General features: G+C 40.4%; 2 protein-coding genes and 1 long non-coding RNA gene across 25 annotated transcripts; 2 read left to right on the top strand and 1 right to left on the bottom strand.

The window, feature by feature from the left end:
* The first annotated feature begins 3873 nt into the window (after nt 1-3873).
* Nucleotides 3874-97507, top strand: LOC309484380 (protein NLRC3-like). Of its 21 annotated transcripts, none has more exons than XM_082150663.1 (14): nt 3877-4050; nt 4516-4612; nt 4843-4959; nt 9659-9784; nt 10064-10141; nt 10335-12059; nt 13616-13687; nt 16493-16666; nt 43505-43678; nt 57246-57419; nt 69975-70148; nt 87722-87895; nt 95337-95510; nt 97212-97507. In XM_082150663.1, exons 2-14 carry the CDS (start codon nt 4563-4565, stop codon nt 97240-97242), a joined length of 3243 nt encoding a protein of 1080 aa, XP_082006789.1. In that variant the 5' UTR covers nt 3877-4050; nt 4516-4562; the 3' UTR covers nt 97243-97507. The 21 variants fall into 21 exon arrangements, with proteins under 21 accessions (XP_082006788.1, XP_082006785.1, XP_082006791.1 ...); XM_082150649.1 differs by having other exon boundaries at nt 4493-4612; XM_082150660.1 differs by having other exon boundaries at nt 3878-4050; nt 4493-4612; nt 97199-97507.
* Nucleotides 43715-67925, bottom strand: LOC309484526. Of its 2 annotated transcripts, none has more exons than XR_014200889.1 (3): nt 63685-67925; nt 45449-47495; nt 43715-43791 (listed from the first exon to the last, which is right to left on the bottom strand). It is a non-coding gene; the product is annotated as an uncharacterized lncRNA (long non-coding RNA). The 2 variants fall into 2 exon arrangements; XR_014200890.1 differs by having other exon boundaries at nt 45449-48248; nt 64817-67925.
* Nucleotides 97508-98643: 1136 nt separating the features above from the next.
* On the top strand, nt 98644-111701 carry yrdc (yrdC N(6)-threonylcarbamoyltransferase domain containing). Of its 2 annotated transcripts, none has more exons than XM_082150836.1 (6): nt 98644-98883; nt 105523-105721; nt 107039-107153; nt 109556-109761; nt 109882-110012; nt 111181-111701. In XM_082150836.1, the coding sequence occupies exons 1-5, from the start codon at nt 98721-98723 to the stop codon at nt 109979-109981; spliced, it is 783 nt and encodes a 260-aa protein (XP_082006962.1). In that variant the 5' UTR covers nt 98644-98720; the 3' UTR covers nt 109982-110012; nt 111181-111701. The 2 variants fall into 2 exon arrangements, with proteins under 2 accessions (XP_082006962.1, XP_082006961.1); XM_082150835.1 differs by having other exon boundaries at nt 98647-98883; nt 109556-109675.
* The last annotated feature ends 1169 nt before the right edge of the window (nt 111702-112870 follow it).

Here is a 112870-nt window from a genome sequence, read left to right as displayed (position 1 = left end):
TTGTGGTAAACAGCGCATCTCTGCCGTTCATTCATTCACACACAGAAAACGCGATTCACTTGAGAATGAAAAAAACTTACTACAGTATTCCATCCGTTGCTCCTCGAAATACCAGCACTTCTGAGGTACATTTTCCATTATTATTATTCCTCACAGCGCTGCGAGACAGTGTAAACAAGTACAATGATCTGATTAAACTTGTGTTTTCTCGAGCTGATATGTGGGCGTTCACAGGTTTGCGTGGATTGCCTCAGTAATTTGCGTTTGAATAGCGCGCGCTCTCCGTGGGCGGGGCAGATTAAAAATAATTAGATGAGATGAGAACGACTGACATCTTGCTCTTTTCTTACAGATTACATGAACTAAGAATATTTGTCTTTTATATAAATTACTTCATTTAAAAGAAGAGAATTCAAGCATCATGCCTGTGTGTCTGTATGCCTGTTTGACTGAGTATTCGCTGAGTTATGGTTCATTTTCGGACTTCACTGACAGAGAGAAGGCAGAACTCGCTTCGTGTTTATTTTTCTTTATTTGGCAAAAAGCAAAACACTTTGTTTTTATTGTGAGTATACACAAAAATAATACACATTTAACAGAATCGATTGATGTATGAAACGTGTTTGTAATATCAAAGTCAACAGAGCAAAATGAATCTCTTTTGAACTGATAAAAAAAAAGCGAGCTGGTATCGCCGGCGATACCGCCGACCCCAGGGGGTTAACAGCACTGCACATCTGCACTCCCTGATCCTTTTGATGACCTGTGGTAGCATCGTGACAGGAGGGAATGCGTACAGAGGGTGGCTCGGCCTGTTCTTTGTAAAAAATATTTGGCAGTGAGCGTTGTCTTCTGAGACGAAGAGGTCGACCTCCGCCCTGCCGAAGACATCCCACAGCAGTTGAACCGTTTGTGGGTGAAGAGACCATTTCCCTGGGAGAACATTGCGTCTGGATAGCATATCCGCACCCTGGTTAAGAACGCCTGGCACATGAGCTGCCCTCAGCGAGCGCAGGTTGTGCTGGGACCAGAGTAAAAGATTCTCGGCCATGCTGTGCAGGTTGTGTGACCTGTACGGTTATGTACGACACCACTGCCCTGTTGTCTGTCCACACCAGGATGTGGTGGTCTCTTAAGTATGGGAGAAAGGCTTTTAAGGCTACCGCCTTCATCTCTAGACAGTTTATGTGTAGGCGTTTCTCTGGGTCTGACCACAGACCAGAGACGGGCCTGCCCTCGTAAAGGGCCCCCCAGCCTAAGCTGGAGGCATCTGTCGAGATTGTTTGTTTTTCTCCTCGAGATCACACCCAATCTCACGCCGGACCGATACCAGTCGGTCGCTTTCCAGAGGGTCAGGGCTCTAATGCAGCCGTGACTCGCTCTGATTTGTAAGTGACCAGATTGCCACGCGTGAGCTGGGACCTGTGGTTTTTAGCCAGCGCTGAAGAGGACGCATTCGCAGCAGTCCTAGGTCCTGGAGTACTGGTGAGGCCGGAGCCATGAGACCCAGCATCTTCTGGAATCTCTTGAGGGGAACGCGGGCGCCCGTCCTGAAAGATGTCGCCAGGCACCAAATAGAAAGCGTGCGCTCTTCGGTGAGGCGCGCTCTCATGCGCACTGAGTCTATTTCTATACCCAGGAAGGAGATGTTCCGGCTGGGAGATAGTGTGCTTTTGGAGAAATTGATCCTGAGGCCCAGGCATTCTAAGTGGTTGAGGAGCCAGGCTCTGTGAGTTGTTAATAGCTCCTCCGATTGGGCTATGATGAGCCAATAATCGAGGTAGTTTAACACTAGCACTCCCCACTGTCTCAAGGGGACAAGCGCCGCGTCCATACACTTCATGAAGGTACGGGGCGCTAGAGACAGGCCAAATGGTAGTACTGTGTACTGATAAGCCTGCCCTTCTGATAAGAATGCAAACCTCAGGAATGGTCTGTGATGGGGCGCTATCTGGATATGAAAATAGGCGTCTTTCAGATCCACTGAGAAAAACTAATCTCCCGGGCGAATATGCGTGAGAATTTGTTTGGTTGTCAACATCCTGAACGGACGCGTTATAAGCGCTTTGTTCAGGTGTCTGAGATCTAGAATGGGTCTGAGACCGCCATTCTTTTTGGGAACAAGGAAGTAGTGGCTGTAAAAGCCTGGCTCGCTCTGTGACATAGGAACTGATTCGACAGCCCCCTTTTCCAACAGTTTTGACACTTCGGTACGGAGAATGTGGGCCACGCCCTCTTCGACCGTTGTCTCGACCTTGGCTCGAAGCGCGGAGGTCTGCAAGCAAACTGGAGCGAGTAATCTCGTTTTATTATGTTCAACACCCATTTCGATATTTCGAGGATAGTCTCCCAGGCTTCGGCCCTCATAGCTAGGGGTTGGATGAATACAGGACCCAGGTTGCTGTGAGATAGGGGCCCGGACGTCCAGCTGTCTAGTGTTCCACTCCCGTGCGAGCGGCGCTCATGCACAGGGGCGCGCGCCTCAGGGAGCGCGAGCCCTCTATAGCAGTGGTTCTCAACTCCAGTCCTCGGGACCCGCTGTTCTGCACATTTCGGCGTGGGCTCGTTCGTTTGGTGCAGAAGCACAGGAGGAAAAAAGTCTCCCTGTAAAACTTGAGTCACGCGGGGGCGGGGCCGGCGTGAGACCACTTGTTTTTGAACGCTCAATAATGTTCGAACCCCACCATTATGAACGGGAGGGCGCAAGGCGCGGGGTCGCTTTCTGTATCGTAAGGAAGCTGGCCACGAGCGCAGCGAAGAACAGCATAAATTTCACCTGCTGCCAGAGCCGGGATTCGAACACGGGTCTCTGGCGTGATAGCCTTAAGATTCCACCATTGAGCCACAGGGGGGGAATGGCGTAAGACAGAGAACAGAAAGGTTCTCTCACAAATTTTGTCAAGTGTAGAAATGGCGTTTGTTTGCAGGTGAGCATGTTTTATAACAGGCTTGTTTGCTGCAATATTGACATTTCCAGCTGCCCTAACTGAAGAGGGGGCTGGGAAATGTGTGAGAAATTGAAGTTGGGCTGGCCTCGGCGGGACTCAAACACTCTCTTTCTTCCTTTCACCGATGTGAGAGATGAAGTTTCAGCGAGCGTCGTGAAACTGTCCGTCTGGGTCATGCAGAGAGCTCGAGAGGGCTCTGCATGACTCGCGAAACGGGGGCGCGAGGGCGGGGTAGCTCTCCGAACGTAGAGAGAGCTAGTCGCGGGCGCAAGGGGAACGAGCGGCAACATTGCAGGCCGCTCGTTCCGCCAAAGAGAGGACCTCTACACGAGGCGCAGGTGGTGCGAGGAATTTGAAACAACGCCTCGGAAATATACTCTTTTAGAGTGTGAACGCGGCGGCGAACACACAGGAATAGCAATAAAAGGATACACGCGCCGGATGGCACAGCGAAACAGCGTGCTGAAGGTGGCGAATGAAGCCGGCGCTTCGACGGCGGCAAGTGCTTCTTATTCCGGAGGTCAGCGAAGTGGAGAAGTCGCTGAAGGAGTACAAATCTGGAGCACCTAGGTGAGACACGCCAATATATAGCCTCTGACCACGCCCATACTGGCGGGCTCTGTCGCGACAGGGTGCCACACGCCCTGATTGGTCCTCGCGCCAAAGCCGCCTCGCCATAGGTTTGTGCAGTTGCCGCAGCACAGCCAATGACCGCTCTCAGGCTCAGTTGTGCTCGCTGTGCAGCTGCACTGCGTTTAAAAAAGTTTGCTTCAATATTCTTGAGAAAAGGAGGTTTTCCCATAGCGTAAGCTAGCCTTACGCAATACGAGAGACCTCTCGAAAGGGAACACATAATTTACCACTTATAATGCGCGTTCAACAACGTCTGCTCTCACACGCATGCCTCTCTCTCTCTCTCTCTCTCTCTCTCTCTCTCGTCACACATAGAAAGTGAAAGTAAGTTTTCCTGTCGCCATTTTAAGCAGGAAAAATGCGAAATATGACACGGAAACAAACAGAGCATCAAAGTGTTTATCAACGTTCAAGAAGATGTTAAAGCTGGAGGATTTGAGATCCTGTATCTTGTAAAAGTTTGATCAAGGTGAGTGTTCATGTGTGACTTTCTCATATTAATATGAATGTCTGGAGGACATTTTACGTGATTGTTTGATATGAAACCTTAAAGGGTTTCTTTCACTTCAATGTTTCCTTTGTGTTTCGTGATGTTTGTGATTCTTCAGAAGTTTAGCTTATGTGTAAACATTCATAGGCCAATTCACACAAATGTCGACAAACACGTTTTTTTTTTTTTTTTTTTTTACCGGATCAGTGTGTGTCGATGTGGGTCGGGGTTTGTTTTCTTTTTCACCCGAACATGTTCAATCAGCGTTTCTCGGTGTCAGTTATTTTTCATAAGATTCTAAATCCAACGGGTTTGTGTGTGTGAAAAGGCTCAATGAGCTTGAGTTAACGCAGTCACATGATCCCTTTCTCCTACACTCCAGATATAAATTATGAAGGTTGTTTAACCTTTTCTGATTTAGTGTCTGAATGTTTCTTCATTCAGAGTCAGTGGAGGAGATCAAACTCATCAGATTCTCCTGCAGCTTCATCATGGCTGATTCACAAGGATCCAAAGATGGAGATTCTTCTCCAGGATGCAGGTACTTTCAACAAACATTGTTAAATATTGTGTTACATCACAGAACCTAGAGAAAGTTTACATAAAAAAAAAATTGCCTGTTTTTATTTTGAAACTAACATAAATGTTAGATAAAAAGATTATAAAGTGCTTTTAGTTGAAAGATGAATGTGTTTATATTAATATGGTTCCTCTCATAATGATTGAACACAGTAATCTAAAGGATTAAACTGAATCTGTTCTCTGTTCCAGTTTAGTCCAGCAGAAGAGCTCAAACCCAGAGTCCAGCTGTGTGTCTGTGAAGAGTAACTGCTCTATGGATCCGCCAATGAAGTTTAAGAGTGGAGACAAACGGCCTCCTGATCTCAGGTATATCAATTCTATAAAAGTTATTCTTATAGTATTTGATTTTGATGAAATTGTTATTAATATACAGCAGTTTAATGATCTAAATTGGAACCGAATAATTCTAAGTTCAAATCCTATTAATGATTATCATTGTGCTCTTGCCAATCAGAATCCATTCTAATTTAAAGGGCTTGCGCATTTAAAATGACAGACGACATTGTGGAGAAGTTAATCGCCGAGGTACAGAAAAATCCACCACTGTTTGACAAGTCAAGCCCCTTTTCGAGGATATGTTAAAAAATGGATATATGGAAAGCAATCGGTCGTACCCTTGGAATAAATGGCGAGAAGTATTAACGGTAAGATCATTATGCAGGCTAGCAGCAAATAGTGTAACAAAATTACCTCAGGTATCTAGTTTCGTATTGTAACACTGTATTGCTTCCTTTGAAGTTTCAGTGAAAAAGGCATTGTGTGTGTGTGTATATATATATATATATATATATATAAAGGTGTTGACTAGGTGTTGTTTTTATTCCACTATTGACTTCGTCAGCTAAATTCACTGTTAGATTAGTCTGCACTAGACTAGCTAGATTCACTAGATGCGCTCGGAATGTAGCATGCTGAGGACATCTGCTGGTAAAAGACGTGTAAATGCAGCAAACTGATATTGATTCATTCCAAAGTATGAATAAAATTTGTCTTCAAAAGACGACGGACTCCTCTCGTCTTTTAAGGATATAGAGTACCCAAAAGCGCCTGTTTTTCTTTTTCAGTTTGTGTGACGTAAAGCAGAAGCAGGTCATCCATTTTCACTACTTTGAAATTGCAGCGCGGGCGCGCGCGTCCTTAGAGTGAAAAGACCGTTATCGTTCGTTGGTGTGGACGCAAAAATCGTTATAGTTATAGTTCTCTTTATAGTTATCGTTCTTGGTGTGAACGGGCCTTAATACTAGCAAAGACATCAAGTAAGTGTAAGCTGAGATTTTTTCCACCTTTATATAGTGGAGTAGGTGTAAAATTTAGTGGATTTTTCTAACCACTGGTTCAGATTTGTTGAAAGCTTCACAGTGTCTTGTCAGAACAGTGATGTTTCACAGCAAGAGTACCGTTACAAGAGTACAGTAAGGTGGTTTATCTTTAAAGGGGAAATGAAGCAGTCAATCAAGTTTACATGATTTACAAGATGGATTTCCACTATAATCAACAATTATATAAGAAACACGACAAATGTAAACATATAAAAGAAAAAAGAAAAACCGTTATATCTTTCGCGGCCAGGGCACCACCATTGTGCAGTATTCTAACATGTGACGTCACGGGGTTGGTTGGCTTTAATAAACCTGGCTGAATGTAGGAATATCCCGACTTCAAACTGTCTACACCACGGTGTTTTGACCGCGAACAACTAACGTTAGGTACAGTCATTATTAGCTAACAGCTGTAAGCATGAACTAGCGAACGCTAACTTAGTGTTTAGCCAACTTAGTGACGTTTATTAGTACCAGACAAAAAGACGACGTCTAGCGTTATATGTTAATGTGATAAAGTCACATTAGCTGCCACCGCTGGGGAAGCAGCACTGGCACAAACACATACACGCATATATACGCACATACATACGGACCTCATTCATCAACATCTCGTTCCTCCCTGCCATAGACGCTATCATAGGAGCGGGTGCACACGCGATGATGATAGTAGTGATGTTACGTCTGACACCGACGCTCCGAAGCTTGCTTCAAACTCGAACGGTCCTTGCAATGAACCACTGCTTCGGAGCTTGTATCATTACGTCACTAGTCACGTGAAAATGACTTCTGAAGCAAACACACTGGTTCACTCCTGTAGTGAACCACCTGACTGCTTTGACAGCCCAATCCAGTGTTGACAGGTTTGAAACCTGGCGGCTGTATTTCTTATAAAAGTGAAGCCAAACCATGGCAACACTGTGGGTTGCAGTAGTCGGTGTCTCTAAAGCTGGTGAAATTGTAAAAAAAAAAAATATATATCACCTTTCACCAAAGACAAAGAAAATAATATTTCTGAATAAAAACCATACCATTTAATGAACTCTTTGTCTAAGCCTTCTGCATGTACCCAAAGCACACCCTCTGCCACATTTTTTTATTATTAATTAGAGAACATATGAACATTGTTGCATAAAAATATGCATCAAAGACCGAAACTTCAAAAACCCTCTGCTACATTATACAAGTACAACCAGTTACACAAGCACATCCTTTTCAACATACAAAAATATCAGTCCCACCAGTTAACAAGTTAAGAGTTCTGCTTCCCACAGCTAAACAAGATAAAGCTTTCACACATGATACTGCCCTGCTAAAAAAAAAAAAAACTATAGAAACCATTACCGAAATTCTATTGGATTTAATGGTTTTCATGAGAATTTTATTGGTTGTAATGGGAATTATAGTGGTCTCTGTGGGTCTCTACTGATATGTGTTGGGTTCTATTGGTGGGGGCATTAAATCCTAATGGAATATGTCCCAAACACACTACAAAAAAGAATTCTGTAGTGGTTTAAATGGTAAAAGCCAATGGTTCCTATTGGTATTTTAATAGAAACCATTAGTATTTCTGTGATGGTTTCCAACTTTTTTTAAGCTGGTCTGATCTTCTGTCCTTGTCTAAAGAAATAATTACACACACACATCATGCTTAATGTTTTATTATCAAGGTGAACACATGAAATTCATCAGTATTTGTAAAATTCACCTACACAAATGAGTTTCACAGCACTAACACTGTTTCAGCTTTGATCGCCTCGGTAAACACGTAATAAACGGGGCGTTAACATATAAGCCTACTTGCATTTTATGGTTGTCAGCTTTGTTGCATTACATTTACTTCACCAGGAGATGGTGCTGCAATTTCTATATGAATGAAGCTTCGAGTAATGAACCATTTTCGACACAATTGTATCAGAAAGCAATAATGCTTCGAAACACTTCATTTGGCCATCACTAGATGATAGCACCTGGACATTCATCCATTTCTCCACTCTCCCTTCCATATTCATTCACCGGTCATTTCATACACTTACATTGCACTGTCTGGTTGTTTCGTTCGTGTTGTTTGTCTGTGTGGGCGTAGTCAGTCTTCCGGCGCCATCGGCCGAATCGAACGATCGAGCGGCGGCCTTTTATGACGTCATGGTGGGGTCGCGTCGGCGCATCGAAACCGGAAGCGGACGAAACCATTGTCTAGTGTGAATAGGTGTGTAGTCAAATGGAAAAATTATGTGTTAAGTGTATTATGTGTGAATGTATTATGTGTTTTATTTGGGTATATGTGTATTATTAATATATATAATATATTGGGAATGGATAATCAAATAGATGAAGTATTTGTATGTGTATTAATTGTTATATGTTTCGGGAATTGGTGTGTCCCAAAAAGGGGCGGAGTTTGGCCTATTTAAGCCAAGGCCAATCCTAAAGTCAGGACTTGTTAACCAAGTCGGAAAGCGAGAGTGCAATTGTGGTGCCTCAAGCAAGCCAAAACTTTGTGAACTGGTGTATGGTAGATACGTTTTTTTTGTTGAAGAGTTTTTTTTGTTTTTGTTTGTTGTTGTATTTTTAGAGTTTTTTTTCTTTTCTTTTTGGGTGCACCTGTACATATACTTCACTGTGGACGGTCTTCTTATTGGCACTGTAAATAAATTCCACCTTGCACGAAGTGCTTCTGCGAGTGCGCCATCCTTTTACATCCATATACGGACTCACATTCTACCCCGAAGACGAGCTGGTAGGCTCGTCTTCATCACAGTTAACAAACTGCACATGGAAACATTGTTCGCGATGTCTGCCATCAGATTCCTGTCTCTTGTCAACACCATGTAAGTTAGCATGTATTAATATATGCATTTGAGCTGATACGGCGTGGGAACCGAGCAGTGGTATGTCGTTATGTCGAACAGCCAGTGGTGGTTTAGAAGAGTGGGTTGGCAACGCTACCTGGTGTCATTGTGGCTGTTGTACTGCGATCGACTGCGATGCCCACCGTGTCAGAGTCCATCTGCTTTATATAACATATAACGTTAGACGTCGTTAGTTGTTCGCGGTCAAAACACCGTGGTGTAGACAGTTTGATGTCGGGATATTCCTACATTCAGCCAGGTTTATTAAAGCCAACCAACCCTGTGACGTCACATGTTAGAATACTGCACAATGGTGGCGCCCTGTCCGTGAAAGATATAACGGTTTTTCTTTTTTCTTTTATATGTTTACATTTGTCATGTTTCTTATATAATTGTTGATTATAGTGGAAATCCATCTTGTAAATCATATAAACTTGACTGACTGCTTCATTTCCCCTTTAAAGGTCAGCTAAACATTGATCTCTTTAGTCGGTTGAGCCTTCGTCCTCCATTGTGCCTTTGAGAAGAGTCATGTGATCGTGGTTGATGTTCACCTGAGTTGAATCATTCTAAAATTCTATAGTTGTTTTCAATTTGTTTGTTTTGAATTCATAATTCCTAATATTATCGGTCGGTTTAATAAAATGTTTTAATCATGCATAACATTTTGCAAACCAGTGAGTTAATTTCTCAAAATAATTGTAATCAAAGTTTGAAACACATTAAAGACATTAAAGCAAAAGTGTTACAACACTCCCTGGTCTTTCCTTAGACAGAAGATTCCAGTAAAAATGCACAACATTTATAAGTCTGTATGCTTTTTATTTTACTTAGTTTGAAAACCAGTTCAGTCCAGCAGAAGAGCTCAAACCCAGAGTCCAGCTGTGTGTCTATGAAGAGTAACTTCTCTATGGATCAGCCAATGAAGTTTAAGAGTGGAGACAAATGGCCTGATCACAGGTATATCACTTCTATAAAAGTTATTCTTATAGTATTTGATTCTTATAAAATTGTTATTAGTATACAGCAGTTTAATGATCTAGATTGGAACCGAATCATTCTAAGTTCAAATCCTGTAAGTTTCAGTTTATTAATGATTATCATTGTGCTCTTGTGTAAAGCTCTATGTATTGTACTGTTAATACATTCACACACTGTAAAAGCTGTTGGTCTGTTACTCAGTTAATGACACAATTACATCAATATCAGTGTGTTTGATTCTTTACCCTCTTCATTCAGGACAAACAAAAACAAAACTGTGTACAAGCCTGTGATTCAACCACAAGACTTTAATGAAAGCATGTATCCTGGTTTCAGGTAAAATGTAGGACTTTTTTGTTGTTGTTTAATTTTAGATGCTGAAATTCACATCACAAATCACTCAAACACATGATTAATAATGAACACATTTCAGAAACCTAATGATGTTCTGTGTCCCATAAATAGTTTTGTAATTTATGGCTATTTACCTCTCTGACTTGTGTAATAATGTGGTATTTTAATCTTACAGCAATGACTCTAAACCTGCTGAAGTCCTCAACACATTGAGATCAAATCTGAGACAGAAGTTTGAGTGTTTGAATGAGGGAATATCAAAGCGGGGAAACCCAACACTCCTGAATGAGATCTACACAGAGCTCTACATCACAGAGAGTGGAAGTGGAGAGATCAATAATGAGCATGAGGTGAGACAGATTGAGACACAGTCCAGGAGAGCAGAAACAGAGGACACATCGATCAAATGCAGTGACATCTTTAGACCTTTACCTGGACAAGACAAACACATCAGAACTGTGCTGACAAAGGGAGTCGCTGGCATTGGGAAAACAGTCTCTGTGCAGAAGCTCATCCTGGACTGGGCTGAAGGGAAAGAGAATCAGGACGTCCAGCTCATATTTCCACTTGCTTTCAGAGAGCTCAACTTGATGAAGGACAAAACACTCAGTCTTTCAGATCTTCTTCATCGCTTTTTCCCTGAAACAAAAGAAATGGAAATATCCAGTGATGAGTATAAAGTGTTGTTCATCTTCGATGGTCTGGATGAGTGTCGTCTGACTCTGGATTTTCAGAGCGATGTGAGGTTGTGGGATGTGACTGAATCAGCCTCAGTGGACGAGCTGCTGACGAACCTCATTGTGGGGAATCTGCTTCCCTCTGCTCTCATCTGGATCACCTCCAGACCAGCAGCAGCGGATCACGTCCCCTCTGAGTGTGTCCATCGAGTGACAGAGGTACGAGGCTTCAGTGACACACAGAAGAAGGAATACTTCAGGAAGAGAATCAGTGATCAGAGTCTGGCCGAGAGGATCATCTCACACCTGAAGTCCTCAAGGAGCCTCTTTATTATGTGCCACATCCCAGTGTTCTGCTGGATCTCAGCCACTGTTCTAGAGAAGATGTTGAGTGAAGCAGAGAGAGGAGAGATTCCCAAGACTCTCACTCAGATGTACACACACTTCCTGCTCATTCAGACCAACATCAAACATGAGAAGGACTATGAGAAGAAGGTGAAAGATGAAGACATGATTGTCAAACTGGGGAAACTGGCTTATCGGCAGCTTGTGAAAGGCAACCTGATCTTCTATGAGGAAGACTTGAGCGAGTGTGGCATTGATGAGACAGAAGCATCAGTTTACTCAGGATTGTGCACTCAGATCTTCAGAGAGGAGTTGGGCTTGTATCAGGGGAAAGTCTTCTGCTTTGTTCATCTGAGCATTCAGGAACATCTAGCAGCTCTATATGTGCATCTCTCCTTTATCAACAATAACATCAATGTGTTTGACCAGATTATCAAACCAACTAATGGAGACAAAGTTTCCCTATCTGATCTCCATCAGAGAGCTGTGGATGAGGCTTTAGACAGTAAAAATGGCCATCTGGACCTTTTCCTTCGTTTCCTTCTGGGTCTGTCAGTGAAGTCTAATCAGAGTCTCTTACAAGAACTAAAGACACAGACAGCAAACAGCTCTCACAACAATAAGAAAACAGTTGACTATATTAAAGAAAAGATCAGTGAGAATCCCTCTCCAGATAAATACATCAATCTGTTTCATTGTCTGAATGAACTGGGTGATCTTTCTCTAGTGAACGAAGCTAAACCTCATACGTATGGAGGATTACGTGCTGTGAAACTCTCCTCGTCTCAGTGGTCAGCTTTAGTGTTTGTGTTGTTGTCCTCAGAGAAGACACTGCAGAAGTTTGACCTGAACAGCTTAATTGGAGGCAGGAATGATCAGTAAGTAACACTGAGTGCAATCACTACAGTCTAAAACATTATGAACAAAGAGAAACTAAGAGATCAGAGGTGTTTAAATCACGGGACACAGATTGATTTCTGGGATATTGTACATAATTTGCGGGTGTTTCTCAAACCGTGGCTGTGTCCTAGTAAGACTGCATATCTCGACTGCCACGTCATCAAGCGCCTCTGAAGGCCGTCTCAGTTTGAAGGCTGTTTTGAAGACAGACTTCATTGTGTGTCTTTAATTCAGCTCATTTGAAGGATGCATCAATTATATCCTTCGTGTTCTTCGATCTCCCACAATCCTTTGCACACATTCTAATTCATGTAAAAGAACTGATAGAAAACGAGTCGGCAATGAGTTTATCTGAGTTCATTATGAAATGTAAGACACAGATAATGTATTTGGAGATGAAGGCATACATGTTATCTTTTGTTTCTGTGTAAATTAATCACTGAACACTAAACTGACAATAATGTAAGACACTGGGAGACACAGACGGCTGTCATTCACTGTATTGCATTAATAAAAAAGCCAGTTAATATAAAATCATTTAATAGGAAGTATTTTTCCTAAATGAAGTTTTAATAGTATTTTTGTGGCGTGACCGTGGGCCGGGAACATGTGTGACGTAGCCATGCACACTTACTAGAGCGTCTCATTCTAGTGTTTAATGCTGAGGACTCGAGTCTACAATCCTCAGAAGGACCCGTGTAACTTCATTTACAGTTGAGTGTGCAAGCCTTTCAAAGTAAACTCATTTGAGCGTTGTGTGCGCACCGTCTGCGCCATCACTAAAATTGGGCTTTAAGCGGATCCTCCTGATGATGAAAATCACGTCATGCGGACGCCGAAGTAAACTTGATGAAACAGTTAATGGCCTTGATGCCGTTCCTGGTGGCGTTTAGCTCTTTACAGTGGCGTAGCGGACGGGCACGCAGGGCATATTACATTACTGTTGTTATTATTATTATTAGGCTACTTTTATCATTAATATTACAGTTTATTTGCCCTGCAATAATTTCATAGTGCATCACCGCATAACTGACGCGCTGTGAGGATAAAAGATTAGATTAGCTTACTTCTCATTTCAAAGACAACTTGTTGAACACAAAACACTTCTTGATTTATGAAAATACACATTTTTTTCACCAGGGGCCACAAGAGAAGTATTAAGTTGCTTGTAACATTTCCTGAGACAATAAAAACTAAGTAAATTATTAAATAAACAAGTAGGTAAATAAACAAGTAACAAGCAAACAAACTCGTGTGCTTAATTTCTACGAATAATTTGCTGATGCAGGTACAAAAAGACTTTTTTTAAAGAAAAAACAAATCTGTGATGGCTGAATAAGAGGCTTCTACAGTTATAGATATAAAACAACTTTTTCACATGTCCTTTATAAAGCAGTGTTTCATTAAAACAATAGTTGAGGGTATTTAGGAAGGTATAATGTATTATTTACTTATGATATGAATTATTATTATTATTATTATTATTATTGTTAGCATGAATAGTTAACTTATTTATTTTTTTATTTTCAATTAGTGTCACACAGAACACTGGAGATGAAGTTCTCCAGAAGCTGATGCCTGTGGTTACAGCAACTAGATTCGCTGAGTAAGTAACACTGAGAACAAGCATCACTGTTAAAACATTATAACAGTTCTTACTTAAACATTATAAATTAATGGTTTAACAAAAAATATGAGTCACACTTCAGCTTTTAAACCCTCCACCTATCTGACCTGATTTGTGATCTACTTAACCACTTTTTATGATATTTGTGTGACAAATTTATATTCAAATATATGCATTTGTAATGTATGCATATAACCCTCTGGGGTCCTTCATTGAACACTCACACCCAGGACCTTCGGGTCAAAAATGACCCGGAGGGCAAAATTAATATATATAAAAAAAAATCTTAAATATATTATTTTATTTTTTATTTTTTTTATAATATTTTTTATTTTATTTTTTGGTGTTTTGAGAGAATTTTATGATTTATAATTAATATTTATGCAATAATTATGACCCATTTTTTCCCATTGAATATAATGGAAAATTTATATATATGAAGAGTTCAGATGCAAAAGCCTCTAAATGCCATCTGAAATTTTCTTATAGAATGATCATTTTTATCAAGCTTGTGTATTTAAGTTCAGTAATTTCACTTAAATGACAATTAATAGGTAATCTTCATTGCCATTTAAGTGAAATTATTGAATTTAAATATAGGAGCTTGATAAAAATGATCATTCTATAAGCAAATTTCAGATGGCATTTAGAGGCTTTTGCATCTGAACTCTTCATATATATATATATATATATATTTTTTTTTTTTTTTATTAAAGCTGAATTTCATTTTAGAGTCAAGCCTAGGCCTCATGAAAACAATTTTTTAAATGAGATGGGTGCCATCTGGTGGATACACTGAGCATTTTTATCACGCAATAGCACATTTTTACCACTAGATGGATTTACAGCTTTCTGTAGAAAGGCTTGCGAATTCTAGTGATTTTTGCACATATTTGCCCATTTTTTTTTCAGGTTGTTGATTTTAAAATATAATAACAGATTCTCAAAGACTATTTTTGTCATTTTTTTGTTTGTTTGGTTGGTTTAAAGGGTAATTTGAAGCGCCAGTTTTACTTTATAATTCAGTCAAACCTGAACATTGCATTAGAAAGATAACTAATTGAAAGGATTTTGTTACCCGATGTTTTAATTCTAACTTAATAAAAATGCAATTCTTTCAGTCATAACATATTTTTTATTAATCTTTGACAATAAACATTTTGAATTCAATGAACAAATTCAATGAACAGTATTCAATGAACAGTAACTCAAAATTCAATGAACAAATTCAATGAACAGTATTCAATGAACAGTAACTCAAAATTGGCAACATCAAATAATGATCGAAAAACTAACAGTAAAAGTATAATAATTATTATCAAACAATGAAAAATAGATTGTTTTAAATATCATAACTATATATTTATATTATTTGCATACTATTTACACAGGCTATTCTATGAACAGTAACTCAAAATTGGCAACGGAAATTATAAACAAAAAAACTAAAATAACAGCAAAAGTATAATAATTATCAAACCGTAAATTAGAGAAATATAAAAGTATCCTAACTATTTACATATTATTTACATACTAATTACAGATTACAGTTTTCACATAAACTGACAGAGTGTCTCTTGCAGATAGGAATGTGACACCGTGAGCAAATGGTGCCCGTTTTACACTCCTGTGGCAAGCACCTTTTGCATCTCCACCTTTTGGTTGGTTAGGGACGAGCTCGGGAGGGACCAGGTGGGGAGGGATCAGCTTTCAGTTTCATATTTCCCTATGTGTGTGCGAGTGTGTCTATTTTGCAACATTGATGGCTTAGTCTCATGCTTTCATTGCTGTGCAGTTTATTTCTTACATTGATGAATAATTGCTTTTATTTCACACATTTTCCAAAATTGTGTATGTGTGTGTGTGTGAGTTTGTCTGTTTTGCACAAAATTGTATGCACAAAAAAACTCTATATGAATATTTTCATATTTTTGCCAATTTCCCATTCATTTCCTATGGGGGTCATTTTTGACCAAAGGGCAGAAGTGTGATGACCACTTAGCATGCTTGGATCGTGACCTAAATTTTTGTGTGTGTTCACATACCTAATACCATAAAAGTTACCAAGTTTCATAACATTCTGATGAAGCTGTGATTTTTAAAAATTCAAAACAGATTTTTGTAATCTGAATTTATTAGTGTGTATGTATAAAAGTGTGTTTGTTTGTGTGTGTGTGTGTGTGTGTGTGTGTGTGTCTGTTTTGCACTCTTGATGTTTTACAGATTCACCCCTTCACTGTTGTGTGCTTTTTTTCAGGATCGTGGCTCATTTGTAGATTGTACGCACAAAAAAACTCTGTATTGTCACATTTTTGCCAATTTCCCCTTCATTTCCTATGGGGGTCATTTTTGACCCGAATGTCCTGAGTGTGACAATTTTTTTTACAGCCACTTAGACTATTCAAATCCTGTCCCCAATTTTTTTGGGTGTTCATATACCAAGTACCAACAAAGTCACCAAGTTTCGGACCATTCTGATGAAGCTACAATTTTTAATATTTTTTTATTTAAACGCTTCGGGTCATTTTTGACCCGAAGGACCCCAGAGTAAACATGTATATTTAATGTATGTAATGTATTCAATGTATTCCATTTGATCAGTTTCATATAATCTTTCTCCCTCACATAGAGACATAATATCTTAGAATAACAGTTAAATTTACTGATATATTGAATTAATTGTTTACAAAAAGAGATATTGCACAAATTATAAACACAATCAAGAAAAGCAAAGATTTCTGTTTTGATCTGAGAGAGTGAAGAGTGTGTCATTGTTCTCTACAGGTTGAATGATTGTGGTGTGACAGATGAAGGTTGTGTTGCTCTGGCTTCAGCTCTGAGATCAAACCCCTCACACCTGAGAACACTGAGCCTGTCATATAATGAACTAGGAGACTCAGGAGTGAAGCTGCTCTCTGCTGTACTGGAGAATCCTCACTGTAAACTGGAGAAACTGAGGTAAGATCATACGTTACTCTCACATGAAACTGTCACTAGGCGCGCTTCCATTACAGATTTGCGCAAAACTTCTGCGATTTAAAAAAAAAAAAAAAAAAAATTTTTTTTATTTTTTTCTTCTTCTAAATGTCGACAAAAAGCTATTGCGAAATGACGCCGTTTCCATTAACCGATGTTATGCGACTAAAACTTTATGTACTATATCCCAGCCACTGCAGTAGCCATTATTATTAATCGAAGGAGATGTATGTGTTTTCCAAGCATTAATGGTAAACGATCCTTATTATACTTGTGAGCGGCACATATGAGGAGTTTCTGGGTGTTTCTCCCTCATATCTGCTTCGAGGTCTTGATTGTGGCATTTATTTGAGGTTTAGAATCCGTTATTCCTGTAATTCTTTTGCCTTATATGAATTTAATAAAGAACTCTGTCTCGTATTCTGTGCAAACACACTGCGTCGTCTACGTCAGGTGACCTGTAAATGCGCAAAAACTGTTTCCATTGCAGTTTTGCGAAATATTTCTTTTTCGAATTGCCTGAAAAACCACCTCATGCGAGCATAAACTTGTTTGCGATAAATGAAAGTTTTTGTGAAATTGACGTTGTTTCCATTGGGCGTATTTTCAATGCGCAATTTCAATTTGCGCAATTTGAAGGGTAATGGAAACGCGGCTACTGTGAATTCATTGTTAGGTTAACAGTTTAGGACCCAAGGACCAGATGTTTGAAAGAAGACCCAGAGTCAGAATTATAATAAATTGAAGAAAAGTTTTACTGAAGATAGTTTGCAGTTTCATCAGCAGAAGTTCAGCTTCAAGACTCTCACAGGAGTTTGTAGGTCATTTCAGTAATCACACTGGTGACTTCTATAACAAAGTAAAATCTCCAGAGAAGTCATTCAACTCATCTGATATTTAGTAGGAAAAATATTGATTAATACCTTGATTATAATCACTCATTACATATACATTGAAGCAGCAGTGGATTCCAATCCACCCCCTTCATCATAAAGTATAATCAAAATGGAATAAAATGCAGGGAAATAACTACTATTTCATTAATTACAAGCAAAGCTATTAAAACAACTTGATCAAATTCATCAAATTATTCTTACGTCTGTTCATATGATGTAAGAGAATTCATATTTTTAAAGCGTTTGCTCTATTTCTCCTGCTGCTGTGAGTTCATGTGTTTGATCTGTAAATGACTGAACACATGAACTGCTCCTCATTAAGGTGATTCTGCAGGACTGATAGTCACACTGAAAAACACACTTTGCAGAGATGGCTGTTGTGATGAGGCAGAGACAGTGGGATCCATTTGCAGCTTTATTATAGAGTAGTCAAGACAGGCAGGGTCAAACACAGCAGACAGGGCAAAGCAGGCTAGGCAGAGACAAACCAGGTGAACAGGCAAGGGTCGAGGCAGGCAGCAAGAATCAGGAATCAATAGACAATCCAGGTCAGGGCAGGCAGCAGAGAATCAGAAACGATAAACAGTCCAAGGTCAGTAACAGAACTCAAACACAGGAATAAACGCTCAGAAATGATGGCCGGGGCAGAATCAAGACTTCGCATTGAATGTGTGTGTGGAAGTGGTTTATATGAGTGTGTGTAAATGAGGTGCAGGTGTGTAACGCAATCAGTCCCAGGTAAGCGGTATTATGGGAAATGGAGTTCAATGGGTAAAGTTAATATTCCGGGGAAGGTTCCCTCCGGTGGTGAAGAGGAGGCGGTGCGGGAGCCTGCTCTGTAACAATGGCAAAAGTACTCCCTTTCCGCACTCAAGTAGAAGTACAGATACTTGTGTTAAAAAATACTCTGATAAAAGTAGAAGTACTGATTTAACTTCTTTACTCAAGTAAAAGTAACAAAATACAGGCACATTTTGGAAATTTACTTAAAGTATAAAAGTAAAAGTAGCCTTGCGAATGACAACCATTTAGGGACCGTTTGATATTTATGGAATGGACCACCGGAGGAAAATAGGGGAGGGTCACGTATTTTTATTCTTTGTTGAGGGGAGGGTCATCCAACTTTGTTTAGTCTAGGGGGAGGGTCACCCAACTTTGTTTAGTCTAGGGGGAGTGTCATCCAACTTTGTTTAGTCTAGGGGGAGGGTCACCCAACTTTTGTATTCATGAAAACAGCAAAATTCAAAGTGGCTTGTTTGGTGCATATTTTTCCATGTATCTCCATGTAGCTCTCTCAGTCTCGCCCCTCAGATCAGCAGATTAGAGCAGATTCTGGTCTGAGGACAGCAGATTTGAGCAGATTCAGGTCTCAGAACAGCAGATTCTGGTCTCAGATCAGCAGATTTGAGCAGATTCTGGTCTGAGGACAGAAGATTTGAGCAGATTCTAGTCTCAGAACAGCAGATTCTGGTCTCAGAACAGCAGATTTGCGCAGATTCTGGTCTCAGATCAGCAGATTGCGCAGATTCTGGTCTCAGATCAGCAGATTTGAGCAGATTCTGATCTCAGATCAGCAGATTTGAGCAGATTCTGGTCTCAGAACAGCTGGTAAGATCATTTCGTTTCTTTACTTTTAATGATGATGACTGTGTGTTAAGCGTCTGCGACTTACACTTTGATTTGCGATGGCTTGATGAAGATATGCTCAGCCGCTCATCTGCAGCGATGCAGATCCAGTTTCTCTTTTTAATCTTCCCCTTAACATTTAAAGGAATCTACATGTATGTGTGTGTGCTTGAATATGGCTTCTGGAAAGCAAATAAAGGATAAAATATGAATTACTAAACAGACATTAATTAAGAAGTTCCCCATACTTTTAGAGTTACAACTAACAACCACTAGATGGCAGCAACATATCAGAAATGAACTGACAGCTAGTAAATCTCTGAACATGGAGTGCTAATGATAATAAATGTAATATGTCAGGCTCACAATTTTTACAATTGAAGTGCTATAAAAGTTGGAGAAATTACAAATTCAATGTGCATTGTATTAAAAAAATCTTTATTGATATGCAAATAGACAATAGACATCCAGCAAAAGAAAAATGGCAAGTGATGTATGCCCTCAAATCTGTAGATGTGCATGGATTTGTCCTGAATCCCTTCGGGAGAACTCGGGAGCAACTAGGGTATACACACCTTCTGTATAGTACATAACGTAATTGTGTGTAGGACAGTGAGTGAGTGAAAAAACGTGTGTGTGTGTGTGTGTGTGTGTGTCTGGGATGGACAGGGAGAGAGAGACCGCAAGTTATCAAATGTATTCCTCAAAGGATGATTGGGAATGTCTTGCTGCTTGTCTGCCGAATCTCTGGGATCTTCGTTTTCTTCATTTTCAATGATGTCACCGTCCATACTACTATGTGCTAACGTTACCGCGAATGAATGCCGCCGAATCTGTCGGGTCGTCTTGTAGTGGAAAGTACCGATATTCATGTTAAAAATGTAAGGAGTAAAAGTAAAAAGTCGGCACAAAAATAAATAGGAAAGTAAAAATATCAGAAAAATCTACTTGAGTACAGTAACAAAGTATTTGTCCTTCCCATCTCTGACACTTTGACATCATGATATACATTTAACATGTACATTATACATTTAATTATGTCTTGCTTTTATCTGTATGACCATAAATTACGGAGTAAGAGTTTACTCTCTTAGAAGGAACAAATCCAGTGGTCAGCGACTTCCTCTTCTCTCACGCGGTGCCACAGCTTGCACAACACTACAGCCCTGCTTAATGAGTGACGACGGAGGACAGAATTAAACATTCAAACGTAGCCTGGTTACACTTAAGCTCTGTGATATTAGTCTGATTTTATTTTAGATTTCGGCTTCCAAAGATTATAAAAAATAATATATTGAGGTAAAACCATTAAAAACTATAGCCGCATTCTGTTAATCCGCATCCGCAACTTCTTCCCTTCGCAGCATTACGCTGTCAATTCTCCCTAAAACTCAAACTTAACGACAGAATCAGCACGATCAGTGATTGTTGTAAAATGCAGTCTAGCTACTGTTGCTAAATTGTGGGATGCGTTAAATAATTAAAAGAGCTATTAAAAGCACAAAAATCTGCGCAAGAGATACAAGAGACAAGCAAATTATACTTTGGGTTTCATGTGCGTGTCTAAACTATCAAATGTACACAAAAGTATGTCAAAATGACCGGCTTGGAGATTCACTAAAAACAGTTTATGTCTTAAAGGTCCCGTTCTATGTGATCCCATGTTTCAAACTTTAGTTAGTGTGTAATGTTGTTGTTAGAGTATAAATAATATCTGTAAAATTATAAAGCTCAAAGTTCAATGCCAAGCGAGATATTTTATTTAACAGAAGTTGACTACAAAAAACGGCTGGATTGGACTACACCCCTCTACTTCCTTCTTTAATGATGTCACTAGAACCGTAACCTCCGCCCACAGGAACACAGGCGTATTGATGGCGAAATGTCAACAGACGTGGTTGATGTTTATCTATAATCGGATACCGCAAAAGTTTAATTCGAAGTTGTTAGCTTGCTCTGTCCATTTCACCACGGACTGTTTTTCTAACCTGGAATAATGTCAAGCAGACTTCTCTCAGCGTTTCATACTGACGAAGGGGGCAATTTCAACTATATTCCAGCAAGCGGTAAGTGATTTAATATGGAAGTAGCGATCACTCTTCACATCGTTCGTTTCTCTTAGTAGGATGAAAATAATCTTACTTAAACTGTGATTAATATACAGAAAGCGATCAAAGAACAATCCCTTTCCAATCGCCCAAGCTGCTGTCGGTGACACAGCGCGAGTTTATCTGGACTCTTGCCAAAACTCGTTATGAAATCAATGACGCTGTTACACTGCACAACGAAGCTCTTACTGTATATACCTCATGTTTGCATTGGTGAAATCATTAGTGAGAGTGCTGAAACTGCGTTGCAATGATAAGATCTTTCACGCGATCAACAGGCTGTCATCTGCTCAATGCTCATCACTGCAACCTTTTATGTAATGGTAATAGATCTAAATACTTAAAAAACTTCTCACGATTCGTTAATCCAGATAGCTGTAATAGTAAAACCGTATAATAGCTGTAATAGTAAAAGTTTTCCAGATAGTTCCACATGTAATGCCAGATATTTCATATGCAAGCATGTCAGCCAATCACAGCAGTGGGTGTTTACACTGAAGTCTCACAGCAGACACGCCCCTTCAAACAGAGTGTTCAAACCAGGGAATGAAATCAGGCTAGGAAATATGCCTTTTATTTCTAAATTATAACAATTTTTTATCTAAAAAACATACTAACATTATAAGGGCACCCCTGGAAATATTATTAAATAATAAAAATAATCCATGGAATGGGACCTTTAAATGGACGTAGTTATGGAAATAGTTGGGAGAATATGGTGCATCAGTAGCCTATTAGATCTGCACTCGGTCTTAAAGGATATCGCAGCCTGTTCATTATTACAATAAAATACAGTCAACCAAACATATAAACTCAATTTGAATAGTCTGTAATATAATCTGTGACGTTTAGCGTGACCACCGCCTCACTGTGCTGTTATATGGGAAAGATGATATTTTACGTCAATAATGCCAAGTACAAAGCTTAGCCTACATAATAGGCCTAATAGTTCAGCTTGATTCATAAATAATGAAACATGTGGATTTGTGCCGAATGAGGAATGTAAGCTTTTTCACTTTAAATTAATTCGTTTGGCATCTTATTTAGTTTTATTTAAATAAAATAAAATAAACTGTTTCTCGCCTTGAATATATATCCATAGAAGCTGGCATGGCATTAAACAAAGAAAAGAAAAGAGATATATTATTTTTAGTAGTATTATAGCCTAAATATAAAAAGTAAAACAAAATAACGTTATTAATATGTATTTGTTCTAATCAAACCGGTTTCTGAACGTTAATAATACAGAAGAAACGCAGGAACAGAAACGTTAAAATAGGACTGATTCTGCTCGGAGTGAACCGGTGGATTTTATTATTATTATTAATCCCTGGAAAAAATATAATACAGATTGTACTTTTAAGTGGCCAATGAACGAACAATATTATTATATTATTAAATTATCAGAATTATTTGGCGGAGGTTTCTGCTACTTAAACTGTATAAAATAATTGAGAGTGATTTAGAATAAAAAGCATAACGTGTCTGAACAGGTCATGTCTGTGGCAAAGACACACATTAAAATGCAATATCATTTTATGTTAGACTTACATAAGTCACATTTTCATCATTGTGTCCTTGCAAAAGATCTTTTTTAGGTTATTTAAATGTCAAAGAAATACGTTAATGTCACGTTTTGGGTTTGTTCTTGTCATGTTTCTGTGTCATGTCATGTTTCCATGTCTGTCATGTGATTCCCTGTTTGTCATGTGATCCTGCCATGTCTTGTCATTGGTTAATTGTCTGATCATTGTTCACAGGTGTCCCTTGTTTTGTCATTAGTCTGTGTATTTAAGCCCTCATGTTTGCCATGTGTCTTTGTCAAGTATTGTTTCCTGTAGTCTGCTGCTGTGTAAGTTTATGCTCATGATTTGGTTTTTGTTTTCATGCCATGTTTTTGTTTCATGTTTTATTTTAGTTAAAATAAACTGCACTTGGGTTCTCACTTTCAACTTGCCTCCAGTGGACCTCTTATTACAGAATACTTGACCTCCTACAATGAACCCAGCGGTTGCCCTCCTAAACCTACGCCAGGGGAATCTTCCCCTGGAAACGTATGTGGAGAAATTTTGTGGGCTGTGTTGCCAGTTGGATTTTAATGACGTGGCCCTCAAGGACATATTTGGGGTGAGTCTGAATGAGCCCATTCGCTCCCAGCTTCCTGGGGGGAAAATCCACTGGTCCTTGGCCCAATATATTGACTATGCCCTATTATTGAGCGGTTCCTCATTTACTGTGGGTTTTGAGGAGAAGCCCCACAAACCCACAGTATCTGCCAAGCCTGAGCCACTTCACGTCATGCCTGCCAAGCCTGAGCCACTTCACGTCATGCCTGCCAAGCCTGAGCCACTTCACGTCATGCCTGCCAAGCCTGAGCCACTTCACGTCATGCCTGCCAAGCCTGAGCCACTTCACGTCATGCCTGCCAAGCCTGAGCCACTTCACGTCATGCCTGCCAAGCCTGAGCCACTTCACGTCATGCCTGCCAAGCCTGAGCCACTTCACGTCATGCCTGCCAAGCCTGAGCCACTTCACGTCATGCCTGCCAAGCCTGAGCCACTTCACGTCATGCCTGCCAAGCCTGAGCCACTTCACGTCATGCCTGCCAAGCCTGAGCCACTTCACGTCATGTCTGCCAAGCCTGCCAAGCCTGAATCTCTTCACGTCATGTCTGCCATGTCTGGGTCTCTTCACGTCACGCCTGCCAAGTCCGAGCTGGTGTCTCCTGACAAGATGGCCGCCGCCGATCCTGTGTCTCCTGACAAGATGGCCGCCGCCGAGCCTGTGTCTCCTGACAAGATGGCCGCCGCCGAGCCTGTGTCTCCTGACAAGATGGCCGCCGCTGAGCCTGTGTCTCCTGACAAGATGGCCGCCGCCACGCCTGAACCTGAGCCCTCAGTTATGGCTACACTAACAATTATGGCCACAGCCATATGGTGTGTGTGGTCGGTGCACACATTTGAGCTTCACGTCACGTCTGCCGAGCCAGAGCCTGTTCTTCACGTCACGTCTGCCGAGCCAGAGCCTGTTCACGTCACGTCTGCCGAGCCAGAGCCTGTTCACGTCACGTCTGCCGAGCCAGAGCCTGTTCACGTCACGTCTGCCGAGCCAGAGCCTGTTCACGTCACGTCTGCCGAGCCAGAGCCTGTTCACGTCACGTCTGCCGAGCCAGAGCCTGTTCACGTCACGTCTGCCGAGCCAGAGCCTGTTCACGTCACGTCTGCCGAGCCAGAGCCTGTTCACGTCACGTCTGCCGAGCCAGAGCCTGTTCACGTCACCACTGCCGAGCTAGATCCTGTTCACGTCATTTCTGTTCTGGAGTCGTTGTCTGTTCCAGCCCATAACCCCATAGCTGTCCCCAAGAAAATTTTGGGGGGGGGCAGTAGGGTCCTTGATAGGACCATGGAGGCCGCGCCGCCATGGCCACCTGAACTGTCTGGTCCACCTTGGCCACCTGAACTGTCTGGTCCACCCTGGCCTCCAGCACTGCCGGATCCGCCCTGGCTTCCTGCACTGCCGGATCTGCCCACGCCTTGCCACGGCCCAGGTCCGCCCACGCCTTGCCACGGCCCAGGTCCGCCCACGCCATGCCACGGCCCAGGTCCGCCCACGCCATGCCTCGGCCCAGGTCCGCCCACGCCATGCCACGGCCCAGGTCCGCCCACGCCATGCCACGGCCCAAGTCCGCCCACGCCTTGCCACGGCCCAGGTCCGCCCACGCCATGCCACGACCCAGGCCCGTCCACGCCATGCCACGTCCCATGTCCTGTCCCCCTGCACGGGCCTGGCCCACCATCCCTCCCCCATGACCTCCTCCACTCCACCACCCTCCTGGTCTTATCTTGTATTTTGGTTTTGTTGGGCGTCGGGAGACGCCCTTAGAGGGGGGGGATTCTGTCACGTTTTGGGTTTGTTCTTGTCATGTTTCTGTGTCATGTCATGTTTCCATGTCTGTCATGTGATTCCCTGTTTGTCATGTGATCCTGCCATGTCTTGTCATTGGTTAATTGTCTGATCATTGTTCACAGGTGTCCCTTGTTTTGTCATTAGTCTGTGTATTTAAGCCCTCATGTTTGCCATGTGTCTTTGTCAAGTATTATTTCCTGTAGTCTGCTGCTGTGTAAGTTTATGCTCATGATTTGGTTTTTGTTTTCATGCCATGTTTTTGTTTCATGTTTTATTTTAGTTAAGATAAACTGCACTTGGGTTCTCACTTTCAACTTGCCTCCAGTGGACCTCTTATTACAGTTAAATTCACAGTGTGAATAATTCCATAATGAGGGAATAAGGGTTGCTAAAATGGGACGGGATATTTGCACTTATAAGTTCACTAAAAAGTTATTGTAACACTCTTTTATGCTACAAACGCCCATGACAAGCATGTAAAAACCATTAATAACTGAATCATTAATATTTTATTTCTATTTGAGCTGTTCATAAACAATATAGTCTACTTAAAAATGTGTTTCTCACACGTTTATGCGCTCGGTCGCTTGCAGTCAATACGCGCCAGAGAGAGGTTAACACATCGTTGCACATTATTGTCTTCAGGACACGCTATAACTGAGAAAGAAACAGGACTGCCCCCTACTGGTGATGTACGTCATGTGCCAGAGAACTTCACTATTGGCCGAATCGCCGAATCCCTTTCCCTGTGATGCACATTCTTAATGGATACATCTGTACAACTTTTGATTTAAAACATGTATTAATAAATTCTGAAATGAACATCAACTAAGATTAATAAATGTTGTAGAAGAATCTTTCATGGTTCGTTCATGTTAACTAATGTAGTGAACTAGTGTGTAACAAATGAAACCTTATTGTAGTGTAAGCAAATAATCCATCTCTTTGAGTCCATGTAATGCAAGTGGATTCAAAAACCACACAATTACCCCTTTTCCACCAAAAAAGAACTGGTTCGGAACTGGTGCTGGTTCAAAGTTGGTTCAACTTGCGAACCTTCTCAGAACCTGTTTGATTTTCCACTGACTAGAGAGCCCAGCGAACGACGTTGTTACGTCACTGTGTACGTTGCCATACGTCTTAGCTTTCCCAGAAACGCTTGCGCCAACTTCAAGCGTAACAATTACAATGGCGGACTACATCATCTTTCTGCAAATGTTTCTCCTGGCTTTGCGATCCTATATTGGGGTCGGAAGAAGACGTTTAGAACACATTTGTGCTGCTCGTCTGGATTACTGTATAGACAGAGGTTACGTTCGAGAAGAAGTTCGACAATAACCCCGCCCCCAGCCCCCGACGTAAGCATGACGTGGTAAAAGAACGGTTCTAGTCCAGCAAAGAGTTGGTGCCGCTTTGGAACCAATATTCCTGGACGAGAACCGGTTCTTTGGCTGTCGAAACACAAAGAACTGGTTCGCGAGTGGGCACCGGCTCCGAACCGGCACCAGCACTGCCTTGGTGGAAAAGGGGTAAATGTGAACATGACGGTAATCCATAAACCCCAGCTGATGAATCAATGCTTCTGAAGTGAAACAAATATTTAAAACTTTTTACAATATAAACCTTTGCTTCCGGCCAACACACACGCATTCATGAGTTCATGTTTGACTTGAACGTCAGCACGTTCTGAAGCGTGATACAAGCGAATTGTGAAACTCACAGGAATGCCGCTCATCTGTGCTTCCGCATCACTTCTCGTGTGAGCTTCCGAATGCACTTGTGTCGCTTCACAACGATATCATTAACCCGTGTGACCATTGGCTGGAAGTGAGTGTTTATAACACTCTTATGGAAATATGATCATATATTTTAATTATCATTTAAATCTGACTACTTTTCAAATTGTATTTCATAAACCAACATAATAAAATGATGTTATAATAAAATGAACATGACCTTGTTTTACCAGCGCTTTATATAGATATAACTCTCAGGCCACGGAGACTCATCAATAGGGCATACATGCGCTGAACACCTCTGGAGTAAACTGACCCTGGAACTGAACCTGCTCTGGAGTAAACTGACCCTGGAACAGAACCTGCTCCGGAGCTGCTATGGCTACTGACATACCCTGAAAGTTCCCTCTGTTTGTGGAACCCAGAGTTGAGGTTATCCGCTTACTCACCCTTAAACACACCCGGGTCTGTCACACAACCTGCTTTCTGGAATAACCCTCTGGTTTTCTCCTTCTTGTCTTGCCCTCTGGATTTGTTTGTTAGTTTGGACTGATTTTCTGAGCTCTGACCTTCTGCCTGTTTTAATGGACTATGAGTTTGGATTGTCTCTCAATAAACTGTGTTTGGTTCCTCAATCGTTGTGCTCAGTGCTGTCCACAACCAAATCACAACACACACACTGCCGTTCAAAAGTTCTGGATCGGTAAGATTTATAATGTTTTTAAAATAAGTCTCTTCTGCTCATCAAGGCTGCATTTATTTGATTAAAAATACAAAAAAACAGTAATGTTATTAAATATTATGACAATTTAAGATAACTGTTCTTTATTTTAATATATTTTAAAATGTAATTTATTCCTGTGATCAAAGCTGAATTTCAGCGTCATTACTCCAGTCTTCAGTGTCACATGATCCTTCAGAAATCATTCTAATATGATGATTTGATGATCAAGAAACATTCATTATTATTATTATCAATCTTGAAAACAGTCGTGTACAATTTTCTTTCAGGATTCTTTGATGAATAGAAAGTTACACTTTATATTCACATAGAAAAGAGCTGTTTTACATTGGAATAATATTTCACAATATTACTGTTATTATTTAATCAAATAAATGCAGCAGAAGAGACTTCTTTTTAAAACCTTAAAAATATTACCGATCCCAAACATTTGACTGGTAGTGTATATGCATGTATTGTTTTGGGATCATCATTCGTCTCCACAACTGCATAATTACACCAGCAGTTGTCTGTAATATGATGGTGCAGATAAAAACAACTCAGACTTAATACATGAATCCATGAAGTACAGCAGACACCAATCTAACTGGCCATAAGAAATACTTAATATCTTAATATACAAGATTTTAAGCACTTACCATTGTCATGTGACTCGAATACATCATTTCCAAACTGTTGTGTAAAGTCATTCAAAAAATGAGCGTGCGCACAAGAAGCTAGATGGGTGTTTTTTACGTAATTTTGTGTGTATTTGACCATTAAAATGCCACGAAGCGGAACACATTGTCAGGCGGCACAAAAAAACATCTGGCCCCTATCTTGCACCCAGCGCAATTGAATTTTTACAGCAACGCATGTATCATTCCTGTTTTGCACCCGACGCACAGTGGACTTTTCCCTCCACAGACGCACGTCGGTAAATTAGGGAATGAACTTGTGCTCCCGGGGCGGTTCAGCAAAAAGAGGAGGCGTGTTCCGGCACAAACGTTCCCTGGTGCTATTTTGCAGTTCCAGAAAACCATTCCGCCACTGACCAGGAAAAACCTAGTCTAAAGTCAGCGACGCATTGCGCATGTTATTCAGATGCTATTTTAAGGGCGCATGCTTGGCCATAATCAATGTAGCGTGTGCATATACACTTTGCTTCTCTCATCTACACAGATGCAGCAGTTCACGTTTTTGCAAATCATACATAATAAAAAAAAAATAAAAAAAAAACGGGAAAGAGGGAAATCATTGTGGTGTCCATGAAGATGTGAAAAAATAGGCATAAATCTAACTTACACATTTACGTTTAATACATGAATTATTATACGCCTGTTTAACCGAAGCTGATTTGGGTGTGTTTCTCCATCCCCATACAATGTCACTTTTCTGTGTTTTACAGCCCTGACGAGAACGTCGGTCTCCTCGGCTGTGAACCGCTCCTGGCGTGCGTCTGGCAAATCCACCGTTATAATAGCAATCCGCCATGGAACAAGCGTGCCTGCTCTTAAAGGGAATGTGAGATGATGCTCTGATTGGTTTATTTCACGTTACGCCCAAACCACACCTATGAATAATGAAGCTACTTCAGACCAACCCATTTTAGATTTGCGTCGGGCACAAGAGTAATTTATCCCGCCGGTATAATAGCAACAGTGCCCGAGATCCGCCCAGAAAGTTACTTGCGTTTCGCTTTTGATACTTGAGTTTCAGATCGTTAAAATAAGGCCCATTGTGTGAGTGGCGATTTGAGTTCTAATGTGTTTTTAAATCATCAAGCACTTCCCTTCCTTATTGTTCATTTATCCGTGCTTCTTAATCACTCTAAAGCTCAATTCGCTCAAAATGTTTACTAATACATTAAGCTCACACATGTACAGACACACACACACACACACACACACACACACACGGGCTGGGACGATGTACCCTTCTCCCGATTCGATATTATCACGATACTTGGGTGCCAATACAATATGTATTGCGATTTTTAAGAATTGCGATTTGCGATTGTTTCTATCAAAAGCTAGTTTACTCTATTGTGATCGCTGCCGTAGACATCAGTGTTTATATCTGAACTTTAAACTTTTATCCCAGTACTTCTATTCAAGCTGTTTCATGACAACTCTCTCTGGGTCAGCGGCAGTGGCATATCTTTAAGTCTTTTAAAGATGAATCGTACAGCTCTACTGTCTTATCTCTCTCTCAGCATATGTGTCACAGTTGTGTTCTGTCTGAGTCTTGTCTTCCTTTGTTCTGTTTTCCCGCCACTCATTTGTATCTATGGTTACTGTCATTATCAGTTCAGTTTTGTCACCTGTTTAGTCATTATTGTCATTTGGATCACCTGTGTTCTGTTCATCAGTGTCACTGTTCATCTGTGTTTGTATTTAGTTCCATTCTGTTCAGTCAGTCTTGGTCCGATCTCCGTCGTATTAAGTGTGTGTGTACCTTCTGCCTGTCTTCTTAAACCTGTATTTATTATATTGTTAGTAAAAGTTAACATTGGAACTTTTGATTCTCCTTCGTCTTCTTCTGCCTGCACCACACCGTGACAATATGAGCAGCGCGAGGGCTTTCAGTGCTTTCAGTCTCATGTCTCTTCCACACGTCCACTTGAAATGGATATTACGACACTCATAGATAACGACACATTTCATCCTCTGTTGGAGCAAAAGTGGCTAACTTCTGTCAACCTCGTCTATAAGCAAGGACAAAACTAAAGCAATTTAATTTGAATCAATATTGATTCTGGAATAAAAATATATATATTTTAAAATCGTGAACCAAAAATTTGCGATAGTTTGGTGAGTTGTTTTTTTTCCCTCCCAGTCCTAACACACACAAGTTCCTTAAAATGTTTATAAATACATGAATCACACACACACACACACACACACACACACACACACACACACACACACACACACACACACAGAGTCAATCACACACACACGTTGGGTTTCCATTAGGGGTGTACAGGGGCGTAGCACCAAATTTTGGGCCCTGGGTACAAACCATCTTGCTGGGCCCCCGTACCAAATACCATAGTGATACCAATGGGTGGGGTATTGCATTTTTATTATAAAAACACTTAAAATGTAAACAAAATAAGCCACACTCTGATTAATATATTTTTGTTTTATTGTCAAAAGTACAAGATAATTGATGATTATTTGTCTGTTTAAAATAAATGCAGACTATAGAATCACAGGGTACACTAACTGCCAAACTAGACATTCAGTCTTTGAATTACGTTTTTAAAATAAGTCATTTTCAATAATTAAGATGTGCATTAAACTGAGAACAATCCTGTGCTTAATGTAAGAGCGTGCGCGAGCTAATTTGCATAACATTGCGGTAAAATAGGCGCTAACGATCTGTGTTTTCGCGGGTGTTAGATTTTGACAATGGAGGGAAATATACAGTGTTTTCATGTAAACTTCTGACTCTGGGGAGAACTGCAGCAGAAGAGGAGACAAGCTGCGCATCTGCCTGGAGTGGCAGTGTGTTGAGCTCCCAGCTCCGCCTCCGTCTGCTTCTCACTCCGTTATTTACCCAAACATTGTTTGCTCGCTATGTAGGTTGTGATACTATAAAGTATTGATATATAATTCAAATAAAGTACGAACATAAATGTATGCTATTCTACCTGGAGTAGATATTTATGTTAAAACAATGTCAATGCTCGATGATGCATTTGGAGCTCACCTTTCTTTTCAAAAAACTGAATGAGCAACTGCTTGCCCTCATTTGCCTTTCTCTCTTTAATCTTCTTTTCTTTTCGTTTTTGAGCCCCTGATTTTCCTTTATTAAGGAAAGACATGACTCTTCCCCTGTCTTCCTAGTTCCTATCACGGCTCACTCCAACTCCTGTCTCATCAACTGATTCACCGACCGCAGGTCCGCAGCAGAAGCACCTGAACTGCGGGTCGTACCATTTACATTGATTCGAGAGGGGTGGTGGGGCCCTGCACAGCATGAAAATGACTTTTTTTATACCAAACCAGTGCCTAACTACAAGTTTAGTTTTGCACAGGAACTTTTTTATTTGTACATAAATGCTATACAAATGTTAGTGCATATATATGTATGTATAGAAAACTGACTTCTAAGGGCCCCCCCCCTGCCTCGGGCCCTGGGTACTCGGTACCCTTTACCCCCCCTTTACGACGCCCCTGGGGGTGTAACAGTTCACAAAATTCACGGTTCGATACGATACAGTGGTGTCACGGTTCGGTACGTTTTCGATACAGCAAAAAGAAAGAAATGCCAGAGAAATCTCCTTGATTTTTATTTTATTTAATTTTTTTATTAAAACTAACATCATAAAGTTTGATCATTTTTCACTTTGAGCAGTGATGGAGCTATACTTGACTCTTCTTAGGAGCATATAAAACAAAAACAGCTCCATATAAAAAAAATGAAATGTAATATTGTAGTAGCTATAAACAAAGGTTTATTTTATTTCAGATTAATATTTGAGGGCAGCAATTGTCACGTTTTCCCTGGCCCTGTCACGTACTACATTTCCCAGCATCCCCCTGGATCCACACCTGCACTCACTTCCCTCATCACCGCAGCTGAACCCCATCTCCTCATGATTACCTCATCACCAGCCTTTATATTCAGCTCCCTCACATGCACTCACTGCTGGGTATTAATGTGACTTGATGTTATGTTCTGGGTCTAGTTTGGTTATCTGTCACTGGTTCCAAAGGTCATCGGCGAGAGATTCCATGTTTCCTCACTCGAGATGATTCCATGTTTCCTCACTCGAGATGATTCCATGTTTCCTCACTCGAGATGATTCCATGTTTCCTCACTCGAGATGATTCCAGTGTCTACGGTGATCTAGTGTCTAGGGATGGGGAAATTAAGCCTCATGAATCACTGAGGCTTTCCCCTGACTGTTCCGGGAAAAGATTCAAAGCTTCGAGAGTGTCGAGAACAGCGCCGAGAGCAGCGCCATCTGGTGCTTATTTAAAATAAAGCAGCCAGAAGCCTGTGTTATGTTGCGTTACCACCGGACGCGAATAGCGCGTCAAATTCGCGCCTGCCGCGTCTAGTTTGACGCTTGACCACTTTGTGTTAATTCGCGTGTCAAGAGCGAAATTGACGCGCGTAAAAACAAAAGATTGAAGCAAAATTTACGCGCGTCAGAGGCGAAAGTTTCGAAACCCGTTGGCGGCCATCTTTTTTAGATGTTTATCGAGCATTAGCATTAGCATTAATCGAGAGAGTCACCGCTCGTATATGCTCTGGAGAGCAGAAACAGCTGCGTAGGGGACATCGTCGCTGTACTCGGGTCCACCAGACCCTCCAGAGGGTTTCAGGAGTTTCACAATTTGCTCCAGGAGCTAGGTTTGGTGGACCTAACGGTGAGGACGCTGACGAGGACAGCGTAGGCCGTAAGGCCTCGGCCTCGAGTGGTCGCTGCTTGACGAGCCCGCGCTCTACAGCCTGGCGCGAGGTTCACCCTCGCCTGCACCCACCTAATCTGTCATTTATTTTTGTTTTGATAATAAATGGAGTCAGCCTCCAAAAGTGAAACCTGTCCTGTGATTTTTGTTTTTATACACTAAATTGTGTTTGTTGTCTTTACATTAGAATAATAATGTTTCATATAATCTAGAATAGATATGGAATAAATAGCATTCAATACAAAATGAGTATCTCTCATATATTGAAATCGAGTTTTTATGTGAAAGATTTGCTTTGTTGTGCATTTTAGTCATATTACAAAATAATTTATTGAGGCCAAACATAAAATAACATTGTAAACTGTCACTTCACCACGTGACAGCAGCAAGCAGGCTCCTGATTGGTTAACGCGGCGCGAATTGACGCAGAAGTTCAGATTTTTCAACTCGGGCGGCAGACGCGAATTCGCGTCAAACACGAGAATGCACAAAAAGCACTACATAAAACATTCGCGCGTAACGCGCTTAACGCGCCAGACGCTCAATTCGCGCCATACGCGCGAATGAGGCGTATTCGCGTCTACCGCGCCGTGCTCTACGCCTCATTCGCGCCGCAGGAATTTTTTACGCGCGTAACGCGTCTTTGCATTGACTTAACATTGAAATCACTCGCGCCTGACGCGCTATTCGCGTCCGGTGTGAACGCACCATTAGAAGCTCTGGCAGACGAAGCAACCACAACACACTCCATAGTTTCAATGTTATGTGTACAAATAAAAACCTTACATGTTTGTGTTTGATTTGTTCATTAAATAAATTATTTTACCCATTAAAGTGTGACAATTAAAATATAAAATGAGCTTATATGATTCAATAAGATCTAATGTAGGCTCTCTCTCTATCTCTCTCTCTCTCTCTCTCTCTCTCTCTCTCTCTCTCTCTCTCTCTACACACACACACACACACACACACACACACACACAATGAATAAGGACATTGTCTGATAGGATCATCTGTTATTAAATGTGCTTATGACACTTGTTACTGATAGTGCTTAATCAACTGTAGGAATGACAGAAAGTTGATCAAGTTTTTAATTATTTTTATATTTTTGGATGTTGCCATTGCTCTAAATACAAACCCTTCACCAAACACCAACACCCCTCTCCCCAATCCCACCCTAAACCCCAATACCAACACCAAATTATCTAAAATCACCAAAAAGTGCAAAGATTTTACAAAAACAAAAAGACACAACAACAAAAAATAATAGCCTAAGTAGCGAAAAATAAATTTTGCTTATTTAAATGTAATATATTGTTTAACTTTCAAAGTAGGCTACAGCACTCTCCTCACAAACACATCAACCAGACTGAGGCAACGACTCGTTAAATACGATCTGGAGTTCGAGCCTTCTGACACCCAAAGCGAAACGCGCACGTGACTGGAGAGAAAGTGAGGCTTCGTTTGTCATCGATCACGTGACTCTAGTAAACCAATACACACCCCGATACGGGGCTTCACTAGAAATTGTTTCGCTTGTGTGATACGCGCATCGAAGCTTCAGTGTCATATGTAACATCACTACTAGTGTCTACTGAGTCTGCATCTATGTTCCATGTATCTGTGAGTCTTCATTCAAGTTCAGTGCATCTACGAGACTACTTCTAAGTTTCTATGGAGACTCAGACTGTTATCTACGGAGACTAAGACATTTCCTGAGTTCGAGTATTCAAAGACATTTCCTGAGTTCGAGTATTCAAAGACCTTTCCTGAGTTCGAGTATTCAAAGACCTTTCCTGAGTTCGAGTATTCAAAGACATTTCCTGAGTTCGAGTATTCAAAGACATTTCCTGAGTTCGAGTATTCAAAGACATTTCCTGAGTTCGAGTTTTCAAAGACATTTCCTGAGTTCGAGTATTCAAAGAGACTCTAAGTTCATTGCCTTCTGAGTTTGACCTTCAGTTGCTTCCAGGGATTCTTGGGGTTGCACACGTGTATAAATAAAGTCTAAGTTTAAATGGTATTCTGGTCTCCTGTCCTGGTATATCGTGACTATATTCGTAATTTTATTCATAATGTCGAAATAAAACCGACGTAACGTTACTGGAAAGCACAATGTTTCTTCCTGGTTTCCACGTCAGTGCTGTTTGATCTGTTAATAACGGAGAAATGTGAATGCTTGTCACTAGATCTCGCAGCGATGTTATTACTTCAGTGGCGAATTCAAATGCTTTCTTGACTGGATCTCTTAGTGCTGTGTAGTAACAGTGTTGCTTGATCAAGATCGGCTCGCGCTGCATTGGTCCAAGCTGATAAACGGTCCGTAAAGCACAAAATAACGAGTAGCGCAGTTTCATTCCGCTTTCATTACGTTTACCAGCGTCTCTTGAGTGCGTGACTACATTTTTAAATAATGAAATTTTGGTCGGCAGGAAAAATGGTCAAGTCATCTTCATTTATATAGCGGTTTTAACAATGTAGATTGTTTCAAAGCAGCTTTACAGAGATAAACGTATAATTTAACCCTCTGGGGACCAAGCTGTTTTTGGGGCCCTTGAGATGTTCTGACATGCTCTGACATTTGTGCTTTTTTCAGTTATTTATAAACATGTTAATGGCAAAGGTGTAAATTCACTCTATATAGCACAAACAGGCCTACCATAATATGCGAGCAACATGTATGTAGATGTTTGTATTTTTAAGAGAATAATGTTTATGCGTGGTTATTTAAAAAAATAAAAATGAAAGTTGCTGAAATAAGACCACAAAACTCATACAAAATATGTGCCCACAAGACTTTTGACTAATGGATGTTTTCTCTTGGAGTTCTAGCTTCAAAATTATGTGAAAATAGTCTTGCTTTATCGTTCACAAAAAAAAAATACATTGATTTAAATGGTGTAAAACAGGTTTTGCTTGGAAAGCCAATATGCGAGGGGGAGGAGTAGTTTACACCTTAGATTACCCAGTCCCACCCACTCTGCATAATGACTCTGCATAATTAGCCATTCATTCAGGTGTGACACTGACTGAGCCACAATGCAAGGACAAAATAGCCTATATATTTAGAAGAAGACTTATATTGACCATTTAAGATTTTGCTTACATCTATCTTGTAAATATGTTTTGCTATTTTATTAAAAAGGTTACAATTACAACAATAATTACAATTTCAGCAATATTTCTGCAAAAAAAGTACTCTTTCTTTGTAAAAAAAAATAAAAAAGATTATAGGCCTACATTTTATCATATGTATTCATTAGTTTGAATATAGCCAACATTGGAACATCTTAGTCTATGACTTTATTTTTGACAAAATAGTATTTTATATATATGAGCAGAAAAGCTTATTTGATGTGACAGTATATTCTACAGTAAAAACTGTACCCAAATCTAGTCAACAAAATATTGTCTTTCATACTTCGCCTGACTGTAACGTTGTTTTTATGAAATATTAGGGCATAGCCTATAAATGTTAATTTGCAGTTTAATACGTTGCTTATACAAATACATTTTATTTCAACATATTTCAGTCGATTTTTACTCATCTCAGTAGGCTCTAGCAAAGCAGTTTATTCACACACAGACGCGCGATTCATATTTAGGCTAAACAGTCTTTACAAATATGTAGCCCTTCATTCATCTCACAGAAACGCGATTCATATTTAGGCTAAACAGTCTTTACAAATATGTACCCTTCATTCATCTCACAGAAACGCGATTCATATTTAGGCTAAACAGTCTTTACAATTATGTACCCTTCATTCATCTCACAGAAACGCGATTCATATTTAGGCTAAACAGTCTTTACAAATATGTACCCTTCATTCATCTCACAGAAACGCGATTCATATTTAGGGTAAACAGTCTTTACAAATATGTACCCTTCATTCATCTCACAGAAACGCGATTCATATTTAGGCTAAACAGTCTTTACAAATATGTACCCTTCATTCATCTCACAGAAACGCGATTCATATTTAGGCTAAACAGTCTTTACAAATATGTACCCTTCATTCATCTCACAGAAACGCGATTCATATTATAGAAACGCGATTCATCTTTTTGTTTACATAGGCCTACACTAACGTTATTCCATAACGTTATTCCACATTAACACTTGAGAAAGGATAACTTAGCCTACCTCACTCCTCAGCGGGATCTGCTCCTCATATCAGCACGGAAAATTTTCTCCATAAGGTAGGCTATATTATGCCTCTTTGTTTACAGCTGATGTGGGGGCGTTTCACAGACTGAAATGGTTCTCAGAATTTGCGTTTGAATAGCACGCGCTCTCCGGGGCGTGGTCAAATTACTGTGAATCATCTCGTAATGAGCTCGACTGGAGTCGCTCTCTTTTTATACAGATTACAGAAGCTGATAATATTTGTTTTTTATATAAATTACTTCATTTAAAAGCTGCGATCTCAAGCTTCATGCCCGTGGGTCTGTTTCCCTGTTTGACTGAATTTTCGCGGAGTTATAGATAATTTTCGAACGCGTTTCAAATGGGAGTTTACTGGCAGAGAGAAGGCAGAAATAGCATCATGTTAGTTTTTCTTTATTTGTCAAAAAGCAAAACACTTTATTTTTATTGTGAGTATACAGAAAAAAAATAGAAACTGAACAGGATCGATTGATGTATTACACGAAAATGAAAGATCAAAATTAACAGAGCATTTTGTGTTTATTTTTCATTGCTAAAAAAAAAAACGAGCAAAACGCGCGGGCGCGTTTTTGGTCCCCAGAGGGTTAAGGTAACAGAGACGACACCATTCTCTCTACACAGACTTTAAACGCGAACCGGTTAGAAACGCTGAAGGCGTTCACATGCGCATTAAGAATTGGTTATGTAGTTATGTGCGTTTGAATATGTGCACAGGTTTGTAATTCCCTACAAACCAAGTCTAAACAAAGTACTGGTGTTTCCTTATTTTTTTATACAGAATTTTATTTTATTTTATCAATTCGGGGTAGATACGTGAATTGAGTTTCCCAACGACGCTTTATCTGTAGAGTGGGAAAGGGATCCTCCATAGGGAGAGACTAGTTGGCACTTCAGCACTGCGTTGTCATCGGGTCCAGGCGAAGATCCTTCGTCAGATCTGGATACGGCCTGGATCCGGCAGGCTGCGGGAAAACCTCGGGATAAACAAAGACACTAAAATTAGCGTAGATGCCATTCTTATGATGTGACAAGTACATCAGGATTTATGGGAAGTGTTCCCGGTTCCAGCTGACCTAATCTATGCAGCCTAACATTGAATTATAGAAGTCTATAATGTATTATGTGAATGCTAGGTCAAAGAGATGTGTCTTTAATCTAGCTTTGAACTGACAGAGTGTGTCTGCTTCCCGGACAATGTTAGGAAGACTGTTCCAAAGTTTTGGTGCTAAATAGGAAAAGGATCTACCACCAGCAGTCGATTTTGATATTCTAGGTATTATCAACTGGCCGGAATTTTGAGATCGCAATAGACGTGAAGGACTATAATGCGTTAAGAGCTCGCTCAAGTACTGCGGAGCTAAACCATTTAGTGCTTTGCAAGTAATCAGCAATATTTTAAAATTGATGCGATGTTTAATAGGGAGCCAATGCAATTTTGACAGAACCGGGCTAATATGGTCATACTTCCTGGTTCTGGTAAGAACTCGAGCTGCTGCGTTTTGAACTAGCTGTAGTTTGTTTATTAAGCGTGCAGGGCAACCACCCAGTAGAGCATTACAATAATCTAGCCTTGAGGTCATGAACGCATGAACTAATTGTTCCGCATTTGTCAATGAGAGCATATGGCGTAATTTAGATATATTTTTAAGATGGAAAAATGCGGTTTTACAGATACTAGACACGTGACTTTCAAATGAAAGATTGGTATCAGAGAGCACACCCAGGTTCCTAACCGACGACGAAGACTTAACAGAGCAGCTATCAAGTGTTAGACAGTATTCTTGGTTATTACACAAGGACATTTTTTGTCCAATAATTAGAATCTCTGTTTTTTCAGAATTTAGAAGTAGGAAATTACGAGTCATCCAATTTTTTATATCAGCTATGCATTCCGTTAGTTTTGTGAATTGGTAAGTTTTGTTAGATTTTGAAGAAATATACAGCTGAGTATCGTCGGCATAACAGTGAAAGCTAATTCCATGCTTCCTAATAATATCTCCTAATGGTAGCATGTACAGAGTGAACAGCAACGGTCCAAGTACTGAGCCTTGTGGTACGCCATACTGAACTTGTGATCGATGAGACATCTCTTCATTTACTGCTACATACTGATAACGGTCAGATAAGTATGATTTAAACCATGCTAATGCAATTCCACTAATGCCAACATAGTTTTCAAGTCTATTTGAAAGAATGTTGTGGTCGATAGTGTCAAATGCAGCACTAAGATCGAGTAACACTAATAGAGAGATACAACCACGATCGGATGATAAGAGCAAATCATTTGTGACTCTAATGAGAGCTGTCTCGGTACTATGGTACGGTCTAAATCTGGACTGGAAATCCTCGCAGATATCATTTCTTTCAAGAAAGGAACACAGTTGTGAAGATACTGCTTTTTCTAATATCTTTGACAGATAAGGTAGATTCGAGATCGGCCTGTAATTGACTAATTCTGTAGGATCAAGCTGCGTTTTTTTAACAAGTGGTTTAATCATAGCCAGCTTAAAGTTTTTTGGTACGTATCCTAGAGACAAAGATGAATTAATGATATTAACCCTCTGGGGACCAAAAACGCGCCCGCGCGTTTTGCTCGTTTTTTTTTTTAGCAATGAAAAATAAACACAAAATGCTCTGTTAATTTTGATCTTTCATTTTCGTGTAATACATCAATCGATCCTGTTCAGTTTCAATTTTTTTTCTGTATACTCACAATACAAATAAAGTGTTTTGCTTTTTGACAAATAAAGAAAAACTAACATGATGCTATTTCTGCCTTCTCTCTGTCAGTAAACTCCCATTTGAAACGCGTTAGAAAATTATCTATAACTCCGCGAAAATTCAGTCAAACAGGCAAACAGACCCACGGGCATAAAGCTTGATATCGCAGCTTTTAAATGAAGTAATTTATATAAAAAACAAATATTATCAGCTTCTGTAATCTGTATAAAAAGAGAGCGACTCCAGTCGAGCTCATTAGGAGCCATTCAAAAGTAATTTGACCACGCCCCGGAGAGCGCGTGCTATTCAAACGCAAATTCTGAGAACCATTTCAGTCTGTGAAACGCCCCCACATCAGCTGTAAACAAAGAGGCATAATATAGCCTACCTTATGGAGAAAATTTTCCGTGCTGATATGAGGAGCAGATCCCGCTGAGGAGTGAGGTAGGCTAAGTTATCCTTTCTCAAGTGTTAATGTGGAATAACGTTATGGAATAACGTTGTAGGCTTATGTAAACAAAAAGATGAATCACGTTTCTATAATATGAATCGCGCGTCTATTTGTAAAGAGTGTTTAGCCTAAATATGAATCGCGCGTCTGTGTGTGAAAGAATAAACTGCTTTTACAGTTACAGTTACTGCGTTACAGTCAGGCGAAGTATGAAAGACAACATTTTGTTGACTAGATTTGGGTACAGTTTTTACTGTAGAATATACTGTCACATCAAATAAGCTTTTCTGAATATATATAAAATACTATTTTGTCAAAAATAAAGTCATAGACTAAGATGTTCCAATGTTGGCTATATTCAAACTAATGAATAGGCCTACATATGATAAAATGTAGGCCTATAATCTTTTTTTTTTTTTTTTTTACAAAGAAAGAGTACTTTTTTGCAGAAATATTGCTGAAATTGTAATTATTGTTGTAATTGTAACCTTTTTAATAAAAAAGCAAAACATATTTACAAGATAGATGTAAGCAAAATCTTAAATGGTCAATATAAGTCTTCTTCAAAATATATATTTTGTCTTTGCATTGTGGCTCAGTCAGTGTCACACCTGAATGAATGGCTAATTATGCAAAGTCATTATGCAGAGTGGGTGGGACTAAGGTGTAAACTACTCCTCCCCCTCGCATATTGGCTTTCCAAGCAAAACCTGTTTTACACCATTTAAATCAATGTATTTTTTTTTTGTGAACGATAAAGCAAGACTATTTTCACATAATTTTGAAGCTAGAACTGAAAGGGACAACATCCATTAGTCAAAAGTCTTGTGGGCACATATTTTGTATGAGTTTTGTGGTCTTATTTCAGCAACTTTCATTTTTATTTTTTTAAATAACCACGCATAAACATTATTCTCTTAAAAATACAAACATCTACATACATGTTGCTCGCATATTATGGTAGGCCTGTTTGTGCTATATAGAGTGAATTTACACCTTTGCCATTAACATGTTTATAAATAACTGAAAAAAGCACAAATGTCAGAGCATGTCAGAACATCTCAAGGGCCCCAAAAACAGCTTGGTCCCCAGAGGGTTAAGAAGAGGATCTATGACCTCTGGAAGCATCTCTTTCAGTAGCTTAGTCGGTATAGGGTCTAACATACATGTTGTAGATTTAGATGATTTAACGAGTTTAGTAAATTCTTCCTCTCCTATAGCAACGAATGAATCAGGGAGACTACAATGCACTGCCTGATGCGATACTGTAGTAGATGGTTGCATAGTTATAATTTTCTCCCTGATATTATCAATCTTATAAGTGAAGAAGTTCATAAAGTCATTACTGCTGTGTTGCTTGGAAACTTCGGTGCTTGAAGCTTTCTTTTTCGTTAGTTTAGCCACCGTTTCAAATAAATACCTAGGATTATGTTTATTTTCTTCTAATAGGGTTGAAAAATAAGCAGATCTAGCAGCTTTTAAAGCCTCTCTGTAAGTAATCGAGCTCTCCTTCCATAAAATGCGAAATACCTCTAGTTTTGTTTTCTTCCAGTTGCGCTCCATTTTTCTGGCTGCTCTCTTAAGGGCCCGAGTGTGCTCGTTGTACCACGGCGTTGGACTATTTTCTTTGATCTTCTTTAAGCGCAACGGAGCAACTGTGTCTAAAGTGCTGGAAAAGAGAGAGTTAAAAGTTTCTGTTGCAATATCAAGTTCTTCTAAGCTATCTGGGATGCTGAGATGGTGAAACTGATCAGGAAGATTATTGATAAAGCAATCTTTAGTGGCAGAAGTAATAGGTCTAACATATTTATAACACGGAGTTGGCTTTGCAGCCTTGGCTAAATGTAATTTACACGAGACTAGATAATGATCTGAGATGTCATCGCTCTGCTGCAGAATTTCAACGGCATCAACATCTATTCCATGTGATAATATTAGATCTAGAGTGTGATTACGACAATGAGTAGGTCCTGACACGTGTTGTCTAACTCCAATAGAGTTTACAATGTCTTTAAATGCCAAACCCAATGCATCTTTTTAATTATCGATGTGTATATTAAAATCACCCACAATTAGTACTTTATCTGCAGTCAATATTAATTCTGATAGAAAGTCCACAAATTCTTTGATAAAATCTTTATGGTGCCCTGGTGGCCTGCATACAGTAGCCAGCACAAATCTCAAATGTGATTTATCGTTTATACTATATATTTTTACATTAAGCACTAACACTTCAAAAGAATTATATTTAAAACTTGATTTCTTAGTGGTTTTGAAAGTATATTACTATAAATTACAGCAACACCACCCCCTTTGCGTTTCAGATGAGGCTCATGTTTATAACAGTAATCTTGCAGGGTGGACTCATTTAAAGTAATGTAATCGTTTTGTTTTAGCCAGGTTTCTGTCAAACACAGCACATCTAGGTTATTATCTGAAATCATATCATTAACAATGAGTGCTTTTGAAGTAAGCGATCGAATATTCAGCAACCCAAGCTTTAGCATTTGCTCATCTGTGTTATAGCTGTTTTTTATTTGTTGGACATCAATACAATTTTTAACCTTAGATGGGTTTAAACGTTTTTTTGGATTTCCAAATTCGGGGAACAGACACAGTCTCTATATGATGATATCTAGGTGAAAGAGGCTCTATGTGATGGGATTTATCTGACCTTGGTGACGCGAGGCCGCTAGCAGACGGTCGGTTTAGCCAGTGTCTGCTTCCTGACCTGAGCCCCAGATTGTCATGTTTGAGAACCGTTCGGTTCGTAATGCGTACCAACCCGAAAGCCTCGTACCAAACGGTTCAATACGAATACGTGTATCGTTACACCCCTAATTTCCATGTTTTATGGGGATTTTCCATAGAGATAATGATTATTTTACTGTACAAACTGTATATTGAATCCCCTTTTCCTAACTGATGTAATTTAACAACTTTTTTCTAATGAAAATTTGTATTCATTTCATATTGACAGCATTATGTTATTTATTTTTCAAGTGTCATGTTTATCTCTGGATATAGGCTTAATGTGTGTCATTGTTCTCTACAGGTTGTGGAAGTGTGGTGTCACAGATGAAGGTTGTGTTGCTCTGGCTTCAGCTCTGAGATCAAACCCCTCACACCTGAGAGAACTGGGTCTGACTGAGAATAAACTAGGAGACTCAGGAGTGAAGCTGTTCTCTGCTGGACTGGAGAATCCTCACTGTAAACTGGAGACACTGAGGTAAGATCATATGTGACTCTCACATGAACTGTCACTGTGAATTCATTAAGTAAAATCAAAATGGAATAAAATGCAGGAAAATAACTATATTATTTCATTAATTACAAGCAAAGCTATTAACCTGTTAAGCTGCAACCCCACTTTTGAAAAATCCCCAGAAATGACATACCCAAACTGAAACAGATACAGTTCATGAACCCTTTGCACTAAAATCAGTTTGTAAATGTAGAATTAATTATTGTCATAATGAAAAAAAATGTTTTAAATAGCTTCAAAGTTTTGTAAAGTTATTAGAAATTTATTTTTATGAAACATCTTCATGAAAATAAAATTGAAGTTGGCACTGTAGCAATCTTGAAATGCACTACAGCTAAAGCCACATGTGTGACCATGTTATATTTAAAATCTGAAAATGATAAGTCTAAAACTCTGTATTTAGTTAAATATTTTTCAAGATCATGTCATATGACTTTATTTTGATTAGACTCTAAAATGCTACTGATGTTTAGTCATCTTCTAAGTCATCTATTCAGTCTTTTGTCTCTATTGTTTTGTGGTGCAAACGAGCCCCATTCAGTCTCAGTCTCCCCTGCACACATTCACACCTCTCCAGCCTGGTTATGGCTCTAAATATGCATTTCTTTTGTTTGCATTATAGTTACTAACGACTGGCTATTCACAGGCTATTCATAGGGTTTCAATCCCTAATTTCTTTTATCAAAGTTCTCACTTCACATTTGAAACTGTATCAAATGCACTTCTTGAATAAAGAAACATTTCAGTAAGGATTCCTATTTAGAAAAAAATCATAAAAGAATAACTGCAGGTGCACCTAGAGCTAGCTAGCATGTTAGCTTAGCACACCATCAATACACGACAATATATGAGATTAAAACCATGTTTGTGCTCCAAACTTACTTTATAACGCAAGTCGAGTGTTTTAAAAAATCTTCTGTGATCTAATTTGGCTTCAGATAAAAAAATCTGACAGAAAATATATTATTTTATAGTATTCTGCACGATGATAAAGTCTATATCGATTAGCATTACATTATAAATATAATCTATTATTATGAAAATACCTGGCATGGCTTGAAGAACACAGGTAAATCAAATATCATTGCAATCATGTTTATTGTCTTCAAAAAGTCTTTATTTGCATGTTACAGCGATCTCTGTTAGCTTTGAATGTGTCTGTGACTTCCTGGAATGTCACATGATTATGGCTCTTCTTCATGTTCCATATATGGAGTATTATTGTGCATAGGGCGCCCTCCGGCTGCTGGTATGGATTGAAAACACAATAGATCAGAGTTTTAAGCGCTCATAATGATTACATCGACGCATTTGGGTATAAATTCAATAAATATTATTCCTGTCTATAGAAATATGATGCAAATCTATGAGAATCTATCAATATTTCTCCAAATCTGCACATTTTTGAGCTAAAGCCCTGAGCAACGTTGTTTTGTCAAGCACTGTCATGACGACAGCACAGACTTTTTTTTTTTAATGGGAGAGGCTGACGCTCATAATTCATATTAAAGGTATCGACTCATTTTTTCATTTCATAACTCCTGACACAAATTAAGACATAACTGTCACTATAAGTTTCTCAGAATACAATAGTGGTCAAATACTGAAACTTGAGTCTTATATCTTTTTAATGATGTATAGTTTGTCAAGGTATAACGTTAAATCTAATAGTAACTTTGAACTAAATAAATAAAAAAAATGCTTCAGTGCGCCGACGCACTGGTGAAGCTTAACAGGTTAAAACAACATGATCAAATTCATCAAATTATTTTTACGTCTGTTCATATGATGTAAGAGAATTAATATTTTTAAAGCGTTTGCTCTATTTCTCCTGCCGCTGTGAGTTCATGTGTTTGATCTGTAAATGATTGAACACATGAGCTGCTCCTCATTAAGGTGATTCTGCAGTGCTGATACTCACACTGAAAAACACACTTTGACATTGTGATATACATTTAACACCCTTTACTTTAAACACACTCAATCTCAGCACAGTCAGGATTAACACAGTCCATTCATTTTAATTTTAAGGTGAAACTGGAAACTGTAGAGATTTTTCTCCAGGTTTAAAGACTACATCATGTCAATGTCACAGATTATGACCTGGAGAAACACTATAGTACATTGATGACACGTCAGTGTCTGTATTATTAATGAGACTGTGTGTTCTTATCCTATGAGAAGACATTTCTCTTATTCATGACAGCACATGGTGTTTTTCTCTGACAGACGCTTCAAACTGTAAAATCAGGCAGTAGTTTAGAGAGGCGTTCATGGGTCGCAAGTGTGTGTGTCCTATTAAGCAATCATGATTTATTTGTTTATTTATTTATTCATGTAGGCCTATATGTGCATTAAAAGTACCATTTCGGCAGCGAGAACGATGCTGAGCCAAATGAAGAATAAGATGTGTTCTGGTGACTGGCATGTTTATTGAACCAATCAGATAAGAGTAAATTGAGAGTAAGCGAGAAGCTCATTTGATTGGCTACATGAAGAAGGTGGACCCGCCCTCCTCTTCACGCTTTCAAAACTCAATGAGTGAGAGAATCGTGCCAAAAATTTGAAGCGCAGGTGAAAGAAAGACGCAACTGTAATAAAATGGGGTTATTTTGGGAACTTTTTTTCCCCATGCACACAAGAAGTCATTTAGACATTTGCAACAGTTAATTTTTTTACACAAAGTTTGATTTTACGTGATTAATCTGTGTTGCAGTTCCTGCTGTTCACATGCTTGCTGTGCTTTTGGCCGTATTTGTGCGAAAAAAACATGCCAAAAGTGTAAGCGTGGAAAAATGGAAGTCAGAAGAATACAGATCCTATTTATTTTGCGTTAGCATGAAGCTGCAGTTTCACAATACAAGCATTACACTTACGAATAACAGTAACATGCTGCAAATATTTTTTTCTTACACTTCAAAGGCAATTTACACCTTTACAAATCTTCTCTTGCACATGCAAATTTAATTTATGCTTGCAATCTTATGTGCACTTTCACAAATCTTAGCCTGCGCATGCAAATCTTTATGGCTTCATATTTTGCACCATATTCACTGCAGCAACTGTAGCAAACATTTTTATAATAGGATTTGTGCACCTGCAATGAAGAATTTGAGAAGGTGTAAGTGTTGTGTTGTGTTTGTGGAAGAGGAAGTCTGTGACTTCAAATGTACTGATACACATGTGTGGCTATTCTCTACAACTACAAATTTCACTGTCACAGATGTTCAGTTGATTTGCACCAAAAATACCTTCATAAGAAACTACCGACACAATCAAACTGTGTGTGTGTAACTTCTCTGTCACTATCCATCTTTATTGTCAGTGTCCTGAAGGTACGTAGATTTGTGATCTACGCAACCGGTTTTTATGACATTTCTATGAGAAAATGATTATCATATATATGCATTTATAGTGAATGTATAAACATGTATACTGTTAAAGGGAAAATACAGATTTGTGTTCAATGATCTGGTAGGAATTTCACTGTCCGCTGTAAAATCCTCCAGTTGTCATGACTCTTTATTGTTCATTACATTAACCTCTTCTTTTACAATTTTTCTATATTTTTATGTGATATATAGTTTTAATTTGTTATATCAGCTTTTATATAATCACTAAAAAAAATTACTTCAACTTATTACAAGTAATCGATTTACTTTTTCTCAAGTGAGTTTGAACAAATCAAATTTCTATGGTCAGTTGAAACTAAAAATACTCTTTGAACCAAAGATGTTTTTTACATGATTAAATCACAGATTATCACAATCTTTTTGATTAACTTAATTAAAAAAAAATAATTAAAAATCCAAATAACTGCTAACAATGTTGTCACACTGTGGTTTCCTCAGGAACAGACTGAGGACTCCGATTATAGGCACAAACTCAAGCTTTAATAATAGTACTCTGGAACAAGCTGACAGGGAAAACACACATAAACACAACGGAGATCGGACAAAGACTGAAGGAAAGGGTGCATCTTATATAGCAAACAGAAACAAGATAATTAATCATACACCGCTGGGACAAATGAACTCAATGATAGTAACCATAGAAACAAAGGAGTGGCGGAAAAAGAAAAGGAAAACAGGAACCAATCAAAACACAAACTGAAAGTCCAAACATGAACGGACACGTTATCTACAACTACACGTGACAGTACCCCGCCCTCCCGAAGACGCTTAACGTGTAATTAAACGCAATGCGTTCGTAATCTGGGCTCATCTGCTATTCTGTAGGCTACATATGCTTTATTAATAAGGTGTGTACAGAATTTGATCTTTTAACATGACTGTTTTAGTAGATTAAGCTACGTGAAGCGTTTTGTATGTCCTGTATTGGGGGCTGCTACTATTTGCTTCAGCTTTTCAAACGTAGAAGTATGATAAAGACATGATAGGCTATATACATTTTATGTGGATAAAGGCATATTTTGTACATGACTACACATGTCCTTAAAAGGCCTAGAAAATATATCGTTTTAACGACATAACATCTCGTTATTATGAGAAAAGATGTTGTTAAAATGACATATCTCGTTATTACAGAAAAAGATGTCGTTTTAACGACATAATATAACATCTTGTTATTATGACATAATTGAGTGGAAAATAATATGTATGTGTCAGCAATACACCACCGTACAAACTGCCTGGTATCTGTTGCTGTCGCTCCTGGACCACACATGTGGACATCACCTGACCCAGGGAGCGTGCGGTCACCTTCGTCGCTCGGAGAGCAAGGTCGGTGGCGGCACGCAGCTCATCAAAGAGCCCTGGGTCAGACCTCCCCTCGTGCATGTCCCTGAGCATCTGGGCCTGGTAGACCTGCAGAGTGGCCATGGCATGCAGTGAGGAGGCTGCCAGCCCCGCAGCTCTGTAGGCCTAGCCACAAGGGTGGAGGAGAACCTACAGGCCTTGGAGGGGTTCTTAGGGTCGCCGCGGGAAGAAGCACTCTGTGGACACAGTTGCATCGCAACAGAGCGTTCAACCTGGGGAACCCCAGTGTACCCTTTGGCAGCCGCCTGATCGAGAGGAGGCAAGGCGGAGGAGGTCGCCGAGTGATCACGGGAAGACAGGGGTGCCTTCCAGGACCTTGTGACCTCCTCATGCACGTCCGGGAAGAATGGCATTGGGGTTGGATGCTTACGGGGATCAGCGGCCGCACCTAAAAACCAATCGTCCACCCGCGAGCGCACTGGACCGGGTGGCGGAGACCACTCGAGGCCAATGGCCGCAGCTGCCCAGACCACACCCGAAGGCGGCAGCACAGCCGAATCCTCACTTCCCGAGGACTCACGGCCACCTTGTGATGCAGCGATTGACATCTCGTCATCATCTGGAGCGCCGAAAGAGACCCGCGGCACGCCGACAGATGATACCGCGGGGTCAATCGGAACGCTCACGGGTTGCACTGTGCTAGAGGGGGGTGTGGAGCGTAAAATAGTCGGCGCTTTATTCCACACTGTATCCCTCAAGTCACCCTGGCCGCCAACCGAAGGACCAGCTCTCGCGGAGCTCGTAGATCGGGGTGCGGATGAGGGGACTCTCCCTCGAACGAGGTCATTGAGTCTCGACCGCAACAGCGCGATGGTCATGTTCCCGCAATGGGATCATGATTCATCCACAAGTGCTGCCGTAGCGTGGTCAACGCCCAGACACGCAAAACAGCGATTGTGCCCATCAGAATCAGAAATGATGCGACCGCAACCAGAAGTGCACGGGCGAGGCATCTTTAAAAAGACATGCCGCGTGCAATGCTCTTTTGTGAAAGGAGATTTCTCCGCAGAGTGTTGAAGCGTCCAGGGAGATGAACACACAAACACTGGCAAATCACTGCACAGATAAGCAGGGAATGTGTACTCGCTGGAACTCGCTGTCACACCAACACCTGGAGAGAGGCTCGTCTCGACGAGAAATAGAGATGAACTCAGAATTGGCTGTGGAGTGAAGTGAATAAACTTGGCTCCGAAGCGAAAACATATCTGCATGTTGCCGGCGTACTTCCTTATATACCCACAGGGTGGGGCGGAGTTACGCTATGCAAATTCTGCAGACCCATGGCATTTCATTGCCATTGGCTCGTTTTATATACTCGAAGATGATAGGCTTTCTAAGCGAAACCCCATTCGTTGTCACTGACGTAACTCGTAGTGACCACGAAAGGGAACAGCAGGTTTGTTGTGCCTTGTAGGCATAGGCTGCAGTGCTGCATAAAATAATAATAATAACAATAACCTATAGCAGGCAGCCTATCAGTCATTAAAAAGGAACACTTCAGTAACACTACACTAGAGAAAAATATATTGATTCTCATATGTCACTTCAAATGTTTCCATTCGTTATGACGTTATGAAATGAGATTGGAGTAAAAGCATGAAGCCTAATGTTTGGTGCGTTTTGCTTTTCAAACGCCCAGCGCGTTATTTACTGAAGCGATCGAGCCGCTCCAAACTATGAAACATTATTGTTACCATATACATATCTACGTTTGAGCAGATATCCACAAACACAGTATTTAACAGTGAACATGGGTCTAAACATTATAATATTCAGCATATATCTAGCAACAGTTCAACTGCAATGTGAAGTTTATGCAACAATAACATTAATTAATATAATTCAGAATACATGTCTTACCTTACATCTTTCTTGTCTTCAAGTCGCGTTCTTCTTCTTCTGAGGTAAATCCAATGTAAGCTCACGGCGTGTCTTCCAAACTCGACGAAAAGCAGAGACTGATGAAGTTTGGTGCTTTGTGTTTGAGGTAATGAGCGAGTTCGCATTCCTTCACGTGGAGATTTGCATGTCAATCTCTTTTGCGCACGTGGGCGTGGTCAAATTAAAACTAATGAGCAAGGGTTTGAGAAACTGGACATCTTGTTGGTTTTAAACAAATTACTTAAACAGAGAATATTTGTTTTCATTTTGAATCCGATCATTTAAAAGTGCACACTTAAATGTTTATAAAGATATATGGCTCATAAATGTGTGACAAGTATTCGCTGAGTTTTGTTTCAGTTTAGAGACGTGCTCAAGAAAAAAAGTTCACCGAGACGGAGAGGCAGAAAGCACACCCTGTTTATTTTCTTTATTTTACAAAGGCACAATGTTTTTATTTGATTGTAAGTGGACACATACAAAAGTAGACATCTCACAGATTCTTTTTTCATATTTCTTTTTTCTGTATGATACAAAAGTAGACATCTCACAGATTATTTTTTCATATTTCTTTTTTCTGTATGACCATAAATTACGGAGTAATTTAAGTTTATTGTGCTACTATGTGAAGAAAATATGTGAAGGGTGGGGGTGGGGGGGAGGTTGGGGGTGTTAGAAGGACCACTGTATCTCTTAAATCCAGCTAGATCTGGTTTACTAGGGGAGCGGAAAATTACAGGAGAAGAGACAATAGGTATAAAAGACTCTGTTTTCTGTGTGATTAGGTTCTTGCTCCTCTCACTGGGTAGCTGCGGTGATTGTGTGACCAAGCCTCTTAAAGAGAATAAAACTTCTTCTCTTTAATACAATTTGACTCTGAATGTTTCTTATGCCTTGATGCTGTTTGTTAGTTATTGTTTTTGCCACAACAAAGTTAACATTGGAACTTTTGATTCTCCTTCGTCTTCTTCTGCCTGCACCACACCGTGACAATATGAGCAGCGCGAGGGCTTTCAGTGCTTTCAGTCACACGTCTCTTCCACGCGTCCACTTGAAATGGATATTGTAACGATCACCAGCTGGAGTGCCCTTGAGAGCCACCAGAGGGCACTCCACATAAGACTCTCCTATTCACTCACAAACTACAATTCCCATAACTCACTGCCTGGACTCATCATCACTTATCACTGATCACATTCACCTGTACCTCATTCACTGATTGTATTCACCTGTCTCATCCTGTTAGTCTGTCTATTTATACCATGTTCATTCATTCACTCACTGCGAAGTCTTGTTGTACTGTTAGTCTGCATTTCCGAGCATTTTCCCTGGTTTCTTGTCTGGTTTTTGAATATCTCGCCCTGGTCCCTGGATTACTCTCTATGTAACGATCACCAGCTGGAGTGCCCTTGAGAGCCACCAGAGGGCACTCCACATAAGACTCTCCTATTCACTCACAAACTACAATTCCCATAACTCACTGCCTGGACTCATCATCACTTATCACTGATCACATTCACCTGTACCTCATTCACTGATTGTATTCACCTGTCTCATCCTGTTAGTCTGTCTATTTATACCATGTTCATTCATTCACTCACTGCGAAGTCTTGTTGTACTGTTAGTCTGCATTTCCGAGCATTTTCCCTGGTTTCTTGTCTGGTTTTTGAATATCTCGCCCTGGTCCCTGGATTACTCTCTTGCCTCTGGTCCCTGCCTGTTTTGTTAGTTTGTTTCTTTATTTGTTTGTTTGGACTGCCTACCTGTGTTTTGACCTTTTGCCTGTACTTTGGATTACGCCTTTGGATTACCCCTTCAATAAAAGCTGCACTTGGATCTTAACCTTCGTGTCTCGGAGCAGTTCATGACAGAAGACTTCGCCACACCCAGATCCAGCAGCTATGACCTCCAGCAATCCAGCAGTACGGATCTCTCCTGATCTTCCCAGCATGAGCCGGGAGTTCGCTGGACAGATCGCGGCCTTGGCCCTGGATAGCCTCGATCTGTTCCAGTACACCTGGGGGTTTGTTCCTCTCGCTGCCTCTTGCTCTCTAGGTGACGAGGCAATTAAGTTGTGCTACCGGCTGGGGGCTAAGGAGGTCGACCCAAGGGAGCTCCCTGATCTCTCTGGTCTGGATTGGAGAGAGGCACTCTCCAGATGTCTGGAGAGCTTCCTTCCGTGGCACGCCATGTCACCGTCTGCACTTCACGCCAGTCCAGCCGAGCCCGCACTTCACGCCAGTCCAGCCGAGCCCGCACTTCACGCCAGTCCAGCCGAGCCCGCACTTCACGCAAGATCTGCCGAAGCCAAGGCAGTATGCGTCATGCCCGCCGCCCCTGAGACTGAGAGCGTCATGCCCGCCGCGCCTGTGACAGCAGGCGACATGCCCGCCAAGCTAGAGCCTTCACCGCTGGTCTCGTCCAGCACAGAGCCCTCTTCACCACTGGTCCCGTCCAGCACAGAGCCTTCTTCACTGCTGGTCCCGTCCAGCACAGAGCCCTCTTCATCGCTGGTTCCGTCCAGCTCAGAGCCCTCTTCGCCGCTGGTCCTGCCCAGCTCAGAGCCCTCTTCGCCGCTGGTTCCGTCCAGTTCAGAGCCTTCATCGCTGGTCCTGTCCAGTTCAAAGCCCTCTTCATCGCTGGTCCTAACCAGTTCAGAGTCCTCTTCGCCGCTGGTCCTACCCAGCTCAAAGCCCTCGCTGCTGGTCCCGTCAAGCTCAGAGCGTGCTGATCCTGAGCCAGAGACTGTTCACGTCACTTATGCCGAGCCAGAGACTGTTCTCGTCACTTCTGCCGAGCCAGAGCCAGAGCTTCACGTCAGTCCTGCCGAGCCAGAGCTTCACGTCAGTCCTGCCGAGCCAGAGCCAGAGCTTCACGTCAGTCTTGCCGAGCCAGAGCCAGAGCTTCACGTCAGTCCTGCCGAGCCAGAGCCAGAGCTTCACGTCAGTCCTGCCGAGCCAGAGCCAGAGCTTCACGTCAGTCCTGCCGAGCCAGAGCCAGAGCTTCACGTCAGTCCTGCCGAGCCAGAGCCAGAGCTTCACGTCAGTCCTGCCGAGCCAGAGCCAGAGCTTCACGTCAGTCCTGCCGAGCCAGAGCCAGAGCTTCACGTCAGTCCTGCCGAGCCAGAGCCAGAGCTTCACGTCAGTCCTGCCGAGCCAGAGCCAGAGCTTCACGTCAGTCCTGCCGAGCCAGAGCCAGAGCTTCACGTCAGTCCTGCCGAGCCAGAGCCAGAGCTTCACGTCAGTCCTGCCGAGCCAGAGCCAGAGCTTCACGTCAGTCCTGCCGAGCCAGAGCCAGAGCTTCACGTCAGTCCTGCCGAGTCAGAGCTTCACGTCACGTCCGCCCATCCAGAGTCTCGTCCAGCCGAGACTGAATCTGTTCCTGAGCCTGAATCTGATCCTGAGCCTGAGCCTGAATCTGATCCTGAGCCTGAATCGGTTCCTCTTCCTCTTCCTACGCCTGTGTCTTTGGACAAGATGGCCGACTCCACGCCTGTGTCTTCGGACAAGATGGCCGACTCCACGCCTGTGTCTTCGGACAAGATGGCCGACTCCACGCCTGTGTCTTCGGACAAGATGGCCGACTCCACGCCTGTGTCTTCGGACAAGATGGCCGAAACCACGCCTGTGTCTTCGGACAAGATGGCCGACTCCACGCCTGTGTCTTCAGACAAGATGGCCGACTCCACACCTGTGTCTTCGGACAAGATGGCCACCGCCGAGCCAGTGTCTCGGGACAAGATGGTCTCCGCCGAACCAGTGTCTCGGGACAAGATGGTCTCCGCCGAGCCAGTGTCCTCAGCAGAGTTACCCTCAGCAGAGATGGCTGCCGACATGCCTTTCCCTGAGCCGGTGTCTGTTCCAGATCCAGAGCCGGAGCCAGTGTCTGTGTCTGTTCCAGTTCCTGAGCCGGAGCCAGTGTCTGTGTCTGTGTCTGTTCCTGTTCCTGAGCCAGTGGTGCCAGTTCCAGTGCCAGTTCCGGTGGTACCAGTTCCAGTGCCAGTTCCGGTGGTGCCAGTTCCAGTTCCTGAGCCGTTGGTGCCAGTTCCAGTGCCAGTTCCGGTGGTACCAGTTCCAGTGCCAGTTCCGGTGGTGCCAGTTCCAGTTCCCGAGCCGTTGGTGTCTGTTCCAGTTCCTCCGCCGTGGCCGCCCGAGGGGTCTTCACCGCCGTGGCCGCCCGAGGGGTCTTCACCGCCGTGGCCGCCCGAGGGAAAGTCTCCGCCCAGGCCGCCTGAAGGTTCGTCTCCTCCCTGGCCGCCTGAAGGGTTGTCTCCGCCCTGGTCGCCTGCACAGCCTGCTCCGCCCTGGTCGCCTGCCCAGCCTGCGCCGCCCTGGTCGCCTGCACACCCTGCTCCACCCTGGTCACCTGCACACCCTGCTCCACCCTGGTCACCTGCACAGCCTGATCCGCCCTGGCCTCCCATCCTGCTGCAGTATCCAGGTCCTCTGCCGCTCCACGGGCCTGGCCCTCCATCCCGCCCCCGGGTCCGCCTCCGCTCCACCTCCCTCCTGGACAGTTTAGGAGCGTCTGGAATCCGCTCCTTAAAGGGGGGGCTATGTAACGATCACCAGCTGGAGTGCCCTTGAGAGCCACCAGAGGGCACTCCACATAAGACTCTCCTATTCACTCACAAACTACAATTCCCATAACTCACTGCCTGGACTCATCATCACTTATCACTGATCACATTCACCTGTACCTCATTCACTGATTGTATTCACCTGTCTCATCCTGTTAGTCTGTCTATTTATACCATGTTCATTCATTCACTCACTGCGAAGTCTTGTTGTACTGTTAGTCTGCATTTCCGAGCATTTTCCCTGGTTTCTTGTCTGGTTTTTGAATATCTCGCCCTGGTCCCTGGATTACTCTCTTGCCTCTGGTCCCTGCCTGTTTTGTTAGTTTGTTTCTTTATTTGTTTGTTTGGACTGCCTACCTGTGTTTTGACCTTTTGCCTGTACTTTGGATTACGCCTTTGGATTACCCCTTCAATAAAAGCTGCACTTGGATCTTAACCTTCGTGTCTCGGAGCAGTTCATGACAGATATTACGACACTCATAGATAACGACACATTTCATCCACTGTTGGAGCAAAAGTGGCTAACTTCTGTCAACCTCGTCTATAAGCAAGGACAAAACTAAAGCAATTTAATTTGAATCAATCTTGATTCTGGAATAAAAAAATATATATTTTAAAATCGTGACCCAAAAATTTGTGATAGTTTGGTGAGTCGTTTTTTTTCTCTCCCAGTCCTAACACACACAAGTTCCTTAAAATGTTTACAAATACATTAACCACACACACACTCAATCACACACACACGCTGGGTCTCCATTAGGGGTGTAACAGTTCACAAAATTCACCATTCGATACGATACAGTGGTGTCACGGTTCGGTACGTTTTCGATACAGCAAAAAGAAAGAAATGCCAGAGAAATTTCCTTGATTTTTATTTTATTTTTTTATTAAAACTAACATCATAAAGTTTGATCATTTTTTACTTTGAGCAATGATGGAGCTATACTTGACTCTTCTTAGGAGCATATGAAACAAAAACAGATCCTTATAAAAAAAATGAAATGTAATATTGTAGTAGCTATAAACAAAGGTTTATTTTATTTCAGATTAACATTTGAGGGCAGCAATTTTATTCATAATGTCGAAATAAAACCAACGTAACGTTACTTGAAAGCACAATGTTTCTTCCTGGTTTTGTTGTGGCAAATTCTAAGTCCTCAAATCGGGTCTCAAAGAAATCTCTCAAGAGTCGAAGTTCCAGGTGTCAGAAGAAGTAACTTTATTGACAAGCAACAAAGTGAGATGCAGCTGTTCATCTGATCAGCAATGGTCAGAACCTCAGGTCTTATACCTTTTCTTATCACTAGGTAGCCAATCAGCTATCTTTCTCTTCTTGCTCCACCTCAAGAGCTCGCTACCGTTAGCATCATCTTTCCCGGAGAAATTTTTCTATTGGTGGAAAAATCTTTGGCCATACCCATTTTTAAGGAATATCTCGGGTCACATGATTCTCTGCACCTGCAGTGTTGTAATGCCATGCATCATTTTTAATTAACGTTTTTAGTACCATCTTATCAACTACCTATATACATCTTCTCTCTGAGCTTGTTAGGTACTCTTTCATCTATACAGACCCCTTGACCTAATTTAACCTGATTTATCCTGATTTAACCTGGGTTCTGACTGAGACACAGCAATACAGAATTTTACATGAGGCAAAGGAAAATCTCCAACAGTATCCACGTCAGCGCTGTTTGATCCGTTAATAACGGAGAAATGTGAATGCTTGTCACTAGATCTCGCAGAGATGTTAATACTTCAGTGGCAAATTCAAATGCTTTCTTTACTGGATCTCTTAGTGCTGTGTAGTAACAGTGTTGCTTGGTCAAGATCGGCTCGCGCTGCATTGGTCCAAACTGATAAACGGTCCGTGAAGCACAAAATAACGAGTAGTGCAGTTTCGTTCCGCTTTCATTACGTTTACCAGCGTCTCTTGAGCGCGCGACTACATTTGAAATAACGAAATTTTGGTCGGCAGGAAAAATGGTCCAACGAACTGTTCGGTTCGTGATGCGTACCGACCCGAAAGCCTCGTACCGAATGGTTCAGTACAAATACGTGTATCGTTACACCCCTAGTTTCCATGTTTTATGGGGATTTTCCATAGAAATAATGATTTTATATACTGTACAAACTGTATGTTGAATCCCCTTATCCTAACTGATGTAATTTAACAACTTTTTTCTAATGAAAATTTGTATATATTTCATATTGACAGCATTATGTTATTTATTTTTCAAGTGTCATGTTTATCTCTGGATATAGGCTTAATGTGTGTCATTGTTCTCTACAGGTTAAGGAAGTGTGGTGTCACAGATGAAGGTTGTGCTGCTCTGGCTTCAGCTCTGAGACCAAACCCCTCACACCTGAGAGAACTGGATCTGACTGATAATAAACTAGGAGACTCAGGAGTGAAGCTGTTCTCTGCTGTACCGGAGAATCCTCACTGTAAACTGGAGAAACTGAGGTAAGATCATACGTGACTCTCACATGAAACTGTCACTAAGTTCATTAAGTAAAATCAAAATGGAATAAAATGCAGGGAAATAACTATTATTTCATTAATTACAAGCAAAGCTATTAAAACAACATGATCAAATTCATCAAATTATTTTTACGTCTGTTCATATGATGTAAGAGAAGTAGTATTTTTAAAGCGTTTGCTCTATTTCTCCTTCCGCTGTGAGTTCATTTGTTTGATCTGTAAATGATTGAACACATAAGCTGCTCCTCATTAAGGTGATTCTGCAGTGCTGATACTCACACTGAAAAACACACTTTGACATCGTGATATACATTTAACACCCTTTACTTTAAACACACTCAATCTCAGCACAGTCAGGATTAACATAGTCCATTCATTTTACTGGAAATGAACTGGAAACTGTAGAGATTTTTCTCCAGGTTTAACCCTCTGGGGTCTGAGGTGTTTTCTGGCCCTGGAGGTGTTCTGACATGCTCTGACATTTGTGCTTGTTGTGTACTTGTGACATTTTCATGGCTAAAGTCTGATTACACTGTATTTAGCACAAACTCTGCTACAATAATATATCAGCAGCATGTATGTAAAAGTTTGTAGTTTTGAGATAATGACATTTATGCATGGATTGTGAAAATATAAAAAAAAATTGTCACAGAAATAAGGCCATGAAACCCATACTGATTATTTCTTCACAAGACTTGAAAATTGTATCACGAAGCCTAGAATATTTGCTCCAAAACTATGTGAAAATCATCCTGACTGCTCATTCAGATAAGACAATATATTGATTTAAAATTTGTAAGACGTGTTTTGTGTAAGAAAGCTTTATGCGAAGAGGCGTCAACACATAATTAATATGTATGGCTTTCACACCTGAGAAAGACAAAGACCCTCCCCTAATGGCCCTATTAGGAGCTATCAGGCCCTATCATTCTGAGCAACCTTGCACAAAGAATGAGGAGATTTAAAAAAGAATGGCTTTTTGATTGTTTGGATTTATTTACAACACAACATAATCCAAAGATACACAACAAATTACAAAAAAGCACATTATTGAAAACAATGACCCAAAGACAGAGACCTTTGTGCCATTCCTAAAAACATTGTAAATACCTTTCATTTCCAAGGTGTTATATTTTCACTTTACCATGTTCATGTACAGAGACTCATGTGAATGTTGAAGTCAGCAGGACTCATTAGTGCAGCATCTGGTCCCTGTAAAAAAAAAAACCTATGGACATACTGATATCAAGAGAAACTATAGGGCTGCACGATTTTGGGAATAGATTTTAGATTTTTCTGGTTAAAATTGCTTTTTAAAATTCACAGAATACACACACACACACACACACACACACACACACACACACACACACACACACACAAATGTTTCCAACAATGTATAATGAACACCAGGTTTGTTGTGCCTTGTAGGCATAGGCTACGTGCAGTGCTGCATAAAATAATAACAACAATAACCTATAGCAGCCTATAAATCTTCCAAAAGATTTCAGTAACAACTACGCTAGAGAAAAATATATTGATTATCATATGTTACTTCAAATGTTTCCATTCGTTATGATGATATGAAATGAGATTAGAGTAAAACCATGAAGGCTTTGTTTGGTGCATTTTGCTTTTCAAACCCACAGCGCGCTCCAAAATATGATACATTCAAACGCAGAGCACGCTCCAAAATATGGAACATTCAACGCAGAGCGCGCTCCAAAATATGATACATTCAATCGCAGAATTGAAATATGAAACTGTCATGATTCTGCCTTCTTGTCTCTGATTTTCCCTGGTCTTGAGGCAGGATCATGACAGGCCCATGTTTCATGTGCAGCACATGGCCATTTGTTTGGCCATGTGCTTGCGTTGTCTCATGTTACCCCGCCCCCTTGTTACCCTTGTTTAGTCATCATTGTTTCACCTGTGTTCCTGATTAGTTTGTTGCTTTCACCTGTGTTCTTCATTAGTTGCTCCCTATTTTATCCCCTTGTGTTTGCTGTCCTGTGCCGGTTCATTGTTAATCAATGTGAGATCTGTCCGTGAGAAAGTCTGTTGAAAGTCTGTTGAGAGTCTTGTCTAAGTAGTAGTTTGATCCTGTTTCTGTTATAGTCTAGTTTGTCAGTCATAGTCTAGTTTAGTTACCTGTAATCCTGTCTTGTCTTGTTTTGCCCCCTCGTGGGCTTTGTTTTTCCTGTTATTTGTACAATAAACTGTGTTGCTGTGACTACTGTCTGCAATTGGGTTCATCTCCACACATCCTCATAACAGAATCCTGTCTTGTCTTGTTTTGCCCCCTCGTGGGCTTTGTTTTTCCTGTTATTTGTACAATAAACTGTGTTGCTGTGACTACTGTCTGCAATTGGGTTCATCTCCACACATTCACATAACAGAATGAACCGGCCAGCAAAGAACCCAGCAGACGGTATGTCCTCCCAGCTCCAGCGACAAATGAGATTCAGAGAACAATGCTGGTTGTCAGCTCCCACTGACAGAAGGAGGGTCAACCTTCCATCCTCGTCCCAGGGTGAGTGGATCCTGAAGAATTATGCCCAACTCTGGGATCGTTTCTCTCGGGAGGAGCCGCAGAGTCCCACTGTGTTGTCGCCACCAGTCAAGCTGCCCGTGATCCTGGAGGGTCGGGTCCTGGCTGTTGTTTCTCAAGGGGACCAGGCTCACTCCACTTCTCCCGAGGTCCCAGCCACTCCCGTTGGTCTTCTCGGCAAGCGAGGGAGACGGACCTCTTGGGAATCGGCTTCAGAGTCCTCTGCTACGGAATCAGCCCTCCTAGAGACTGATCTTCCTAAGCCAGACACAGATTCCGCCATGGTTCCCCAACCACTCACCAGTCTACCAACGGCATCTGCACCACGACCTAGGAGGAAGAAGAGGAGGAAGGGAGCCTCCCGTCCTTCGTTTCTGCTTGGTCCAGAGCCCGCTACTGCAAGCGCTGTTCCAGAGCCCGCTACTGCAAGCGCTGTTCCAGAGCCCGCTACTGCAAGCGCTGTTCCAGAGCCCGCTACTGCAAGCGCTGTTCCAGAGCCCGCTACTGCAAGCGCTGTTCCAGAGCCCACAGTCGTGAGTGCTGCAGAGAGAGCAGCGGCCGATTCAGCTGCTGAAGCTGTCTTACGGTCGGTTTCTGCTTCTCAAAGGATGCCTGTCCTCGTCGCTGCCGAGACAATGTCTGAGTACTTGAAACGTCTGGTCCAAATTCTTGAAGTCCCCGTCATGTCTTGTCCTGAGTCTAAGAGCGCCGTATCCCAGTCAGCTGCCGTGAGCGCTGTTCCGAAGTCAGCTACAGAAAGCGACGTTCCAGAGACGGCCACAGACGACGCTACAGACGATGCTGTTTCCAAGGCAGCCGCTGAGAGCACTGTACCCAAGTCTGCTGCAGAGAAGGCTGTCTCCATGTCTACGGCAGAGAGCTTTGTTTCTGAGTCGGCGATGGAGAGTACTGGGTCCGAGTCTGCTTCAGAGAGCGAAGGTTCCGAGCCTGTCTCTGAGAACGGGGATTCTGTCCCAGCTAATGTGTCCAGCCCTGTTCCTGCTAAGGAGTCCAGCCCTGTCCCAGCTGACGGGAAGATGCCCGTGTCCAGCCCTGTCCCAGCTAATGTGTCCAGCCCTGTCCCAGCTAATGTGTCCAGCCCTGTCCCAGCTTCCCAGTCTGCATCTTTCTCCGCTCCCTTACCACCTGTCACACCCATTGTCTTCGCTCCGCTGCCGGCTGCAGCGGTCCCCACTATCACCCGACCTCTGTCTGTTTCCCCGGACGCCCCTGTCACCACTTCACCACAGACTGTTTCCCCCAAGAATGTTCCTCGTGTATCCCCATCCAAGTCTGCCCGGACCCCTCGCCATCAGCCATCGTCCTGTCCTCCCAAGACCCCTAGTCCACCTGTTCACCCTGGACTGCCCCTTAAGAATTGTGTGTTTCCTCCACCTCCTCTGCCTTGTTTATTGTTTTTGATTTTTCATCCCAACCCTGTTATAGTTCTTTCATGTTTGCCGTTGTTGTTGTTTGTCATGTTTTGTTGGTTTGTGTCCTTGTCTCCGTCTGTCATGTCACGTGTTTAGTGTTCCCTTAGGGAGCGTCTGGAAGCCGCTCCTTAAGGGAGGGGTTCTGTCATGATTCTGCCTTCTTGTCTCTGATTTTCCCTGGTCTTGAGGCAGGATCATGACAGGCCCATGTTTCATGTGCAGCACATGGCCATTTGTTTGGCCATGTGCTTGCGTTGTCTCATGTTACCCCGCCCCCTTGTTACCCTTGTTTAGTCATCATTGTTTCACCTGTGTTCCTGATTAGTTTGTTGCTTTCACCTGTGTTCTTCATTAGTTGCTCCCTATTTTATCCCCTTGTGTTTGCTGTCCTGTGCCGGTTCATTGTTAATCAATGTGAGATCTGTCCGTGAGAAAGTCTGTTGAAAGTCTGTTGAGAGTCTTGTCTAAGTAGTAGTTTGATCCTGTTTCTGTTATAGTCTAGTTTGTCAGTCATAGTCTAGTTTAGTTACCTGTAATCCTGTCTTGTCTTGTTTTGCCCCCTCGTGGGCTTTGTTTTTCCTGTTATTTGTACAATAAACTGTGTTGCTGTGACTACTGTCTGCAATTGGGTTCATCTCCACACATCCTCATAACAGAAACATTATGGTTACCATATTATACATATCTACGTTTGAGCAGATATCCACAAACATAGACACAGTATAGTAAACACGGGTCTAAATATTATAATATTCACCAATATCTAGCAATAGTTCAAATGCAATGTGAAGTTTATGCAACAATAACATTAACTAATAATTAAGAATTTCTTACCTTACATCTTTCTTGTCTTCAAATCGCGTTCTTCTTCTTCTGAGGTAAATCCAATGTAAGCTCACGGCGTGTCTTCCAAACTCGACGAAAAGCAGAGACTTGTGAAGTGTTTTGGTGTTTTGTGTTTGAGGTAACGAGGGCGTTTGCGTTCCATGTGGAGATTTGCATGTCAATCTCTTTTGCGCACGTGGGCTTGGTCGAATAAAAAATAATGAGCAAGGGTTTGAGATACTGGACATCTTGTTGGTTTTATACATATTACTTAAACAGAGAATATTTGTTTTCAGTTTGAATCCGATCATTTAAAAGTACACACTTAAATGTTTATAAAGGTATATGGCTCATAAATGTGTGACAAGTATTCGCTGAGCTTTGTTTCAGTTTATAGACATGCTCAAGAAAAAAAAGTTCACCGCGACGGAGAGGCAGAAAGCACACCCTGTTTATTTTCTTTATTTTACAAAAGCACAGTGTTTTGATTTGATTGTAAGTGGACACATACAAAAGCAGAAATATCACAGATTCTTTTTTCATATTTCTTTTTTCTGTATGACCATAAATGATGGAGTAATTTAAAGGAATACTCCACTTTAAAATGAAAATTCTGTCATCATATACTCACCCTCATGTTGTTTCAATCCTTTATGAATTTCTTTCTTCTGCTGAACAGAAAGGAAGATATTTAGAAGAATGTCAGTAACCAGACAGTTTCTGGGTCCCACTGACTTCCATAGTAGAAAAAAAAAATACTATGGAAGTCAATGGGACCCAGAAACTGTCTGGTGTGAAGAAAATCCAGCAAAACGCGCCGGTGCGTTTGCCGACCCCAGAGGGTTAAAGTCTACATCATGTCAATGTCACAGATTATGACATGGAGAAACACTATAGTACATCAATGACATGTCAGTGTCTGTATTATTAATGAGACTGCGTGTTCTTATCCTATGAGAAGACATTTCTCTTATTCATGACAGCACATGGTGTTTTTCTATGACAGACGCTTCATACTGTAAAATCAGGCAGTAGTTTAGAGAGGCGTTCATGGGTCGCAAGTGTGAGTGTCCTATTAAGCAATCATGATTTATTTGTTTATTTATTTATTCATGTAGGCCTATATGTGCATTAAAAGTACCATTTCGGCAACGAGAACGATGCTGAGCCAAATGAAGAATAAAATGTGTTCTGGTGACTGGCATGTTTATTGAACCAATCAGATAAGAGTAAATTGAGAGTCAGCGAGAAGCTCATTTGATTGGCTACATGAAAAAGGTGGACCCGCCCTCCACTTCACGCTTTCAAAACTCAATGAGTGAGAGAATCGTGCCAAAAACTTGAAGTGCAGGTGAAAGAAAGACGCAACTGTAATAAAATGGGGTTATTTTGGGAACTTTTTTGCCGGATCAAAGTAAAAAAATTATTTCAACTTAACTTCAACAATTACTTCAACAAAAATCCAAATAACTACAAACAATGTTGTGTCACTGTGGTTTCCTCAGGAACAGACTGAAGACTCCGATTATAGGTACAAACTCAAGCTTTAATAATAGTACTCTGGAACAAGCTGACAGGGAAAACACACATAAACACAACAGAGATCGGACAAAGACTGAAGGAAAGGGTGCATCTTATATAGCAAACAGAAACGAGATAATTAATCATACACCACTGGGACAAATTAACTCAGTGATAGTAACCATAGAAACAAAGGAGTGGCGGAAAAAGAAAAGGAAAACAGGAACCAATCAAAACACAAACTGAAAGTTCAAACATGAGCGGACACGTTATCTACAACTACACGTGACAGTACCCCGCCCTCCCGAAGACGCTTAACGTGTAATTAAACGCAATGCGTTCGTAATCTGGGCTCATCTGCTATTCTGTAGGCTACATATGCTTTATTAATAAGGTGTGTACAGAATTTGATCTTTTAACATGACTGTCTTAGTACATTAAGCCACGTGAAGCGTTTTTCACGTTATAAGCGTTAATGTCATGTATTGGGGGCTGCTACTATTTGCTTCAGCTTTTCAAACGTAGAAGTATGATAAAGACATGATAAAGACATGATAGGCTATATACATTTTATGTGGATAAAGGCATATTTTGTACGACTACACATGGCCTAGAAAAGGCCTAGAAAATATATAGTTTTAACGACATAACATCTCGTTAACATATTATGAGAAATAAAAAAAAGTAATTTTAACAACATAATATAACTGTAAAGATGAGGCAAGGACGAAGCAGAGAGAGAATCCAAATGCAAGCACTACTTTAATGAAACAAACAGGTAATCCAGGGAAAACAACTGAACAAGGAACTCAGGACAGGAACAAGGAACAGGAAACAGCTACAACGACCGACAAACAACAACTGAAGCACAGAGGTTTAAATACACAGGCAAACAAGCTAAACAAGATAACAAGGTGGCGTGGTTAATCAGAAACCCCTGGGGAGACTAATAAACAAGAAAAACTACAAAGGACTACAAAACATGGCACAGGACAGGAAATAACAAAAGTCCACACAAGACAAGGGGAACACAAGACAGGAATCATGACAATAACATCTTGTTATTACGACATAATTGAGTGGAAAATAATATGTATGTGTCAGCAATACACCACCGTACAAACTGCCTTGAGATCAGGCTGAACTATTCGGCAGAGACTTCTGAATACATAATACAAATACAAACACATAAATAAGCTGTTTAAAGTTCTTCCAGTTGTGGTTCAGAATCAGGGTGGACACACTGGAATGTAGAAGCTAAAAATTCCAGTATAATGCCACAAAACACACACACAAAAACCTGTAGTGTAAATGTATGACCACTTTCAAAAAATAAAAGCTTTGACATGACCATTTTGTCGTATTTTTGTGTTAATTGAATTAAACTAAAACCTTTTTATTTCTATTTATTTGATGTTTTGTTGGGAAAATAAATATTAGACAGATTCTTCTAAAAAAGGCTGAAATATATTTCACTTAAATATTACAGATTAAAAAACGAAAGAAAACGTGCTGAGTTTCAGTTCATTGTGGCGCGCTCCAGAGATCTATAAAGGAAACAGAGACATTACGTAATGCCAAGTACAAAGCTTAACCTACATAATAGGCCTAATAGTTCAGCTTGATTCGCAAATAATGAAACATTTGGATTCGTGCCGAATGAGGAATGTAGGCTTTTTCACTTTAAATTAATTCGTTTGGCATCTTATTTAGTTTTATTTAAATAAAAAACCTGTTTCTCGCCTTGAATATATATCCATAGAAGCTGGCATGGCATTAAACAAAGAAAAGAAAAGAGAGATATTATTAGTAGAAGTAGTATTATAACCTAAATATTATTATTATTATTATTATAAACTAGGCTACAAAAAAAAAAGTAAAATAAAATAACGTTATTAATCTGTATTTGTTCTAATCAAACCGGTTTCAGAACGTTAATAATACAGAAGAAACGCAGGAACAGAAACGTTAAAATAGGCGACGGGTTCTGCTCGGAGTGAACCGGGGGATTTTATTATTATTATTAATCCCTGGAAAAAAATATAATACAGATTGTACTTTTAAGTGGCCAATGAACGAACAATATTATTAAAATATCAGAGTTATTTGGCGGAGGTTTCTGCTACTTAAACTGTATAAAATAAATGAGTGAGTGATTTAGAATAAAAAGCATAACGTGTCTGAACAGGTCATGTCTGTGGCAAAGACACACATTAAAATGCAATATCATTTTATGTTAGACTTACATAAGTCACATTTTCGTCATTGTGTCCTTGCAAAATATCTTTTATAGGTTATTTAAATGTCAAAGAAATGTGTTAAATTCACAGTGTGAATAATTCCACAATGTGGGAATTAGGGTTGCTAAAATGGGATGGGATATTTGCACTTATAAGTTCACTAACAAGTTATTGTAACACTCTTTTATGCTACAAACGCCCATGACAAGCATCAGCAGCATGTATGTAGGTGCATTTTTCACTTTACCATGGTCATGTACAGAGACTCATGTGAATGTTGAAGTCAGCAGAACTCATCAGTGGGGCATCTGGTCCCTGTAAAAAAACAACAACAACAAAAAACAGCTGTGAACATGCTGATATCAAGAGAAACTATAGGGCTGCACGATTTTGGGAATACATTGATTTTTCTGGTTAAAATTGCTTTTTAAAAATCACAAAACACACACACACACACGCACGCACGCACGCACACACATATATACTGTATATATAATGAACAGCAGGTTTGTTGTGCCTTGTAGGCATAGGCTGCAGTGCTGCATAAAATAATAATAATAACAATAACCTATAGCAGGCAGCCTATCTGTCATTAAAAAGGAACACTTCAGTAACACTACACTAGAGAAAAATATATTGATTCTCATATGTCACTTCAAATGTTTCCATTCGTTATGACGTTATGAAATGAGATTGGAGTAAAAGCATGAAGCCTAATGTTTGGTGCGTTTTGCTTTTCAAACGCCCAGCGCGTTATTTACTGAAGTGATCGAGCCGCTCCAAACTATGAAACATTATTGTTACCATATACATATCTACGTTTGAGCAGATATCCACAAACACAGTATTTAGCAGTAAACACGGGTCTAAACATTATAATATTCAGCATATATCTAGCAACAGTTCAACTGCAATGTGAAGTTAATGCAACAATAACATTAACTAATATAATTCAGACTACATTTCTTACCTTACATCTTTCTTGTCTTCAAATCGCGTTCTTCTTCTTCTGAGGTAAATCCAATGTAAGCTCACGGCGTGTCTTCCAAACTCGACGAAAAGCAGAGACTGATGAAGTTTGTTGCTTTGTTTTTGAGGTAATGAGCGCTTTCGCGTTCCTTAACGTGGAGATTTGCATGTCAATCTCTTTTGCGCGCGTGGGCGTGGTCACATTAAAAATAATGAGCAAAAGTATGTCTACAAAAGTAGACATCTCACAGATTCCTTTTTCATATTTATTTTTTCTGTATGACCATAAATGACGGAGTAATTTAAGTTTATTGTGCTGCTATGTGAAGAAAATCCAGCAAAACGCGCTGGCGCGTTTGCTGACCCCAGAGGGTTAAAGATGAATCGTACAGCTCTACTGTCTTATCTCTCTCTCAGCATAGAGTACAGGTTAAAAGTTTGGAAACATTACTATTTTTTATGTTTTTGAAAGAAGTTTCTTCTGCTCATCAAGCCTGCATTTATTTGATCAAAAATACAGAAAAAAATTTAATATTGTGATATATTATTACAATTTAAAATAATTGGTTTTCAATTTATTTTACTTTAAATTATCATTTATTTCTGTGATGCAAAGTTGAATTTTCAGGATCATTACTCCAGTCTATCACATGATCCTTTAGAAATCATTCTAATATGATGATTCATTATCAAAGTTGGAAACAGTTCTGCTGCTTAATATTTTTTCATAATCTGTGATACTTTTTTTTTTAGGATACTTTGATGAAAAAAAAGAAAAAGAAAAAGAAAAAGAAAAAAAAGCAGCAAATGTTTTAAAAATAGAAATCTTTTGTAACAACAATATACACTACTAGTCAGTAATTTGGGGTCAGTAATTTTTTTTCTTTCTTTTTTTGAAATAAATCAATACTTTTATTCAGCAAGGATGTGTTGAATTGATAGTAAAGAAGATTTATATTATTAGAAAATATTTATTTTTATTCTATTTATAATGTATTAGGCAGCAGAACTGTTTCCAACACTCATAATAAATCAGAATATTAGAATGATTTCTAAAGGATCATGTGATAGACTGGATGTCACATGTGACACTGAAGACTGGAGTAATGATGCTGAAAATTCAGCTTTGCATCACAGGAATAAATTCTTTTTTAAAGTATATTCAAATAGAAAACTATTATTTTAAGTTGTAATAATATTTCACAATATTACTGTCTTTTTTTTCTGTATTTTTTATCAAATAAACGCAGCCTTGATAAGCATTAGAGACTTCTTTCAAAAATATTTTAAAAACCGTAATGTTTCCAAACTTTTGACCTGTACTGTATGTGTCACAGTTGTGTTCTGTCTGAGTCTTGTCTTCCTTTGTTCTGTTTTCCCGCCACTCATTTGTATCCATGGTTACTGTCATTATCAGTTCAGTTTTGTCACCTGTTTAGTCATTATTGTCATTTGGATCACCTGTGTTCTGTTCATCAGTGTCACTGTTCATCTGTGTTTGTATTTAGTTCCATTCTGTTCAGTCAGTCTTGGTCCGATCTCCGTCGTATTAAGTGTGTGTGTACCTTCTGCCCGTCTTCTTAAACCTGTATTTATTATATTGTTAGTAAAAGTTAACATTGGAACTTTTGATTCTCCTTCGTCTTCTTCTGCCTGCACCACACCGTGACAATATGAGCAGCGCGAGGGCTTTCAGTGCTTTCAGTCTCATGTCTCTTCCACACGTCCACTTGAAATAGATATTACGACACTCATAGATAACGACACATTTCATCCTCTGTTGGAGCAAAAGTGGCTAACTTCTGTCAACCTCGTCTATAAGCAAGGACAAAACTAAAGCAATTTAATTTGAATCAATATTGATTCTGAAAAAAAATAAAAAAATCTATTTTAAAATCGTGCGCCAAAAATTTGCGATAGTTTGGTGAGTCTATTTTTTTTCCTCCCAGTCCTAACACACACAAGTTCCTTAAAATTTTTACAAATACATTAATCACTCACACACACACTCAATCACACACACATCGGGTTTCCATTAGGGGTGTAACGGTTCACAAAATTCATGGTTCGATACGATACGGTGGTGTTACGGTTCGGTACGTTTTCGATACAGCAAAAAAAATTAAGAAATGGCAGAGACATTTTCTTGATTTTAATTTTAATAAAAAAAAAGTATCATAAAGTTTGATAATTTTTTACTTTGAGCAATGATGGAGCTATACTTGCCTCTTCTTAGGAGCATATAAAACAAAAACAGCTCCTTATAAAAAAAATTAAATGTTATATTGTAGTAGCTATAAACAAAGATTTATTTTATTTCAGATTAACATTTGAGGGCAGCAATTTTATTCATAATGTGTAACGTAACGTACCAATGTAACATTACTTGAAAGCACAATGTTTCTTCCTGGTTTCCACGTCAGTGCTGTTTGATCCGTTAATAACGGAGAAATGTGAATGCTTGTCACTAGATCTCGCAGCGATGTTATTACTTCAGTGGCCAATTCAAATGCTTTCTTTACTGGATCTCTTAGTGCTGTGTAGTAACAGTGTTGCTTGATCAAGATCGGCTCGCGCTGCATTGGTCCAAACTGATAAACGGTCCGTGAAGCACAAAATAACGAGTAGCGCAGTTTCGTTCCGCTTTCATTACGTTTACCAGCGTATCTTGAGCGCGCGACTACATTTGAAATGACTACATTTTGGTCGGCAGGAAAAATGGTCCAACGAACCGTTCGGTTCGTAATGTGTTCAATACGAATATGTGTATCGTTACACCCCTAGTTTCCATGTTTTATGGGGATTTTCCATAGAAATAATGATTTTTATACTGTACAAACTGTATATTGAATCCCTATTAATAACTGATGTAATTGAACAACTTTTTTTCTAATGAAAATTTGTATACATTTCATATTGACAGCATTATGTTATTTATTTTTTAAGTGTCATGTTTATCTCTGGATATAATCTTAATGTGTGTCATTGTTCTCTACAGGTTGAGTAAGTGTGGTATCACAGATGAAGGTTGTGCTGCTCTGGCTTCAGCTCTGAGATCAAACCCCTCACACCTGAGACATCTGGATCTGTCTTATAATAAACTAGGAGACTCAGGAGTGAAGCTGTTCTCTGCTGTACTGGCGAATCCTCACTGTAAACTGGAGGAACTGTGGTAAGATCACGTAACTCTCACATGAAACTGTCACTGTGAACTCATTAAAGCTGCATTCCGTAACTTTTTGGGTTAAAAATTATCCAATTTTTTTTTTTTGGAGCAAGTACATAAACAGCCAGTGTTCAAACTCTCTGCTTGCCTTAGCTCGATTTAAAACGGTAAGCTTGTAATAATGTTTTTAATTCCAGCGGTACTGGTGGATTTCCGCGGGAAATTCGAGAATGTCTTTGCGTCATTACGTCACATCTGTCCACATAAAGAAGGTGTCCCGGCTAGTATAGGCTATATTGCATGTGAGGATGTTGGAGGTGGAGATTTATAACCTTTTCTCACAGCACTTGATATAATTAAACTTATCAATTTGATGGCGGATCCAGAAAGGTTCAAACGACAATCACCAGTGACAACTAGAGATTCACCCGAACAAACGTGAAAGACTTCGGAGTGGCTACAGAAAAAAAGAGACTGCAACCGGGCACATGCGAAAACAAGGATAATATCGGATGGGCATTAAATGTAGTCACACAATGCTGATGTTGTTAACATTAAAAATTTGAGAACAAAGTATAATTTGCACGGTTTGACGTGATATAATAAGCGATCGTTAGATTTAATCAGCGTGATTTACTGCAATGCTTTTTCCCCCTTAGCTGGTCAGAACAAAAGTGTATGTTACTTGTTCAGATTACATTTACATTTTTACATATTCTGTGATTCCGAATGACAGTATCCTCACCTGTGACTGACAGCCGCACATTCTCCTCAAAACATTGGATTCATCTGAGCTGTGCTGTGCCGAGGTACAACCCACGTAAAGTTGATAATTCTGTGAATAACTTTCGAACAGAGATGGCGACAAAGAGGAAAAACTACGGAATGCAGCTTTAAGTCAAATCAAAATGGAATAAAATGCAGGGAAATAACTATTATTTCATTAATTACAAGCAAAGCTATTAAAGGTCCCATGACATGAAATTTTCACTTTCTGAGGTTTTTTAACATTAATATGAGTTCCCCTAGCCTGTATATGGTCCCCAAGTTTCTAAAAATTTCAATCGGTGTAAATCGAGCTTTTGCTATCTTTCTCTGCCTTTGAGAAAATGGAGGCTCACACGCGCTGATCTTGAATCTCCTCCTTATGACGTCATAAGGAGGAAATGTTACCTCCCCTGTCTCTGCTTTGCCCGCCCAGAGAATATTTTCCGCCAATGAGAAAATGCGCGTGCGCGATTTTAGTTTGTCCACGAGAGATATCATGGCTTTTGAGCGAGCGAAGCATAACAATTGCTCAATAATTGGATGTACAAATGAACACCGAAGGGTCAATACAGAGCTGGGCTTGCTGAACGTCTGAAACTAAAGTCTGGATCACTCTCTTTGGCTCAGCTACACACCTCGGACAAGTAAGTCAACTAATGATATATAAGTGTGTTGCTTTACTGTTTATGGTTACCTAGATTTTACACGTATAATGTGGCTGTAACATTAGCTATGCAGCTATGCAGTTTATGTGTGTGAATACACACACTGTAACGCGAGTGTTGTACACGTCTTTGTTATTTGGATAACCGTTTTCCTGTTGGTTATATGGCGCGCGCGATATCCGCATTTCAAGATCGCAGAGCTTGATGTAATTGTAATAAGATAAATACAGACGTTACAGATCTCTCATGAAAAGGCAACAGTAGGTTAGCGTTAGCTACATGATAATAACTGTAAACCATCCGAATAAAGTAAAGTATCCAGACATAATATTTTAAACTAACCATTCGGAAACGTCCTGCTGGAGCCGCTGAGTTGCAACTTCTTCATCCGTTGCTTCTCCATCTGGATCAGATTCTGGGTCAAACTGAAATGCTTGAAAGACTGCGTGTCTTCGTGCCATTGCTATATCCAACGTAAACATGCACGCCACCTTACTGTTGCGCAAGATGGTCAAGGCCACACCCACCCTCCACCTTGCGCCGCCTTTCTCCTCCTCCACAGTATTTAAAGCTACAGACACCGAAACGGCCCGTCTGAAGGAAGCTCATTCTGGGACTGGCTTGTAGTGGCTATAATTCTGCACCGAGGCTGAATTTTTGTAAAGAGATTTCAGATACAGTACTAGGGACCACTAAGGCCTATATTAAAGCCTACAAAAAGTAGCATGTCATGGGACCTTTAAAACAACATGATGAAATTCATCAAATTATTTTTACGTCTGTTCATATGATGTAAGAGAATTCATATTTTTAAAGTGTTTGCTCTTTTTCTCATGCCTCTGTGAGTTCATGTGTTTGATCTGTAAATGACTGAACACATGAGCTGCTCCTCATTAAGGTGATTCTGCAGTGCTGATACTCACACTGAAAAACACACTTTGACATTGTGATATACATTTAACACCCTTTACTTTAAACATACTCAATCTCCGCACAGTCAGGATTAACACAGTCCATTCATTTAAATTTTAAGGGGAAACTGGAGACTGTAGAGATTTTTCTCCAGGTTTAAAGTCTACATCATGTCAATGTCACAGATTATGACCTGGAGAAACACTATAGTACATCAATGACATGTCAGTGTCTGTATTATTAATGAGACTGTGTGTTCTTATCCTATGAGAAGACATTTCTCTTATTCATGACAGCACATGGTGTTTTTCTATGACAGACGCTTCAAACTGTAAAATCAGTAGTTTAGAGAGGCGTTCATGGGTCGCAAGTGTGTGTGTCCTATTAAGCAATCATGATTTATTTGTTTATTTATTTATTCATGTAGGCCTATATGTGCATTAAAAGTACCATTTTGGCAACAAGAACGATGCTGAGCCAAATGAAGAATAAGATGTGTTCTGGTGACTGGCATGTTTATTGAACCAATCAGATAAAAGTAAGTTGAGAGTCAGCGAGAAGCTCATTTGATTGGCTACATGAAAAAGGTGGACCCGCCCTCCTCTTCACGCTTTCAAAACTCAATGAGTGAGAGAATCGTGCCAAAAAACTTGAAGTGCAGGTGAAAGAAAGACGCAACTGTAATAAAATGGGGTTATTTTGGGAACTTTTTTTCCCCATGCACACAAGAAGTCATTTAGACATTTGCAACAGTTTATTTTTTTACACAAAGTTTGATTTTACGTGATTAATCTGTGTTGCAGTTCTTTTGCTGTGCTTTTGGCCGTATTTGTGCGAAAAAAACATGGCAAAAGTGTAAGCGTGGAAAAATGGAAGTCAGAAAAATACAGATCCTATTTATTTTGCGTTAGCATGAAGCTGCAGTTTCACAATACAAGCATTACACTTACGAATAACAGTAAAATGCTGCAAATATTTTTTTCTTACACTTTAAAGGCGATTTAGAAGGTGTAAGTGTTGTGTTGTGTTTGTTGAAGAGGAAAAAAAGTCTACAAGTTTGCAACTCTTAAAACATTTCTCTCTGTGACTTCAAATGTACTGATACACATGTGTGGCTATTCTCTACAACTACAAATTTCACTGTCACAGACGTTCAGTTGATTTGCACCAAAAATACCTTCATAAGAAACTACCGACACAATCAAACTGTGTGTGTGTAACTTCTCTGTCACTATCCATCTTTATTGTCAGTGTCCTGAAGGTATGTAGATTTGTGATCTACGCAACCGGTTTGTTTTATGACATTTCTATGAGAAAATGATTATCATATGCATTTATAGTGAATGTATATGAACATTTATACTGTTAAAGGGAAAATACAGATTGTGTTCAATGATCTGGTAGGAATTTTACTGTCCGCTGTAAAATCCTCCAGTTTCCCCCTGATATGTAGTGAGAGCCGGCATGGGCCGCTGACAGATGACAGTCGCTCGTCCCTCTCTCTATCTCTCCTCTGTCTTGCTCTGCCACACACACTCCCTCTCTTCTTCTCATAGCCGCACACACACATTTAAGAGGATTTTTCAGAATGATTGTGAGGTAGACTTGAGCTGAAAGAGGGGGTTTCATGACTCTTTATTGTTCATTACATGAATCTCTTCTTTTACAATTTTTCTATATTTTTTATGTGATATATAGTTTTAATTTGTTATATCAGCTTTTATATAATCACTGAAAAAAATGTGTCGGATCAAAGTAACATTTTTTTACTTTTATTACAAGTAATCGATTTACTTTTTCTCAAGTGAGTTTGAACAAATCAAATTTCTATGGTCAGTTGAAACAAAAAAATACTCTTTGAATCAAAGATGTTTTTTACATGATTAAATCACAGATTATCACAATCTTTTTGATTAACTTAATTTTTTAAAATCCAAAATCCAAATATCTAAAAACAATGTTGCCTCACTGTAGTTTCCTCAGGAACAGACTGAAGACTCCGATTATAGGCACAAACTCAAGCTTTAATAATAGTACTCTGGAACAAGCTGACAGGGAAAACCCACATAAACACAACGGAGATCGGACAAAGACTGAAGGAAAGGGTGCATCTTATATAGCAAACAGAAACGAGATAATTAATCATACACAGCTGGGACAAATTAACTCAGTGATAGTAACCATAAAAACAAAGGAGTGGCGGAAAAAGAAAAGGAAAACAGGAACCAATCAAAACACAAACTGAAAGTCCAAACATGAACGGACAAGTTATCTACATCTCCACGTGACAGTACCCCGCCCTCCCGAAGACGCTTAACGTGTAATTAAACGCAATGCGTTCGTAATCTGGGCTCATCTGCTATTCTGTAGGCTACATATGCTTTATTAATAAGGTGTGTACAGAATTTGATCTTTTAACATGACTGTCTTAGTACATTAAGCCACGTGACGCGTTAATGTCCTGTATTGGGGGCTGCTACTATTTGCTTCAGCTTTTCAAACGTAGAAGTATGATAAAGACATGATAAAGACATGATAGGCTATATACATTTTATGTGGATAAAGGCATATTTTGTACATGACTACACATGTCCTAAAAAGGCCTAGAAAATACACTGAACAAAAGTATAAAATTATAAAAAATACTCTAACCTTAACCCTAACTATTAGGCCGAGACTTCTGAATACATAACACAAATGCAAAGCACCACTTACTACTTACTATAAGGTATAAGTGTGACACTGTCATACCCATCATACATATTTGGTACAACAATTAAGTTGGCTTGAGAAAGCCAACTTACTGATATTGTATTTAAACTAAGTTGGCTTGAGAGAGCCAACTTACTGAAATCCTATTTAAACTTAAGTTGGCTTGAGAAAGCTAACTTACTGATATTGTACTTAAACTTATTATTAAGTTGACTTGAGAGAGCCAACTTACTGATATTGTACTTAAACTCCCATTGACTGAACATTGCGATGAACTTTGACCACTCATAGCTCTGAGTGAGGATTTCACAGAAACGTGTGATTTGCCACATTTCAAGAGGCTGACAGGCTCTGTAAGAACATACCTCACAATGGGGTAAAAGTTGCACCCCTGGGGGGCAGGAGCGTCCCAAAGTTTCCCATTGACTTACAATGGTGTAGGTCATGGGCCGTCCTACACATTGCATAGGGATTTTGTATTGAACGTAGCTCTGGATCACAGTGTCATAGAGACAAGGGGGTGGGCTCATTTTACTCAGGCGACCAATCAGTCTCTCAGGATCATTGTGAAGCTATCAAGCCACGCCCTAGCAACCATTTAGAGCACCTTAGCAACAAGTCCCATAGACTTCCATTGAAAGAGATCAAAGGGATATCTCCTGACTGAATTGTCATAGAAACATGGGGGTGGTCTCATTTGACTCGGGGCAGCAAACAGCCAATCTACAATCCCCTCAAAACTTCCTAGCCCCTCCCTAGCAACCATTGTCGAGCACCTTAGCAACCAAAACCATAGAGGGATATCTTCCATTCTGAATGTCACAGAGGCATGGGAGTTGGTTTATATCATTCATACTGACAAGCAGCCTTTGGAGTTTTAATGATTGGCAGCTGCCTGCCAAGTCACTCCCTAGCAACCAAACAGAGTACCCTAGCAACCATTTATCAAGACCCATGTCTCTGCATCAGAACATCGTATAGAGTTGGGGATTGGCTCTTTTGTTTCGGTTGGGAAACAGTCTGTAAATATCACCATGGTAACTGTGTATTCACACCCTAGCAATCGTTTAGAGCCACCTAGCAACCATATTGCAACATATAGAAGCCATTTTTCAGCTCCACTACATCGTACAGACATGTTTGTTGGCTCGTATGCAGTCATGTACAACATCCTAGCAACCGAGTGGCGAGTTTTGCCACTGCAAGCACCACTTCACATTTTCTTCAGGAAATGTACATTCTAGTTATTCTTCTTACTCAAAATAATCTATATGGATCCCATTACGTGACGTCTGCGTCTGCAAAACGTGACGTCTACATCTGCGTCTGCCGAACGTGACGTCTGTGTCTGCCAATTAATTTATTATTATTATCATTATTATTATTATTATTAAATTGAACAAATATCACAGGGGACACATGTATCACACAAAAAAAAATAGGATACGGAACTGGAGCAAGGCAATAAAACAAGATACAGTGAGAGATCATTCTTAAAACATTTAAAGCAATAGAAATTAAACATACAATACATGATTAAAAATAAATATAAATAAATAACATGAAACAACGAAAAAAATGTTTTTTTGTCATCTTCAGGAAATCAGGAGGTAACTTAATAATGAAACCATAATCTTTTTTTAACAACAGCAGTTTTAGCGGGTTTCTTATTAGCTGATTAACAAAGCGAGTCATAGAATAACTTTAAATCAACACAGAAAAGACTAAAATTGGGCTTAGAATCAATCAGCGACTTTACATTTATGGAGATGAAACTGGCCACAGTTAGAAGTTTTTATCTTTCGTCCATCTCTTTTGAGTCCCAAATCAAAAACAATACATTCTTTATTTCAAAAAAAAAAAGTTTGTTGTAAGCAGAGAAAAAAGAAAAAAAAGCCAAGCTATTCTTTCCAGAACTCCTTTGCATAATCACATAATGAGGTCAACTTTCAGTATAGCATTTCCTTTAAAATATTTTGTTTTATTTATTTAATTATTTAACTCCTCACACATTTAATTAGCCTATTTATGTATTTAGTTAGGAACATTGGTATGGGGTTCCATTTGTGCCGAAATTATGTCGACATGCTATCTGTCTATGCTGTGTGTCGTCTTCCATGTCTATGTGTCTGTTCACTGTCTATGTGATTGCCCACATGACTCAACTTTTGTCTTTGTCCACTCAACTTACTCCTGTCATCTGTCCTTGTCGTTTGACTGTGTCGTCTTGCTTGTCAATGCTGCATGTGTCATGACTATGTGTTTTTTCATTCTGCCGTTGCTATGTGTCGTTGCTATGCATCGTTTCCCTCTGTCGTTACAATGTGTCGTCTTCCATGTCTATGCTATGCGTCAAATAAAAATGCGTGATGAAAAATTTACTACCAAGTCAAATTGCGTTTGTTACCTTTTACTACCTTTCAAGGGCCTTAATTTTGGTAGATTCTTTTTACTACCGCGCAGACACCCTGAGGTATCGTAGTTGATCCGTGATTCATGATCCGTACAGGACAGCTGCTCCCCGGCCTGTAACACTTGTGATTCGCGGATAATTGCAAAGTTTAACCTTCATAGAGTGAAAGTTTATCATTTGCATGTGTTTTTAACCCCCTGAGGTCGACGGTATCGCCGGCGATACCAGCTCGCTTTTTTTTAATCAGTGTAAAATAAACTCATAAATACTCTGTTGACTTTGATTTTTCATAGGAGTTTCGTACATCAATCGATTCTGTTAAATGTGTATTATTTTTGTGTATACTCATAATAAAAACAAAGTGTTGAGCTTTTCGCCAAATAAAGAAAAATAAACACGAAGAGAGTTCTGCCTTCTCTCTGTCAGTGTAGTCCATTCTGAAACGCGTCCGAAAATGAACTGTAACTCACCGAATACTTCTCACACAGACACGTGAGATATGTCTTTATGAAGCTTGAAATCTCTTCTTTTAAATGAAGTAATTTATATAAAAAACAAATGTTTTCAACTCATGTAATCCGTTTGAAAGCAAGGAGAGGTACCGTTTTTCCTTCTGCCTCATTATCTCTATAATGAGTTGAGGCCGCCACGCCCCCGGCGCTATTCAAATGGTAAATAGTTTAGGTGATCTAGTATGCATCGCATACGCCCCCGATCAATGCCATAAAAACACAGTTTCTTCATCAGACTTACTGATAGTTCATCGCGTTTTGAGTATGGCACACTTCTCCAGTAAAGACGCCCTTCAGATGATTCTGGACAGCGAGGAAGAATGCATGATACCGGGTTGTTTCCTCAGAGGAAGATTGTAACTCAGACTACGAACGGCAGCATTTTGAAGAGCGAATTCCGCCGAGGACACAATTTCGGAGTAAGTTTTACTTAAAAGTCTTTTGTCTTTTATTTTTCGTGTTCGCATTTATGAGGAAAAAACAATATTACGTGACAGTTCTCCATTATGGACGCGAGTCAATAGCCTATCGTCAACTTCATCTTTGCCAGAAGTTAAATTTAAATTGCGTGTGTGAATGAATGATGATGTTTTAGCAAACTGTATTGCTATACTGAGTAAAAATCGACTGAAATGTGTTGAAATAAAATGTAGGCTATTTGTATAAGCAACGTATTAAACTGCAAATTAACAATATGCCCTAATATTTCATGAAAACAACGTTACAGTCAGACGAAATATGAAAGACAACATCTTGTTGACTAGATTTGGGTACAGTTTTTACTGTAGAATATACTGCCACGTCAAATAAGCTTTTGTTTAGCAATTTCTATATCTATTTTGGTCAAAAATAAAGTCATCAACTAAGATGTTAGCTGTTCCAATGTTGACTATATTCAAACTAATGAATACATAGATAAAATGTAGGCCTATAATCATTTTTTTTTTACAAAGAAAGAGTACACTTGAAATATTGTTGAAATTGTAATTATTGTTGTAATTGTAACCTTTTTAATAAAATAGCAAAACATATTTACAAGATAGATGTAAGCAAAATCTTAAATGGTCAATATAAGTCTTCTTCTAAATATATCTTTTGTCCTTGCATTGTGGCTCAGTCAGTGTCACACCTGAGTGAATGGCTCATCATTATGCAGAGTGGGTGGGGCATTGTATTCTAAGGTGTAAACCACTCCTCGTTCACGCCCCCCTCGCATATTGGCTTTCCAAGCAAAACCTGTTTTACATCAATTTAAATCAATATATGGTTTTATGTGAACGATAAAGCAAGACTATTTTCACATAATTTTGAAGAAAAAACTCTAGGTGAGGACATCCATTAGTCAAAAGTCTTATTGACACATATTTACTATGTGTTTTGTGGCCTTATTTCAGAAATTTTAGTTTTTAGTTTTTTCAATAACCATGCATAAACATTATTCTCTCAAAAATGAAAACATGTACATACACGTGGCTCACATATTATGGTAGCCCTGTTTGTGCTATATAGAGTGAATTTACACCTTTGCCATTAATATGTTTATATGCAACTGAAAAAAGCACAAATGTCAGGGCATGTCAGAACATCTCAAGGGCCCCAAAAACAGCCCAGACCCCAGAGGGTTAAGTCCTGTCAGTTCAAAAATCAAGCGCAAGAAGACTGGAACTTGCACACTGTTTTCTGTGTGCGCACACAGAGCCAGACACACACACAGTTCAGTGCTCTTTCTCTTATTTCTGAGCTTGAACGGACACGAGAATCTAAATTAAGTCAGAACGCCCGTCTCTGTGAATATCCTCATAAACACAGTCGGTTATGTGTTGTAAACAATGAGAAAGAAAACGGATGCATATCATTCATTAAATTGGATCTGTGCGATCGTCTTAATGTACCCTATAATATACTCGCAGCTGTTTGTCACCAATGTTAAGCAAACAACAAAAGAGAAGGAGAAAATGACTTTTGCTGTTTTAAAAAGATAATTATATTTAATTTATACAGTGAAGACTATGCAGTGTTATTTTACATCTGATTATTCAATGTCTGACTCTGTACCTGAATACAGTTAGATTTACCTAAAAAAAAAAAAAACACTGTTTATTTCATTTATATCTTTGTTCTACTGTATTTATCTATGCTTGTAATTTGTTTATTACTTTCTATGCAGATTTACTCCATTACAAAATCAGTCATTCTAGAATGATTCATTCTTTCCAAATAGTGCTATTCAAGTCATCTGGAGAAATTGTTTTTATATCGCAGAAAAATAAAAAAATTTTTTTTGCCCAATATCATGCAGCCCTAATACAAATACAAACACATAAATAGGCTGTTTAAAGGTCCCCTATTATGCAAAATTCAGTTTGGACATAAATGTGTGTTGGCAGTGTGTGTACACAACCACCCAATAGTGATAAAAATCCACTCCTCTCCTTTTTTATTAATCCCCATAAATCATCAGCAGTGTCTCCCAACGACCTGTTTTCAGAATGCTGTTTTAGTGATGTCACTTGCACAGGCCCCGCCCACGAGTGTTGACAGACACTGCCATTCTAACATAGATCCGCCCTGATCGAGTTCACAGCTGCTGTACTGACAAGAATGTCTCCCAAGCGTTGTAGGTGTTATGTGGCTGGATGTATTAATCCACATAGCTCTCTCTTTTTACTCCCGAAATCTGAGGCAGCCGCTGAAGACGAGGTGGAATTATTTTGTTTTTAAAGAAAATGCTCCCTCAACTCTACCGAAATTCGTTTATGTACTTGCGCACTTCTTATAACTTACTGTGTTTACTCAGCTCTTACGGTGATTTTCTGAAGTAAAACTGACGCTTCATCTTTTGTGTTATGCACAATAAACTTTATTAAACTCATGAGTATATGTTTGATCATCATTCGGACCTGGTCCGAAACAGCAGACTTGTAGGCTATTAATAGTGGATACATACAAGCAGACAGAGGTGGAAAGAGTACTGAAAATTTGTACTCAAGTACAAGTACCGTTAAATTGCTGAAATAATACTCAATTACAAGTAAAAGTACTGGTGTCAAAAAAGTAATTAAGTAAAAGTACAAATTACTCTTCTCAAAAACTACTCAGAGTACTAGTTACTAATTACTTTTTTTAGCTGGCGATAGTTAATGCATTACCAATAAAAATATTCAACAAAATCATAGATTTATGTAGAAAATAGCTACTTTTAACACGTTTTTACCTTATTGTCAAAGGACATTAATTAGTGGATACTGGAATTTCTAACTTCAATATGACACCTTGAAATATGTCAATATTCAGTAGGCCTAGCCTATAATTTTTAATACCATCGGGAAAACTACTACATACTAAATATTTTAATATACATTTTTGTCCATCCATTTTGTCAAGGCAATCATTATTTTCAAGCATTGAAAAGCACAACACTCATTGTAACAGTAATCTATTTGAATGGAAAAGTTTAATTCAAGTCTTCTGAAGAGACACGTCCACTTTATAAGGTGAGATTTTAATTTAGGCTTTTGTTTACATATTTAAACATTGATCAATAACCATTACAATAATCTAATATTTACTCACTCAGTGTATTTGTCTTTTCAATAGGGTAACGTGAACTGTTGCAATAGCTCACACACAGCACAAGGAAGCTTGATTTCAATTCAAACTGAATTTAATTTGCAAAAAGACTAGATTTTTCATAACTTTTGACAGCGTTTAATTCAAGAGCATGGAGAGATTGGAGCTGGACGTCATTGGAGTCTGCAGTGAGAACCACTTGGAGAGATTCGCGATTGCACATGATATGACACACAGTCCGAGAGCGCACACTCAATATCCGAGTCCAGTTCATTCGTATATTTGAGAGCTCGCGTCCAGTTTTCTGCGATTACATGAATGTGCCCTCGCGTTATAATATTGTTCGTGACATTTGCCATTAAAATATGCCATAGAAACTTGCAGGTATTAATAAAATTATGCGTAATAGGCCTACCTGCAATCCCGCGCTGAGAGCAGGCGGGTGTGTCAAACTCGCTGTCGTTGAGATGAGAGAATGAGAACGCGCAGCTGGTAAAATATAGATATTTTGACAATACTACTATGTAGTTTGTTGTTCCAAACTTTCAGTCCAGCCACTAATCACTCTGAGCTCCTCGCCTCCTTCATGATCAGCTCTTCCAAACCTGCTGCGACTGCGGCGGCTTTCATTCAGTCCAAATATCAGGGGTTTTATTGGTCCGTTTACGATCGAATATTTTTATTGGCTACCGAAATGCCATTCAAAGATTTGAATATCAATTCAACTCAGTAACGAAATGTGATTTTACAAGTAGCGAAGTAGATTACTTAGCTTAATATGTACTTGAGTACAAGTAAAATTACAGATTTAAAAATATACTCAAAAAAGTACAAGTACCCAAAAAAACGACTTAATTACAGTAACGTGAGTAGTTGTAATTCGTTACTTCCACCTCTGCAAGCAGATGACAAATACGTTATAACCGTAATTAAACTACTAAACTATACCTGTTCCATCTCTATACAGCACTCTGACTCTGTAGGCATTATTGTCCGACTCCGGGTCGAAATGAACACCGTTACTGAGAGTTTCTGATATTATCATCATTCCGTGAGATGAAATTGTCCTAAGAGACTGAGCGTGAGCTCATGAAGCTCCTCCCCCTGGGCCGTGCAGCAGCAGCTTATTTGCATTTAAAGGGCACACACTAAAACAGCGCGTTTTTCTGAGCCCCAAAAAATGACAATTTAAACATGCTGTAAAAAATGATCTGTTGGGTATTTTGAGCTAAAACTTCACATACACACTCTGGGGACATCAGAGACTTATTTTACATCTTGTGAAAAGGGGCATAATAGGGGACCTTTAAAGTTCTTCCAGTTGTGGTTTGTGTTTTGTGGCATTACACTGCAGTTTTTAGCTTCTACATTCCAGTTGTGGTTCAGAATCAGGGTGGACACACTGGAATGTAGAAGCTAAAAACTGCAGTGTAATGCCACAACACACACACAAAAACCTGTAGTGTAAATGTATGACCACTTTCAAAAAATAAAAGCTTTGACATGACCATTTTGTCATATTTTTGTGTTAATTGAATTAAACTAAAACCTTTTTATTTCTATTTATTTGATGTTTTGTTGGGAAAATAAATATTAGACACATTCTTCTAAAAAAGGCTGAAATATATTTCACTTAAATATTACAGATTAAAAACGAAAGAAAACGTGCTGAGTTTCAGTTCATTGTGGCGCGCTCCAGAGATCTATAAAGGAAACAGAGACATTACGTTTGTTTCCGTTATTTTACAAAATCTTAATATCTTAATATCTATATAACACACACATTCTTGTACATCTATCTTTATGAGGACATTCATTGACACAATGCAATCTCTAGCCGCTTACCCTAACCTTACCCATCACAACTAAGTGCCTAACCCGACCCCTGACCCTAAACCGACCCTTAACCTCATTATAACCTTATCCCTAAAACCAAGTCTTGACCCTCAAACAGGCCTTTAAATGCTCTCAGAAAGTGAGGACCGGCCAAAATGTCCTCACTTTACTCTCTTTGTCCTCACTCTAATGGTGTAAAACTCAAACTGGTCCTCATAAAGATAGAAGTACACACACACACACACACAAATCTTGAATTGCTAACTTGATATCACAGCCTGTTCATTATTAAAATAAAATAAAATACAGTCAACCAAACATATAAACTCAATTTGAATAGTCTGTAATATAATCTGTGACGTTTAGCGTGACCACCGCCTCACTGTGCTGTTATATGTGAAAGATGATATTTTATGTCAATAATGCCAAGTACAAAGCTTAGCCTACATAATAGGCCTAATAGTTTAGCTTGATTCGCAAATAATGAAACAATTGGATTCGTGCCGAATGAGGAATGTAGGCTTTTTCACTTTAAATTAATTCGTTTGGCATCTTATTTAGTTTTATTTACCGTAAAACTTCAAATAATAGCCCGGTCTTTTATTTTCCCAAATTGTCGAACTGCACCGGCTTGTATTTGAGACAGGCGTCTATATGAGACAGGCCTTTAATTTAGTGTTGAGATGAGCATGACAGTAGGAGGTTACCAAATCTGTGTTTGTGTTTAACAGATCAGTTAACGCAGCGCCACGTCTTTAAAATTCGAACACATTATTTTCTATGAGTGTACATTGTCTCAAATCGTCATTAATGTATATACTGACTTCACCCTGTGCTCCAATATACATTCAGTTTTACATTTATTAACAGAAATCAGCTGCGTGGATGAAAACTGCTGATGTTATTGGATTTTCAGGTGATATTCTCAATTCATTCAGTTAACGGACGCTCTGAGGTAAAGTGTTCAGACTGCAGACTTGCAACGATTGTATTTAATTGTACAGTACAATCATAACATAGTACAGACATGATCTTAATTCCATAATATCCTTAAACATAACAATATTGCTGGCCATAAACTGACAAAGTGCGGTGTGCGATACCTCGAGTTGTCATAGACGCGACGTGGCACTTCTCGTACGGTGTGCGACCCCCTTTAGATTATTGGCAGCATAAAAAAAACTAAACGATGTGACAGCCATGGGCTGAACAATACAAGTAATATCGGTAATATCCATCGAGCCTATGAACTAGAAACTAGAAGCCAGAAACACATCAACAAAAAAAGAATGAAGGCTACCCTGTAAAACAACTGCAATCATGTGATACAAAAGGACCCTATTCATCACTATCATCATCACCGCGATCCTCAACTACAAGTTCATTGGTGAATTCCTCCTCCTCGTCGCTCTCCTCCACTTCTCCCTCTCCGGCCTCCGCTAACTCTGCCTCCGCTAACTCTGCCTGCCTTGCTTGCGCTAACAGCTCCTGCCCAGATGCGCAGGGCTCTCTTGCGTGCGCAATCTGCTCCATAGAACTGTCTTAAACAGACGATCTGACGGGTTTTAGAAGATTAAATACAACCCGAAACTAAAAAACAGACCGGGCCTCTATTAGAGACCGTGTAAAAGAGACAGGCGTCTATTTGGGACTCGGCTATTATTTGAAGAAAAACCTGTTTCTCGCCATGAATATATATCCATATAAGCTGGCATGGCATTAAACAAAGAAAAAAAAGAGAGATATTATTATTATTAGAAGTAGTATTATAACCTAAATGCTATTATTATAATAAACTAGGCTACAAAAAAAGTAAAACAAAATAACTTTATTAATCTGTATTTGTTCTAATCAAATCGGTTTCAGAACGTTAATGAGACAGAAGAAACGCAGGAACAGAAACATTAAAATTGGACTGATTCTGCTCGGAGTGAACCGGGGGAATTATTATTATTATTATTATTATTATTATTCGTTTTTAATCCCTGGAAAAAAATATAATACAGATTGTACTTTTAAGTGGCCAATGAACGAACAATATTATTAAAATATCAGAATTTTTTGGCGGAGGTTTCTGCTACTTAAACTGTATAAAATAAATGAGTGAGTGATTTAGAATAAAAAGCATAACGTTTCTGAACAGGTCATGTCTGTGGCAAAGACACACATTAAAATGCAATATAATTTTATGTTAGACTTACATAAGTATGGCCAGCAGCCATGTTCACCCTGTAGCCCAAGACCGGTTGCCCACTGAAGCTAAGCAGGGCTGAGCCTGGTTAGTACCTGGATGGGAGAGCTTCTGAGAAAACCAGGTTGCTGCTGGCAGAGGTGTTAGTGAGGCCAGCAGGGGGTGCTCACCCTGTGGTCTGTGTGGGTCCTAACGCCCCAGTATAGTGATGGGACACTATACTGTCAAAGAGCACCGTCCTTCGGATGAGACGTAAAACCGAGGTCCTGACTCTCTGTGGTCATTAAAAATCCCAGGATGTCTTTCAAAAGTGTAGGGGTGTAACCCCGACATCCTGGCCAAATTTGCCCAGTGGCCTCTGTCCATCATGGCCTCCTAATCATCCCCATATACTGATTGGCTTCATCACTGTCTCCTCTTCACCAGTAAGCTGGTGTGTGGTGGGCGTTCTGGCGCAATATGGCTGCCGTCACATCATCCAAGTGGATGCTGCACATTGGTGGTGGTTGAGGAGATTTCCCCCCTTCTATGTAAAGCGCTTTGAGTGCCGAGAAAAGCGCTATATAAATGTAATGAATTATTATTATTATTATTATAAGTCACATTTTCGTCATTATGTCCTTGCAAAATATCTTTTATAGGTTATTTAAATGTCAAAGAAATACGTTAAATTAACAGTGTGAATAATTCCACAATGTGGGAATAAGGGTTGCTAAAATGGGATGGGATATTTGCACTTATAAGTTCACTAAAAAGTTATTGTAACACTCTTTTATGCTACAAACACCCATGACAAGCATGTAAAAACCATTAATAACTGAATCATTAATATTTTATTTCTATTTGAGCTGTTCATAAACAATATATTCTACTTAAAATCGTGTTTATGAGCTTGGTCGCTTGCTGTCAATACGCGCCAGAGAGAGGTTAACACATCGTTGCACATTATTGTCTTCAGTGCACGCTATAACTGAGAAAGAAACAGGACTGCCCCCTACTGGTGATGTACGTCATGTGCCAGAGAACTTCACTACGGGCCGAATCGCCGAATCCCTTTCCCTGTGATGCACATTCTTAATGGACACATCTGTACAACTTTTGATTTAAAACCTGTATTAATAAATGTTGAAATGAACATCAACTAAGATAAATAAATGTTGTAGAAGAATCTTTCATGGTTCGTTCATGTTAACTAATGTATTTAACTAGTGTGTAACAAATGAAACCTTATTGTAGTATAAGCAAATAATCCATCTCTGTGAGTCCATGTAATGCAAGTGGATTCAAAAACCACACAAAGTGAACATGACGGTAATCCATAAACCCCAGCTGATGAATCAATGCTTCTGAATTGAAACATATTTAAAACTTTTTACAATATAAACCTTTTTTCAGTATTTTAAAGATGAATCGTGCAGCTCTACTGTCTTATCTCTCTCTCAGCATATGAGCAGCGCGAGGGCTTTCAGTGCTTTCAGTCTCACGTCTCTTCCACACGTCCACTTGACATGGATATTACGACACTCATAGATAACGACACATTTCATCCTCTGTTGGACCAAAAGTGGCTAACTTCTGTCAACTTTGTGTATAAGCAAGGACAAAACTAAATCAATTTAATTTGAATCAATATTGATTCTGGAATAATAATAAAAAATCTGTTTTAAAATCGTGAACCAAAAATTGCGATAGTTTGGTGAGTCGATTTTTTTCCTCCCAGTCCTAACACACACAAGTTCCTTAAAATGTTTACAAATACATTAATTACACACACACACACACGTTGGGTTTCCATGTTTTATGGGGATTTTCCATAGAAATAATGATTTTTATACTGTACAAACTGTATATTGAATCCCCTAATCCTAACTGATGTAATTTAACAACTTTTTTCTAATGAATATTTGTATATATTTCATATTGACAGCATTGTTATTTATTTTTTAAGTGTCATGTTTATCGCTGGATATAGTCTTAATGTGTGTCATTATTCTCTACAGGTTGAGTGATTGTGGTGTGACAGATGAAGGTTGTGCTGCTCTGGCTTCAGCTCTGAGATCAAACCCCTCACACCTGAGAGATCTGGATCTGTCATATAATAAACTAGGAGACTCAGGAGTAAAGCTGTTCTCTGCTGGACTGGAGAATCCTCACTGTAAACTGGAGAAACTGAGGTAAGATCATCTCTTAATACCATAAAGACTCTGAGTTAATAAGGATTAATATGTACAGTAGATAGTGTATACAGTATATCTTTGGTGTAAGCCCCATTCGGTGGTTCAGCGACAGATTCCAGCTTGAGCCGTCAGATCCTGCAGGTGGTAGAAGGCAGCGGTCTGAGTTTTTAATTATTATTTTTCTTTTTGAATAAAAAAAACCTGTATTTAATAAAAAAAATAAAAATTAATATCCTGATCTATATTGTCCTACAAACAATGTTCATATTGAAGGTTATAAAAACAAACATAGTGTAACCTTGCTGTCTATCTGCAGTATATCCAAAAAAAGGGGTCAAATCACATTACATTCTAACATTGCAACATTACAATCTAAAAACAAAATAATGCTTTTTAAAGAAGTAGTTAAATTTTCTAAACTTAAAATAAAATAAAAAAACAAAAAACAAAGCTAATATCATAAAAATACACATGTAGGTTTGAAATTCTCTAGCACATTTATGTTCACCAACAACAACAAATATTCAACAACAAATATTTTAGCTAAATATATTTATAATTTAGTGCTAATGTATATTTTAGTCAGAATAATTGCGCTCCTATTCTATCCTATTCGCGCATGCACGCGGCGGCGCTCGTTCACGGAAGTTTAGCTTGCAGAAAGCTCGCCCACTCATGACAGCAAACTGGAAATAATGACTTTCTAACATTTACAGATGGAGAATATGTCTGTGAAATGTAAGTTATGCACTGAGGAAATTATTTCCTCAGTGCAGTTTTGCACGGGAAGAACACCAACCGACGAATAGGTTCCACTTCAACGCATAGAGGCGCCTCGTAGAGGGGGCTCTAGCAGAAATTATGGTGTCTACCACAGCCTGTGGTAGGCCACCTAGAACCTCCGCGTCCCGTCCAGGGACCAGACATGGAGTTTCCAGAGGTCTGGACGCGGGTGCCATAGAGTGCCCCGTCTCTGAGAGAGAAGGTCTTTCCTCAGAGGAATCGACCAAGGAGGGGCTGTCGCGAGGAGCATGAGCTCTGCAAACCAAGTCCGGTTGGGCCAATACGGCGCAACGAGCAGGACCTGCTCCTCATCCTCCCTGATCTTGCACAAAGTCTGTGCGAGAAGGCTCACTGGGGGAAACGCATATTTGCGAAGACCCTGGGGCCAGCTGTGCGCCAGTGCATCCGTGCTGAGAGTTCCTTCGGTCAGGGAATAGAACAACTGGCAATGGGTCGTGTCCGGAGAGGCAAACAGATCTATCTGAGCGGCTCCGAAGATTTCCCATATCAGCTGGACCGCCTGGGGATGGAGTCACCATTCTCCCGGAAGGGGTGGCTGCCGTGAGAGCTCGTCAGCTGCATGGTTGAGCACACCAGGGATATTAATGGCTCGAAGCGACCTCAGATGCTTCTGACTCAAAAGGAGGAGATGGCGGGCGAGTCGCGACATACGACGGGAGCGTAGACCACCCTGGTGGTTGATGTACGCAACGGTTGCAGTGCTGTCCGTACGGACCAGTACATGCCTATGACGAAGTAAGCCTCTGAGGCGGCACAAGGCTAAGCGTACTCCTTGCAACTCTAGGTAGTTGATGTGCCAATGCAGTTGGGGCCCGTCCACAGACCCGAAACTGCATGCCCATTGTATGTGGCCCCCCAGCCGTTGGCAGAAGCATCTGTGAAAACCACAGCATGCCTGGAAACCTGGACTAAGGGCACTCCGGCCTGTAGAAACGCAGGGTCTGACCAAGGGCCAAAGGTTTCTGCGTTAACATTTTGAACAGGAGCTTGTGCAGGGCCCGATTCAAAACTCGCAGGTCCAGGATTGGTTGTGACCTTTCTTGGGTACAATGAAGTAAGGGCTGTAAAACCCTGACCTCATCTCGGCTGGAGGGACCGGCTCGATCGCGTCCTTCGCCAGCAGGACGTCGATCTCTTTCCTCAGGACAGGGGCATCGCAGCACCGCACATGGGTGAAGCGGACGCCCCTGAACTTGGGAGGCCGGCGAGCAAACTGAATTGCATAGCTGAGCCGGATGGTACGGGTGAGCCACCGGGACGGCCTGGGAAGCGCTAGCCAGGCTTCAAAGAACCGTACCAGTGAGCCCACCCGGACCACCGGCGTACCCGGGGTGGGGCAGCGAGGTGGAAGGCAGGGACTCGACTCCGGAGGCACTGAAGCGGCCGGAAGTGGAGTCTGGGTGTGTAGAGCAACACCAACCTGCTTCCACGTGGGGGCAGACGGCAGGGAAGGCACAGAGGCGTTCGGCTGCTCGTCGCCCCGAGGCAAAGCAAGGAGGGGAAACGAGGAGCGACGCCCGGGGGCGTCGAGTCCAGGTTTCTGAACCTCCTTGCCCAGCGGGAGACGAGAGTGTCGAGGCCGGGGCGGCGTCACTGTCATCTGAGCGCTGGGCGAGGGGAATGAGAGTGGCGAGGAAACGTGGCGGCGCACACTGTCATTCTGGCCCTCTTGGACGGGGGAGACTGGGAGCGGCGAGGCAATTGAGCGTCGTCCTGAACTACCAGTCTCGACCGTGTATGACCCAGGGGTAATAGAAACTGCTCTTTTACTGAAGTTTTGGGTACCGGTGGTCTGCTGGCCAGCGGCGGAACAGAAACAAAACGGAACAAAAGATCCTCCTCCCGGCCCTCCTCTGGGGGAAGGAGTGGTGCAGTCACACACTCCCGAAGAGCAGCAGGCATGTCCCCTGGGTCGCCCGTCTCAGGGTCTCTTCCCTCTCCTCTTGCCTGGGGGTTTAGAGGAACTCCGAGCGGGCTGGGCAGCTCTCTTGCGGCCGGCACCCTGCTGCCTAGGTGGAGGCTACTGCCTAGGCTGAGCAGGGGCGGAGGCGACGAGCAGTCGAAGGCGCAGCCGTTGAAGACTGGGCAGCAGCACCCTGTCTCTGGGGCATGATGTGTTTTATCACCTCCGACTGCTTCTGAGCGGCGGAGAACTGTTGGGCGTAGTCCTCCACCGTGTCGCCGAAGAGCCCACCCTGGGATATGGGGGAGTTCAGGAGCTTACTCTTGTCTGACTCCTTCATATCACCCAGGGTGAGCCACAGGTGTCGCTCCTGGACCACAAGAGTGGACATCGCCTGACCCAGGGAACGTGCGGTGACTTTCGTCGCCCGGAGGGCAAGGTCCGTCGCCGTACGCAGCTCTTGCAGCACCCCTGAGTCGGTACCACTCTCCTGCATGTCACTGAGCACTTTCGCCTGGTGAACCTGGAGAAGCGCCATGGCATGCAGGGCAGAAGCAGCTTCTCCACACTAGGGTTGGGAATCGTAAGAAATTTTCCAGTTCCGGTTCCGATTCCGGTTCCGCCAAACCATTCCGGTTCCGGTTCCCATTCAATAAAAAATATTAAAACAACTGATAAAAAATAGTAGTTAGGGAAAAATCCACAATCCTTTTTGTGTTTATTTCTTATACTTGTCAAATGAGTTTAACAGACTGGTAATGTCAACAAATTCAACATATTGTTAAGCAATTTTTGCACACAAAAAAATATGTTTTTTCTGAAGGAAAATAAAAATTTCTGCATTCTCTAGAATAATTTGGGACCTCTCCTAGCTTATTGTATAATCTCCAGCAGTGGAAAATACCCTCTCAGAAGGGGTAGAATATGCTTGAATGTAAAATGTGTGTAGAACAGATTATTTTTTAAATCGTTTTGAATGATTGATTCATAAAGACTTTACTTGTTTCATTACTGGATAAATCAGCGCTCTAGCAGTTAATAAACAGAACTGCATGCGTCTTGCGGAAGAACATTGTTGCCAGAGCTACTTCTCTCTATTTATGTCTATGACGAGTCACGCAGGTACTGGGCTACTCCGCAGCGGCTGCGATCCTCCAGTCTAAAGTATAGTCCGAGTAAAAACGCTTATTGCAGGCTTAACGTAGTAATTCTGGATAAGACAAAAACACGGTTTGAAAAAAAGGTATTCATGATGCACTCGCTCATTGTATACATTTTGTAAATTCTGAACACAAAAAAAGTTACGGACTGCGTCTAGAATGTTTTGAAGCATCAGATGTAGGCTAATCGATACACTCGTTATTTGAAGGCAGCGACTTTCAAAAGGTGATTTACTCTATTTTGGTTGCTACCGTAGACATCAGTTTATACTCGAATTATAAACTTTTATCTCAGTACTTCTGTGATCATTTGAATATTTGTAACAGAAATATCGATACTGTGTGATTGTAAAGCTGTTTCATATTGACAACTGCTCTCTCTGGGTCAACAACAGCGCAAACAGATTTGAATGTTCAGGGGTGAGGTTTTTGTAATTTAGGAATAAGATCGCGTGGGTGTTTGAATCGAGATCTTTTAAAGATTAACTTAATCGTGCAGCTCTACTCTCTCTCTCTCTCTCTCTCTGCGTTGATATCTGACGCAAAACGTATTTGAGTAGCGCGAGGGCTTTTCAGTGCATTCATTACTATTTTAATATGAGGTGAGACGTCGCTATTAAAGGATAAGCTCACAGCACTTCGCCCACACAGCGCACCAGAACCGTTTTCGGAACCGAAACGTAGGAATTTTGCACGGTTCCGGTATTTTTTCAAAAACACTACCGGTTCTGGATAAGAACCGGTTCTCAGTTCCTAACCCTACTCCACACGCACTATAGGCCTTTCCAGTCAGACTGGAAGAGAACCTACAGGCGCGGGAGGGGAGCGTGGGGTTACCCTGCCAGGTGGACGCGTTCTTGGGACACAGATGCATCGCCACAGACCGTTCCACTGGGGGGATGCCCTCGTATCCCTTCACTGCCCCGCCATCGAGAGTGGTCCGGCTCGGCCAACGCTACCACACCCGAAGGGGGCAACGCAGCCGAGTCGTCATCCCCAGAAGATGACCGCTCTCCCTCTGATGCAGCGATCGACATCTGGTCCTCCGGTGGAGCTCAGAAAGAAACAACCGGAGCCCACACGAGATGGCCCGGCTGTCTCCGTCAAAGACTCCGATGGCAGCGACACGGAGGATTGAGGGGCCCGTGGGGGTCTTTCACCCGGCTGGTTATTCCACAGAGTAATCCTCAGACCACCAATGGGATTAGCCGAAGTAGGCTTCTTCTGAACTGAACCAGAAGAAGAACTAGATCGGGGAATCGCCAAAGGGACTCCCCCTCGTCTGAGGGTTCTCAGTCTCGATCTCAATGTCGCGATGGTCATGTTCCCGCAATGAGAACATGACTCATTCACTAACGCTGCCTCAGCATGCGCGAGGCCCAAACACGTGAGGCAGCGATCGTGACCATCAACCGGTGGCAGATACTGACCACATCTAGAAACACACGGGTGAAACGTCATCCTGAAAAGGATGCGATCTTCACTCGTGTTGCTCTTTCAGAGAACGCTCTCTTAGTGTGCTGAAGCACGCAGGGATAAACGCAGCAACACAGCGGGGAAACTGCAAGCCCACTGTGTGCACTCAACCAGATACCAGCTGTGACAACAGCTCTTTGAAAAAAAGCAGATCGTGTGAAGTGACAGATGATATCCGGGAGATCGCGAAGATCACTGCCGCGCCGTAACACCAACACAGAGAGGTCTTGAACAGCAGACTTGTTGAGCTCTCACGGAAAAACACAATCCAAACGCTCATTCACTCAGAGGACACAACCGGTCGGCTCCGAAGCAGAAAGCGTTTGTGTATGCGCTTGCTTCCGCCTTTATACCCGCGTTGGTAGGCGGGCTGCGGAATGCAAATGTTGCATGCCAATGTTCATTGGCTCATTTTAATTCACTCGAAGGCAGTTGGTCTTCCTGGCGTGATCCCAATTCATTGGAAACTCCTCCGACAAGACGTAGGAGTTCCCGAACGAAAGGGAAGTAGAGTTTTTTTGTGATTGTTGCAGGCAAAAATCCTTGATTATGCGGCACGTTTTCTTAAAAAATGCGATGGAATATGCGGGATATTTATGCAATTTTATGCAATGAAATTGCGGGAACTTGCAAAAACTGCGGTTTGATGAAAAATAGAAAAAAAAGTGATTCCCCCAGCACCCTGTTCTCACTAGGCACCTTAATGTAAAGAGTAATTTCTTATTACTTCCCATGATAAGCAAGCAAACTACATCACAGAAAGTGCTGGGAATATTTAAGTTCTCATCTTGTTTTATTTCAGACCTTAATAAAACAATGGCTCAAACTTACAAAACATTGATGAATCAAACAAGTTCTGTAGCTTTACAAAAGGAATAAGCTACAACTTCTGTCAAAATTAATAAATAAAATAAAATAAAATAAAATAAAATGTGTGCTTCCTGTTTTGCAGAGGTAGCTATACAAAACAGACATCTTCTGTTAAAATAAGTGCTTCCAATGCACAAAGTGCAATCTCTTACTGTAACGTAAATTTACATACTACTAATGTACTTACAACTGTAAGATTTTTTAAACTAGTATGATTTAACCCACTGGTAACAAAAAAAGTGCTTCATAACAAGTGCTCTTGTGTGAAGTAAACGCAACATTTTTCAACTTTCTGCTAAGATATATGTGATTTTTTTTGCAACAAAAATGCGGGGATTATGAAATCATGCAAGCCCCGCATATTTTGCGTGCGGAAATCGGCAATTTGTGCGCCGTATTTGAAAAATTGCGGCCCTCGGATAAATATGCGGACTTCGGCTGATTATGCATTGAATTATGCGATCGCATAATCGCGTTTTTCTGGAGGGACTGAAATATACACATAACTGGACTAGTTTTATTGTCGCTTGGTGATTTTCCGTTTCTGCCCTGCGTCGTTTCTGAATAACCCGCGAACGTCTCAAGGACACACACACACGTTCTTTATAGCGTGCTTCCTAAAAGATTATTTTAAAAAGTAAATACCATAATCATCCAGGAAATTATGGAGTTCTGCTGGACCCTTAGAATCATTCCAATCCTTCCCTGCTAACACACACACACACACACACACACGTTCCTTAAAATGCTTACAAATACATTAAGCACACACACACAGGTTCCTTAAAATGCTTACAAACACACACACACACACACACACACACACACACACACACACGCTCCTTAAAATGCTTACAAATACATTAAGCACACTCACACTCACGCACACTCACAAACACACACACACACACACACACACACACACACACACACACACACACACACACACACACACACACACACACATTCCTTAAAATGTTTACAAATACATTAAGCACACACACACACACACACGTTGGGTTTTCATGTTTTATGGGGATTTTCCATAGAAATAATGATTTTTATACTGTACAAACTCTATAATCAAACCCCTAATCCTAACTGATGTATTTTCACAATGTGAACTAATGAGTATTTGTATATATTTCATATTAACAGCATTATATTCATTATGGTCATGTTTATCTCTGGATATAGGCTTAATGTGTGTCATTGTTCTCTACAGGTTGAGGGATTGTGGTGTCACAGATGAAGGTTGTGCTGCTCTGGCTTCAGCTCTGAGATCAAACCCCTCACACCTGAGAGAACTGGGTCTGACTGAGAATAAACTAGGAGACTCAGGAGTGAAGCTGTTGAAGGATCTGAAGGATGATCCACATTATAAACTGAAGACACTACGGTAAGAATAGTTTTTAACGACTTTAATCATCATATTTTCATTTAAAGTTCAAATGGCTGATTTACTCACTAGAAATATAAGTAAATTGTATCAGGTTCAGTAACACCACGTTGTGTGTGTGTGTGTGTGTGTGTGTGTGTGTGTGTGTGTGTGTGTGTGTGTGTGTGTGTGTGTGTGTGTGTGTGTGTGTGTGTGTGTGAATGTGTGTGAATTTTTTGTCTGAGATCATCAGATAATGAGTCTTAAATTCAGCTTCAGTTTCTGTAGGTCTCTGAACTTTAAACTGTTTAATATGAGTTTAATTCTGCTCATACTGTTGTGACTGATTGTGAAAATAATATTAATGTTATTTTCAGCTTTTCCCCTTTAACTGTCTCTATAGGCATCTTTACACAGCCGAGTTAAGGCTGCTCTAAAGCGGCTCTGTGTCTGCTCAAAGTTCTGTGTAAAGACACAATGCCGCATAAAATCAGACTTAAAATATGACGGGTCTGACCCACCTCAGCCCCTAGTATCAAAGATGACTCTGATATTGTTTTGGTTCAGTGTAAATGAACGCGATCTTGTGCCGCTCTAAACTACGTCATTGTCATGACAACCAAACGCGCGGCGCGAGAATCAAGAAGCGGAAGACTAAACATATCGGCCTAGCTCCATATTGTTTTAGCCAAATTAAAAAATGTCAGCCAACAAGGGACAATAAAGTAAAAGTGTCCTGTACTCACATCGTGAAGCAAACCACCAAAATAACAGAGTCGTCGACGTGTGTAATCAATTGGCTTTCGCCGTTTGTAATCTTCCTTTGAAGAGACTGGCAGATCAACGCGCCGCTACATTTCTCTCAGATACGCTAAATGCTTATTCAGCGTCACTGTGTTATATTATATTCCAAAAATCATCTTCTTGAGGACGATATTTCACCCACACACGACCTGCCTGAAACACTAACGACAGCAGAATTGTTCTTTCTGGCTCTTTGGAAAAAAAATTATAATCCTGCGGTGATCGACCCGGTGTAATAATTCACAATATATTTGTAGCATTTTTTCCATCTGGAACAATTTTATTTAGAAATAGAAAATAGCTATCAGTCCCACAGAATTATGACAAACATCAGAGCGTGAGATCGCTATATCACACAGAGGAAATCTGAAATTCTGTATTTGTATTTATCTTGAGTTTTATTTCTTTGTTTACTATTTAATTACTTATATATTCATTTTATAACACTTTGTTAAAACTGTAGTTTTAAAATAGTAATGTTCAAAGTATTATTTCCCGTGATTTTAATTCCTGTGTAAATGCATTTATGTTCTCGGCGTCAGAGAAGCAATAAACATTCTGTGTAAATGCACATTTTGTGATTTTATGCCGCTTCAGATTTGGTTTCTGTGTAAAGACGCCTTATGTGTGTGATAATCTGAGATTTGGGTTGTTATTAACTGATATTAAATGTGTAGTGAGTGTAATGATCATTTCTGCTGGTTCTGGATCAGCTGTCCGTTGTGTGAAAGTGACCTTTCATGTGCTTTTGAGTTTGTAAAGTGACTTTGAGCATCAGATAGAAGCTATATGATCATGTTTGAGAATGGATTAATATAGATTATCTAGTTAGTTTTCTTATGAAAAGATGTGACAGATGTAATATCTCATACTGCATATGTGACTGTTTGTGTGTTTTATTTTAGGATTGGCAATCAGAAGACAGTCTGATCTTGTGCTGATCATCTGATGGTGAATAAGGATCCACTACAGAGACTCACAGTCAACAGAATCAACAGAGACTGAAGACACAGTGACTTCACTGTTATAAATTAAGACTTCATTTAGATTTCAGCGATCCTCTGACAGACCTGATGAGGCGGCAGTGAAACACCTTTTATTTCACAGCAAATTACAGTTTCTCATTCATAGATTAATCATTTTATTTGTATAAACACACAGTAACTCAAAAAGTTCAGAGTTTTGTCACAGAGTAAATAAAGAGGCTGAATATCTTTGTGTTTGTGTTGTACCAGCAGAGGGAGACAAAGACTGATGAAATATACATTTTTCATAATTATGAGAAGAAAAACAGTTCAAGCTCAATTTTAGAAAACAATGTAAGCTTGAGTTTATACATCATGTTTTTAATAATAGTTGCATTACATTTGTATTAATGTATTAAAGGGGGTCATATGATGCGTTTGGGGGTTGGCTCGAGGTCATGGTGCCAAGGACCCTAGGTTGATTTTACTCCGAACCATCCCTTTAACCCTCTGGTTTTCTTCTGGGTCCTTTTAACCCGCAAATGACTTTTGCTGAATTTTTAAAAATGTTCTCTTTGTCCAAATGGCATGAAACTTTGTATGACACTCAACCCTTTATAGGTCTACAATTTTTTTTTTATGATATCTGTTTTTATGTTAGCATGAAAAAAATAGTCACACTCGTTGTCTTTGGGGTCTCCCTCGTTGTCTTTGGGGTCTCCCTCGTTGTCTTTGGGGTCTCCAGGGACCCCAGACAATAACATGTTTATTTTGTAACAGAATAATAGTTATTTTTATTAACAAATATACATTTATTTATTAATGTTTTTACTCCACATTTGTGCAGTCTAAATTTCATTCAGTGGCTAAAATGATCATTTTTTACTTTTAAAACTACATTTTCCAAAATATGGGCAAAAATGTTACACTAAACCATGTACAATTATCCATGTTATCCCTATAAATGAGATTTGGAAATGTGGGTCTTTTATAAAGAGAATTTTACATAAAAAGCTATTTTTGTATAAAAACCTATTTAAAAAAAACCTTTAAAATATAGCATAAATACTGCACAAATTTAGAGTAAAAACATTAATAAACAGAGTAAAATTACATTTGTTAAACATGTTATTTTCTGGGGTCCCTGGAGACCCAAAGACAACGAGTGTCGGCCCAAATGAAGATAATCAGAGGGTTAATGGGTACAATTATTGACTACAGGGGGACTTTAAGTAAATGTTTCAGGTCAAAGGGGTTGCGTCCACTACTACCATAACGTTATCCACATTCCAATCCAGTAGGTGGCGGGAATGCACCATTTAAGTTTGGTTTGCCAACCGCCATTACACTTAAAAAGAAGAAGAAGAAGAAGAGTTGCATCAACGGGACTCTTATTTTGAAGTGCTGTCAGCCGCGGCTTCCGGTTGTGTGAAAGCATGCTCGTCATTGAGCGCAGCTGTTTATGGTGTTCTTCAGGTTTATTCGCACGACCAGCACACTTTTAAATACTTCATCTTTTACACGAAACAAGCCCTTTAAGAGTGTCATCATGTGTAAAGAGCTGAAGACGAGAGTGCTGCGGATTCCCCCTCACAGCGCAGAGGATCTGACGTCACAGCAGCGTGGTGAGACTCTAGTTATAATAACATCTCCATTATGATATCAGCCGATAAACACACACTTCTGCTCGTGTTTCATAACGCAGACTTTACCTAACCCTTCCTCACCCTAACCCTAACTAGTAAGTTAAGAGAGTTTGAACTTGGCACAAGAGTAACTTCTGGTTGCTGTGGGTAAATTGTCCTCCAAAATGTCCAACGGAGTCTTTAATGTTTTTATTTCAGTGTCATTTCTATTATTTCATGAGTTTATGAGTCTGCAGAAACATGTGGTCTAAATGACATTTTAATACTTGTTTTGTTCTTGTTCTTTTGTTAAACTACATTAGTCATGATGTCATAGCTGGCAATTTATGTATTGAATGACATATCATTAAAATGTACCTTTTGTTTTTGCATTATTTGCTTGTTTAAAGGTGATCACTTATTAACAGTATTATTGTGCATATTTAACAATTTTAATATCAAGCATGCTCTTTACGTGAAGTATGAAACGCTTATACTTTATTTTGGGTGAACTGGTTGGTGATGCCGAAACTGTGGGTCAGTTTATATTTAATATATTTATGCACTCACGCGTAACAGTTATTTCAGTCTTTGTTCAGATGATCATATTTCTAAAAATGTAATATTCATAACAATCTATAGCAGGGGTATTCAAACTGAGGCTGGAGAGAGAGAAAGCAGTGTAAAAAAAAATGAATTTGAAATAAATAAAATAAAAAGATTAACACCCAAAAAAAGGGTTTAAATAAAAAAAAAAACATTAATTAAAATAAATAAATAAAATAAATAAAATAGATAATTATTTTATTAGATTAAAATTAATTAAAATAAATAGGCTAAAACTTGTTTTAAACAAATAATTAAAATAAATAAAAACATGATCTAAATGGGTAAAATTATTCAAATAAATAAAACTTGTTTTAAACAAATAGTAAATCAATTAAAATATGATTAAAATAAGTAAAAATATTGATTTGTGTAGATATATTTGATTTAAACCAATAAAAGTGAATACATTTGATTAAAATAAATAATTGAAATTTCATCTAAACAAAACAATAATAACTATATAAATACAACTGATAAAAAAAAATCAATGGTAAAATAAACTAAAAAAGATTAAACTTAGGATATAAATAGATTAAAATTAAAAACTGCATAAATTAAATGATGTATGATTTAAATAGATAATACATTGAGCCTGGGTTCTCCCAAGGTTTTTTTTCTCCATTAGGTCACTTGATGGAGTTTTTCGGTTCCTTGCCACTGTTGCCTTTGGCTTGCTCAGTTGGGGATATTTTGGGGATATTTAATTTAATTTTATCAATCAATAAATTCCTCTTGAAACAAACTTTGTTGTATTATTTTAATTTAATACTGTGAAGCTGCTTTGATACAATCTGTATTGTGAAAAGCGCTATACAAATATACTTGACTTGACATTTATATATTTGATTAAAATGTTTTTTTAATTAAAAATAAATGCATGTACAAAATGCATATGCAATTACACATCTGCAAATTTGCAGTGAGTAAAGAAACGCTGTAATGTAACGTAGGCTAATAGAAAAACTAAATAGTTTACACATTTATAATATGTTTTTTTTTTTTACAGAATTAATTGGGTCTTTTTACATAAATGCAGTAAGAGTTCAATAAAAACTCGGAAAAGCAAATTTTCAATTTTAGGCTGGGGGTCGTGTCACTCGCATGCAAATTATCATATTTTTTATTTTTTAAAATAATATTAAGCCCTGGCCTATAGGAGTGATGGATCTGAAAATTGATGGAATGAAAAAGGTTTTTGCACAAATTAAAATAGACATAGCAAATGTTTCCAAGACTTTTATTGCGAGTCTCATATATCAATAATAATAAAACAAATGTGAATGTTGGAGCCTGTGGTGTTCCTCCGGGTGTGTGTGTGTGTCAGAGTGTGTTCTGATCCGTGTTTCTCCGGGTGTGTGTGTGTGTGTCAGAGTGTGTTCTGATCCGTGTTTCTCCGGGTGTGTGTGTGTCAGAGTGTGTTCTGATCTGTGTTTCTCCGGGTGTGTGTGTGTCAGAGTGTGTTCTGATCTGTGTTTCTCCGGGTGTGTGTGTGTGTCAGAGTGTGTTCTGATCTGTGTTTCTCCGGGTGTGTGTGTGTCAGAGTGTGTTCTGATCCGTGTTTCTCCGTGTGTGTGTGTGTCAGAGTGTGTTCTGATCTGTGTTCCTCCGGGTGTGTGTGTGTGTGTCAGAGTGTGTTCTGATCCGTGTTTCTCCGGGTGTGTGTGTGTGTGTCAGAGTGTGTTCTGATCCGTGTTTCTCCGGGTGTGTGTGTGTGTGTCAGAGAGTGTTCTGATCTGTGTTTCTCCGGGTGTGTGTGTGTGTGTGTCAGAGTGTGTTCTGATCTGTGTTTCTCCGGGTGTGTGTGTCAGAGTGTGTTCTGATCCGTGTTTCTCCGGGTGTGTGTGTGTCAGAGTGTGTTCTGATCCGTGTTTCTCCGGGTGTGTGTGTGTGTCAGAGTGTGTTCTGATCCGTGTTTCTCCGGGTGTGTGTGTGTCAGAGTGTGTTCTGATCCGTGTTTCTCCGGGTGTGTGTGTGTCAGAGTGTGTTCTGATCCGTGTTTCTCCGGGTGTGTGTGTGTCAGAGTGTGTTCTGATCCGTGTTTCTCCGGGTGTGTGTGTGTCAGAGTGTGTTCTGATCTGTGTTTCTCCGGGTGTGTGTGTCAGAGTGTGTTCTGATCCGTGTTTCTCCGGGTGTGTGTGTCAGAGAGTGTTCTGATCTGTGTTTCTCCGGGTGTGTGTGTCAGAGTGTGTTCTGATCCGTGTTTCTCCGGGTGTGTGTGTGTCAGAGTGTGTTCTGATCTGTGTTTCTCCGGGTGTGTGTGTGTGTCAGAGTGTGTTCTGATCCGTGTTTCTCCGGGTGTGTGTGTGTGTCAGAGTGTGTTCTGATCCGTGTTTCTCCGGGTGTGTGTGTGTGTCAGAGTGTGTTCTGATCCGTGTTTCTCCGGGTGTGTGTGTGTCAGAGTGTGTTCTGATCTGTGTTTCTCCGGGTGTGTGTGTGTGTCAGAGAGTGTTCTGATCTGTGTTTCTCTGGGTGTGTGTGTCAGAGAGTGTTCTGATCTGTGTTTCTCCGGGTGTGTGTGTGTCAGAGTGTGTTCTGATCCGTGTTTCTCCGGGTGTGTGTGTGTCAGAGAGTGTTCTGATCTGTGTTTCTCCGGGTGTGTGTGTGTCAGAGTGTGTTCTGATCTGTGTTTCTCCGGGTGTGTGTTAGAGTGTGTTCTGATCCGTGTTTCTCCGGGTGTGTGTGTGTCAGAGAGTGTTCTGATCCGTGTTTCTCCGGGTGTGTGTGTGTCAGAGTGTGTTCTGATCTGTGTTTCTCCGGGTGTGTGTGTGTTAGAGTGTGTTCTGATCTGTGTTTCTCCGGGTGTGTGTGTGTCAGAGAGTGTTCTGATCTGTGTTTCTCCGGGTGTGTGTTAGAGTGTGTTCTGATCCGTGTTTCTCCGGGTGTGTGTGTGTCAGAGTGTGTTCTGATCTGTGTTTCTCCGGGTGTGTGTGTCAGAGAGTGTTCTGATCTGTGTTTCTCCGGGTGTGTGTGTGTCAGAGTGTGTTCTGATCCGTGTTTCTCCGGGTGTGTGTGTGTCAGAGTGTGTTCTGATCTGTGTTTCTCCGGGTGTGTGTCAGAGTGTGTTCTGATCTGTGTTTCTCCGGGTGTGTGTGTCACAGTGTGTTCTGATCTGTGTTTCTCCGGGTGTGTGTGTGTGTGTCAGAGTGTGTTCTGAATCTGATCTGTGTTTCTCCGGGTGTGTGTGTGTGTGTCAGAGTGTGTTCTGATCTGTGTTTCTCCGGGTGTGTGTGTGTGTCAGAGTGTGTTCTGATCCGTGTTTCTCCGGGTGTGTGTGTCAGAGTGTGTTCTGATCTGTGTTTCTCCGGGTGTGTGTGTGTGTGTCAGAGTGTGTTCTGATCTGTGTTTCTCCGGGTGTGTGTGTGTCAGAGTGTGTTCTGATCCGTGTTTCTCCGGGTGTGTGTGTCAGAGTGTGTTCTGATCTGTGTTTCTCCGGTTGTGTGTGTCAGAGTGTGTTCTGATCCGTGTTTCTCCGGGTGTGTGTGTCAGAGAGTGTTCTGATCTGTGTTTCTCCGGGTGTGTGTGTCAGAGTGTGTTCTGATCCGTGTTTCTCCGGGTGTGTGTGTGTGTGTGTGTGTGTGTGTCAGAGAGTGTTCTGATCCGTGTTTCTCCGGGTGTGTGTGTCAGAGAGTGTTCTGATCTGTGTTTCTCCGGGTGTGTGTGTCAGAGTGTGTTCTGATCCGTGTTTCTCCGGGTGTGTGTGTGTGTGTGTGTGTGTGTCAGAGTGTGTTCTGATCTGTGTTTCTCCGGGTGTGTGTGTCAGAGAGTGTTCTGATCTGTGTTTCTCCGGGTGTGTGTGTCAGAGTGTGTTCTGATCCGTGTTTCTCCGGGTGTGTGTGTGTGTGTGTGTCAGAGAGTGTTCTGGTCCGTGTTTCTCCGGGTGTGTGTGTGTCAGAGTGTGTTCTGATCCGTGTTTCTCCGGGTGTGTGTGTGTGTGTCAGAGAGTGTTCTGATCTGTGTTTCTCCGGGTGTGTGTGTGTCAGAGTGTGTTCTGATCCGTGTTTCTCCGGGTGTGTGTGTGTCAGAGTGTGTTCTGATCTGTGTTTCTCCGGGTGTGTGTGTGTCAGAGAGTGTTCTGATCCGTGTTCCTCCGAGTGTGTGTGTGTGTGTGTCAGAGTGTGTTCTGATCCGTGTTTCTCCGGGTGTGTGTGTGTGTGTGTCAGAGAGTGTTCTGATCCGTGTTTCTCCGGGTGTGTGTGTGTCAGAGTGTGTTCTGATCCGTGTTTCTCCGGGTGTGTGTGTGTGTCAGAGAGTGTTCTGATCTGTGTTTCTCCGGGTGTGTGTGTGTCAGAGTGTGTTCTGATCCGTGTTTCTCCGGGTGTGTGTGTGTCAGAGTGTGTTCTGATCTGTGTTTCTCCGGGTGTGTGTGTGTGTGTGTGTCAGAGAGTGTTCTGATCCGTGTTTCTCCGGGTGTGTGTGTGTCAGAGTGTGTTCTGATCCGTGTTTCTCCGGGTGTGTGTGTGTGTGTGTCAGAGAGTGTTCTGATCCGTGTTTCTCCGGGTGTGTGTGTGTCAGAGTGTGTTCTGATCCGTGTTTCTCCGGGTGTGTGTGTGTGTCAGAGAGTGTTCTGATCTGTGTTTCTCCGGGTGTGTGTGTCAGAGTGTGTTCTGATCTGTGTTTCTCCGGGTGTGTGTGTCAGAGTGTGTTCTGATCCGTGTTTCTCCGGGTGTGTGTGTGTCAGAGAGTGTTCTGATCTGTGTTTCTCCGGGTGTGTGTGTGTCAGAGTGTGTTCTGATCCGTGTTTCTCCGGGTGTGTGTGTCAGAGTGTGTTCTGATCTGTGTTTCTCCGGGTGTGTGTGTGTCAGAGAGTGTTCTGATCTGTGTTTCTCCGGGTGTGTGTGTGTTGGAGTGTGTTCTGATCCGTGTTTCTCCGGGTGTGTGTGTCAGAGTGTGTTCTGATCCGTGTTTCTCCGGGTGTGTGTGTCAGAGTGTGTTCTGATCCGTGTTTCTCCGGGTGTGTGTGTGTGTGTGTCAGAGTGTGTTCTGATCCGTGTTTCTCCGGGTGTGTGTGTGTTCTGATCCGTGTTTCTCCGGGTGTGTGTTAGAGTGTGTTCTGATCCGTGTTTCTCCGTGTGTGTGTGTGTGTCAGAGTGTGTTCTGATCTGTGTTTCTCCGGGTGTGTGTGTGTTCTGATCCGTGTTTCTCCGGGTGTGTGTGTGTGTGTCAGAGTGTGTTCTGATCTGTGTTTCTCCGGGTGTGTGTGTGTTCTGATCCGTGTTTCTCCGGGTGTGTGTGTGTGTCAGAGTGTGTTCTGATCTGTGTTTCTCCGTGTGTGTGTGTGTGTGTCAGAGTGTGTTCTGATCCGTGTTTCTCCGTGTGTGTGTGTGTGTGTCAGAGTGTGTTCTGATCTGTGTTTCTCCGGGTGTGTGTGTGTTCTGATCCGTGTTTCTCCGTGTGTGTGTGTGTGTGTCAGAGTGTGTTCTGATCTGTGTTTCTCCGGGTGTGTGTGTGTTCGTATCTGTGTTTCTCCGGGTGTGTGTGTGTTCTGATCCGTGTTTCTCCGTGTGTGTGTGTCAGAGTGTGTTCTGATCTGTGTTTCTCCGGGTGTGTGTGTGTTCTGATCTGTGTTTCTCCGGGTGTGTGTGTGTGTCAGAGTGTGTTCTGATCTGTGTTTCTCCGGGTGTGTGTGTGTGTGTGTGTCAGAGTGTGTTCTGATCCGTGTTTCTCCGGGTGTGTGTGTGTGTGTGTCAGAGTGTGTTCTGATCCGTGTTTCTCCGGGTGTGTGTGTGTGTCAGAGTGTGTTCTGATCTGTGTTTCTCCGGGTGTGTGTGTCAGAGTGTGTTCTGATCTGTGTTTCTCCGGGTGTGTGTGTGTGTGTGTCAGAGTGTGTTCTGATCCGTGTTTCTCCGGGTGTGTGTGTGTGTGTCAGAGTGTGTTCTGATCCGTGTTTCTCCGGGTGTGTGTGTGTGTGTCAGAGTGTGTTCTGATCTGTGTTTCTCCGGGTGTGTGTGTGTTCTGATCCGTGTTTCTCCGGGTGTGTGTGTGTGTTAGAGTGTGTTCTGATCTGTGTTTCTCCGTGTGTGTGTGTGTCAGAGTGTGTTCTGGAGGCGCTGAGGTCCACATCAGCGGCTCTGAGGAGCGGGCAGGTCGTGGCTCTTCCCACCGACACCATCTACGGTCTGGCTTGTGTAGCCCAGAACTCGTCTGCTGTACGAAGGGTTTACGGCATCAAGGGCCGGAACGGGGACAAGCCTCTCGCCATCTGTGTCGGGGAGATACAGGACATATACAGGTGCAGTTCTGGCTCTTCGGGAAAGTTTTACATGTTTTATTATATATATATATATTTTTTTTACTTCATTGGAATGGTGCAAAACTTGGTAAAGGTTTTGGCACTTGCTGTGTGAACACACAAAAAAAAAATCATGGACATGATTCGAAAAGGTTAAATGGTCCTGGAAAAAAAAAGTCACACTTGCTCTGTTTCATGGTCAAAAATGAATTTCACGAATGTCCTCTAGTGGAAGCGTTTGGTACTGCAGCCAAACAAGATTTTCTCACTGAAAGCTCATTTTTTTGTGATATCAACCTCAAATTTGGAACACAGCGAGTTTAGATTTATCGCTATGATTTTCTTGCAGTTTTAGAGTATAACATGATTTACATGAAAATTGTGCATTTTCATAACAATACACGTAAAATTCTGTTACTTTTTTAAAAAAAAGTTCACTTTTTAAAACTTTTTTCACGTCAGCAATAATCTGCCAAGTGTCGTGTTTGAAAAGAGATCAAACTTCAGTCTGTCGCTTTAAAGCGTTCAAGATTTACCAGTTTAAGTTGGACATTTAGTTTTCAGGTCTATGCTCAAAAAGTGAATAAATGGATTATAAATACAGCGTAAATATAATTTAGTATAAAAAAAATTCCCTAAAAATACTAAATATTAAATAAAAAAACATTATCAAACTAAAATATAGTACATTCATTTCATTGACAAAAAAATAAATAAAAAATCGGTAATTTCCAGGCTTTTTTTTCAGCAAGGATGCATTCAGTTCATCAAACTTGACAGAATCAATCATTTATAATGTTACGAATCATTTCTATTTCAAATAATGTATCACAGTTTCCACAAAAATATTGATAATAATCATAAATGTCTCTTGAGCATCAACTCATCATATTAGAATGATTTGTGAAGGATCATGTGACACTGAAGACTGGAGTAATGATGCTGAAATTCAGCTTTGATCACAGGAATAAATTACACTTTACTATATACTCACATAGAAAATTGCTATTTTAAATTAATATAATATTTCACAATATTTATTGTATTTTTGATCAAATAAATGCAGCCTCGGTGAGCAGAAGAGACATGTTTTTGTTGACGTTGCATCGTGGTAATATACTTGATTTTTGATATAGTGCAGTAATACTGCTATTGAGGTGTTGATGTGGATGTGCTGTGGTGTTCCTGTGGTGTTCCTGTGGTGTTCCTGTGGTGTTCCTGTGGTGTTCCTGTGGTGTTCCTGTGGTGTTCCTGTGGTGTTCCTGTGGTGTTTCTGTGGTGTTCCTGTGGTGTAAGGCCTGGTTCTGCTGTGTGCAGGTTCTGTAAAGTGTCTGTAAAGGAGGATCTGCTGTCGGATCTGCTGCCGGGACCCGTCACACTCGTTCTGGAGAGATCCGACACACTGAACGCTGATCTCAATCCCTTCACTAAGGTTAGGCTCTCGGAAAAACACCCCTAGACTTAACATTTACTTTAAAGCTGCAGTCCGTAACTTTTTGGGGTTAAAAATGATCCAAAATAATTTTTAGCAAGTACATAACCAGCCAGTGTTCAACACTCTCTGCTTGCCTTAGCTCAGTTCAAACCGGTGAGCTTGTAATAATGTTTTTAACTCCAGTGGTACTGGTGGATTTCCAGGGGAGATTCGAGCATGTCTTTGCGTCATTACGTCACATCTGTCCACATAAAGCACATCTGTCCACATAAAGAAGCGTCTCGGCTAGTCGGCTATGAGTGTGTGGATGCTGGAGATTTATAGCCTTTTCTCACAGCACCGGATATAATTCAATGATTAATTCACAATGGTTCAAACGACAATCACCAGTGACGACTGGAGACTCACCCGTTGTCAAACGCGAAAGACTTCGGACTTCGGAGTGGCTACAGAAAAAAAGAGACTGCAACCGGACCCATGCGGAAACAAGGATAAATATCGGAAGGGCATTTGAAAAGTAAAAATTAGATTATATTCCAGTTTTAAATATGCATCTGATTACAGATACGTGTGTTTGTATTTCATAGAGAACCAGTTCTAAGGAACATTAATTTGCTGGTATGACCATTAGAAAGACTGCACAGAAATGGAAACTGAACTACAGGTAGCCCTAACACACAATAAATGTAGTCACGCAATGCTGATGTTGTTAACATTAACAATTTGAGAACAAAGTATAATTTGCACGGTTCGACGTGATATGACAAGCGAGCGTTAGATTTAATCAGCGCGATTTACTGCAATGCTTTTTTCCGGTGAAAACTCTTATGTTGGTAACTCTCAGCCGCACATTCTCCTCAAAACACTGGACTCATCCGCGCTGTGCCGAGCCGAGACACAACCCATGTAAAGCTGATCATTATGTGAATAACTGCAATTGCAGGTTTCGAACAGAGATGGTGACAAAGAGGAAAAACTACAGACTGCACCTTATATCCTAAAGTCTGAATGTAATGTTTACATACACTTTACTGCATGTTACTTGCAATTTAATAAAATCTATTATATAGTAGTCTACATTTGAAGTGGATCAAAAAAGTTCATCAAAGTTGTCCTGAGACAAGAACGATTGTTCAAAATTCATGTGTAACTTTGATGAAAGGTTTTGAACTTTTGATCCACTTCAAATGTCGACTACTGGTGATTAAATGTATATTAAATGCAGTTAGTTGAACTTTGTTGTGCTTTTTGACCCACTTTAAACATCTTATGTAATTCTATAATTACTTCTATTGTCTTTTAAAATATGGTGAGTTACTGCTGAATGTATTCATGATCATCTAAAAGATTTCTAATGAATCTTATATTTAAATTGATCTGTAATTACACAGTTTAATGCAATTTAGTACATTTAAAATATATCAACTTTAAATGTAATGTCATAACATACTACCGTAACATTTATAAAGCTTTACATGTGCTTTAACAAATCAGAATCAGTGTACTTCTGTAAAGCATGACGAGATTATTAAAACAAAGATTTAAAATGTACTTGAAGGTAAAATGTTGGAACTATTATAAAGTGAGTTAAGAAACATTGGGTTACACTTTATTTGAAGGTGTCTGTGCAATGATACAGTACAGTAATGAGAAATAATGATTAAACTGTGCACTGACTGTAGGGTAGGATTAGGGTTTGTTTTAGGGTGAGTTGCATGTAATTATGCATAATTTATCATTATTACTACAGTAAATGTATGTAACACTAAATGAGTGTTACCAAAGAGTCCTGAAAGTGTCGCTCTTTAAGTACACTTAAGTGTCCTTTCATTTCATCAGTGTTATATTCTCTGCAAGTACAGTTTTAAAATGTGCTTAAAGTCTCCCTGTACTCAATAATTGTATCTCTTAAAACTCATCTTTAATCACCAAAATGACATATTTAAGCGTTTTTTCCTTGGAAAAAAATATCTTCATGCCTTAAAATATCTTGAATGTAACTCGACACCCTTGCCTCATTTAGTATGCGCGGTTCTATGAATATGCAAATGAGCCCCGCCTCCACTCACTCACTCAGCTCAGAGATCCACTGGTTGACGATCACACGTTGATCTGATTGGTTACAAGGTAGTTTGTGACGTCAGAAACACCAGCGATTTCAAAGCGTGTGTTTGAGACTGTCTTTGGTTCACTGCAGTTTTAAGGAGGAGATACTCAGCAATGCTGTCGACTTATGAACTTACACATGGTTTGTCTTAAAGCAGATTAAAAACACCACATAGACAACATTAAACGCTGGAGTTTCACCACAGGGGGACTTTAAGATGTGAAGTGTACTTTAATGTTGTTGTGTGTGTGTGTGAGAGAGAGCTGTGTCATTAATGTTGTGTTTGCTGCAGCTCATAGGGGTCCGTATCCCAGATCACCCGTTCATGAGACGCCTCTGTCAGATGTGTGGCGAACCGCTCGCGCTCACCAGTGCTAACGTCAGCGCTCACACCAGTACGGTTGCTGCTAGCGTAAGCACACGACTCCACAACTCCCAGTGCTTTCTCAGTGGGCTTTGGTCTGAGTTTGACGTGTGTGTGTGTGTGTGTGTGTGTGTGTGTGTGTGTGTGTGTGTGTGTGTGTGTGTGTGTGTGTGTGTGTGTGTGTGTGTGTGTGTGTGTGTGTGTGTGTGTGTGTGTGTGTGTGTGTGTGTGTGTGTGTGTGGGGTTTTCTGCAGGAATTTGAGGATCTGTGGCCCAGTCTGGCGGTTGTGGTGGACGGAGGCCCGATTGGAGATCAGAACCGCTTGGGGTCGACAGTCGTGGATCTGTCGGTGAGTGGCAGATACCGCATCATCAGGCCAGGATGGTGAGTGACTCTCAGAACCTTATCAACACGTTCATAGAGACTTGAGTTGCATCCGAAATCGAGCTCTTCGCTGCTATATAGGCATTTCAACATATTTTACAGGATTTATTTATATTTAAGGAGAAAATACTCAGCAATAGTGTTGACTTATGAATTTACACACGGTTTGTCTTAAAGCATATTAAAAACACCACATATAAATACATTAAAAGCTTGATTTCCACCACAGGGGGACTAAATGTTTATCTACTCTCATCTCACCACACACTCTTTCACTGTTAAAACTAAAGCGTCTTCTGTGATTATTAAGCCCCGCCTCCTTTGATCTGATTGGCTGTCTCGATCATCTTGACATTGACGAGCGTGTTTAGACCGCTGAGACACATCAGCCTAAAAATGTAACTTTTAAACCATTTTGTCATCCTAACAACAAACAGCTTAATCAAGAATGTGAAATATTGTATTAACAGTTTCTATATTCTTGTCCCTCTAGTGGTTGTGGTGTTTACTTCAAATACAACCTTTTTTTAAATGTTTTATTTATTGTTTATTAAGCACTTTGAATGCAACTCAAGGTTGACACAAAAGTGCTGTACAATACAACTACAGTCTGATACAAGACAAATACAACAATACAAAAGAACACAACTCAACACAATATAAACATTATACCTGGTTGAAAGTGAAAGTGAAAGTGAAAGTGACACGTGACGGCCAAGTATGGTAACCCATACTTGGAATTTGACTTCTGCATTTAACCCATCCAAGTTAATGCACACACATTAGGAGCAGAGTAGTGAGTAGTTAACACACACACACACTGCAAACGTGGATACACACACCCAGAGCAGCGGGCAGCCTTTGTGTGGCGCCCGGGGAGCGATTAGGGGTTAGGTGCCTTGCTCAAGGGCACCTCAGTCATTTCCCACCGGTTCTGGAATCGAACCAGCAACCTTTGGGTTACCAGTTAAACTCCCTAACCACTAGGACATGAAAGCTATTGATAAAAGGTGTTTAAGCATTTTTAATCAAGAGTACAGGATCTCCACGACCTGTTTGGTTTATGGATGGAAATTGCATCTGGAAGATGAGACAGTGATTTATTATGTAGAGATTTAAAAACCAAAGTTTGAATTTTAAAAACCTGTTCTCCTGTGTCGTCTCTCAGCGCTCTCTCTGCTACAGTTGAAGTCCTCGAGGGCAAGCATGGACTCCTGGAGCATCCCGTCGATCACTGAGGTTCAGCGCGGAGGTCGAAGCGGCCCATGAAGAAGAGCTTCTCTGAACTGAGTCTCATGCTTTAGTTTTGAGTTTGGTGCCTTAAATCTTCCTCTCAGGCGTTTGGGTCATTCTGTACAGCTCTCCAGCTACACTGTGTATTATGATGGGAATGTTATTATGAGTTGATTGATATGTTAAAGTACAGTAATACTTTTGTAAAATACAAAAATACACTATTTATTGCAGTTTTAAACTCTAGTGATTGTCGAGTTCGGAGGAGTCCGTCGTTCTCTGGCAGAGCAACAGTCAGAACCGGAATCTGACATGAACTTTATTTATTACTGTACGTTTTTTTTGAATTGTGGACCAAAGCAAAGTCAATCATCTTATTGCCATCTTTTTATTTTTATTTTATTTTTGCAATAGTCCCTCACATTTGGTTTTTGAAATTAAAATATTATGTCCTTGCTGGCTTTGTTTCATTTTATTTCATGCATTTTGTTTTTATAATGCTTATGCATTCATGGAGGTGTTTGTTGCCTGTTGTGAAGCTGTTTGAGCCATAAATAATGCATACATAGTCATTTAACCCTTAAACAGGCAAGAGTAGAAAATAAGCAACAAATAATTTGATGTCTTTTTTTTTATATCATCTGGACTTAAGTAAATCATATCCAAAAGAATTTTTGAAAAATGTTCTGTATTTTGGATGTTATGAGTTGTGACTCCCGGATCACATTGCCTGTTTAGGGTATACAAAAAGGACCTAATCTATAACTGTAACTGCATGTTTAAAACAATTATATCCTATACTTCAACTCATATAATGTTGACATATTATATATCATTGGAAAGCTTACAAACTCAAGAAAATCGGTTTTGAAATCGGACCTTGAAAATGACCTTACCATAAAAATGATACTTTAAATTATTTTAGCGAGTTCCTTACCTAGTGGGTGGTGTCAGGTTTCTTATTACAAAATTTATTTTAACTACTTTATAATAAAAAACTTTTCTAATCTTGACAAAACACATATTGTTGGAAAGGTCTGAGACCGTATTGAGACTAAAAATAAATACATTTGTTACAAAAAAACGATTTTTGGTACAGCTCCTAAAGCATTCTTGAATTACAACCATTTAAATTTGGATAATGCAATATTACATATATTCTCAAAAAGGGGGATGACAGGATTGTAGTATTGTTGTTTTTCAAATCATGTGACCAGCAAACTCAAGACGGACAGGCTGTATCAGTTTAACATGTACATTTTATAATTTGTAAAAAAATAAAATAATACCTCAGAATACAAAGATTCCCTTTTTTATACCCAATGTGACTCAGGCGTAACGTATATTTCAAAACATGTGAAATAACATGAACAACATTTTTATAAATTTTCTTTTTCAGCACCTTAAGACAATGCTCATAATTAATGTTAGCAGTGTTAGTATTATTTTTTCAAAAGAAAAGTAAGTTTAATATATATTTACTTATCTCAAAATCTGAATGTCCTGCACCACTGGCAGCCATGTTGGATTTAGGTCAGGCTGAATCATGTGACCAGCATACTCAAGACAGACCAGGCTGTGATAAATTATCAAAATGATAAACTGTTACACCCAGATCACATTGC

Source organism: Leuciscus leuciscus (genome assembly GCF_965113295.1).
Source record: "Leuciscus leuciscus genome assembly, chromosome: 20".
In the NCBI taxonomy this organism is placed as follows: domain Eukaryota; kingdom Metazoa; phylum Chordata; class Actinopteri; order Cypriniformes; family Leuciscidae; genus Leuciscus; species Leuciscus leuciscus.
Note: the sequence above shows the minus strand (reverse complement) of the source record. Positions and strands in the feature narration are given on the sequence as shown.

What these genes read in the sequence shown, in the direction of transcription:
- yrdc (XM_082150835.1), top strand. Translation starts at nt 98,721, where the DNA reads ATGGTGTTCTTCAGGTTTATTCGCACGACCAGCACACTTTTAAATACT. An exon ending in GAGATACAGGACATATACAG is followed by an intron (nt 105,722 to 107,038) that starts GTGCAGTTCTGG and finishes TGCTGTGTGCAG; the next exon opens with GTTCTGTAAAGTGTCTGTAA. An exon ending in CGCATCATCAGGCCAGGATG is followed by an intron (nt 110,013 to 111,180) that starts GTGAGTGACTCT and finishes GTCGTCTCTCAG; the next exon opens with CGCTCTCTCTGCTACAGTTG.
- LOC309484380 (XM_082150649.1), top strand. Translation starts at nt 4,500, where the DNA reads ATGTTTCTTCATTCAGAGTCAGTGGAGGAGATCAAACTCATCAGATTC. An exon ending in AGCATGTATCCTGGTTTCAG is followed by an intron (nt 10,142 to 10,334) that starts GTAAAATGTAGG and finishes TTAATCTTACAG; the next exon opens with CAATGACTCTAAACCTGCTG. An exon ending in TGTAAACTGGAGAAACTGAG is followed by an intron (nt 87,896 to 95,336) that starts GTAAGATCATCT and finishes TGTTCTCTACAG; the next exon opens with GTTGAGGGATTGTGGTGTCA.